A 144,179-nucleotide genomic window follows, 5' to 3' on the forward strand; every position below is an offset into this window, starting at 1 on the left:
ATTTTCTTCGTTAAACTCCATATTGAGTTATTAAACCTTATTCTGCCTAAATGTCTAAGTTTGGAAAATGTTCCTGATGTAAATAAAGCAATAAATGCAGGGTCTACTGTGGTGAATGATTTCTCTCATCCTTTCATCTGTATTTTAAACTTTAACACATCATCGACCAAGAACTGATATCTAACCACACTTACCTTCTTTTACGGGTCATATTAAAGAGTGGAACACCGAAACTTTATATGTTTATGTACAAAAGACGTGCCAAATACAAATTCAAGAGGCGAAGTTACGACATGTTCAAGTAGAGACCATTTATCAAACTAATGATGGTTTTTAACAGTGCTGTGTATGTTGTATCAGTATTTGTCGTACCTTGCTAAAGGGCAAAATAATGATGTAGTAGTTATTTATCACGTATTTTGGAAGAATACCGAAATTAGTTAAACTTGGATACAACCACATGACATGGCTACTGTGGATTGAGGATATTGGCTCCTCACAAACTAGGTGTTGAAACCCAAATATTATTTCTTCAACAAAAAAAAAAAAACATGTTAAACAGCATTTCACCTAGAAATCTAATTTTTCAAGGCTTGTCAGAATTGTGCATTGCATTGTATAAGCAATAAAATTTCGTTTACTTGAGTAAAAACTATGGACATGGTATTTGCTGATCTGACCAAAATTGTAATTATAGATAATTCTTCATAATATTACAACAAAGAAGAATTTTCAAATGAAAATTTTGCCCACTCTTTGAAGTTCTTTAATCAGATATACTGTATTCACCTTACTTCATTCTTGTTGAAAGCAATAATAAATGATCAGCGAAAATAGCTTTCATTGTCGGCTATAGTAACTACAAAATTATCATATTTCGCATATCATTTACAGTGAGTGTTGAGATTACCAAATTCAGTCACTGTCTGATTCAGGTTTTCAGGTATAAAAGTGTTATTGTGAGTAGGTTATATATAATTATGCTGCTTGAGTTTCAGGAGTCACATTACTGACATAATGTGTTGTACTTGCAAGATAGTACAGGTGCATCACTCTAACTGTCACGTGGAATCCAGGGAGAGCACGGGTTACCTCAAACATAAATGGTAATTGTTGAATTTTATTAATGTTAGTCGGTTCAAAAGTTAGTTGAACAAGAAAGTTATTCGTTATTTTTTATTCTGCTAACTGTAACTCAGAAACACGGATACTTAACATAAAGTTACCCAGTAGAGTAGATTAAATAAATAAGGTATCCAACAAAACAGATAGCAAATTATCCAAAAAGACGATAGCTTAGAAAATAAGCTATCCTGCAAGAAAGATAGTTTATGATGCCTAGTTACCCATATAGTCAAATATCTTAGAGTGATTGGCTACCGATCGAGACTGGTGGTCTATGATAACTAGTTACCTAGCAACATGAAAAACAAACCTGGATAAATTATATTCACCAAAACAAATAGCTTAAGATGATTGGTAACCTGGCAAAACCAATAGCCAAAGATGGCTCATTATATAATAAAACGGAAAACTTGGATGACAAGTTACCCAGCAAGGCGGATGACTTAGATTCTTAGATGACAAGTTACCCAGCAAGGCGGATGACTTAGATTCTTAGATGACAAGTTACCAAGCAAGAGGGACAACGTGAGACAAATGACTTAGATAATAAATTACCAAACAAGGTGGAAATATACATACAAATTTTCTTAACAAACACTAAGGGAAATTTAGATAAAAAAGTAGTAACAAAAACTACCCAGGTAAACATGTACTACATTTGAAAAAAGTAGTAACAAAAACTACCCAGGTAAACATGTACTACATTTGAAAAAAGTAGTAACAAAAACTACCCAGGTAAACATGTACTACATTTAAAAAAGTAGTAACAAAAACTACCCAGGTAAACATGTACTACATTTGAAAAAAGTAGTAACAAAAACTACCCAGGTAAACATGTACTACATTTAAAAAAGTAGTAACAAAAACTACCCAGGTAAACATGCTACATTTGAAAAAAGTAGTAACAAAAACTACCCAGGTAAACATGTACTACATTTGAAAAAAGTAGTAACAAAAACTACCCAGGTAAACATGTACTACATTTGAAAAGTTCTAGTTTCATAGCGAAACACGTACTTTCACTACCACAGCTTCAAATTTCAATTTTATCTTTATGCCAGTCTATTTAACAGAAGTGTGTATATGTACCAGATCTAACCGCTAGTTATGATCACTTCGAGTTATTCTTAATGCAGTACATAAGTAAAGCAAGTTCTGAATATTAAAAACAAAGAAAAAACAAAACGTATATCCATTCTAACACAAAATGAATTAATGAAAAAATTAGATGTTAATCCACTGAAGTGTAAAATAATAACAATCAACCGAAACGTATCATACGTTCTAACCAACTCGAGAACAAAATAATAATAATTGATCAACATGTACTACACGTTTCAACAATCAAAAGAGTCAATTAATAATTAATTGAAATGAGCTAATGTTCTAAAGCGCAAAATTTGAAAACTAATACGATATGTTCCCACCAATTAAAGAGAGAAAATACTATAATTAATTGAAATGAATGACACGTACTATCCAACTTCACTGAAAAAAACTATAATAATTAAGAGAAGTATGCAACATAAATTAGCTTACTTATAAAAGTACCTTATACAGTATGGATTTAAAAACTAAATGATAAAATGTTGAAAATCTACTGAACTATGTTTTAACTAATATAACCAAGGGATAATAATCCTGGTTAGCAAATTTCTATTGTTTTTCTATTTTTGCAAAATATATAATGAAGTTTATTGTCTCTACCGACCTGAATCTAAAACTATTATTGAAAGTATTATATCGCGTATAGATTCCCAGAGACCAAACATTTAGTTTTGTCTACGTAGAAAGTCATTTGGTTGAGCTGTTATGATTACCTTGAAGTAAAATTACAAACAAAGCAGTCTTTTCACAAACAGTTGATTAATTGTATTAAAAGCAAAGTACAAACATTTTCCTCTTACGGTGAACAGTGAAGCACGAATGTATGATTAGAACAAATTCAGCGTATATTACGATTTAAAACTAGATCGTCTAAACATTCTGTATATTCATACAATATATTTCACTATAAGAGAAATGTATATAATATTTATAGCCATTTTTATTGGTTATGATGCCAATATTATGTGTACATAAAATATTCTAAATGAATGTGTGTTTTTCTTATAGCAAAGCCACATCGGGCTATCTGCTGAGCCCACCGAGGGAAATCGACCCCTGATTTTAGCGGTGTAAATCTGTAGACTTACCGCTGTACTAGCGGGGGCACTAAATAAATAGTTTATATTATAAAACCTTCCAACCATTATATTTATGTCTTTAAAAACAACATGTGGTACATAGAAACCAAATGCCTTATTTTCTTTATTATTCTGATTAGTTTCTTCTTACAGGGAGGGAAATTGTTCGTTAACCAATGTAATTAACTAACATAATAAGAAATAAATAAGATGATAAGTTGTAAACCAAAAATAATAATTCAGTAATTTAATAAAGATTAATAATGAATAAACTTAACAAAAAATAATTGTCGAATATAATATAAGTTTTCTAAATTAGAGGTAGAATGGTACAAAGTAACGAAAATTTGCAAAGTTAGCTCAAGTTTCCCTTTCAACGCGCAGGAGCGATTTAGGGAGCTCCAGGCGTTATACAAAGTTATCAGATCCTAATTCTAACTTTCCTATGGTACTCCCCGTGGAGGTCAAAGGTTACATACCAGGTTTGGTGAAATTGATTCTGTTATTCGCCAATTATAAACAGACGCATACACATAATTTTTTCAGATAATGCTTTAGATTAATCAAATAAATACCCCCTCCTCCAGTGGGACAGCGATATGTCTTCGGACTTACAACGCTAGAAACGGGGTTTCGATACCCGTGGTGAGCAAAGCACATACAACCCACTGTATAGCTTTATGCTTACTTACAAAATAACTTAACAGTAAAATCATTATAATAATCTGTGATATCAAATATTTATTAATCCTCAGCAGAACGAAAACATGGCGATCAGCGACAATAGATAATTTTTATCCAAAGTTGGTTGGAAACTTCTTGCTATGTTTGTATTTTACCAATACCAATAAATATAAGGAAATCGAAGTAAAACTGTTCAATGAAAGGCATTCTACGTCAAAAATAACAATCGCGAGCTTGCTTTATATACTACATAAAGCAAAGTGTTTATCCGAGAAGAAAAATATATGTACCATTTCATATCTGCACCAAACTTGGAACAGTGATATAGGACATGAGATAAATCATGATGGGGGATTGGGCCCCATCTGACTTCATATTGATATAATTCTTAAAAACTGTGTGTTTCTCTTGTCATTATCGGTAACTTTATGTATTTTTACTGCACTTTTAATGTTTATTGTGTTAAGAAAAAAAATAGAAGCACATTTTCCCATTCTTTGTAACAAACAAATTTTTATTTCACCCGACTCACGGGAGGGCACTCCAACTAGTACTATGATGAAAAAGCACGAGTTTCATCACGAGGAAAGTCACGAGAAGTCACGTGTGATTCTAGAGGTATTCGTACAGTAATGCTTTCTTATATTTTGCAGTATGATAATAACAGCATAGCAGGACGTATTAAGTAATATACTTTTTATGTAGAGACCTTACATTGGGATTAAACTTCAACGCATTGACTTCTTTACGTTTGTTGTAGCGTATGTATACCCACATAAGTAAATACAATAGTTACATCTATAGGTAGCAGTATCATGTGCAGGATACAAGAAAATATCCACTTCTGAACGACATTTACGACGACAGTCTAATATGATGTAGTAACCATCAAATATTGTATATTTAGCACTTGGAACCAGGTTAGTGTCTTGCATTAACAAAAAAAAAAACAACTTTTATGCACAACACAACACTGTGTATCGACTGTCTTGTTTTGTACTTGCAACATTTAAAACTGTACCACTAGATATATCTTTGTTGACTATATCTGTCAATTATAATTAGACCAACTAAGTACTGAAATCTATACATAAACATTTTTAAATATACCAAGTCTCACTGCTATATCTTTGCACTTATATCAGCTATAATGTCAAGCACTTCTAACGAGAACAGAGTTTGTTGTAATGACTTTATATTTTTTTACGTGCAGTAGTTATAAGTAAATAAAATCATGATACATTGTGTTCTTGTAGTTTCCACCTACAACATTTATGATTAGGGTAAAGTTGTGTACTACCTACTATACTTTAAAGGTACTGCAATTATAATTATATTAGAACATGGTATATTTACTGAACAATTTTTGAATGTGCACTGTTCATAACGAGGTCAGAGTGTGGTATTCTACTAGCTATGCATTTACGTGTATAGCATTTATAACGATGTGAAAGTATGGTATGCTAACTAATATACTTTAGTACACCGTTTATAATGAGATAAAAGTATGGCATACAAACTAATATACGTATAATGCTTACAACCAGATTACAGTACAGTGCACAGAGAACTAGAACTTCACTCGAACAACAATTAAAAATGATTCAGAAAATATGTTTATAAGGTGTATTTTTCATAATGATTGATTCCTCCATTCATCAATTAATCTCTTCATAAACCGTTTCGTAATAAGTGTGGGTTCTGTGAACCATCAACAGATATTCCTTCTCTGGCTCTTCACGAACCAATTGGGTATTTTTGTTGAATAAAAATACCTAATTCGCTTTTTCTAAATTTGACCTGGAATTTTTCAGACATTTTTATTGGTTAGAAAGAAAGCATTTCTTGTACTCCTTGAACGTTGGAACCAGGAAAAATTACTTGAAGTGATAATGTGACTGAAATCTGTCGGTCCATTACGAGCTTAACAGCCAAGTGCAAGAAGCATGGAAGTCTCCAAAAAACACGTAGAGATATTCAGGAACCGTTTATAACCACCTTGGTAGATATTGTACAGCAAGCCTAGTACAATATCATGCCCTCAGTGGCTCGATTGAAAGCTAAACATAAAATTCTGATAGCAGTAATTAATGATGCTGATAATGTGGCTTTATTGATATATGCTGAATTTACTCCCAGTGGGTAAACCTCAGTACTAATTGGTATGAAGACTTGAAAATGCTGTTTTTCATGTAATAAATCATTAAATAACAAACGAAAACTTGTATCTGAAAGATACGACCTAAACATTTTATTGGGGAGTTTCTAGATTGAACTGTTCTTTAATATTCAACTAATTGTAATGTAAAGACATTTCTTGACCGCTAAAGAACATGTTGGCAATTATATATTATATAATTCATTAGTTCATGTTCTGATAGAGTAAATACGTAGTGGTTTTGTGGCATAGCCAGGTGGCTAAGGCACTCGTCTCATAATCCGAGAGTCGCGGGTTCGAATCCCCGTCATAGCAAACATGCCCTTTCAGCCGTGAAGGCGTTATAAAGTGACGGTCAATACAACTATTCGTTGGTAAAAGAGTAGCTCAAGAGTTGGCGGTGAGTGGTGATAACAAACTGCCTTCTCTTTAGTCTTACACTGCTAAATTAGGGAGGGCTAGCACAGATAGCCCTCGTGTAGCTGTGCGTGAAATTCAAAAACAAACCAAACTAGTAAGTGTCCTGATTTAGCATATTTCTTTAAATACCCGTACTCTTCTATAGGGATCACAGGTCCCCTTATGATTCACAGAGGTCAGAAATGTATTTATTACGTCTTCCGTTATCCATATTTAGTTCTATTAGTATATTAAAGTGGGATCGTATCAAAAAAGAAATAATACAGCAGAATACCCGCCAACGGTACCTAAACACATGCTAAGTTTGATCCTGCTATCTTGTGAGTAGAGGTATTAATTAATACAGCTTCAAACGTAATATCCAAAGTCCAGAATAGGGCAAATGCAATCTTTGATGATAAATACATTACTCAAATATGACTATGCTAATTGGATAAGTTCTTATCTTGTAAATATATTTTAAAGAGGCATAGGTAAAGGTAATTGGAAAAGTTAGAATATGGGCTTCAGTTTATAATAGTATTATAAATATTATAATAGTGATTATAATAAATGAAGTAGTCTGTTTCTTATAGCCATAGTTCTAAGAAACATTACTGGAGAAATTAGAATAGTCAGTGTGTGGAAATTACAGTTCTGGAAGGCGTGGCTTTGGGAACTGAAGTAATCTATGTCATGTTAATATAGTACCAAAAGTCATAAATGTAGAATCAGTAATCCATATCTGTTAAATAAACCACATGCAATTACGTTAAGTGGAGTACATATCTGGCATTATATCTGCCAGTATATATCTGGCATTATGTACAATTCATAAGGCCTGGTTGTGGAAACTGAAATAGTTCGCAACTAGCAAATGCAGTTTCAAGAAGCTTAGCTATGGTAAACTGAGCACTTGGTGTTTACTAGATACAGTTTCAGTTAGCACGACTGTTATGTCTGGAGTTATCTGTACCTGGTAAATACAGTATCAGAAGCACAATTGTCATGACTGGAGCTCATAATTAGTTGTCAGGAATGATTATGTCGTGACTGAACGTAAACAAAAGTACTATTACTAATTTCTGGTTGTTGTTGTTGTTTTTTGTTGTTTTTTTTATAATCAGTGGATATGACTTCGCTTCTTTTCCTTATAGCGTAGAGTTTAGTGCAACTGTTCTGCATACTGAACTCCCTAAAACCAGTATTGGTTCCACTAAGCTTGGTTATGGAAACAGGAATTATCGTTATGAGGAAAATATAGTTCTAGAGGATAAGGATTTACTAACAAAGTATTCTGCAACTGGTAATTCAGATTGCAGAAGGTAAGGCTATGGTAACTATCACGTTTCATATCTGCTGAAAATCATGTTGATTCTTGTTTGAAATAAAGTAGTTGATATCTGGTGGTAAATACAGTTTAAAGATACCTAACCGTAGTAAGTAGAGTAGTTGATATCTGGTGGTAAATATAGCTTTAAGATACCTAGTTGTGGTAAATATAGCAGTCAATACCTATTGAATAAAGTTTCAGTTGTTGTGAATGTGCTAGAAAGAATAGTTCGTATCTTGTACATACAATTCAGAAGACATGATTGTGGTTATTGAAGTAATCTTTATTTTGTAAGCAAAGTTAAAGAAAAAGAGATTGTGGGCACTGTAGTGTTTTGCAAATACAATTTCAAGAGGCATGGCTAAAAGTATACACCTGGTAGTTCAAAAAATCATAACTAAGTTAATTGGAATAGTCTCTATCTGATGGTAAGTAGTTTCAGGATATATGACTATGGTTACTGGAATAATCAGTACCTGTAAGTACAATCTCAGAACGTTTGGCTGTAGTAACTGGAGTAGTGTGTATTTGATAAACAATGTTCAACAAGCATAGTTCTAGAAAGTCCGAGAGTCTTGAATACAGTTCCAGAAGGCAAGACTTTGATAATTAATGTATTCCGTATCCGGTTGATATTGTGTGGAGTCAAGGCTGTAGTAAAACTAAGTATCCTGAATCAGACAACCTAACTTGAGAAATAAGTTGTATAAACTGGAATTATACGTTTCTTTAAAATAAAACTACAGAAGAGAAGGATAAAAATAGCTGGAAGTATACAAATCTGGTAAATACAGTTCAACAGGACGTGGTTTTGGTAAGTTTTATTCTCAGTATTAAGTTGATATGGCACAAAAAGTATGATACGTTGCTGTGGCTACTAGCTAGAGAAGTCTATACCTGTAAGTACAGTTTATGTAGGGGTGGATGCAGTCACTTGATTAGTACATATCCAGTGAACATAATTTCAGAAGATCTATTTGTTTTTACTGGAGAAGTCTGCATCTGGTAATTACAGTTTTAGTACACATAACTGTGGTAAAAGAAACAGTTCATATTTGATGAATACAGTTTCAGGAGGCATGGCTGTGGTAAACAGTGCAATAAAGTTACTGTGTCATAGTATCAGTGAATGGAGTAAACACTACCTGCCAGTAAATGCAGAGAAGTGGTCAGGTTGTGGTGACTGTATTACTTTATTTCTAGTAAATACACTTTCACTAAGAGTAACAGTGGTGACCACAGTATTCCATATTTCGTAAATACAGTGTCAGTGGACAGGTTATGGTGATTATATTATTTCATATATATTCAATGCAAGTATAAGATAATGTGTCATCATATAATGGCACATGTATACAAATAAGGATTTTAAATCTTTATTATAGATGGTATATCTTCTTCTTCCTCCTCTTCGCTGGCCATAGTGAGGACAGTCACGGTTTTGCTGTAGCTGGCTAAATTTTCTCTTAGAGTGACCTCCTACTCCCTGTACGAGGTCAAAAACATATTAATTAACCTTTTTGAACTAATTATGTTAATATACTTTTTCTTCCCTCATTTCTGATGGAGTTGCGGTCGACACTTCTGCAACCCTCTCCCATTGTGATGACCCTCAACTGAGGTGGACCGTCACTGCTGCATATATATTTTCTAAATAAAATATATTGCTACAAAATTTCTGCCTAATTTCGCCTAGAATCTCTATCATTTTCTCCATCTCCTGCTTGCTCGATCCTTGACATTCGTAACAGTCAGTTTCAAGGATGGTTACTACCCCTGCAGTGCCTATAAAATCCGCAATCACACAATGTTGGATACAACTCAACATTTATCATTATCCGTTACCGTGATTGTAGATTCAATGCTCGAAACAGAACTTTCTTTTAAACAACAGCTTAGAGATTTCCGTTGTTGGAAACACCCTGAACGTTTGTGTAACATAGCCAAAATCTATCATGTAGTGGTAAAAATAAACTGCGATCCTATCACCAATGTTCTTTCTGTCTAAAAGAGCAGGAACGCTACACATAAACAAATGATACGTGACATCAGTATACAGCTGTTTTTGCTGTAGGTACTGTCTGTTGCAGGTCCATGTATCTACTTCGTAGGGTGTGATTAGATCTTCAACAAAATTGGTATATAGGTTCAATAGGTCCACGTAGGGATAGATACAGATTTTTAGTTTCCCTGATCCGTAGTTGTTGGAAAGCAACTGCCAATTTCACATTTTTCTTTTTCCTATTAAATGTTATATGCGTGTATATCATCTTGTATTATAAAATTGTTCACTCGGATGTATTGTTGCTAAGCGGTTGTGATAGCTTCTACTTATATTTAGTTTTCTTTACCAGAATGTTATGATTTTTCTAATTGCGTGAAATAAATATATACCTCGAGTTAAAAGTAAATTTGCAAACTGGGGTTTCTTTCTGAATATACACATGACAAGATGAGATTCTAGTTTACATACAGGAGATTATGAGGCTTATAGTTTGTATACACCAGAGTATTAAGTATTCCTAACCAATTCACAGCAGATTACAAAACGATTACACATGGTAATAATACTTCTTTTTTGTGACGAGCCTGAGATGTTATCTTCAATCCATTTCTCCTGGCATCACCATCCAAAATGACAGTTACCGTTTTATTGTTTCTTCTGCAGATAGCTTAAGTTGCTTTATGTTGAGATTTCTGCTGTTGCTAGTTGGTGGCAGTCTTACACGCATTCGCATTGTGCCTTATTTTGTAACAAGCATAACATTTTTTCCATATTTTGTCTGCTAACTTCTTGTCACCTTTGCTGGCATCCTGCTTCGAGCTAGCTACCCCTGGTTTTGACTTTGACTGATTATTCTTGGATTTGTCAGTTATACACCATCCATTGGCTTCCATACATTGTTCTGACAGCTTCATCATCTTACCTACGTCATTCGGTGCTCCCTCTTTTAGGAACAGTGACGTGCCAGTTGAAAACGTGGTCAAGAACTGTTCACGTGTTAATATATCTGCAAGTTTTTCAAAAATATTTTCATACTTAGCCACGTCAGTCCACCTTGTGAAGTATTCCCTTAGACATGAAACAAACCAGAACACAATTTTTCTTGTGTCAAGTGTAATTCTTTGAACTTTCAACAAAAATCTTTCTGGGTAAGTTCATACTGTTTTAGTAGAATCACTTTAACTATTCGCAGTCTATGGCATCTTCTAGGTATTTTCCTGTAAGAAGGGGGCTCAGACAAACAGCCCAATTGCTCTGTCCCAGTTCTGACTTTAGCCAGCTTTTTCATAACTCAACATGAAAACACCTATGTCGTCTTTCTGTTCATCAAATTTAGACAGCTTGGGTTGGCTGGCCCTAATCCAAATGTCAAGGCTCATATATTGAACTGCATATTTCAAACCGCAAGTTAGAAAATCCAAAAAATAGCTGCAGATTTTGGGGAGGGAAATACAATAGTGATTTCAGTGCAACTTATTTGCATACTATTATGAATTGATATAATTATATCTGTGTGCCTTTTCATGTTATTTTTCCTTGAAGTGAAGAAAGAAAAATGAATCGTAAATATGTTGATATGTTTAATCAACACTACGTCTTCATGTTGATCCAGTATTCGCCAAACAATAGATTTGTATTTTATCTTTAAAAGAATACAAGTTGTAATTAAAAATAAAATAAATAAATTGATAAACTGAGCCGAGGATTTTTAATCACCTTCTCTTCTTCATAATATCAACTTATTAAATACTTTGGGACAAATGTGGCGTCTCTAGTCTGTGAGTTTTAACTTAATGACGTGTGTACGGAGACAGTTCTTTGTTCACTTTTGCGGAAAGGTAAAACGACAAACATTTTCTTAGCTTATAGTTTGTAGTGCTAAGTACAGGATATTTGTCATTCAGAAAGCTAACAATACGGCTTTTATAAAATCAGCATCGTTTTGAGAACTATTACCGTACAATGATATTTCGAATGTTTTCCTGAGTACGATACTTCTAACGTTACAAGAAAAGACATCTTAAGTTAGAAATTAGCCTAACTTATCATATCGATCAGTTTTGTGTAAGACCGGAAGAAGAGGCCATAAAAGCGAATCGTTGGATAAAATAAATTCCAGTTTATCTGGAGTAAATAGTTATTATACTTTTGTTTCTCAAATTAAACATTTTATTTGTTTTCAGTTGTGCTAGACTACATATGTATATTTTACTCACTATTTCTTACAGCTTCCTTTACGATATTCTAAAATGCGAAAATCGTAAGACTCGTGTTGTATTTGGCGGGAAAAGTACAAACAAAAGAAATGAAACACTTTAGAAATTTATAGGTTTCAATAAATTTTTAGCTAGGGTATTTTGTTGTTAAAACACAAAGGTATGCAATAGACGATTTGTACCCTTGTCCTCCAAACATATCGAAACCCAATTTTCAGCGTTATCAGTCGTCAGATTTTTCACTGATTCACTGAAGGACCAAAGATTTAAAGGGACATTGTGAACAATCGTACTTTAACAAGCAACTGAACGATGATATTCATTTATGAAAATAAATATTTCTTTCATTATTTGATTTTATAATTAAAGATAGTTTTATTCCAAATTAGATCGTTTCTTTATGTTACATTATACCACAGTAAAATTGAATTTGTGTGTGTGTGTGTTTTCTTATAGTGAAGCCACATCAGGCTATCTGCTGAGTTCACCGAGGGGAATCGAATGCCTGATTTTAGCGTTTTAAATCCGTAAACTTACTGCTGTACAGAATTAAAAAAACATTATTGGCAGTGTAAGGGCTTCTGTTATAATAGATTGATAATGACCGATAATTTTCTTTATTACCAAGCACAAAGATGTGCTTTATTCTTCGTGGGTATTGAAACCTGATTTTTAACTATTAAAAGCCTTCAGACTTGTCATAAAGTCATCGAAGGTTTGTTTTTTATTTTTTTTTAACTTTGCGCAAAGCGACTCGATGGCTAACTGCACTAGCCGTCCCTAATTTAGCAGTGTAAGACTAGAGGGAAGGTAGCTAGTCATCACCACCCACTGCCAACTCTTGGACTACTCTTTTACCAACGAATAGTTAGACTGACTTTAACAATATAACGCCCTCACGGCTGAAAGGGCAGACATGTTTGGTGTGACGGGGATCCGAACCCACGACCCTCGGATTACGAGTCGAACTCCTTAACCCACCTGTCCATGCCGGGCTATCATCGAAGGAAAGTTGATATATTTTGAACGACTGATGTGGATAGCGAAGTACAACACAAAAAATGTATGGTTTAGATCCTATATTCTTCTTACGGAAAATATGCAAAGTGAAAAAAAAATTGTTTAAAATGCTGTCACATTATGAGAAAATACACAAACCACAGATCTATCTTCTCATGCTTTACTGGAAAGTGTTTGTTCCATAATTCGTTGATTTTTTCTTTCTTTTATTTATCTTAAGAAAATATGTTTCTTCAAGATGTTTAGATTGACATAGCGAGTACTGGTTATATTTCTTGATGTAGCTCCTGTCGTAAACTATCAGATCATCCAATAAGTAATGTCTGAAGATTTAATACAGAAAGTGTATCATCATTGTAGAAGGCTTTAATGAGTAAAATACGTAGTAGGACGTGTATAAGAATGTTCAGACAAATAAAAGAAACTAACCCAACTCCTATTTTTCAGATTATTAATAAAATAAACCCTTGAGAAAATAGGTGTGTCTGAGGAGCACATTAGGCATATAATACTTTATGAGTTTTAAAAAAGCAGAAACTACATGAAACATTCAAAACATAAACATGGTGCAGATTCTCTAAATGAAAGAAAATGTTGAAGGTGGTTTCAGAAGTTCAGATCAGGTGACTACAGCTTAAGTGATGCACCATGTTCAGGCCATCCTGTTGAGTTTAATGATGACTTGCTGCTGGCTGCACCTGATGAAGATTGTACAGTTGAAGAACTAACACAGAAGCTTAATTCAATCCATTCAACAGTTCACCGTTGTTTGCAACAGCTTGGAAAGGTGTGAAAACTTCGAAAATAGATCCCCCCGTGATTTGACAGAAGCAAACCTTAGAGCAAGAGTGGACATCTGCACTTTCGCGAACGTTTGGTTTGGTTTTTTGGAATTTCGCACAAAGCTACTCGAGGGCTATCTGTGCTAGCCGTCCCTAATTTAGCAGAGTAAGACTAGAGGGAAGGCAGCTAGTCATCACCACCACCGCCAACTCTTGGGCTACTCTTTTACCAACGAATAGTGGGATTGACCGTCACATTATAACGCCCCCAGAGCTGGGAGGGCGAGCATGTTTAGCGCGACGCGGGCGCGAACCCGCGAACCTCGGATTACGAGTCGCACGCCTTACGCGCTTGGCCATGCCGGGCCCTCGCGAACGTAACTCACCTTTTTTTTGGACAGGTTAGTGATTGAAGATGAAAAATGAATATATTATAAAAATATTAAGCGCCGCAGACGATGGCTCAGTTCAGGTAAACTGGCTGAAGCAAGCCCAAAATGGACCTCGCCCTAGGAAAGCCTTGTTAAACATTTGATGGGATATTGTCGGTTTGGTCCTCTCAATATAACGATTGCAACAGACTGTCAACAATTAGAGCGCTTGAATGTTGCATTGAAAGAAAAGAGGCCTCCTTTGATTAATTGTAAAGGTGTTGTGTATAATGCACGGTCCCATACAGCAAGGGTTACATCTGTAAATATTGAAGAGCTACAATAGAAAAAATTTCACATCTTTCTTTATTTTCCAGATATTCCATCTGATTATAATCTATTCCAAAGTTTGCAAAACTATCTTAATTTAAAAGAACTTGGAACACATAAACATATCAAAACCACCCGCTCTACATTATTTTTCTCCAAACCCCAAGAATTTTACAGAATTGGCATTTGGAAGCTTGTGAATCGTTGGCAGTAATGTCCGATAGCTAGGCGCATTGAAACTTTGCTTAAGAACAGAGTAATAAGTAAAGGTTTATATTCTATTAATAGATAAACTTTTGAGTGTGGTATTTTAAATTCTACCTTTTAATATTGTGTTTCAGAGTTAGCACAAATATATTTTCCAATGTCCATATACCTTTATATAATTCCACTTGTAAACTAAGAATCTCACATTTACAAATGATACCTAGATTTCCCGGGAGAAATATTCGTGATAGACATAAATGTAGAGAAGAAAATTAATTGAAATATTTTTTTTTTTTTTTACTTGGAAGAGCAGTCACCTTCCCACAACTGTCTGCAGGCAGTGAAGGGTGATATAGATGTGGGACGTTGTAGGCTTGAACACCCACATCCCAATTTCTATATCTATTGCTACTCTTTTCTTTCTTACGTGAGGCGGGCGAATGGAGGATAAGACTGATATATAGTGTATCCCCACCATGATGTAGGTCCTACTTATCCAGTCACCTCTAAAACGTAGGGTATATCTTATAATCTCACATTATACATTGCACCCTGGAATCTTTTCAATTAGTGCAGCGTTTCTTGTTTGATTTATTTTTGTTTTGGCTTGTTTTTTGAGTTATAATAAACTAATATAATTAGTCAGAGGTTTGGAATTGCTGTTTTTAATGCAGTCCTTCCTTGCAATTTTACTTTCTTAACATTTTTAAAATGTAATTATTTTCACTAATATATATAACCAACAGATCTGACATTCAAATTTTGATTAAAACCTTATTCCAAAATGTAATGGAACACTACTACCAATGTCTGTTGTCAGAGCGAAGTTGTCTATGTTAGAAATAGATTTGGTTTGATTTGAATTTCGCGCAAAGCTACACGAAGGCTATCTGCACTAGCTGTCCCTAACTAAGCAATTTAAGATTAGAGGGAAAGTACCTTGTCATCACTGCACACCAGTGACTCTTGGGTTACTCTCTTAAGTACACCATAAAGTCTCCATAGCTGAAAGGGCGAGTATGTTTGGTGTGATGGGAATTTGAACCCGCGACCCTTACACTACAAGCGGAGTGCCTTAACCACCTGGCCATAGAAATAGGAACTTCTAGAAGTAAGTAACATCCTTGCAATCAATAGTAAATATTTATATATAAATAAAAACTGACGTTCATAAAATGATAATGAACTGTAAAAGGTAAATTTTATTTTCATGATTTTGATAATAACTGATGGATATTATCTCTTTTTAATCTACTGGCGTGATCTATCCAAGTATATATGAACTATGAAATAATGATGTTCTATCTACGGAAAGCATCATAAAAATAATTTGGTAAATATCTATTAATCAAAATAGTAGTTTGAAGAAATGTTTGTTGTCATAAAAACCAAAGTTAACTCTTTTATACCAGATTTTCAAAATAATTTGGCAAGGCTATTCTTAGAAGTTCTCAGAATTGAACAGATATGACAGATATTATATGATATATAATATCTTGAAATAATAAAAATTGTGAATGAGTATGTATTCTAACCAACAAATGTATCACACCAGAAACTCCTTCAGCCTTGGGAACTTCAGTATTTACTCTGATATATTAAGCAGGACGTACAGTCATGTGAAAAAATTAGGAACGAAAGCCTGTGCATGTTTGTAACAATTTTGGATCAATGGATACTTAATCTCATTTGTAACAATACTGAGAGATTATAAGAATATAACTAAACAATTAAAACCGAAGAAAAGACTTTTCAAGATCTTCTGTAAAATGTAATTCTACAAAAATGCATATTCTAACTGAGGAAAAAGTTAGGACACCCCCACATTTATACCCACTTAAAATGGCTCAACTCACACACAGGTGTATCACACCAGGTGCACGTGATTAGAAGATCGTCACTCAGCATTGTGAATGAGGCTTGCCCAATTTAAACCTCACACATTTAGTTTGGTGTGCTTCTGATTGTCGAAGTGCTTTTTCGCGCCACTTCTTTCTTTTCGGCTCTCAACGACGTTTCGGTGCCGTCCTTTGCTGTGCCCATCACGGGTGTTTGTACTGTTTTGTACCGGGTGTTATATCGTGTTTCACTTCGACTGTGTGTCTTGGTCGTGTGTTGTGCGGGTATCGTGCAGTTTCACAGCCGTTTAGTGTGTGTGTAGTGTTAGTCAGTATGGCCACGGCCATCCGGCCGTACTATGTTCGGACGCAGTCCATCCGCTTGGTGATGCCTGAAGCCACGATACTCTCGGTGGTAATAGACGCTTTGAATGCCACTGTCGGAGGTAGCCATGCTGTATCAGGGGGACTTTCCCTCGCTGGACCAGCGTGTGCCAGTGGAACCAGCTGGCTTGAATGTGAAGTGGATCACTTTCTGGTCGGTTTCTTAGGAGATACCACATGATGTGGTCAAGGACGTGTTGTCAGCGTATGAAACAGTGCACAAGATTGAACATGAGGTGCACCAGACCGTGTGTATGGGGAACCGACGTGTGTGTTTACACATGAAGACGCTGGTTCCGAACTTCCTTTCTGTGAACGGGATCCGAGTAATGTGTCATTACCCGGGAATGCTTCGCTGCTGTGGCCTCAAGGGCCACCTGTTGGCCTAGTGCCAGACCCCACTGTGCGGGATATGTCTGGCATATAGATGACGCATGTACTATTAAGTGTAGTGGGAGATCTGAGCTAGTCACCGAGCAAGTCAGACGTGCCAATATGCTATTCAGAACGAAACGTTCATCCTCGCCAGTCAGGCCGTTAGTTCCGCCTGTAATCGTCAACGGCTTACCGCCGAACCTCACGCCGTACCAAGTCGCCACGTTTATCGCCCGAGCCAAGCCTGGGGCAACCATCGAACCGTCCAGGACCCGTATTTTACGCCGGGGAGGAATCCTCATCCAACCAGCCACTACTGCAGACCAAACCTATCTGTGCCAGCCATGGAAAACTGAATTTAAAGTAAGTTGTTCCCCTACTAAAAGTGCAGTCAATCTTTATTCTGTATTCCTCAGGGGCGTTGACCCATCAATTCAACCAGAAGAAATTAGACAAACTATAGAACCCCAAATACAAGCCAAGGTATATGCAGTTCATCGAATTTATTCTAAGAACAGTAATTACCCCACACACTTCATGAAGATAGTGACAACATCGAAGTACAGTGCCGACTGTATTTTACGAGACGGCTATTATTATCATATATTTCATTTTAGAGCCGAACGCCCACATCGACGACCACTCAACAATGGTTCAAACAAAGCACCTAGATATCGAAAACAACCAACGGAAATCTTCCAACATGAAACTACCAAAATACCGCCGAGTCCAGACCGTATTAGAAGAAACATGAAGACGGATTCAGACTACCCGACTCAGAAGACGACAACTCTCATTGTTAGTAACACGCCAAGTTCCAGTAGTTCAAGAAAGAAAAAGGACAGTTCATGCCAGACTTCAGTCCCGGTTCCACAGAATTCAACAACCAGCCAGACTCAGACCATTACGAAGATAACCATCGACGCGACAGCACAAACTGAAAAACAATCTACCTCCACGCAGAAAACTCAAACCAAAATCTCGAGAAGAAACAAAGCATCACAGACCAGCGAAGAACAACTCACCGAAGAACAGCCAGTAGTTCCACCACCAAGACCACGTTTCTCACTTGCACCAATGGGCTTAAAATGTGGAAACAAGTTCATGATGAAGTTACCACCCGATCTACAAGACTGCAGCTAACAGTTTCCACGTATACCACTAACATAGTTCATCAGTTTGTGTTGGTTTTTTTTTTTTTTTCCCAGCTACTTCCGGGCACGGTCTGGGTAGATTATTCGGCGCCCAGGCCGTGAAAGTGGGTTTTCTCGGGGTACTCCCGTTTCCCCCCACAGCAAAATCTCTGGCATCGGACCTGTAGGCCCCAGCCTCATTCTGAAAAGAGCCGTTTACCCAGTCAAGGGTATCTAATCAATCACAGTAAATTTCAAAAATCAATTCGCCAGCCGCCAGTGTACTACGTCCTCGAGCCAGGGTCTGGCTCACTTCACTTTCGCTGCTTTCGTCCAGTTCTCCCGTCCTTCCTCTCACTCACAAATATTTTTGAAATGTTAAAATAAAGTAAAAATCCCACGGATATTTTAAAACATTTCTCATGTAAGGGGACGAAGAGGAACTACAAAGTTCCTGAACACCCCAGTTGGGGAGAGAACTCTTCTGATTTCTCTCTCTCTAAAGTGAACCCCTGCCACGCTAGTTTAGTTTAGTTAGTTTAAGTGTAGTGTTTGTTGTGGTGGCCACATGCCCTCGCGATGTCTGTGGCGTATGACGACGTATGCTTCGGTGGCTGCGGGGCTGCCGGCAGTTTCGCGTCCCTAAAAGACCAGGACTAAGTAGGCGGGGGCGGCCGTTCGTTCACGGCAGCGGTGGGTGGGGTTCCCGAGAGGGCGCCTAATGTCTGACACATTAGGGAGGGGGAACCTATGTCCTCTGAGGGGAGGCCAGGTAGCAGGGGCTGTGTCTTCTGGGGAGGAGGGTAGTGCCGTCGGGTAAGCGAGCTTCTGAGGAGGCTTCAGCTTATCCTTGGGACCAGGTTTGAATGGGGCCCCTGTGGGGGTTCAAGACGGTCCCGGCGGCCCTGAGGCGTCCCCCGTCTCCGTGGAGGCTCTGGCCTCCCTGTCGGATGGTGTGGGGGTTGGGGCTGTGTGGGCGCCACGATCCAACCACCCTTGTAGGTGTTGGGGAGGGTAGCTCTGAGGAGAGTCCTGCCTTCCCTGTTTGGGTTGTGTCAGTGGGGTTGTTAGGGACTCCAAGGAGCCCCTAGCTCCCCTGCTAGCACCACTGAGGCTGGGTGTTCTGAGGGATGCTTGGTGCTGGCTCTGGGAATGGTGGTTGTTCTGGCCCCCTTCCCCCGAGGTGCAGACCCCGACGCTGGACGAGCTGCCGTCATCTAGCTCGATTGCCAGTTTCCTGGACTTCCCCTGTCTTTCCTGCCTCTCTGGCTTGAGTTAGGGCAGTGGGGAGGTGCAGGGGCCTTGCAGCCACGTTATGTTGCTGGACTTTGTTCAGGATGTCCCTCGTGTGCAGCAGTGGTGGGGGCCAGATAACCTCAAGAGGCCACACGCTCCCCTGCCTCCTTCAACTTTGTCGAAGCCGCAGCATCACTGAGTTCTCTGATTGGTTGATGGGTTTTTCCTGCCTTACTCTTAACATCCGGGGCATGTGTAGCGTTGCTAAGCAATTCTACGCATTCTCCCTGTTCAACCACTTTGCAGTTGATGCTATTTTTTTTGCAGGACACCCATCTTGCCTCTCGGAGGGACCATTTTTTCATTTTCTTCCCGTCACTCTCTCTGTGCCTTCGGGTTGTTTGGCACTACACGTTCGCGTGGGGTGGGGGATCCTTTTTCACATGCATCTTCATGGGACCATCCTCGCATCACAGTGATGCTGAGGGGCGGGTGGTGTACGTTGATGTTGTCACTGGGGGTCATAAGATTCAGCTTGTCAATGTCTATGCGCCTGTCTGGACCGGGATGCCTTCTTCTTGGACATGTTCATGGTTGCACAGGCCGATATTGTCCTTGGCAGTGACTTCAACTGTGTTTTGGATCCTCCCTTCGACAAGATTGGAGATGACCCTCTTGCTGTTGATCAGTGTATGCAGCATGCAGTGCTGTTGGAATTTGCCTTTTGCGATGTCTGGCGTGCACTGCATGGTTCTGCTTTTTATGGCTACCTGGACTGGTCAGGTCGTTTCTTGTCGCCTTTATAGGTTATACGTGACACCTGGCCTTCGGCAGGGCTGCTTTTCATTGTGTTGGGGATGTCTCATTTCATGTGTGACCATCGGGCGTTTCTCACCACATTTTGGAACTTTGTCACCGTTTTTCGGGGCCCTGGTGTGTGAAGGCCCAACATCTCCCTCCTTGCCAAGATTGGGGTTGAAGACTCTTTGCTTGCCCTTGTTTGAGGGCTATATTCTGTCGAGTCTTGTTGGGCAGGTCTCAAGGAGGCCTGTGCCTCATTGCTGAGGCAAGCTGGCATATGGCGTTCACAGGGTCTCTGCCTGGCCTTGTGGGGCAAGCAGGACATCTAGTCTCCCTTGCTTCATGGTAGATCGACAGATCGCTGGGTCCTCTCGACTATTGAGACACTCTACAGGATGATGTGAACCTGTTCCTCAAGAACTTTACATCCTTAGGTTCAGCACTGGCCATCGTCCATTGTTACTCTCGGGCCAGCGCCTCCCAGCTGAATGTCCCCAAGTCTCATGTGCGGGACTTTGGCAAATGGGCCTCGTCTGCCGACTCCCCGTGTGGTCTGGATTGGACCCCCTCCCCAATCACCTTTGTCAGGGTTCATTTTCTTGCAGGTCCTGGGGATGCTTGGGAGTGAGTTTCTCAGCATGTTGGTTCAGCAGTGCACGATTAACACTACTGCCATGTCAACCTGTTTGACAGGGTTGAGGAGGATCCACCCCTTGGTCTGGTACCTGGGGGTCATCCTTCCTCTGGATGACTGCACTGCTCGAGCCATCGAATGCCGTATCTGTGCCTTCCTGTGAGGTGGCAGGCCTGAGGCGATGTCTTGGCACTCCTTGACGCTGCCGCATCGTAGGGGTGGTCTGGGCATCTCATGTGTCCAGACCCAGTGTCTTTCATTCTCTTTTCTGTCTGTCTTTGGCGGGTCACCTATGTTGCCACCTCGCGAGATTCTTGGTTGGCACGAGGCACAGGATCTTTAGTGTTCCTTTTGAGCCTGCAGGCACGTGTTTTAACCCTCCTACTTGGTACGTTGACGCTGCTGCGGCAATCCGGCGGTGTCGTACAGTGTTTGCCGATGTACCGACGGATTCCCGTTCTCTCTACCGCCTGCTGCTCCCTGCATGTTTCCCACAGGATCGAGCGATACCATCCTGCTCTGCCGTGGAATGTTGTTTGGGGCCGCGTTGCGCTGCACCATGTTGATCGCTACCTCCAAGCTTTTCAAATGGCATGCAGTGCATAACATCCTGCCAGTGAGGGAGCGTACCTACCTGTGGAACTTGTGTACAACTGAGTTGTGTCCAGTGTGTCACACTCAGATGGAGTCTGTCCTGTACAGGTTGGTTCTCTGTCTGACGTTGGCAGAGATCTGGGAGAAAGTTGCTCGCCTTTTTCGGGTCCTGCCGCTCTCGGCAGAGACCATCCTATACCATGTACCGGTCCCTTTTCCTCGCCACCTGGCCTTTTCCTTTCAATACACTCTAACCACCTTTACGTACGTCATCTGGCTTGCTCGTAACAATTTAGTTTTCGAGCAGACGCCAAGTTCGTACTTTTCGATGCTGGGAAGGGCTAGCTCTCGGCTGTTACTCTGCCTTGATGTGAACTAGCAGGGTCTGGGTTCCGGGACATTTTACCACCTCTGGCGGCCAAACGTCTCGCCCCCTTTGTGCATTGGTGGGGGACTGGCTTTTGAGCCGCCCTGCCTCTGCTCTCGCTTTGTTTGTTTGTTTGTATATATTTTTTTGTTTGTACATATTTTGTCTTGCCTTTTTGTCCTGTTTTATTTGTTATAAATAAATTCAAAATGAGAGCAAAAGAGCTGTCTGAGGCCTTCAGAAAGATAATTGTAGCAGCTTATGAGTCTGGTAAGGGATTTAAAAAGATCCCAAAGGATTTTGAAATCAGCCATTCCACTGTCCAGAATATATTCATCAAGTAGAGGGTTTTCAAAACAACTGCTAACATGCCCAGATCTGGTCGTCCAAGCAAGTTCACTCCGAGAGCAGACTGCAAGATGCTAAAAAGAGGTCTCCAAAAACCCTAAAATGTCATCACGGGACCTTCAGCAGGCTCTGGCTACTGTTGATGTGAAAGTGCATGCCTCTCCAATCAGAAAGAGACTGCACAAGTTTAACTTGAATGGGAGGTGTGTGAGGAGGAAACCTTTGATCTCTAAGAGAAACATCAGGGCCAGACTGAAGTTTGCCAGAGAGAATGTAGACAAAGACCAGGACTTCTGCAATAATGTTCTTTGGACAGATGAGTCCAAAATTGAATTATTTGGACACCAGAACAGAGGACATGTTTGGCGTAAACCAAATACAGCATTCCAGGAAAAGAACCTCATACCAACTGTGAAGCATGGAGGTGGAAGTGTCATAGTTTGGGGCTGCTTTGCTGCAGCAGGACCTGGACAGCTCACAATCATAGAATCCACCATAAATTCTACTGTGTATCTGAGGGCACTTGAGAAACATGCAAGTTCATCTATAAGAAAATGAAAGCTCAAGTGGAACTGGACCCTGCAGCACGACAATGACCCAAAACATACCAGTAAATCCACCAAGAACTGGCTGAAAACTAAGAAATGGAGTCCTGGAATGGCCGAGTCAAAGCCCAGGTCTCAATCCCATTGAGATGCTGTGGGGTGACTTGAAATTGGCTGTACATGCAAGAAATCCTTCAAACATCTTGCAGCTGACAGAATTCTGCATCGAGGAGTGGGGCAAACTTTCTTCAGACCAATGTCAGAGACTGGTTGATGGCTGCAAGAAGCATCTCACTGCAGTTATTTTAGCCAAAGGGGGTAACACAAGCTATTAGGGGGTAGGGTGTCCTAACTTTTTCCTCACTTAGAATATGCATTTTTATAGAATTGCATTTACAGAAGATCTTAGTCTTTTCTTCAGTTTTAATTGTTTAGTTATATTCCTATAATCTCTCAGTAATGTTAAAATTGAGATTACATATCTATATATCCAAAATTGTTACAAAAATACACAGGCTTTCATAGGGTGCCCTAATTTTTTCATATGACTGTAGATAGTATGTCAAGAATATGCCAGGTTTATGTGTAAGTACTATTTGTGAAGGCAAAGTACATGACTAGACACTCGAGTGTTATATTATATAATACTTTCACATTATATATTTAAATATTCATAAAGACAAGTACTTTGGTGTTCTCTTATATATAATAATTTTTAAAGTCCAATTTTATTACTTGCATACTTTTGTGATTTCTTGTCTGTAAATATTTTAGTGGTGAATTATGAGAGGAAAATAAACTATTCAGAAAAGTCACAGAAGTATACATTTATTCAAGTTTTATAGCTGAACTATGGGCATTAAAATGGGTATAATTAAAGCTCATGAGAATTAACTAAACCAGTAAGAATTTTTTAACACACAGCTTTTTATATATCTAACATATTTCATCTTATCAAAATAAAATGTCAAGCTTTACTTCTCTAGAATAGTTAACAGTACTTCCATACACATTATGTAACTTAAGTAGCCAAGTCCTTTTGACTGAATTTGGTGCTACAGATGTAGAGTAATTAAAGCTGGTGTCTGAGACATAACTTGTCATTGTTACTAAAACATGAATTTAACAGGTAACATATGTAACATAAAAATCTTATAAAAAAATTAGTATACCAAAATTCATTCCATTTTCTCAGAAAAACTACAAGTTATTGTATACTAGATAAAAATGTATATAAAATGGGAGGTAATAAACCTTAGAAAATATTATAAATTGTAGATTAAAAACAATTGACAAATACAATTTTTGTATTTAATGTTAAAACAAGTTCTCGATAATATGAACAAACCAAAAACAACCAAAATATTAATTTAACCTTCTTGAAAAACTGTTACAAGCTTAGAAAAACACACAAAAAGAACCAGCATGGATCCAAGAAGTGCCTTTTAAATTATAATCTTTGTACATGTGTAGTCTTTACCACATCTTGTATGAAAACAATTAATATAAAATAGTATAACAAGAGATACTGATGTATCCTGTAACACAATTTCAACTATTTAGTATAAATACCAGCAGAAGAAATATTTCAGATATGTGTATTAAATGCAAATATGCACATAGTTTTGGAGCTTAGTCACTACTATGATTGGACAGTTACAACAAAGTGTTCATACCCCTGCATCCTAAGTAGTTATTTGCTCATAACTTAAAGTATCACGGTTAGGCTAACAGAAGTACAATATATTATAAATATTATACTAACACACATCTACATACATTTTTATGTAAATTAAATGACAAATAAACTGTTTATGACAAACTGTTTATAACCAAAAATAGGAGGAGCAGAAAGTGTTTGTACAGTTCAGAATGTGTGAACAAATTGATATTCCCATAAAAAGTTTTAGTTTGGCAAATAAACTACATTATACCATTCCAGAACTAGACACTGGGTTCATAATTATTGGAATTTAGCCAGCAAAAAATGTATTTCCCACAATGTAGCACTGTCTCCATCATCAGCTGCTTGGTCATCATGGCAAACAGGAAACAACTGTCCAGTGATTTAAAAAACTGAATTATTGTAAAATACAAGTCTCGTGTGTCTCTTTCCGGTATTGCTACACAATGTAATGTGCCAAAATCTACTGTTCAAAGCATAATTGCCAAGTTTTAGCTTATAGGATCAACTGCTAACCTCCCTCCTTCAGGACACCCCACCAAAATTCCAGAGAGAACCAACAGGAAGTTTCTCAGAGAAGTTAGTAGGAACCCTCGTTTAACACATAATGGCATTCACAAACTGGGATTGAAGTAAGCATCTCTACAGTTACAAACACGTTATGCCCTTCTGGGTTCAAAGCATGCCATCTTCATAGAACTCCATATTTAAAGCCTGTTCAATTAGAAGCACAATTGAGGTATGCAAGAAAGCATGTAGATAAACCCTTTACCTATTGGAAGAGTATTCTTTGGTAAGATGAGACTAGAATTGAGCTTTACGGCCACAATGATGTTTCCAATATTTTCCGTGAGAAAGGGGAACGAAATCTTCCAAAGAACACTGTCCCTACAGTTAGATATGGAGGGGGCTCGATCATGCTATGGGGTTCCTTCAGCTCTTCTGGTGTAGGTAGCCTTCACTGCATCAACGGAATCATGAAAAAAGAAGAGTACGTTGATATATTAGGCACTTATATCAAGAATGATGCTCAGAACTTGTGGCTTGGGCGACGTTAGATCTTCCAGCACGATAATGACCCTAAGCACACATTGAAATATGTGTAATCCTGGTTGCAGAGGAACTCTATAAGCATTCTGGAGTAGCCATCGTAGTCACCTGATCTCAACCCAATTGAAAACATTTGGCATGAGTTGAAGACCAGGGTTCATCAGCATCATAAGAAAAATGTGTGAGAGTTGGAGGCCTTCTGTGAAGAAGGATGGAAGAAAACACCAGTTGAGTAATGTCAAATGATCATGGAGGGCTATGAGGAGAGATTGCACCAAGTAATTCACCTGAAAGGCTACACAACTGACCATTAAAGTAGATGCACAAACACTTTCTGCCCCTTTTATGTTTGGTTATTTGTTTATAAACAGTTTATTTGTTGTTCAATTTACATAAATGTGTATGTAGACTTGTGTTAGCATAATATTTATAACATACCATACTTTCATTATCCTAATCATGATACTTTTTAAGTTATAAGGAAAAAACTACTCACAACGCAGGTGTATGAATATTTTCTGTTGTAACTGTAACTTCTACTTTCCATAAATTATAATTCAACAATAAAAAGAAAATAGCCAATGTGTTCAACATCAAAATTAAGAAGAATAAAGACTAAGGTATGCTGAAATTCTACATATTCTTCATACTGAATTACATTGATTTCAAGTACTTTCAGAATGTTTTTTTTCAAGCACATTCTGGAAGCTAATATTCACATCAAAATTAACTGGATTTTATTGAAAATTTATAACATTTGTGTTTATTTGTTCAACATATTAATGTATATCAGAAAGGAAAGAAAGACCTTATTTATAGTGCTCAGTTTCACAACATGTATTAAAGTTAGATATATCAATATATTCTGCTGTTATGTTTTCAAGTACTTTTGCAAAAAAAAATACTGTGCAGTATTGAGTTAAACAGCATGATATACACCTCTGCTCAGAACCGCTTATTATACAGCCTAAACAACATGTAGTGTCAAATGATAAAGATTTGTACAATCTTTAGCATAAACGGCACAGATGTGTAAACTGGATGACTGTGTGTTAGATAATTAATACAACCATTTTGCATGTAATTATTTGGCACAATCATTTATCTAACACTGTAAATCTACCCCAAATTACAAGTGATTTTACTGGGAATATTGTATTATTCAAAAAAAAACAAAAACCAAAAGGATTAAACAATGCTTAACAATTTCATTAATTACTGTAATATTTATAAAGAGAAGAAAAAAAAGATTTCAGTGGTAAATATGTTATTGAGCAAATGGTGTATTTTTCCTTATTATCATTTCTAGGTTAGCTCTAAGATGAGTTACTCTTTAAGCAAATATTCATCCATATAGCTTGGGTTAGCATTGGTGAAATTTTCCATCTCTTTCAAAGCATTAAGTAAGCCCATATAAGCTGGAGATTGTTGCCACTGAGCTAAGAGTTCTTCTGAATTCTGGATACTAGAATCAATGTGCTGAAACATTGAATGGTACAGATCTAACATGTGGTCGGGTATCAGATATCTGCGGTTTGGTACTACATGATCCAGAACATAAAGTTCTGGAGTATATGGGAACCGAAGTACTAGCAGGTGTTCATAATCAGAAGAGGCTTTTGTCAAATCACTTGTTATAGCTGAAAGTCCATACATGAATAGGGAATCCAGATGATGGAAAGTTGATTTTAAATTCTGAAATCATACAAATTAAAAAGAGTTTACAATTTGAACTTTTTTTTACATATCAATTTTTTATTACCTTTTACTTTCATGATTAAAACACAGAAATAAAAAATTCACAAAACCTGATATAGAGACTAACAAGTTATAAAGCTACAAAAAACAGATAATGTTCCTTAAAAGGTTATGTTATAGCTGTACTAACAAGTTAGAATGTTGTGAATGAATTAAAGTGAAAAATTAGAAACTGTCATCCAAACAAATAATCAACAGCAATAACAAAAAAACAACAAAAAAATACAACCAAACAACACAAAATAAAGCTATATGCTTGTTGGAGAATAAACAGTATGTTTGTAAAATACAAGCAACAGTAAATTAATTCCATATAAAATGGAAAATAAATATTGCCACATTTTAGTATAGTTTCCAATTAAAAATATGTATTTCAATTTTCTCCATTTCTAAAGTTTTGCTATCCTATTATTAACCAGAAATGAATGGATTTGATGTGACAAAACAGATATAATCAAATAGGAGACATCCAAGAAATTGTGAGAAAACCCTGATTTTAACATTCAGCTCAGTAAAACTGATATGGTGTAGTAAGATAATGAAATCAGACTGTTAACACATGCCAAGCACGCATACCTCCCTTACTAATATTCTGTACTTTAATTAATACACATCTTAGTGTTACTCTTACTTACTGTAACACTAGAGGATACTACTTACTCTTTTTATATCCTGTAACTCTACAGTGATACTATTTACTCTGATTATATCCTGAAAATCACTGGAGATGCTACATACCCTACTGATACCCTGTAAATCTTCAGAGATCTACTTACTATACTCTAGTCTTGTAACATAGAAAGCATGTATGTTATGTGCTAATGTTCTAATATTTTACAACTGAATAAGACTGCTGAAATGATACACAAAAATGTTTTATCTTTAGAATGTAAAAAATCTGTTTTGTAACCTAATATTTCTTCAGGATTTAGTTTGTTGGATTCATAATGCAATTACTAAAATATATATATTGCAAAGAATCCTACAAATTATTTACATTATACACAGAGAATAATGTGAATGATAATATATTATTAAAAAGGTGAATTATTACTGCATGAAATAAAGAAAGAAATTATAATAGCAGGAAAGTATTGATACTATGTCACAGGAAGAGTCCAAACTGTAAAAGATTTGAAACCTACAGAACACTGTAGAATCAGTAAAAACAAATGCAAACTAAATAGGCAATTTCCTTTAACATCTTATAGTTATTTCCTTGTATCATTCTTCAACTAAAATTAATTAAACTTTGTGGTAAGTCAAGAATTTCAAACCTCTCCTCTTTGACGAGCCCACTGTTGTTTAACAGCACCTTCAGATTCAATAATAATAATCTTCTTGTTACTTCTCTTGGAACAGTCAACAAATTCCTGAACCCAGCCTTCTGGGTTGATCATAATTTCATGTTCTTGCTCAACATCAAGAAGGACATTAACCCCAAAGTTAATCTTTAGAAACTTAGCCAGTGCTTCAACAACTTGGGTGTGCAGCAAACAATCATGAGAATAGAGAACTGATACTTGAGGGTTGACACTGCGGACAGGCAGGTTATTCATTAAATGATCTACAGTAGAAGCAAAAAGCAAAGGAATGCAAGTTTAGAAACTCAACACACAGCTACAAAATGTTTGAAATTATCAAAAGTTTAAGACTAAAATGCAGGTTGTACCGAGGCTGAACATATTACACTAAAACTTTTTTTTTTTTTTTTTTATCTTACTATGTCCTTAGAGTTCATATTTCCACATGGGTCATACTTTTACTGATAATTAATTATACAGCTGAACAATAGACCAGAGGCATAGTTTACATTATAAAAGAATCCGGTGTAAGATTGTCACATGGAAAACACCACTTTTCCCTGTACGTTTTCCATAACCCATCATATATATATATGAACGTAATGGTTTCTCAGTGCCCATTTTAACACTCTCATTAGATAAAGATCCATAGGTATTATGTCCACAGTCTGAACAGTATGACTGTTTGAGGTATAGGAAAGTTGATCAAGTATGTATGAAAGCAACTTGTGTCATTCCTACAGATACAAATCATTCTTGGTCATGTTGTATGGGGCATGTGGATGGCTTTATTTATTTATGTTTGTGTTTATGAATTCTCCCAGTTACAAAACACAGCACTTTATTTACCATGGCTGAGATATGACATACACAAGGTTTCACTTTAGATGGTCCTGGTGCCCAAATTGATTAATATTCCTTTGTTTTTAAATTTAATTTAGTAAAAGATATAGCCATGCATGAATACATCTTTATTATCTAAGTTTATGAATACTTTGCAATGAAAATTGCTGTTGTACACCTTTCCCAAGTTTTTGGTAGCATCTTACGTCCCACAAAATGCCAACCAATATTAAAGTATGGTTCAGATTCATTCTCTTCCACCCATAGGTGTAGAAAGTCAGAATACATTTGTTTTTTTTTTTTTTTGTCATATTTAGCTGCAATTTTTCAACAAAAAATACCATTTAAACAATAGCTAACATTAAATTCTTTTTTTTTCAGTTGTTAGAAAAACATGAGCCAATACATTTAAAAAATACTCATATCAGGGTTCTTTGCAGACCTAAAATAAGCTATCAATCAGGACAACTTCAATGCATAAAATAGTGGATCCTTAGATAATTTTAGCCACTTATGAAAATGATTGGTGTCACCTATAAGCAAATGTATGTCAGAAGATTGAAAGTATATCCTCATGAATAAGCAGATTTGAAAGGAATGCAAAATAAAATATGGCATCACTTGGGTGTTGGAGAGTAAAATGCCTGCACTGATACCTGTAGTAACAGTAACAAAGCCAGATTAGAGTATCCTTCTGATACATGAATAAAGGAAATTTTGTGTACTGCTAAAGGCTAACTAGCTGCATATGTGCCCTGGCATCAAAGAAGTGGCAGTGCTAAATTGGCAAGGTTTTGCAAAGCATCCCCATGATGGTTGTGTTTCAGCAAATAATGCTAGTGTTTCTATTCATATTTACTCTGGAGATAACAATTGGTTTGGATGATTTTGTAACTGCTTTTGTCACATACTTAGAAAGCCAGAAAAATTGTGACAGTTATAGGAAATTATCTATTTTTTGAATGTTATTATTCTATTTTCTTTGGTACATTATTTAATTAAAAAAAATATTTTATGCATCACAACCATTAGTATATATAAAAAAGTAAGGTTAAGTGTCATCAACAGCAAACAAAAGACCTTGATCTAGGTAAGTATTTCCCTTCTTTTTCATATTTATTCTTTATTATTATAGCAGTAACGAAAATGTAAAAATATGGATCTCCTTAAATTACTTAAATAAAATAAAATAATGTCATGAAAGTGTTTCATGAAACATGCACAAGACCAGTTTGGAGTAGCTCGTGAATAATGTAATTCAACAGCATAACATGAGGTCCATGTTACAAGTAATTTACAATTAGAAAGGAGTCATTCAATGCCAACTCACCCAGAGAAGAACAACTTTTCCCAGTTCATGTTATAGATTTTCTTGAAAATATTCAAGCAAAAACTTCATTTTGATTTATTCACCCATGCAAAGTCCAAAAGCTATACTGCATATCTGAATAAATCAAATAAAAATTTTGCTTAAATTTTTTCAAGGAAATTATGATATGAACTGAGAAGCTCTAGGTGAGTTGGCATGGAATGACCCAAAGGCATGATTAGAAGTTAGACTTGGTTAAAAGAGCAATAAAACAATAAAATGTAAGCATAAATAGATGCATACAGTTATGAGTTTAAAACTATTTAGGATGAACAAATTAGAAAAAAAAAAAGGGTAACTCAGATTTATTTCAAATTTCCTTAGTGGTTACAAGATCGGTTAAATTGACCAACCTCATGTAGAATCAGGATAGAGAAAATTACAGATAAAATATAAAGTTTTACTGAAAAAAATAATAAACACCTGAACATTATTAAGAAGGTCATAGAGACTATGGCAAATGAAATTTGAGATTTTGCAGATGAAGAAAGTATTCTTAACCTTAATGTGAAAATTATTTTGGACTGAGTAACCAACACTCTGACTCCATATATTCATATTGAAATTTTTAGTAAAAATACTTCATTAAAACTTTTGCTTTTGTCTTAATGCTCATTGAAAGTTACAATATTTTGTGAAGATACACAAAACACATTAGAAGCTATAGCATGAAAACTAAAGGTCAGTTTATTAAAACTTTTGCTTTTGTCTACAAATGACTCTTAATGCTTACTGAGAGTTGCAATATTTTGTGAAGATACACAAAACACATTAGAAGCTATAGCATGAAAACTAAAGGTCAATTTGGAGTTACTCTTTAGGTCAAATCAACTGAGCCCACAGTGAGAGAGAGAAACTTGGGTGATCATCTTCAAGACTGGATGCGTGTTGTATATGCAAATAAAGATACATAGACACACATACATTTTAGATCTAAACTATTGATTTTAAAAGAAACACTACTGAAGTACATACATTTTTATCTTATGCTTTCTTTCTAAGGCAAATAATTTTCAGAAAAAAACTTCAAAAGGATTATAACTTTCAAATACTGTTATTTAATTTTTTCTATTATTAAACAAAAATGTTATATTAAATGTGCACTGAATAAAAAAATACAAATTATAAAATAGTTTGATATAAACTGATATTTCTATTACTTTATTCTTCTTCTTTTGGTTTTGAAAAAAATCAGATCTTTTAGTCTTTTATTCATCTCTATCCAGCATTTGTAGTTTTGTAATCTTACAAATACATTTCACTCTCTTAATTTCTATAAGATAAGGTACTTGTCCAATGAACTTTCTTGTTAGAAATCTAGGATAATCACCAACCGTCACACAAATACCAATGTTTGGTTATCACACTTTAGCATAAAACACTCAAGTAGGAAGAAGACTAGGAAGGAAAAATGTAATAGAGATACACTTGAATTTAGTTTTTGTTTTAAAATATTAACTTCAAACAAAATCTTACTTCATCTGTTGCACTATGCTAGATCTTCTACTTTGAAGTAAATATAAGCCTGAGCACTTAAGAAAAAGATGGACATTTCTTCTTTGCCCCTGAAGAAAGCAGGTCCATCTTTTGAAAGCACTTAGTTTACAGGGTTTTTATCATTTTATATCAAGACTTCTTGAATCTACTCCTCAGATCCTCACTAAATACCATCAAAACACAAGCATTCAGAATTGTAATGCTATTAAAAATCTATAAATTTTTCAGTTTTTACCAACTAAAATTGTGGTAATCAGGAAATCAAGTAAATAATAACTAACTAATACTGCTATATACTTACCATGAGCAGAAGGACTAGATTCAGGTGTAAGATTGTGAGTATCAGTGCCTAAGATATAAATAAATATTAATGGTAATTTCAGCACATGTGAAATAAAAAGAAAATTCTCTAAAAACTAATACAGAATGGATCTGGTTTGTTATTTTCGGGTAAATACATTCCTTCACTGACAAAATATATTAAAGAAAATTATCTGTAAAGTACTAGTAACTGAAATTTTTGTTGAATTTTGCACAAGATCTGTTTGCACAAGCTATCCTAGTTGTGAAGTGATAGACTAGATGGAAGGACCTAAAATGAGAAATATGTAATGTTTTATTTTGTAAAAACAGGAAATAAACCACATATCTTTAGTCTGGCACCCTAATCATTGGGCTCAACTCTTTATATAAAAAATTTTCACAGCCTCTAAGTTAAAAAAAGAAAATCACCTACATAATTAATAAACTTCACTGTTGGTAACCAAGATTAGAATTAATAAAATTCATAAAAAAATTATCTTTTGAAAGGTAATCTCAAAGCAGCTGTAAGGGTTACACATTTGAACATACATACCCAGGTCTCTTACCCTCTTGCTACAGGTATGTCAAAGTGTGCATGTCAAAATCTTTTAGAGGTAAATTCAAATTTTAATTAAATCACTTTTTTTTTTTTTTATCAATGTATACAAATGAAAATGGCATCAAAACATAGTTAAAAACCAAATCTTAATATCAAATAGGTTTTAAGATCCTAATTTTAAAAGGAGATATTTAAAAATCCTCAATCTCCCATAATATGAGAATCATACCATTTATTTTATACAAGTCTTAAGTATGGAATTTAACATAAATATTCAACACAATAAAGTAGAAAACCAGACCTACTTGCCATGCCCACCTAACACATCCTTTTTTTACAAATAGCTAGTAGTTTTCTCTAATATTTTACATTCTACAACATTCTATCTTACAATCCCTCAACTGATTATTACGTTGGTTTCTGTACAGTGTCATTTACATCATCTTTAGTTTGAAAATTTCTGTTACTAAATCAAGAATCTTGGGAAATTATTTTGAGGCTCTTATGTCAGTTAGAAATCCAGTTTAGTTATAATAGTTACAGATTATTGTTTGCTTTGTGTGTATTATTATTTTACACTCTTGCAGTAGATAATTATTTACTGGACTAGTATCATTAACACAAAAAATTAGGCTCAAATTCCATTGGCAACCAACAGCATAAAACAAAAAGTCAGAGATAAGTGCTTTCCTTCCCGTTTTTCATGTACATTCTTCAATTGTTGATATAAAAGTAACTGAAATGGAAAAATTAGCAAATACAACACTAAAAACAAAGTATCTTCACAAACAATTCATGCACTACATAATTCAGTATATTAATGTGAGCTATGCATTTGACAAGTGATTTTACAGGATTATTAGACAGACATGATTCAAGAAACCATAAAACAATGGAATTAAGTATAAACAGATGTAAACTGTTAAGAGTCTTAGGCTATTTAAGATAAACAATTGTAGTTTTCTATTAAAATATGCAATCATTCTAGAAAGAACAAAAACAAGTTTATTAATTTCATTTTTTTTATGCTGGTTTACAAAGTCAGTCAAATTGACTAAGTCCTTCAGTGTTAGGCTTGAGAAAAAATCAGATGAAATAGTTTTAGTGAAAAGAAATTTAGAAGGTTTTAGAGATCATGTACATGAAATTGTACAATTTTAAGATCAAGTAAGGTATTTCTAATGTTATCATGAAAATAACTTTGCAGTTAAAGCAGTAACATTCAGATTCTATATATTCATGCACAAATCTTTAGTAAAATAATTAAATTAAAAAAAGCTAATTTTCAGTATAAAAATAAAAAAAAATTGTAATTTTCACTGAAAGTTTGTCAAAATTCATAAAAATACACAAAACATATTCAAAGTTATAATATCAAAACACTGATGGTTACTTTATAACGACCCGATTTTGATAGAACTAACATGCTTTAAATTAAATCTTTTATCTTAGCATAATTGCTGTATTGATTAGTTTCCTCTTAACATGAATTCCTGTTTACAATGAAGGAACCTTCCATGTAAAGTTTTGTTTCTGTGGCTTATGTACTTTGAAATCAAACACACACTCACATTTAGTGACTAGTGAAACGAAAAGAGAACCTTGGTAGTTGAACAGTGCTTGAGTAACTACAACATTACTTTAGTTTTCAATTTCTGTAGACAGATGTGCCTAGGATGAACTGAATGCATGGTGGATATCCTAGAATTCAGCTGTTGTATGAGATTACTTGCCTGAATCAATTGAAACACTACTACATTAACTCTTTCGCAATGGGCTCCGTATAATACACACAAGCTCATCTACACATTTGCATACGTTAAGTATTTGCACTATAACTTGTGATACAGCATGTGTATCTTCATAAAATTTGGTAGACTTTTAGTAAAGATTACAACTATTTTGTACAGAAAAAAATCAGATTTTTAATTAAATATTTTTAACAAAGATTTGTTTGTAAAAATAGTCTGTCTTACTATTAGTTTGAATGAAAAGTTATTTCATGTTATGATTGTAAAAAATTATTCTTTGTCCCCAAAACCTCAAATATTATTTGTGTAATCTCTAAAACATTCTAAATACATTTCAAATGATAGTTTTCAGTAATAATTTATATAGTTCACATTATTTTCTATATTCTAACATTGTGGGGTCTGCCATTTGACCAACCCTGTAATCATTATAAAAATTAGGAAATAAACATAAATTATCCTTTTTTCATGCTAGAATGGCTATGTATTATAACAAAAAAACAGAAGTGTTTAGTCTAAGTAGCTTAAGTCTCATAGCTCTGCATTTTCATTATTTTTTTTATAATAATGACATTCCAGTCATGCCTAGATAACAATACATAACTTGCACTTATGCTATGTATCCAATAATATAAAATTGTCTTGGCTACATTTTAATGGACTAGTATTTTGTAATATATGGTCACACTTCAATTATTGTACATTATATACGTATATAGATTGTTATGATTTACAAATAAATTATTAATCTTATTTTTCTTAAAATATAAAACAAAAATCAAGAGGTAAAGCAAACAATTATCTGTTCTCACTACGACCTGTGAACTCAGTTGCTGCCAGACACAGGTTGCTAAACCTTTTAAAATTTTTTAAAGATTTTATGTACACAATTGAATAACCAAAAAAATCACAAATAACCATACTGGTACCATAGAATTCCACTATAATTTATTAAGCTTAGTAACTAAGGTGTATTTGAATTTAAAAAATATGAAACTTCAAGCAGACTAAAGACACAACCTACCTTCTAGAAATCTTGGTTTGAAAGAATGTGGTAGCCTTTTCAGAAATTAAAATGACTGAGAAAAACACTAAGGGGATATTCTAAGCTGTTGATTGGATATCCATGTTATATGTTCAAGCAAATGTATATAAAGGACTTTTTTTAAAAATGGAAAGAGTTGAATAAGGTCAGTGTGTTTGATTCAGTACATAAGCTATATCCCAGCAAAATAAAAAAAAAAAGAGGTTCTTATTTTATATTCTAGCTTTATAATATCAGTAATTTGAGTTCCTAATTTATATGAAACTATAAACTCAGTATTTTGACATCAGAAACATCTATTTTTAAACAGTGCTGCATTCAACATGCCACGTGACTCACTAAAATCTATATTTAAATTGTTATTGTAATATTTACTTTTACATTAAGAAATTAACTCATGTATAATACTAAAGTTTGGATTATAATCTACAATTTGATTCCAAACTTATTGATATAAATTCATAAAATGGTATTTCAATACAATTTTGAATGCAAGTCAATAAATGCAGTAACATTTGACTTCTGACCTATTGCAAAAGGGTTAATTTGCTTTACTCTTTTACTATTATGTAGTAACAGAGCAGGCAGCTGCATGTTCTGTGTGCCTCTATCAGTGTATGCTGAAAACATAATTAATGTTAAAAGAAGGTGCTTTTCTCTTTTGAAGGTCCAGGGACATATACATCCTGAAAAATAGAGTTTATGGGAATATCAACAGCAATATAATGGATGAGACTCTGGTCCTTTCTGATGGACTTAGTCTATCACACACATTTCACCTCCTTACATATTTCAGATGATCCATCTTAACCAGTGCCCAGAAATGCTTAGGATAGTCATACATCTAGAGACTGCTACAATTGATATCAGGACATACAAACTTTACTGCTGCTAATGGGCAACTGGGGCTCGCATTATACTTTAGCATATGAGGAGCAACAGAAAAGTTGAACTGATGAAGCAGTCGGGGTTTCCTCTGGCTGTTTTTCAATCTTTGACACCAAAGCTAGACAAAGAATAAATGTATTATTTCATCATGGTTGGCAAGAGCTTTTGCTCCAGAAGAAGGCTCCTTTGTGTCTTTTTCATATTTTCAGACTGTGTCTTTACCCCATTCCAAACATTCTTCTTTCATTGTACATGAATGTCTTTTTGTGGTCTGAGAAAATATTTTATGACCTCAATTTACAAATTTAGTAGGAAACAAATATGATCACAGCATCAGAAAGTTTCTTTTTTTTCAACTTACTTTCAGTACTCACAGATAAATCTGAAACTAAAACAAAAGTTTCAAAGCCACAGTATAGCTGTCTCAAAAGTAGCTATGATACACGTTAATAACACTATGTAACACAAATTTTGTTCCTGGATACTATGTGATATTTCTTAATTATTATGTTGTAAAAGTACAGAAAATGGCCATTATTCCCTTCAAACTTTGCTTTTGTGACCTGGATAATGAAATTTAGAAATTAACCTATTTTCTATGTAAAAACGGGCAAATTTGCACATTTTCATTTACATAAGGTCTGAATAAAACAACATATGAATCAAAATTTACATGTATTTATACAAAAATGAACAAAAATGTTTAGAAGCGAGTAGGTGCACAGAATGAGCCAAGTGAAGAGATGGATACTTATTCCCATTATGGAGCAGCACAGCTTTGAGGCTTCTGGATGAGCTATCAATGAAGAGGCGACACTTGTTTGGATTACAGGCAATTCAAATTGCCTCGCACAGACCAGATACATTGTGGAAGAAGCAGATCCCATCTTGATGAGTGAAGAAGCTTGAAAAATGTCAGTAAAGCTTCTTCTGACTTGTGACTTGCACACTTTCATCTAACAAATCCCACTCCTTGAGCTCAGATGTCAAAAGCTCGGCATTCGACTTTGTTAGACCAAGATCTCTGATCAAGTTATTGAGGTCTCAGCACTGAATCTACCTGAAATGTTCTGGAAAATGGGTAAATTTGAAAATTTCATTACCCAGGTCACAAAAGCAAACGTCCATGAGGAAAATAGGTCTTTTCAATTTACTTTAGCCATAAGAAATTGGGAAATAACACTTTCTGCCCAGGAACAAGAAAAAGTAAAAATTTTGTTACATAGTGTAATTCACACAAGAAATGTAAAACAAAGATAGGTGTAAGACAAAGAAATGAAACCTTTATAATAACATTATGAAATTCTTGTGTTGCTATCTTACAGTAGTAGCTGTGCAGCTTCTATTGTTCTGAATAATTTTTGTAACTATGTTGATACTGATATTTTAATGAAATCAGGGCCCTACTGCAATATTTCAGTATTAATGAAATTTCATTATAAAGATTAGTGCCATGTATAAATCTATTCATGGTTTTTGAATCAATTTTAAGAACCTTAATACTGTTAATACTTACATAATTATAATTTGTTATAATACATATTAACATACCTTGGAAATCATATTAAATGAATAAATTATGTTCATTACAACCTTAATTTAGAACATTTCTTTAAATGGTCTCTTAAATATTGTGAAAAAATTGGGTATTAATATAGATAGACCAGAGTTGGATCTATATAATTTACTAATAAATTGTTCATATAACTTACCACGATTTCTTAAGTTGTGTCTTCTGCGAAAAGCTACTATTACAGTCACCAAAAACAAAAAAGCAACAACCCCCAGCAGAACACCTAGCACCAGAGCTAAGTTATTGTTTGTTACATCTGGACTTGGTTCAGTTAAATATTTAGTCTCTGAAAATAAAAAAGTAGTAACATAAGTGTAATAATACACCATAAAAAAGAAAAAAAAAGAGTATTAAAAAACACATAGTTGTTGATTACATCTGTATTTAACTGCTATGTAGCACAAACAAAATACTGGATGCAGGATAGAAAATCTTGTTCACAATTTGTCTACTTACAGGTAAGCTGAGAACATATTGATAAATTTATGTTTCCTCCTGCCAACTTGCTTGTTATTGATGAAGCCACATTCAATAACCAAATGCCACAAATTCATGGATATGGACATTTTAGTGGAAGTACCTTCATGTTTGGGTTATATCTGCCATTCATGAAGAGTAAATCCATTCTGTTGAATGAGACTTTGTTCACCCAACTACTTGACAACAGGCTTAAATGTATGTGGGGGAGAACACAAAAGTTATTATGCAGGTTCTGATAGAAGGGAAACGTGACTATCAGTTAGTTTACATCAGGAATCTTTACCTGAAAAAACTCTAAAGCTCAAGTCACAAATACCAAACACAGTTTACTTTGATTTTAAATGAACTATAATTTATTAATTTATTTACTGTTGAAGTAATGTTGAGAAGGTGTTAGAGAAAAATACTCTTTTCTGATAATAAGTAAATGTTAGTTCACTGAAAACTATCAAACTTTGACTTAAGTCATGATGTATAGTTATTTGTATTTGAAAAGATTACATTCACCAATATCTACAGCATTAAATTTTGACCTTATTGCTAACTGTGGTTATTTTATTACAGAACATGTGAAGCAAATGAAGTGAACAGAGCTCAAGTCAGAAGGCCAAAAGTTGCAATAGAAACAAAATCAATGTACTGAATGTTGATGTGACTTATTTAACAGTACACCTTAGCCAAACTGCCTATATTACTTCATGATAAACAAGAAAAATACATACAATTTTACTGTTGTATTGATGTTTTGTTTAACAATACATATTTAGTTGAATTTTAAACAATTAATCAGTATATGCATTTTTCAAGTGAAAATACTTAATGCCATATTCATTAAAGATTCTTTTTCTAAAATGTTATTGTTGCTAATTTGTAAACAACAATGGAATTTTTCATTAATAAGAAATAAATATTAAGAGCATTTTGTATTTTGAACCAGAACATTTTCTTTGCAACACGTGGGCTACACAGCTATGTTTTGTTGTTCCTTACCTCTAACTACTGGGCCAAGCATGGTCAGGTGGTTAAGGCATGCGACTCATAATCCAAGGGTCACGAGTTTGATCCCTGTCACACCAAACATGCTCGCCCTTTCAGCCATGGGGGCATTATAATGTGACTGTCAATCTCACTATTTGTTGGTAAAAGAGTAGCTCAAGAATTTGCAGTGAGTGATGATGACTAACTGCTTTCCCTCTAGTCTCACACTGCTAAATTAGGGATGGCTAGTGCAGATAACCTTCGTGTAGCCTTGTGCAAAATTAAAAACAAGCCAAGCTCTAACTACTGCCTAGATGGAGAACAATCAGTGAGTAGCGCCTGCAGCCAATAATAACATGATTTATATTTTTCTATTGCACTCATAATTCAAGAATATGTTTAGTAGTACGTGAAACAAACCTTAAACTTGGTCATCCATGCCAGCCCAAACTGCAAAGACAACTGTGTTAACACAATGTATTAAAAACATGTGCACAGAAACAGCTAGAACAGCAAATAAGATATTGAAAATACCCAACAGGCATTATAGTCATCACAGAGTGATGTAAAAAACAATGATTATTTAATGTTACATAGACAACACACTATCATATTGAACAAATATTCATAACTGATAGAAAAAAATGCAACTAAGATAGCATAACCAAATATCTTTTGTGTGTACATAAACTAACAAAGTGTAAAAAGAAAATTACTGAGAGTTTAAAACACAAATAAAGAATGTAACAGATCTATGTATGCATTAAACATGAAAAACAATTCATGCTGGCATTCTTGAGTCTTAAACATAAAATTTATTTAGCTTTTATTTATAAGAATATTGGAGTTTATTATTTGTATGTTCTAATCAATTGTGGAGCATCTTTCTTCATTTTTGCACCTTTTTTAGTCTTAAGTTTTTTTTTATGTTTATGAAATGTTGCTAAGACAATCATTTTTTTATCAAATTTTGATTGTTATCTGCACTGGGTTTAAACAAAACATATCAAATATGATGTATGTTACTTGAATACACTTCATGTGAGTTTGAAATGTACAAAAGTACACTTTTTAATACTCTCAGTATTTGTCTAATATAAAAACTAAAATCAAACAAGTTTATGGTACGAATAAAATTAATTTTAGAAGCTTCTGAGCTATGTATATTAAAATGCAAATGTATAGCAAGTTAACGCTGAAATCTAATGGAAATTTTTACATTACATTGTATTTCAATTACCAATTTTACATGGGTATTTGAAAAGTATGACATACATATATATATATATAATAACTTTCTGCCTGAGCTTTGTAATTTAGTTTGTCATAAGATGTCAACTAAAGATAAGTTTTGAGTATTTTAGCAAGCAGTATTAAAATGTCACATCTGAAAGCTAGATTATGACACTCTTAAGATTATGTTGTTCAGATGCATGAATTTTACTCGAATTCCTCAGACCAGTTTGTATTAGACTAAAAATTGGAAACATGCAATGTGAAAAAAAAATCATGATTAAATTTACTCCTGTTCCAATTTTGGACTTGCATTTATTATACTTTTTTAACATGTTATTATATAGATACATTGGTATTGAAATTTTACACAATTCTTGAAATATTTGAATTTTAGAACAGAAAGGCATCTCATTTCACACATGGGCTAAATGATCAGATGAGATACTATTAATTTTGAATTACTGGCCAGATTTAACAGTACTGCTACCATAATTGGACACAATAATGGGACTGACTCTCATATTTATAATGCAATTATAACAGAATGTAATCAGTGGCACCATATCTTGAACTCTAAACCTATAATACACAAACTTGTGTATTTACCACCTGATAGCATTTAAAATGCTTTTATAGAAATAGAAAATGAAAGTCCACCACTTTTATGAATTTTAAAGCTATTTATTTAAGATCAAGTGAAATTTGAAAGTGCTTGCAAGCATCAACATCGAGGAAAGAGTATACCAAATGGAGAAGTTGACAGAGCCACCCAGTAAAGAGGTCTCTGGATGAAGAGATGTCCTTGGAAAAAAAAGAAACAATGGTGGAGAACCTGAAAGGGAGAAGTGCACATCAGGTAACAATGAACAGCATAAACAGGATATTAGAGTTGATCCAGGATTGAATGGGCATCAAGATGAGAGATAAAAGAAAGGAAGACTGAAGAAAAAGTGCAGCTGGTCTCTTAAGTGGTCAAAGTTGCAGAAAGAAAAGACTCGTCTGAGTAAAGCAGTAAATAGGTATACTGTAATAGCACATGAGAAGCATTAATTACATAGAAGAATGACCAACAACAATGACAGGCAAGAAGGAAGGAAGTCTCGAGAGAAAGGTAGTGTAAGGAGAAATGGCACAAATGGGATATATGTGCAAGTGTGCAAACCCACATTATGGTTCCAGTCAGGGATCAAAACTGAGTGAGATGGTTCGTGAAGGAAGAAGCACTGTAACAGAGTCAAGAGAACAGAGAGAGAAACACTGTAACAATGAGAATGAAAAAACATGGTGGAGAGTGCCAACCAATAAACAGAGATGGTGAAGACTGACAAACCATGGTGAACAACCAAGTAAAAAACAGTTGAAAGGTAGGATACTGAAAAACAGTCAGGAGAATCATTGATGAAAACACCACTTCTAATGATAGTCAGATAAAGATTAAGGATGACAAAAAATGTACAATGAAAATTATATGATAAGATAGTAACCATGAGGGAAATGGACCAGACAAATTGAGAAGGGAGTTGAAAAACATTTCTAGATGTATTAAATACTGTGCAGGCATAGGAATGTACTAAGAAAGCTTGACAAGCCATCCCAGCTGAGCAACCTCTGGAACGAAAATGAAGATGGGGGTGAATAAATACCTTTGAGATAAGGCTAGGAGAAGCTAACCATCCATGCAGAGATGGAATCTCAGTCCGTGATCATGAATTTGATGAATGAACACCCTTATGACCCAAAAGAAGACATAAAACCTGATGCTATGCTGAAGGGAAGCACAGAGATCTGGAAAACCAAACTTCAATGGACAATCTGCAGAAAATGTCTGAAAAATATGGAAACTAGAATAAGTAGAAAATCATTGGCAACATTGACCCTGGTTTTCCAAAGTCTGAGGGCAACAGACCAGTAAAGAAAAAGGTATTTTCCATGCAGAACATTGTAATGACCTGAAACTAGTTGAGTGAGGATTGGTTGATAACTAGATACCAGTCCCAAGGGATATTAGGGCCCATAAAGATGAATGAGAGCAAAAACTCCACAGCAGGAATGTATACTCTCAATAGGTTTTGGCAGAAAGATGACTACATCCAAGACTATATATTCAATACAATGAAAAATAAATAAGGATTGAAAGAGAAGTGGAAAGAAAGACCCAATCCAACATGATAGTATTCAAAAGGAGGTAACAAACCTCACCATACCTCTCCTCCCCTGGGACACAATGAAATATCTCAGACATGAGGTGGAAGAATGAAATGTAAAAGTGATACCAAAGCCAGGATACAGAAGTCACAAATGTGAGGAGAATGAGGCATGTGGGTATACATGCACATATTTGTTCAATGAAAAAAAAAAAAATCAGCATGAGCCCTAATATCAGGTGAAGAAGAAAATACAAAACAATCTTGATCATTGTGTCAGAGAGTAAATAACAGAGAGTCAAAGACATTGACAAAAGAGAGAAAAATGGAACATACCTAGGTAATCATATCCATAACAAGATTGGAAAATTAAGAAATGTCCTTGACCTGTAAAGCAATACTCAAAACAAGTTCTGGTGGAGGAAAAAGCTGTGCAAAATCTTGAACTGAAGTAAAGAAACATCAACCACAGATGAGAGCAGGAAGCCCAGTATGCATAAGGGAACCAACAATACACTGTATTTAGGTTTTAATGCCCTAACTATCAATTAGCCCTCCAGAAGCCATACTAGAAATAGATCCTGTGTTTATAACATATTTTACTCTTAAACCACACAGTAGATAAAAAACATAACTTCAGAGTTCATGAAGGTAATTAATACTTGTGAAACAAAAACTATTTTAAACCAAAATGTAAGTTTTGTTTATGACTGATAATCTCAGTATGTGGAAATATGACTAGAAAAGGTTTCGTGTCTACTCAAGACAATGCTGAGGAAAAGAATGATGTTATTTCAAGCGTAAGTGGTTATGGAGAGTCCATGTGCATGGTAGTGGCATCACCTGTTGCTGAGGGGCTATTGTCTCATAATAACACCATCATGCACTAGCAGAGTTCATGTTAATTATGTAAATTGTGGTTGAAAGATAGTTCAAGTCTAGTAACATGCAAATCTCATGGGCAAATGTTCAAGGGATATAGCTACTTTTTTACATGCAGATGCAAGATATTATATTGACATCTAGCAATCCAGAATAAACTACACATGTATCCATCAAGTTGATTGACTGATTTAGTGTTTTATGGCACAAAGCATCTAGGCTATCTGCACCAAACATCCAGTAAAAAGGTAAAAATAAATTAAATGTAGTAAAATACATAAAAGGAAATGAAGGTAAAACAAAACATCATTGAAAAACACAAAAAGCATAAAACCAATGTTGACACCTAGTCTACAATGTTAAGAGAGAAAGCAGAGTAAGAGAAGTTGTAAAGGACTTTCTGTAGCATAATGGTAATGATCATAACCTGCCAGGAAGACTAACAGGTAAGTACAAGAACCACCGTCAGTCACCTGAAGTTGGCCTTTCCAGTCCTGGTTTCGGGTTATGTTGTCATAACAGCTATTATCAAAAGGTAGAATAAGAAAAGTGTTAAAAGACATACAGCAAAATTGTAATAAAAATTAACCAAATGTCCTGTAAAAAGGTAAAAGTAAAATAAATGTAGTAAAATTTGTAAAAGGAAACAAAGGTAAAAATAAAACAGCAATTAAAAAACAGAAAATGGCATACAACCAATGTTGACATCCAGTCTACAAAGTTGTAAAGGACTTCCTGTAGCAGAATGGTAATGATCATAACCCGCCATGAAGACTAACAGGTAAGTACAAGAACCACCATCAGTCACCTGAAGTTGGTCTTTCCAGTCCTGGTTCTGGGTTATGTGTCATTATGGCCAGTACCAAAAGTTAAAGTAATAAAAGTGTTAAAAGACATGCAGCAAAACTGTAATAACAACTCGCCAGGACGACTAACGGGTAGGTCAAACGGATAGTTCAAACAGCAGCATTAGTCACCTGAAGTTGGCCTTTCTAGTCCTGGTGTGAAGTTATTTAATGTTCTGGCCATTTTCCAATGTCAAATTGAACTAGAGAGATTGAGATTCTTAAAGGGGAACCACAATTAAAAAGGTGTAATGAATAAATATCAAACACTTAAATGAGATTAAAAAGATTAATGGCCAGTAAAAGACTGAAAACTTTATCAAGGTGGACAGTGTCACAGTCACCAATAACACTGTCCAATGTTACAGACAAACCTGGGACAGAACATGTTTAAAATAGTGCCGTTGTTGAGAGTTGTAATGATGGCAAGAAAGCAAAATGTGACTTATAGTGATCTGAGTGTTACACAAACTACACACTGGTGCATCAGTTCCAGATAAAAGAAAACGATGAGTTAAAAAACTGTGACCAATGCGTAGTCCAGTTAGAACAACTTCCTCCTTCTGAACCTTACGGAAACTAGACGGCTAAAGCCCAATATAGTGTTTTATTTGAAAAAGCTTGTTGTCCCATTGCTCACTCCAAGTGGACTGCCAGCTGGCACAGAGCCAAGCCTTGAATACAGGATCGTAGTCCATGTATGGAACAGGCACAGTGGTGATAGTACCAAAGCAGATGGATTTAGCTGCCGTGTCTGCAAGTGTATTCCCGCAAATACCAACATGTCCTGGTATCCAGAAAAACTGGATAGAAGTAGATGTTAATGAGAAATGGGCCAGTCGATATTGAATATCAGTGAGAACAGGGTGTGAGCCAATGTGAAGTGATTCCAAGGCCAGCAGAGAACTAAGCAAGTAAGTATAAATAATGCAGTCAGAGTACTGCTCAGATTCAATATGATCCAGGGCAAGAGATATGGTGTACAGTTCAGCAGTGAACACAGAAGTTGTAGAGGGGATTCTGCGCACAACCACCGAACCGCAATAAATCTTGGCAGAGCCCACAGAAGTACCTGATTTGGAACCATCCATATAAATTGGAATGAAGTGATTGTTCGAAAGATGTTCAGTAAATAAAAGATGGAACTTCCGATCAGGAGTATCTGCCTTTTACAGATGACTTAAAAAAATGTCACATTTGGGGGCTGTATTACCCATGGGAGTATGGGCTGACCAGTGGATTCTGCAATGTTTTCCAAGGACAGACCCAATTCATCCAATTGCACCTGGATGCAAAGACCAAAAGGAGCAATGGCAGATTGTCTGTTCTGAAAAAATAAGGCCCACTGAGGAAGGAAAACACATCCCCAGGTGGGATGCTTTGGTAAGGAACAAAGTTTCGAAGAATACAGTAAAGACAGTTGCAAACGATTAAGGTGCAGAGAACGTTCATGACATTTCACGTATAAGTTCTGAATTGGGGAGGTGTAGAAAGCCCCAGTGCAGAGTCAAAGTTCTTGATGATGAATGGGGTCCAGCATCTTTAAGGCCGAGGGTCTGGCAGAGCCATAGACCATTGATCCATAGTCGAGTTTTTAACGAATAACAGCACAATACATCTTTAACATAGAACATCGATCTGCTACCCAACTGGCGGTAGAGATGACACGGAGGATATTCAGTGCTCTTGTGCATTTGACCTGTAGCTGCTTTAAGTGTGGTATGAAGGTCAGCTTTATAAAGATAAGTCCCAAGAACTTGGTCTCAGGGACCATTGGCAGCAAAACTTCACCGATATGGAGTTAAGGATCAGGGTGAATACCCCGTTGGCAGCAAAAGTGCATGCAAACGGTTTTAGAGAGAAAAAAAGTAAAGCCATTCGCCGTAGTCCACTTCAGTACACGATGGAGGGCAGTTTGTAGTTGCCACTCAATATATGTTCGACGACTGGCAAGAGATGTGAAAGTCATCAACATAGAGCCCGTTTGCAACAGTGAGAGGGAGTTGTTCAGTGATAGCATTTATCTTTATACTGAAAAGTGTCAAACCAACACAAATTTGGAATCTCCTGTCCATTAAAAAATTTTAATATGAGTAAATGGCCACGTAACTCATATATATGGATGTCTCGCAAAATGCCATACCTCCATGTTGTGTCATAAGCCTTATCAATGTCAAAAAATATTGATACAAGATGTTGTCATTTGAGAAAGGCTTCTCTGATTGATGTTTCAAGTCGAATTAGGTGGTCCGTGGTGGAGTGTTGTCATCAGAACCCACACTGGGTGGGCGAGAAGAGGTTGTTTGATTCGACGAACCAAACAAGACGAGCATTAACCATCCTCTCTAAGGTCTCACACAGAGACAGCTCATCAAAGCAATTGGACGGTAGTTTGAAGGAATCTTGGGATCTTTCCCAGGTTTAAAGAAAGGTAAGATAATAGCCTGGCACCAGGCATCAGGAAAAACATTCTCCTGCCAGATCCAGTTAAAAACAATTAGAAGAATATCAAGAAAAGCAGGCGAGAGATAGCATAGCATGTTATAGTGTACATCATCAGGTCCAACAGATGTACTGCCAGACCAATGAAGGGCCATTTTCAGTTCCACCAGTGTAAAGGGACAATTATAGTCAAAGAGACAGTCAGTTCAAAAGGAAAGAGGTGAACGCTCTGCCCGAGTCTTGATGGCCAAGAAGATGGAGGAGCAAGCAGAAGTGCTAGATAAAAGCTTTCACCTAAAGTATTGGTGATGCTCCAAACATCAGCTACCTCTTGGCCATCAGAGAGTAAGATGGAGAGGGGTACAGAATTGTAGTACCCACTGATGTTTCGAATCATGTCCCATATGACCTTAGAACTGGTGGTAGAAGATATGCTGGTTGTGAACTTAATCCAAGATTCCTTCTGGCTTTGATATCTTACCCACCAAGCATGTGCATGGGCCTGTTGAAAAGCAATGCGGTTCGAAAGTGTGGGATATCTACGGAAAGTATCCCAGGCCCGTTTTTGAGCCTTCCATGCCAAGTGGCAAGCAGGATTCCACCACAGACGCGGATATGGTGGAAAATGTGTCGAGGTTTCAGGAATACACTGATTGATTGATTGTATAATACAGTCAGTTACTGCTGCCACACAGTCGTCTATTGATGGCTGATTCATGATGGCAGGATCAAGTTCTGCAAGAGCAGTGAAAGTGGACCAGTCTGCTTGATCTAGCTTCCACCAGGGCACGCGGGTAGGGTGGCATCGACCACGGCCAGTCTCTCGCAAAAGTATAGGAAAATGATCACTGCCAAGTGGATTATTTTCAACCTTCCATGAAAACTGGCAAATATTGAAGGGGAGCAAACTGAGTGATCAATAGCAGTAAAGGACTGACTAGGTGCATGGAAATAAGTGGAAGAACCAGTATTGAAAAGAGAAAGATTGTGATCAGAGAGCATACGCTCTACAGAGCGACCCCTCCTATCAATAACAGCACTTCCCCAGACGGGATGATGTCCATTAAAGTCCCCCAGGATTAGAAAGGGAGACAGCAGCTGTTCAATGAGAGCATCAAGGTCTGATTGATCATATGTCTCTCCAGGGGACAGGTAGAGAGAACAAACAGTGATGGTATGACCCAAGGAAACACGGATAGCTACGGCCTCCAAGGGTGTGTTGAGTGACAAAGACAGGGTGGGCACATGCTGATCAACCAATAGTGCCACCCCTCCATGTACTCGTCCATCACACAGCCTGTCATTTCTGTACAGAAAAAACTGCCGAATGGTGACTGTATCAGCAGGTTTTAGAAATGTTTCTTGTAAGGAAAGACATACAGGATGGTAGGAAGCAATCAGTGTTTTGATATCATCCAAATTAGAACGTAAACCTCGACAGTTCCATTGTATCAAGGTGGCCATTTTTAATGACAGGTAGGCGAAGTGGGTGGAGAACCCTTCTGTTTATGACCACGTATTTTTTCCTTACTGTCCTTATTCGGAGGAGGTCTATCGACCTCCATGGATTCTGCCCTGGGTCAATTGGGCAGGTCTTCATTGTTGGAAGGGGATTCCAGTGACTGAGGATGCGAACGAATGATTGTTTTACATTGTGGGGTGGGAGAAAAAGATGTATCAGAAGAAATGTCTGTATTTGAAAACGAAGGATGTGGATCTTGAGGTTTATTGGAATGTATGGGAGGAACAGAAATGGGTGTAGAAGTTGATTCATCAACCTTTTTAACCATGGAGGTCAAAAGGCTTTACATTTGTTTTGAAAACGATTCTCTTGGAGGCACAGAGAGATCTGTCTGCACTCCCATTGTAGTTGTGGAACAAAGTGCAGCAGCATATATCCAAGATGGAGTGGCGAACAGCAATTTAAAAGCCTCAGGATAACTAATGTTATGAGTCATTTTCAAATGCTGCACCTCTTTTTCCTCCAACTATTTTGGGCAAGAAAGAAAGTAGGAAGGGTGGGAACCATTGCAGTTGACACAATGTGGGTCTGTGTGACACTCATAGGCATCGTGGTCCTTGCCACCACAACGAGCACATGTCAGGGAACCACGACAGAACGTCTTTGAGTGGCCGAACCGTTGACATTGGAAACATCGAAGAGGGTTTGGAATGTATGGCCGTACCCTGCAAATTAGATAACCTGCCTTGATGGTGGCAGGTGCATGTGGTGATGTAAATGAAAAAACGAGAATATTTGTTCCCAGTGTAACTCCATCTTTGCGAGTGGAGATGTGCCTCACTGCAGAAACTCCTTGAGTGGAGAGACCAGTGAAAATCTCTGACTCGGGGACATTCTTCAAATCCCTCTCAACAATAACACCTGTTGAAGAATTCAAGGTAGCATGAGGGGATAACCTCAATAGGTATATCCCCAATTACCTTTGAATTCAAGAGGAGTTCACTGTGTTGGGTTGTGGATGTTTCAACTAATGTGTCTCTAGATCGAAGCTTCTTTACTGACTTTGGAGAGCCAGCAAGACCCTCTATTCCCTTCTGAATAAAAAAGGGGGACATTTGCCCTGAAGGTTTTTCTGAAAGAGAATGTAATATAAGAAAATGAGGCACATGTATTACAGATGTTTAAGATTGCTGTTCAGAGTCTTCAAGACGTGGTCATTTAACTATTACTGTTTTTTCACTATTTTTTTTAAATGTTTTTGTAAGAGGATCCATAGGAAAAAAGGAAAATTTCGGTACCCACTGACCCCACCCACCATGGAGCCCTAGAAGGGGACGCACTACGTCATGCTAAGACATTGCAGCAACGCCAGGGTTTCGTGAGCACTATACCCAAACACCCGCATCAGACACAATGTCCACAACACCCATTGAGAACTTCCAACACTGGTACTTGGTTGACTCTAGCCCAAGTGGACCAGCCGATTGACCCAAGGGGGGCTGCCCAAAGGCTGCCCGTCTACAGAAATGCAAGGCCAAAGTGGTGTGTTAGGGTTGGACCCCTCAACCACCAGGATCCTCTCCTCCCCTTCATGGGTCGCCACGCACGGCAAACACATGGGTGGATGTTTAGATCCCAGAGGAGGTAAACTGAAAGAACAGAACCTTCCCTGGGAGGTCCTCTCACCACGTACAGGAATATCCATCAAGTATTCAATTTTTAAGTACTTTCTGTGAATGTATTATATTTTACATGGCTATGTTTCAAAACATGAAGGATTAGCTTAATTATTTCTATTAACCAACCTGTAATAGGTAAATTACAATCTTCTTCTGAAGATTACCTTACATCATTTAAGTTCTTTTGTCTCATAAAAGTCACAGCATTATTCAGCCACATCCTTTTACTATGTATGTAACACTTACTTCTTTTTTTTTTAATTTAATAATATAATGTTATAAGTACTGTTTGCTTTCCTCTTAAGTGTTATATACAGCTGGAACTGTAGAAACTACCATGCCAGACAAGAAAAATATTTTTGGAATTTTATTTGGTTTACACCTTGTGAGACATCTTAGAGCTCAATAGTTCACTCCTGAAATCAACTTAGGTAAAACAGCGTAAGTTACGTATGCCTATGTGTCTTAGCTATAGCAACAACTTTGTAACACTTTAAAATTTCAGTGCTGTCTTTAACTTGCACAGTTTGCCATTTAAAGATATATAACACAAATTCAATTTTAATGCTATGCTCAAGCTACAATGCATAAAGGTGTTTAAATACTTTAAAAGTATTCACATGTACATCTTATACATAGAGGATCCCAGAAGTAATTAGCAGGAATAATTACAGCATTCCTGCTGTTTTTGCTTATATTTTTTGTATGTGACTCGTGTATTATTAGGATCCTATAAGCAACACAATGATAGAACAAGCATTTGGTAAGCATAAAGTAATTAGTTTGAAACAACGTTTTACAAACGAATTGTGTTTATACAGACATCACAATATATTAGCAGTTAAATGATCAAAGTTTCAACTCAAAGGTAAATTTAAAGAAGACAGGAGACCTAGGGACTGCCTGACGTCCCCAACAAATCAAGGAAAATGTGTTCCTCCCTCTCCTCTATGGAAAATATAATAAAACTGGCTAAATGAATATAAAATCTCTTGAATCACCATTATAACACGTAACCCTGGTCAGTAAGCACAGGAAAGAAATACTGATAAAATCACATTCACAGGTTTATTAACTAGATGATGAAAACTTGGAAGAAAAATTAAGATTTTATATGATTATAGCTCATTAAAATGTACATCCAGCTGTTAAGTTATAATTCTGGATAGCATCACATGAATTACTCTTACCGTGACTATTGGATTGAAATGAAAAGGTTGAAGTTTTACAGACACACCCTAGGCATTTTGAATCACTTAAGTTTTCCAGACAGTGCTCACACTGTTCATCTCCTGGCCTGATCTAAAAAAAGATTATATTAAAACATTTTTATAGGAAATTCTAAATACATAATGAAAAAACAAATTACTGAAAATAGCTATTATGTGTGTGCATTATTTTACATATGAAAACAGAATCATGCAATTTAGAATGTGAAAATAATTAATAAAAAACTTTTAAAATTATGTTGGATAGTTAACATGTTGATTAAATGGCATATGACTTATAATAAATGCAAGGGTTATCAAATTGTAAGCATAATTTTGATGGGAATATCTTAACAGTGTTATAAAATAAATGTATCTTGTTGTATTGACTGAATATCTTAAGTCATTCAACCAATGTGCTGTTGCTAGTGATTGGATAAATAGGTTATATCTACAGAAATATTGAATACATCTAGAATTTATAAGACACTGGTGAGGCTACATTTGGATTATTTTCTTCTGTCAATAGCAGACACATTTTTCAAATACCTTATCAGAATAAACAAACTCTTCATGAAATATACAAGCTCAACCAAATGTTATTTCATTATACAACATTTTCTGAATACTGCCATTGCATTCTACAAAAACAAACATTTTGAGAATAAATTTAAATTCTTAAATCCTGCATTTTCTTAATGTAGTGTAATATTTTTCAGATGCTCCAACTCTAAAACTTACTTTTTACATTCAGGTTTCTCTCACATCATGTACATACCATAGTCTTAAATTAATTTATCTTGTTTTGAATTAATTTTATGTCTTATTTGCAAAAACTATATTTTTGCAAACATATATATCTTGTTACATCCGCTACAGTTATATTTTAATTATACATTCATTTTGATAGCAAATAAATAGTTTATTTTAAGTACATTTAGAAGTGCTACTGTTCATTTAGATAGAATGGTGAGCAGTTATTGTTCAAAATTAAATATTTTTTGTAAAAACAAAAAAAGAGGATAAATTAATATTTATATATTGATCACCTAAACTCACAAAATAGCTTGATAAACTGTTAATTCCATACTGAGTGAATTCACCAATTCATCATAAAATATATTTTAAAAAAACATAACAGTATGCACAAATCTTCTTAATGAAAATCTCAAGAAACAAGCAAGTGGCCCTTAAAGAAATATATTTTGAAATAAGAACAAATCCCACTTTCTTAAGCAACCATTTAAACGTCATGTCTATTTCAAAGAGAACATACAACAGCCTTTGCAGTGAAATAAATTATGTTCATCACTACCCCACTCAACTGTTTTCCTTCTGGTTTCCTTCTCTTCAAGGTTACATCATCAAAAACCAGGTATTGCAACCACATATCTTTTCTCCATATTTGTTCAACTTTATGGTTAATCCCTCAAGGTTTTAAAATTCATATTCAATCACCTCTATCCACATAATAAGGTTATGATAGAGAATAGACTGATGAATTGTTTTACTGATTTGATGCACAATACATTAAGAACACTTTACCACAAATGAGAATCTTTTTCATTTGAACTGTACTAACACTGTCGGTGTTTGTACAAATCTACTGAAGTTTTTGCACATAACATTCATAATAAAGTTTGTGAATTGAATTCTATGTATTACAACTCAATAAGAAATTTAAAACTCACTAAACTCAACTCTGTTTATGAGATTCTTTCCTTCCTCAAACATAAAAAAATTGCCACATTAGCAATGACAATCTAACAGTGAACATACTACCAGCTTATGTTGTCAAAATACCCCATGACCTACACCAAATGGAAAGTTGGATCTCTATTCTAAAGAAATGTTTAAATGTTGTTCCTGTTAAAAAACATAAATGGATTCAATACACAACACCAAATCGAACATCTTTTTCACTGTTTGCATCTTTAAGCACATTTCAACACTTCAACTACAGATAAGGCAGAAATCACCTACACCACCTACCAATAAGTTATTTTCTCTCATCTACAGAAACAAAGCAACACATGGTCTCCCCCACGAGGGAAACTTCTTCCTCTTGCTTACGACATAGAAAAATGTCAAAAGGAAACTTATAACTTGTATTTATCAACTGCAACATCTGTTAGAAACTAAAAATGAAGAACAACTTTACATAATCTTTGTTCATATGACAACACTGTAATCATACAAGTTGACAAAGCAGTTTGGAAGATTAATAGATTGTCTGTTCCACTATAAGGATACAAATAAGGAACAAAGAACTTCCATTAGAAGTCAAGAATTTAGTTGTTAAATATCCCAAGTTTTCTTCATTCTGTCTTCTACCTAAAATACACAAACCAGACTGTCCTATAAGACAAGTTTAATTATGTATCTCTGAATGGCTGGTATGGGTGTCAAAACTTTTATTGATAAGCAGAGAACATTTTAACCTTGCTAAGGCATATCACAGTGAGAAGAAATTATCAAATTCCCATACACACACCTACTGTGCACACAAGTAATGCATCACTGCCAAGTGAGCTAAACCTTATAAAAATTGTCTCTACCTTCTTCCATAAAAGTAAAAAAATTTCATCTTTCAAATATGCATTTTAACATATAAATATATAATTCATTAAAACAGAATGTTTAACATAACTATAATTTAACTGCCTTTATAACAAAGATAGTACTAACTTTGTTTAATAAAATGTTAAAACAAATCAAGTCATATAGTTATGATTACTGCTACTAACCCTAAAAGGACTACTGCAAGCTTGAAAGTCAAAATATGCTCTTTATGTTGATTATGAACATGCACATCAAATAAGATGATGTGAATCTGAAAAATGCCTTGAAAGTTAAGGGCAGATATATAAGGCTGTTCTCATGGATTGGAAACATTTATTGACAGAAAAGTTAGAAGTTGAAATGACACACTAGACCTTGGAATTGTTTATATGTTCTGTATACATATCACAGACATGTTGGATTATTGGAAATACAGTAACTAAAACACAAACTTTGAGAGCACTTGCACATTACTGTAAAAAGTGAATTTTTTTATTTGTTTTTGAAACTAAAACAAAAATATTTCGATGCTATTTTTATTGCCATTCAATAATACTAAAGTTGTTTAATTAAATTCTGAAAGACACTGAAACTGTAAAACATTGGAACATGTGCAGAATAACAGACTTGCAATTAAAAGATTAAAATGGTTTTTGATAAGCAAATCAGCAAGTAACATGATAAACACAGCCAATTTAAATTCATGATGGAAGGCAAATGTCAGATGCCCATTTGGAATTTCATAGTGTGATAATACCAAAAACTGATCACTTTTTGGAATGGTTGATAGAAACTCGGTTGATAGAAATGTGGTCAGATAAGGGCCTTAAGAGTTTCTGATATAAAGAGATTCTAGTAGAAAACAGTTGTGTGTGTATATAAACAAATTTGGGAAACTAGAAACATCCAGTAAGAGACTTTCAATAAATGGTGCTCCAGCCATGGTAGGCAGAGAATAGTATCTTGTAACTGGTAAGAATCAACAAGCACAAAGGGCAGTGGCAAAAGACAACTATGTATTCCAAGTAACAGTACTCAACAAATTCAAGAAGGATTTTTGTTTCATGAAGCTACAAAAGTCATGTGTACACAAGTTGCTTTCATAATTTTTCTGTTCAGTTACTACTCATCTGAAGCAGATGGAGAATGAAACAGGTATGCATATTATTCCACATATGAATAACGTGGCAAAGCCACCAGATACATTGTCTATGAATTTCTCCGTGATTAGAGTGTTGCAATAAGCATTAGAAAACTGCTGTCCTTGTACACTAGGTAACTTATCGAAGGCATGCAGATAGGGGTTGCTTTAAAAGAAACAACCTTACACTAGGGCATTCTGTTATGGAAACTATGCTAGAGAGTTATTGTAAAGATGCACTGCTGTCAGACAGAGCATGGCAAAAGATGGTGACATGGATGTAACAAAGTTCAAAAACTGTTTTAATATAATATACTCAATCTCTGTATAACAAATAAAATCACACAAGTTTACAAAAAAACAAATAAGTTACTCTACTGCTATAATAAAATTTACATATTCATGGCTGTTAATTTTTATTTATTAATAAGATTTCTTCTGTACCTTTACAATCTTGTTGGTACAAGTAAGTGAAATGTATTTGTTTTTTTCTTTTACTGTTAGTGGTTAAATTGTAAATTTAAAAAAAAGGGTCTCCATTTTGTGATCCACACTGAAATTCTAATCAGAAGATGAGGAATGCTAACATCTTGAACCCTCAAAAGATGGAACTCTGTTCTGGACCATTCATCTCAAGTTAACTCCTGAACATAACATGCATGTACTGTTTTTAAACTTCATGAAATGTTTGAGACTTACCTGACTCTAAACAATATTACAGAATTTAAGTTTATTTAGCAATCTTTCTTTCACAATTTTGTCATCAGTAAAGAACGAAACTGGAAACAACTTCAATGCCACAAATCATAGAAGCATGTATAAATATATCCAATCAATTTACTGTTAAAAAGATCTCAGTATCATTATCAATCATTATCAAACTATTTCCACAATTAACTGCAGATACAAGGTGTTGTTGACTAAAGATTATCCACCCCAATATAGTGTTTCATTTTGGAAGTAGAGGATTATTTTTGCCTCACTGTTCCAGAGAATACTTGGAAGAATGCTTTTCAAATTCCTTTTCAAACATTTTGGTTAATTTTACACCACTTGTTTCATGAATGTTATTTAAGAGCAGCTTGCAACACATTTAAGCATAACAGTGTACAAAAGAAGTACATAAAGACATCTAAACACAGATGCTTTCAAATCTTTAAGTCCTTGGCTGTTAATCTTGGATTTTGTTGCTCTACTCATAATTTTCATTTCTATTTCTTTCATGCATTTCAGATGAATTTTTTCTTTGTTACTTTATGTTTCTCTGATATAGGTCTGTAGCCATTACCTTTACAGTAGTCTAGAAGTCCTTTTCTCAGGTGTGTTAACAATCATTGTCTAGACCATCATTTGTTTTGTTTTCACAAATTTTCATTCAATAAATGTTGGTAATCATTACCTATTTTGTGTTTATTGGCTTTATGATGCAGCTTAGTTACCAAATAATTGTTTTCAATCAGTTAATATATTTTAAAATTAGTTCTGTTCAGGTGTTGCAGACATTTAATGATAGGTATCAATACTCTTGTCATAAAGAAATATTTAAAATCACTTAAGTTTTATTTAACAAACATTGCTTGACAAACTACCAAAAACTGTGCATTTTGGATTTTCTAACATTAATTATTACTAATGTTTACTAACTGCTTCCACTTCACATTTTATTGAATTATTTTTAATACGTGGAGTCAATTCTTTTCTGTGCGTGTATAATTCATTTGAAGTCATTATACTTCAGTAATTATACGCTTATCTTTTACGTAGTAATAGAAGAGTTAAAGGGTGGTTTAATTCACAAGCTTAAAAACTCATAAAAAGCAGACAAAAAATTCACCTAAAACATCACTTTAATTTTATAGTCTTACATCTCCAGCTTAAAAATTACCAGTTCTCAAAATTGTAATCATCATTCTCATGTATAATTAAATAAAAACAGGACAAAATTCTAAGAAAAAACTCACAACAATATAATACTGTTTTCCAACAGTTAGGTTTGAAAATCTTTCCTGAACAGGGCTGTTTTTCTGTAAGTAAAATAGAGAAACAAGAATATCAGTATATGCAACAATAAAAAACAAACAAAAAACTGTATCAATTTCCTAAGCAAATAACAAAGAACTTTTACATGATTATGACTAAAGAAGACAAGAAGTAAAGAGATAAAATAACATTTTTCACTTTTTCTTCACCTGTGTATGAAAACAAATATATGCTAAAAATAATGAAAAATAAAAGAATATATAATAAAAATGACAACCATATTACATCTGACATATCTGGCCCCAGTAAGGTCTTTCTCGCAATGCTAGGACTCATTAATCTGGCTGAAATATTATAAAAATCTTTAGTTTATTAGAACTGCTACTAAGTATTTATTTGTAGATTCTCCTTAAATTAACACTTGTTCAACAATTATTTGTGTAAAGATACAAGAGTTTATAGTTTAATAAAAGTATTTATGGAACAAGAACATACTGTACTTAATTCCATGGTTAAATTTCCAAGTGGTAGTCTTTTCATCATGCTCTTAGATTTCTTACACATCAGCAACATCCTCAAATACATGCAGATGACTGGTGTTAACTTTAGAACATGCTACCAACTTAACCAGTCACATATAACATACATTATCTATTATAATATTCTAGCACAAAGACCTAAATATGCTATCTGTGATAGCTGTCCAAATTTTGAATTAATGAATTAAAGAGGAAGTCGCTAGTCAACAGTACATACCTAAATATTTGGCCTTTCTAATTAAATTAAGGATTTAACAATTAATGTTATAATACACCCACATGATCAAATTAAGGAGTGCATTTCTGTATAAACCCTCATATCCACAGCATGGCACGATAACAGTTAGATCAATTTGGTCCCAACAAAGACAGGAAACAGGTGAGAATACTACACTCATGTCATACCAAAATCCTAATGAAGTACCCCATAATCCTGATCTAAATTCAAGGGAGGCTAATTTCGAGCTCAAATCAAACATGATTTCCCATTAAGCAAGAAACTTCACTTTTAGACATGATAAAGAATGAACTTTCTGTCTATTGAAAAAGTTAAAAAAAGCTTTACAACTAGTGATAAAGAATCATTGCTTTTCAATGTCATATATAAGAAGTTAAAGACTAAAGTAAACTCGGGCTCTGATATGTTAAAAATCAGGTTACCAAACTTCTCTTCAGTCATGGTTTCACTGGCCATGACAGAGATTTTCATACAAAAAAAAAAAAAGTTTCTTTGGGCCTGCAACACTTTTTGGGTAAAAACTGGTTAAAAACACTTATCCCTCTACTGTAAAAATTAGCTGTCTCAAGTACCTATAGATGTTCAAATAGTTATGAGACACTTGCACAGAGTTACATCAAACAAACCTATGATCATCAACTTGCATCCCTGAGATTGTCTCACTGGTCACAAAGAGCACCCTCACAAATATACAAGGTGTCCTAAATAGCTAAGGCTTAAAAGGTTTTTTTTCCTGTAACCCTAAACTCATTTTAAATGAAGGTAGGTAAATGTTTTTAAAAACATGTTTAGCAAAAATAATTTTAAAAATACCACAAGTTCTATGATCACTTAAAACAATAATTCATGATGCCATGAATACAGTTACTGTCAACATTTATCCTATAGAGAGAATTACATGAATTTCAATTTTTTTTTTTGCAAAATGCACTTGCTGGTCAATATCAACTTTAACTTATTTGAACTACATTTTGAACATGTATTTATAAATAGCCCAACTGAGACCTAGAACTTTATACCTATGAGATATTGTGATTAATACTCAAGAAAATCTTTGAAGATTCTAGAGAAATTTTAAAGTTGGCAAATTTTATTACATGGATTGGTATATCAGCAAAAATTGATTAAAATAAAAAGTTCAAGGTCATAATTTTAAAAAATCTCTCACTCAGCCCCAATTTCAAATGAGTAGTCATACAGCAGCCAAAGGAAATATGTTTAAGACTGGCCTTACTGTCTGTCTGCTAATTCTAAGAACTTATGAGCAAAAACAAAATACAACAATAACAAAAAAATCATATGTGGTGAAAGAAAAGAAGGCACATCTCAGGGAGGGATTAGAACTGCAAACTAGTTCTCTATTTGGACATAAGCCAATTATTTAACATTAAACTAATGCTTCTATTGTTAAAAGTACCCTGAGCTGTTTGTTCATAACATGCCTTCCAACACAAGTTAAATATAATCTGAATAAAAAAATCATATCCGATCTTAAAAATAAGTCCAGAAATACATTACTGTAGGAAATTAATGTTAAAAAATAAATAAAATTCATGTATAAAAGCTACTTTATTCATAAATAAAATGAACATTAAATAATCAGTAGAATCTAATGTTCTGAAATAGTTCACTTCTTTATAACAACATTCTTTAACTAAAATTATTCAAAGTTAGGAGACAAGATATTTTTTTCTATTTTTAACAAACCAGCAACTATGATTACATCTTAAAAAAAGTCACAAAATCTACAAATATTACAATTTCCATAACTATAAATTATTCCTTCATTAATTCCAACATTTCTCTCTCCAAGTGGAAAACGACATACACATGCAATAGATATACACAACTGATTGTATTTAAGTTTAATGTGAGTTATGATTTACACAGTTTATACAGCACAAGTTTTAAATTTAGTTATCTTAAGTTCTAGTTTATTGTTTACATAACTGATTACAAATTATAAATTGTGTAGTACAGTTTTTGTGAGTTGGCAATTACTATATTATTGTGTAATGTTACTAAAACTTAAGTTTTCTCCTTTTCTTCAATTGAGTATTATTTCATCATTATATTTAGTAGTATGCAGAATATTCTAGATCTCTTTTGGGGTATAAATACCCATCAAAAATGTTGTTTAGAAGCAAAATCTAAAGTGAATGATTGAGTTCAACCATAAAGATTTATTAGTCATAAATTATCACAGATTATATTGTAATAACAGAGCAGAAGTATAACTTGTCTTTTCATTTGTATTCTAAGGTAACTGAACCAGGCTGTGTGGACTTTAATGTAAAAAAAGAATAACTTACAACTTAATACAATTGTGGTAACCAACAGTTAGAGTGGTGAATTTTAAAAGTGAAGATATCATTTGGAAGTGATATCAGTTAGTAATAAATATCTTTCTACCAACCTTTCTTAAATTATGCTTCATTTTTATACAATGAAATTATACATTTCTTATATCTTATCAAACTTCACTTGATAATATAAGTCTTTGAAGAAAAATAAAAAATAACAAATCTTGCATGCACATTGTTTGATGGTTCAAGACCAATTTAACTCGTACATATATTACATATATTTAGATTACTGAAACATATTTAACATTGTGAATGGAACTGTACAAATCATATTAATAAGAATGATTAAATATTGAGAAGAAACCTGCCACTGTTTGCAAAAAACAAGGCTAAATTAGGTAAGAACACAAAATTTGCTTCAACAAAAAATATAACTACTGCAACATACAGTGATGTTTAACGTACACATTCACAACAGGATCTTGTACACAAACTTTAATTTATTTACATTGTACAAACCACATATTCTGTCATTGAAGTCTGTAACAGTGCTTTGTAACTAACTGTTCTACCTTGCTCCAGCAGTGTTATTGCAAGCAAAGAATGTTCATTCAGCCAAGTGATAGACTTTAGTACTATCACAGAATTAATTCAGATGTATTAATATAAAAATATAATAAAGAGAGGAACTGATCTTTAAATAATACAGTTCAATTGCTATCAATTGCCAATTATTATTGTTTCACGTTATTAGAACTTTCAGTTTCTTCTTACTTTAATTGAGTATTATTGCATCATTTGGCCTATTTACAAATTATGTCAAATAAATTTAAAAGATCATATAGATCATGAGTCAGCTTCCAGTTTTATTTACTTTTGTGATTCACATGTAATACCTACATGCCTCTCTCACATGTACTTTAAAAGATATTTTTAACTACATATCATAAACTCCTTAACCATAAAATTCCACACTCTTCCAAAACATGAAAAAAAAAGATTTTACTAAACACCATCCAAACATATGTTCTTAAAGATCGATATTCATGAAAGATGGAGGAAATGTGGAAAGTACAGTATGCCAGTATCTATAAAAAAATTGACTATGTTCCTCAACAGACTTGTTACAATAAAAATTACAGCACCAGGTAATAGTGCATTATCTACAGTGGGAGAATGTAGCTTCAGGGTAAACAAGGAACTTAGAACAGCAACAGAAAAGTAACCCACACTTATATAACTGTATAATAAAGCATACCAACAATGAAGTTAAGCAAAATTAAAATAAAAGGAATTTGAAAACAAACTATACATTGACAAATTCAGCAAAAAATACACATAGTACATGACTTTAATTGCATGCATGGAAACATGCAGTAAATAACATGTCACATATACTGAAACTTTTTAAAACAAAATCCATGTTACAAATTATGTACAGCATATTATATATAACAGAATCCTGAAACAAAAGATAGTTTAAAGTATATTAATCAGTAAAATAATAAAAGGTTAAGATTTTTAATACTCAGGACAAAAGTATAAACTAAGACTTAAGATCACTTATGTAAATGTTTACTATCATATTTGGTGCAAGTTCAAACTAATACTGGGATGTCTGACACATAGACATTAGTAACTATACAGGATTTAACATGTGGCACCATCAAGGAATCCAAGAAAAGAAAAACCCACAAAATTCTGGATAATGACTAGATGCAGAGAATTGTTTGACAAAATTGAGGGCTGATGTCTAGTAGTATATCAGCAATAAAGAGAAAGGTATATTTCTGCCTGTTCATGGTTACAACCATTTGCCTATCGTTCTTTAAGGAAATCCCTAATTAACAAAATGCTGTGAAGATTATGGAGACCCAGACCATATGGAAGAGTGAAGAAGGTTAAGACGTGTTGCTTATGAGGAGGAATGCCACAAGCTTGCACACAACGATAGGAAAATGGTTTAAACCATGAACAGGCAGAAATATACCTTTCTCTTTATTGCTGATATACTACTAGACATCAGCCCTCAATTTTGTCAAACAATTCTCTGCATCTAGTCATCATCCAGAATTCAAACACAAATGTTTTTTCAGAGTATTTAATGCAAAACATGTTGGAGTGAAATTACCTTTCCATATAGGAAGAAGTAACAGAAAGAGTACCCTGAGGTTTTCAACAATACCTTTATTATATTTCACTCACTACAATTATGTCAGCTCTTCCCATAAAGTCAAAAGCCAAATTGTTTAAAATGTTAGCAAGTTTCCAGGCCATATTTAAATAGTTGGTGAGCTCATTCCCAGTCAGTGAGGTTGTACTGAAAGTTGGTTGGTTGGTTGATTTAGTGTTTTATAGCACAAAGCAGCCTGTGCCAAACATCCGGTAAAAATGCTAAAGGTAAATTTAGTAAAACCATAAAAGGAAATTAAAGTAAAACAAAACAAAGTTTAAAAAAATACACATAAATAGCATAAAACCAATGTTTACACCATCTAGTTTACACCATTAAGAAACAAATTACAGTAATTCAAGTTGTAAAGGGCTTTCTATAGAATAACTGTAATTATCATACCTCACCAGGAAGACTAACAAGTACAAAAATCAACATCAGTCACCTGAAGTTGGCCTTTCCAGTCCTGGTTCCAAGTTATTCGACATTATGGCCATTTTCAAAAAGGAAAGTAATAAAAAGGTTTTAAAAGACATGTAGCAAAAATTATAATAATAACTTGCCAGGATGACTATTGAGTAGTTCAAATGGATAGTTCAAACAGCAATGCTAGTCACCTGAAGTTGGCCTTTCCAGTCCTGGTTTCTAATTATTTGACATAACGGCCATTTTCTAATTTCAAATCAAACAAGATGGACTGTGATTCTTAAAAGGGAATCACATTAAGAAAAACCTAATATAAATTAAAAAACTTAAATAACATTAAAAATATTGATAGTCTTTAACAAAACTACAAACATTTTCAAGGTGGACAGTGTCACCATCACCAATAACACTAACATTATGGATAAACCTTGGGACAGAACATGTTTAAAATGGTGCCGTCGTTAAGAGTCGTAACGAAGACAAGAAAGTAAAATGTGGCTTATTGCAATCTGAGTGTTACACAAAATACACATTGGTGCACTAGTTCTAGATAAAAGAAAACAATGAGTTTAAAAACTGTGACCAATGCGTAGTCTAGTTAGAACAACTTCCTCTTTCTGATCCTAATGGTAACAAGATGGCCAAAGTCCAATATAGGGTTTTATTTGGAAAAGCTTGTTTTCACATTGCTCACTCCAAGTCGACTGCCAGCTGGCATGGAGCTCAGCCTTGAACACAGGACCATAGTCAATGCATGGAACAGGGACAACGGTGATAGTGCCAGAGCAGATAGACTTAGCTGCAGTGTCAGTGAGCTTATTCCTGCGAATACCAACGTAGCCTGGTATGCAGAAAAACTGGATAGAAGTAGATGTTAAAGAGAAATGGGCCAGTCAGCTTTGAATATTGGTGAAAACAGGGTGTGAACCAATGTGAAGTGATTCCAGGGCCAGCAGAGAACTAAGTGAGTCACTATAAATAGTGCAGTTTGAGTATTGCTTAGCTTCTATGAGATCCAGGGCAAGAGAAATGGCACACAGTTCAGCAGTGAACACAAAAGCTGTAGAGGGGATTCTGCACACAACCCACGAATCACAACAAACCATGGCAGAACCCACACAGTCACCTGATTTTGAACCATCTGTATAAACAGGAATGAAAGAACAGTTTGAAAGATGTTCAGCAAATAGCAGACAGTATTTCCAATCGGAACTGTCTACTTTTCTCAGATGACTTAAAGATAGGTCACAATTGGGGACTGTAAGAAGCCATGGTGGAATGGGCTGACCAATTGATACAGCATTGTTATCCAACGACAGACACAATTCATCCAACTGCACCTGGATACGAAGGCCAAAAGGAGTCATGGCAGTTCGTCTGTTCTGAAAAAGTATGGCCCACCAAGGAAGGAAAACACAACCCCAGGTGGGAAGCTTTGGTAAGGAACAAAGTTTCAAAGCATATAGTAAAGACAGTTGCAAATGGTGAAGATACAAAGAAGGTTTATGAGACAATGCATATGCTCTGAACTGGAGAAGAACAGAAAGCCCTAGAGCAGAGCCAAAGTCCTTGACAATTAGCAGGTTCTAGCATCTTTAAGGCTGATGGTCTGGCAGAGCCATAAATCAGTGATCCATAGTTAAGTTCTGATCGAATAAGAGCATGATATATCTTTAACATAGAGCATCGATCTTCCAAGTGGTGGAAGAGAGGACACAGAGGATGTTCAGTGCTCTTGTACACTTGATCTGCAGCTGCTTGATGTGTGGTATAAAGGTCAGCTTGCAGACAAAGACAAGTCCCAAGAACTTTGTCTCAGGGTACACTGGCAACACAACTGGAGTTCCAGATCAATATGAATACCACATTGGCAGCAAAAGTGCATGCAAACAGTTTTAAAGAGAGAGAAGTTAAAGCCATTTGCTGTGGTCCACTTCAGTAAATGACTGAGGGCAGTCTGTAGCTGCCACTCAATATACCTCAATATATGTTGTATTATAAGCCTTCTCAATGTCAAAGAATATTAGTAGAAGATGTCATTTGAGAAAGGCTTCTCTGATTGACGTTTCAAGTTGAATCAGGTGGTCCACAGTGGGGCTCTGTTGTCGGAACCCACACTGGGTGGATGAGAGAAGGTTGTTTCATTCGAGGAACCAAACAAGACGAGCATTAACCATCCTCTCTGAGGTTTTACAAAGACAGTTCTTCAAAGCAATTGGACAGTAGTTTGAAGGAATCTTGGGATCCTTCCCAGGCTTAGAGAAAAAAAGGACAATAGCCTGGTGTCAGGCATCAGGAAAAACATTCTCCTGCCAGATCTGGTTAAAAACAATCAGAAGAATTGCAAGTGATAAATGGTGCAGCATTTTATAGTGTACATCATCAGGTCCAACCAATGTACTGCCAGACTGATGAAGGGCCAGTTTGAGTTCCCCAGTGTAAAGGGACAATTATAGTCATAAAGACAATCAGCTTATAAGGAAAAAGGTGATTACTCTGCCTCAGTCTTGATAGATAAGAAGGTGGAAGAAGAAGCAAAAGTACTAGATACCTGCAAATGCTTTCACCTACAGTATCGGTGATGCTCCCGGTATCAGCTACTTCCTGGACATCAGAGAGCAAATTCGAGAGGGGGACAGAATTAGATTATCCACTGACCTTTCAAATCTTGTCGCATATGACTTTGGAACTGGTGGTAGAAGATATGCTGGTTGTGAACGTAATCCAAGATTCCTTCTGGCTTTAACGTCTTACCCATCGAGCATGTGCACAGGCCCACAGGAAAGCGATGTGGTTAGAGAGTGTGGGATATCTGTGGAAAGTATCCCAGGTTCGTTTCTGAGCCTTCCGTGCCATGTGGCAGGCAGGATTCCACCATGGACGAGGATATCATGGAAAACATGTCAAGGTTTTAGGAATACATTAAGCAGCTGCCTGTATAATACAGTGAGTTACTGCTGCCACAGTCATCTATTGATGGCTTACAGACAATGGCAGGATCAAGATCCAGCTCCCACCAGGGCACGCAGGTTGAATGACATCTAACATGGTCAGTCTTTCTCAAAATTATAGGAAAATGATCACTGCTTCATGGATTATTGTCATCCCTCCATGAAAAACTGGCAAATATTGAAGGGGAGCAAACTGAGTGATCAATAGCAGTAAAGGACTGACTAGGTGCATGGAAATAAGTAGAAGAACCAGCATAAAAAAGAGAAAGGTTGTGATCAGAGAGCATACACTCTACAAAGCAACCCCTACTATCAATATCAGCCCTTCCCCAGAGGGGATAATGTCCATTAAAGTCCCCCAGGATGAAAAAGGGAGATGGCAACAGTTCAATGAGAGCATCAAGGTCTGATTGATCATATGTCTCTCCAAGCAACAGGTAGAGAGAACAAACAGTGATAGTATGACCCAACGAAACATGGATGGCTATGGCTGATCAATCAACAGTGCCACCCCTCCATGCCCTCATCAATAACAGAGCCTGTCATTTCTGTATAAAGGAAACTGCTGAAAGGTGACTGTAGCGGCAGGCTTCAGAAATGTTTCCTGTAAGGAAAGACAAACAGGATGGTAGAAGAAATCACTGTTTTGATGTCATCCAGATTAGAACATAAACCTCGATAGTTCCAATTATCAAAGTGGCCATTTTTATTTACGTGTAGGCAAATTGGGTGGAGAACCTTTCTGTTCACAACTACGTCTTTTTTTCTTACTGTCCTTATTTGAAGGAAGTCTATTGACCTCCATGGATCCTGCCTTGGGTTGTTTGGGCAGGTCTTTGCTGTTGGAAGGGGATTCAAGAGACTGAGGACGTGAACAAATGATTGTTTTGCAACTTGGGGTGGGAGAAGATGTATCTGAAGAAATGTCTGTACCTGGAATCAAAGGATGTGGATCATAGGGTTTGGTGGAATGTGTGTAAGGGACAGAGATAGGTGTTGAAGTTGATTCATCAACTTTAACCATGGTGGTCGAAAGACTTTTCATTTCTTTGGAGATTCTTTTAGAGGAACATAGAGATCTGTCTGCACTCCCACTGTAGTTGTGGAACAAAGTGCAGCAGCATACATCTGAGATGAGGTGGTGGACAACAATATTTGATCCTCAGAATAAGTAATGTTATGAATCATTTTCAAATGCTGCACCTCTTTTTCTTCCAACCATTTAGCCCAAGAACGAAAGTAGGACCAGTGAGAGCCATTGCAACTGATGCAATGAGGGTCCATTTCACACTCGTTGGCATAATGTCCTTGCCACTGCAACGAGCACACGTCAAGGAATCAAAACATGATGTCTTCGAGTGACCGAACTGCTGACACTGGAAACATCGGAGAGGATTTGGAATGTATGATATGACCACTCTCTGCAATTAAGATAATCTGCCCTGATGGTGGCAGGCAGACGTGGTGGCGTAAATATGAGAATGAGGACATTGGTTGGCAACATAATTCCATCTTTGCAAGAAAACTCCTTGGGTGGAGAAACCAGAGAGAATCTCTAAATCTGGGATGTTCACCAAATCCCTCTCAACAATAACTCTTCATGATGATTTTAAAGTAGCATGAGGTGTAACCTCAATAGGTATATCCCCAATTGCAATTGAATGCAAGAGGAGTTCACTGTGTTGAGATGTGAATGTTTCCACAAATATGTCACCAGATTGAAGCTTCTTTACTGACTATGGAGAGCCAGCAAGTCCCTCTAGTACTTTCTGAATGAAAAAGGGAGATATTTGCCCAAAGGTTTGTCTGAAAGTGAATGCAATATAAGAAAATGAGGTACAACAGGTGGTACAGATGATGAGGATTACTGCTCAGAATCTTCAAGATGTGGTCATTTACCTATGTACTGTTTTTTCACTGTTTTATTAAGATTTTTAATTGGAGTATCCATAATAAAGAAAGGGAAATTTCGGTGCCCACTGACCCCACCCACCATAAAGCCCTACAAGGGGACGCACTACAATGTCAAACAAGGACACTGCAGCAACGTCAAGGTTTCGTGAGCATTATACCCAAACACCAGTATCAGATACAATGTCCACAACACCTGTAGAGAACATCCAACACTGGTACTTGGTTGACCCTAGCCCAAGTGGACCAGCTGATTGGCCCAACGGAGGCCACCTCAGGGCCGTCCGTCTACAGGAATTCAAGGCTAAAGTGGTGTGTTAAGGTTGGACCCCTAACTACCAGGATCCCCTCCTCCTCCTTCACAGGTTGCTATGCACGGCAAACACATGAGTAAACTGAAAGAACAGAACCTTCCTTGGGTGGTCCCCTCACCACATACAGGAATCCACACCGAGGGGTGTACTGAAAGACCTAAAAAAAATAAGTGTGCCACCTGCGTAGGCAAGAAGAGTAGGAGAATGCCAGTCAAGTAAGAAACAACATGTTACTTATGCTGACAAAGTTAAAGGCTTGTCTTTCATTAATGGAAAGCTCTCTTAGGGAACACACAATGAGAACTAATTACTAAACTAAGCTGCTGTAAACTCCAGCTGCCTTGAACAGTTTCAACACATTCCTAGTCCAAACATGCATGGATGGAAGGTTGGGGAAAATGAGCTGATCACTAACTAAGCATAAATAATGTTCATGTAAGAATACAAACTGTAAAAAGCCATTTGCCACAGGGAAAGGACAATGTTCTTGCCATCAACATGGTATTTCTTATATAAATCTATTCAAATACATTGACTGCAAATACCCAGTGTTTATAGGAAATTCTGATAAGGATGGCATAGACTCTGATGTGTAGAATCATCAAAAAAGTAAGACTGGAAATGCCTGTGAGATTTCAATTTTCTTACATTTGTTGTTTAATATTATAATTACATACATACACACACTTAGATTCATAAATTCTTCAATGAATTGAAGCAACTAAAATATTACATACACATAATGTCTCTTCTCATGCTGATCAAAGTGAATTAGAATGTTTTCCTGGCTAAACATGTGAGATATGATGGTTTAAGATGGGTCAGAAAATAAAATTATATTGCTTATTTTCAGCTACACTTTAAGCTCATTTCCTTCTATCAAACATGTTCTCTTTGAAATGCTTGTAAGTTTGAGAAATCATCAAAAAGGTGCTCCTTTTTTCACACTAAAGGAAGCTTTATGCATAGCTCTCCAGACATGAACAAAAAATGGTGCTATTTTCTTTGAATATTTTTGCTACTTAAAATGGACTAACTAATATGCAACTTTTTAGCACTGATGAATTTTATACTTATATAGTGATGTTTAAACTGCCTTTATGGAAAAGTCACAAAATTGAAAAAATAGTCATTTTGATAGAGCAGCCTATGAACTAGCTAAGTAAATCATTAAACATGGAACAGAAAGTAGAAATATAGATATATATGAATGAAAATGAAAAGTTCTACACCTCTCCCACAAGACAGGTGACTAAGTACAAATTATGATAGAAAAACGTGAGTTCTTGTATGAATGTTCTACACCTCTCCCCCAAGACAGGTGACTAAGTACAAATTATGATAGAAAAACGTGAGTTCTTGTATGAATGCTAAACTTTTGTTTACTCCACATACTATTAAAAATAAAATAAAATATTTTATTATTCCCTATTTAAATTATTTAGATATTTTAGAAAAGAAATACAAAAATTATATTGACACAAAATGAAAACTGATGAATTTCATGAATGGTTTATTACTCTCAATAAATTTTTCTCAAATATTTCATGTGAAAAACAGAGTAAATGACAATAAGAAAATTAAAACTGCTCAAATTCATAAGATATCATCATGCTATAGATTGTTTACTTAGATAAGCTACCTACTGGGGTTATATTTCTCCATAACGGTCCTTTCCACACGCTTACATCACTGCAGTGTCTTTCTTTATCACTAAAAATTACTTTGTATGATTTGAAGCACTTCAGATCCACATCAAAAGTAATATCCACATACCCTCTAAAATAATAAAAAAGTAAATAACAAACTCAGTTTATATGCACTTGACTGAGGAAGAATGAAAATGTATACAAAAAATACTTTTTGGATAACTTAATACAAAAATAAAAAGAGACCCTACTGACTTTGTAACTGTGCAAATCAGGCTTAGATTACAGTAATTCTTGATATAACTTGTACTAACACAAATGTAAGTATTTTCTCAATTAAAAAACAAAACTTACAATCTATGGATTATATGACTTAATTGTCTTATTACAGCATGAAAAAGTAAAAAAAACAAAAAACAAAAAAAAAAAACTTAAAACTGTTATTATTCCTTTCTATACTGACATACATATATTATTACCAAGTTTGTTATAAACATTTACACAAGTTAATAATGGTTCCAAATAAAAAAAGCTCAAACAACACAGATACAAGTTAAACCAATGTCTATTTCACAACTGGATTATGCCTTGGACTAACTCAGCTTTGGATAAAACCATTACAAAAGAAATGCACCACAGTCACCTTTTGCACTCATTAGTGGGCACATTTTGCACTAAACTGGGAAATATATAAATCATAAATGAAGGCATATTTGTCAAATAAGAAAATCAAGAGATCTTCTAATTCTCAGTGGAAAAAGAGTTGTGTAGCTATGACATGAAAATATTGTAAGTTTTGCCCAAACCTTCAAGTAAAAATGGATTTGTCAAAGGTTCAGTAAATGTTCAACCTTTTTTGCCCTGGTAGTGCATATCGAGTGCAATGATTATCTCAGCTGCAAGGGTAATAAAACTGAAATGAACAAATATTGTGAGAAAAAAAGTCAGTCATCAACCATTAAACTGATCACTCAGTTTAAAGTTGTTTATAACATTCTAAGTCACTAATTTCGATTAATGATGGAGATGCTTGGATCTGTAAAAACTCCAGATATGAAAATAAACTCATTAATTTATCATCACAGTGACTCAGTTAATTAGATATAATATACTTTGCTTGGAGAATTAGATAAAACCTACAATCAAGCCAAATTATTAGTTTTATAACAAATGAAATTATAAATGTAACTGTCTGTGAAAACCAAGTGCTTTATGGTCCAAGTTCTCAAGAACTACAGGAATGAAGATTAGTAGAATAGAGCAAAGGTTGAAGAGGAGGACTTTACTCAGCTTGATTTATATCTGTATACTGGAGCTACCTGCATATGACATCACAGAGTTAGCCTATTTTTTTGTACTCTCAATGGTGCATATTTATTTAATGGTAAGCTGCATAACCAACCTAAAAACACTATAAATTAATTTCTTGAGTTACTTAATTGCAGTATTAATTCTTTTGTTTTTACTCATAGTACATTTTATATAACAAATTAATAATACTTTAAATCATGTTCTACTTTCAATAAATCTTAATAAACTTTATTGGTTTATTGTATATAAAAGACTATCTAGCTACATTTTGACCTAGTTTGACATAACTATTTTAAACCATATTAACAAAATTATAGTTGCACTTACAGTGATACACGTTTTGTTGTATCAATATAACAATTCCATGCATGACAACCTGAAAATATGAAAGTGATAAATAAAAATGAATTACAAAAGACATTTTTACAACTGAAGTACTAATTAAAACATATTATCTACAACAGAATATTAATAAGAATAAAATTTTGTGTCTACAATGCGTTTCCAGAAGTTTTCTTTCCAAGATTTTTTTGTGCACATTTGAAAGTTTCATTTGTAGGTGGTAATTTTATTTAGAAGGGTGTCTACCTTCAAAAAATTTGATTATATCTTTAATTTTAGTTTATGATATTTGTCTCTGATTCTTACATCATGCTTGTCATTGAAACTACATATTACATCAGTTATTTTCATGAGTATTCTAACATACTTCAAATACAGACATCTATACCAAAAAAACTGTAGGTTTTATAAATTCTCTCTTTTAAGCATTTGAAAAGAATAAATATATTGTTGAGAATATTTCCAAGATCTTCAAACAACTGACATACTTGTGATTTGGTGAACACATTTATTGTTCAGATTTTGGTATCGAACCTGTCCACTACTATTCCTTTACAGAATGTAATTGCAGTAGCTGATGATTCAAGTTTTAAAAGTCTCCAAGATCTAATTTTAAATTTGATAGTAGCATTTATGAACAAATAGGCAGTTTTGTCAAGATCTCAAAATCAACATCTAGTCAAGTAAGCCTTTTTTTTTTTTTTAAACATCATGAACATCACTCAAATATCTACCCAAAATGTTCAACTTATTAGATACTTTATGCATGTGGATAATGCCTCTTATTTTTAGGAAAAATGAACATCTTGTTTTTAGCTCTCATTACTTAATCACATTTTAAATGTTTTTGATGATGCATACACCCCTCAAAAAAAAGTTTTATACTGTGCCTAACAACTGTCATTCTTCATCATTGTCCCATTTATGAGTACTGAAACTTACACTATGAGGAATAAAATAAAAAGTATCTTTAAACTATCCCTCCAATTTCAGTGTATGCCTTTAAAATCAGTATGGATTACTAAAGAGTTGTTTTCAGAATAAAAGAAAAGAGTGAATAAATTTCACATTTTTATACTATTTGTCAATATGTTTTTAACATAGATGAGATTATAGAAAATCAAGAAGGTACTGTTTAGAGCAGTATATAAAAGACAATCTGAAGTCTAGTGCATGAAATTCTTCAAATATCTAGACCAAAAACAGAATGGAACTGTTGGTGAAAATATCATCAATATGTCATTTATCAATGAGCATGGTATAAGATTCAAGAAGACTCTAGTTGTCAATAAATTAAAACCAAAGTTAAATTACAATGTTTCGTGTGAAATAGACCAAAGTACTATATTTGTCCAATTATAATGAACACCCTAAAAATTTTGTCAAAGCTACTAAATGCTAACACTGATGATTACTTAAGTGTCAGAAAATGTTGTATATCCAGTGCAATGGATGAGAGGAATGATGACATGCTATGAGAAGAGGACGAAGTAACTGTTCAAGGAGACAAATATCTGATGGTGTAACAATCCTAGTGATGACAAAGATTTATGTGAAGGTGATAGATTAGCTGAGTGTATTATCATGTATAAACTCTTCAATAAATGTTGTAAAATTGACATGTAAAAAAAAATTAAAATGTAAGATTTCAAAAGACATTTAATACATCAATAGTTGTTTGCTGTATTTAGAAACTAATACATTTTATATAACTGGTAGGTAAAAATAAATGTTCTTTAACCTTTCAAAATTGGGTGCAAAATATATATGGGGACATTATATTTGAGGAAATATGACACCCTTAAACCTGTACCATATTAAACACACTTATAAAACATTCTATGTGAAGAACTATACCATGTTCATAGGCATACAATAATAATCTATATTTATAAGAAAGTTATAAAGGACTTTTTTCTACAATTAAACATCAGATAAACTTAGTTTAATGAGTACATTAAGCAATGTTAAAACATTCCTATGATGCAAATCCATATTCAATGAACATTTCTGTTTATTTTACTATATTCAAACAATGCATAAAAATAAGTTATTCATTTAAAACGACTTAGAATTAGTATATATAAATTTATCTCAGCTGATAACTTTCTAAGCAAAACAAGATATCTAGTCTGATATAGATAGTAATTACTCCATTTTTAAAGGATGTTTAATAGATCTTTGTTGGTTTAAACTTATTCTTAATATAAGTAATGATTCACCAACAAACTCTGATAGTAATTTGCTGTTCAGATATCATTATTTTACTCCTTTGTTTTTTTCATGTATTTTACATGGAAATATACCCACAAATCAAGAACAGCCCTATATTCTGAGAAAGAAAACCTATTTTCCAATAGACAACTAATGCTTTAAAACATAACACATAAAAAAAATGGATCTGTTTAGTTTCCAACAATCAGTAACCCACCGTAGTAACTAAACTGATTAGCAATAGCTAGAAGCAATTAATACATTTTTTTGAACAATGCAAAAAACACTCATCTTTTTGTATCATTTTATAAAATGCTTTACACAAAAAAATATGGGTTTTAACAGAGAAAGGGTGTTTGTAAAGGTATGACTAGAAGGCTAGTGAAATTATTCCATATTTATGGGACTACACTTGATCATATTCTGCCTGAAGCATTCAAGAATTAAATGAATTGACTCATGTTTCAAATGCTATTTTCACAACCAGTTTAATTTCTAATACAATAACTTTAGAAATAACAAGTATGATGTTTGAGTTCATACTGTAGTTTCAAGTTTTAGAAACCTAGAATCTGGCTTGTTTTTAGGATAAAATTAAATCTTTCTTTGAATATTTTAACTGATCTTTCATATTATTCTTTTGGAATGGATGGTAAATCCTGATGGTTTATATTCCAAAGGATTTAACCAAATAGATTATTTATTTGTTAACTGCTGGGTTATCTCATTGGAGAATATTAACCTTATGTTTTCAATTTGTTTATTGCATGCTTCTTGTATTTGGCCATTAAGCTCATAATGTGCTGATGGATTTCAATTATCTCATCACTTCAAATCGTTTTTTTTGCAGCTCTGTGTTAAAACAGTGTGGGAAATGTTTTTTCTTTTGTCAATACAAATGTTCAAAAATTTGAATTTAAATAAAAAACATATTGGGCAGTTTTTCTGTTCTCATCAAAAATATCCACCACTAGTTTGTGAGAAGCCATTTAATATGCTTTTCTGCTATAACTTCTTGATGAAAGTTAGTCACTGTGTGTAATCTAACTAAAGCATATGTATATTGTAAAACCCTTTGCATGAAATTAATTTGGCTAGAAATGAGCTATAAAATGGATATCTAGATCTATACAAAACATGCATTTTGAACTTACTGCTCATGTCTAACTTTTTTTTTGACTTATGGATTTCTTTATTATACTATTTACTTTATTCATGCTAGTTCAAAGTTTTATTATATGAAGACAACCCATACATCAAGTAGCTAAGAATTTTCAGAAGTTTTATGTTAACAAATAATTAAGTTAAAACTAAGTTTTGTGTCACTCTAACTCACAGATGAACTGGTTAAAATGGAAAGTTAGAAGTTCAGTTCTCATTTCTTCAAAAAAAACATAAAACATAAACGGTAGACTTAAAGAAGAATGCTAAATTTTAATCAACTTTTTTATATTTTAGTAATTTCAGCTTTTGTAAGCTTTAGATGTATTAAGGTGCATTGGTCTAATTTTCAATAACTTTCAAGAATCAGCAATTTAGATGATATAAAATATAAATGGAAAACTTTGCAATAGTCAATAACATTAAAAGTAAGAGTATATGGTGTGATAAATGTAAAGAGTGTCTCAGTTTTGGAAACATGGATTATGCTGCAAGTATGATTTTGAAAAAGCTCAGAGATTAGGGAAATTATATGTAGTTCATTTCTTGTTTAACATTGCATATGCCTAATTAACCTAGTCTATTACGTTATTCACTAGATTAAGTTTTCCTTCTTATCTATTTAGGCACCTTGTATTTATCAGAACTAATGATAATTCTCTTAAGTAAAGCAGATTTTTAAGTGCTTTGCTGAAATAGATTAGGTAAAGAAAATACTAAACTAAAAAAATAAACAGAGATTTCAAGTGTTAAAGGCAACTGAAATAACATCATTCTTAACAATGATGTACAATGAGAAATGCCCTATACCTAAGAAGCAAATCATTTCTGAAAAGAGTAATTGAATAAAAATTAACTGATGAAAAACAGGAAAATTATTGAAAAAAAAATTTAAAATAGCAGACTAATAAAATACCTAGAAATTAGATCAATAACATCAGAAATACAGAACAAGTTCTGAAAAGTATGACAAACAACAGACCATCAAATTAGATTAACAGAAGATAAATTTATGGCTTCATCCAAAAACTCTAGTATTACAAAAAAGACAAATACAAATAAACTGATGAGCAAAATACAGAGTTACATCATACACGATCAGCCTAGCCCTATGTACCTCTTTACTCTGAACATCATTAATAAAATACTAGCAGGTTACACCTTGCAAGGCTAACTAACCCCTAGATACAAACACAGCTCTATTTTAAAAGGACAACTATGTAAAATCAGGTGTGTGTTTTCTTATAGCAAAGCCACATCAAGCTATCTGATGTTTTCACTGAGAAAAACAAACCACCTGATTTTTGCATTGTAAATCTGAAGACCTACCACCATCCCACAAAGGATTTTAAAAGTAGGAGTATGTGTGTGAATGCTGTGATACTGTGTAGTGAGTAAACAACTGAAAATAAAATAATGTTTTGGGACAACATGAAACCTCTTGGTCCATCTTGGCTGTTCCATACTCTATAATAACTTAAAAAAGAATTTTTTTTTTATTAAAGTCAGTTCTTTTGAATCATATACTTACCAAGCTTTTTCTTAAATTCAGTTAAATTTATATTTGTGTCCCCTAGTCCTATTATTCTCACTGTTAAGTATGTAGAATGATGATGCACTGACACTATCAATTCCATTTACAATCTTAAACACCTCAATCAGATTCCAGTCTCTTCTTTCTTTAAAAAGAACAAAACAAAACAGTATAAGCCTTTCAGCCTTTCTTCATAATGACAACCCCTCCACCCCTAGTACCATTGTAGCCACCCTTATCTGAACACTTTTCAACGATTCAATGTCTTTCTTAATGTAAGGAGCCCAAGACAAATCACAATATTATGCATGTGGCCTTAGCAGTGACCTATACAATGAAATTATAACCTCTTACACTTGTATTTGATATTTTTGTAGATAGAACCTAAAATCCTATTTGTCCTGCCAATAGCAGCAGCACACTGCTCAGATGGCTTCAGAGACTGATCAACTATTACACCAAGATCCCCTTCTTTTATGATACTGTTGAGGTTATTTCCATCTAAATTATAATTCAAATTATGATAATCCACATGCATCATATTTCATTTATTATAATTAAAACCCTATTTACTATTTATTTGCCAAATCAATAAATGATCTAAATCCTTTTGTAAATTGGCAGTATCCTTTTCACAGCTATCAACACCCACAACCTTGATATCATCTAAAAATAAAAATAATTTAACTGTTACTCCATCTAATTCACTTATGTAAAACAAAGGTTTTTGACTGAGCCCTGAGGTACCCCACCTGTGAAATTAATCCAGTTCGACTATACTCCATTTGTAACAACCCTGTGCTGGATGGAAAAACATCCACCCACTCTTCCATCCAATCTGATAAACTTATCACCCACACATCAAAAGGATATATTATTCAATTACGGGCAGTTGAGATAGATTTAATATAGTATGATTAAAGCATCAACGTAAAGGGATATTAACTACAAATCAGTGTCAATATAACTTTTACAGTAAATAAAATAAAGTAAACAAACTACCGATAGAAGAAGTCTATATTGTGCCTGACCCTTCCTCAGTCTCCACTCTGAACAGTTTCAACAACTAAACCCCAACGCACAAAGAGAGCTGAGTTTGATGCCAGAAAACTTTAGTTCACAAGTTACATTGGACGAATTAAAACATGACATAGATATATTTTGCGAATACATAGTATAATAAAAAAAGACATTGTCAACATACTCTCAAACGCAATGAGAAAAAAAAAACAGCGACTTGCGAAGATGTTAATGTCACAACTGATATATGTACAATTGTATTTAAATTACCTATCTCAGAACGTCATCATGAATGTATTCAAATTAAATATTTAATACATTACTTAGTGCTAATGTCCACATACCAAATTTGTTACAGTTATCCTTTTCCATCTGAATTTCTTGAGAGTCACTTTACTTAAAAAAAAAAAAGAAATGAAGCTTTGAAAATATTTCGTTAACAAAGCATCAATACGAAGCGAACCGAGTCAACACTTGAGCCTAACTTTATGTAGTAATGCCCCCTATTTCAATATTTTTCTCTTCCTCCTATCATACTAAATAATTTTTACAAGGAAAAATGACAGTAAATAATGCAGAAGTTTTTTTGACTCTCTTTAATCAGTTTTTCTTAAGTGTTAGTTGTAATATTTAAAGTACTAAACATTTTCCCGTTCTTTTTGCTTCTTTGACTGTTCTTGGTGAGGATATCCCGCAGTAGAAACTACTGTCTTACGCTTGACAGTATCTTCGTAATATTTACGTGAAAATACGACAGATAAATATCAATAGCTACAAACTGAATTTTAAATATTTTTTCATTAAACAAAACGTTAAAATATTTGGCAAACAATTTATTGGGTTCCAGAATTGACAAAAATTACAATTTTGCTGTAGTATATAACATTACCATGATTTCCTACCTTCTTATATCATTAAGACATTATCTAAACTTATCAGTTATTCTACGTAAGTGCAATTTTTACACAAAACGTTTTTTAAAAAGTCTTCAAGTTGATTTCATTCCAGCTTCCTTTGCTCCTTCACAATTCTCTTGAAATACCATCCGTTCTGCCTAAGGTTTGAGTGGTCGTTGGAATGCGACTGTAATGCAAGGATTTCGCAGAGATACTCTTTAATTATTAGTCAGGTTGTAACAGACTAAAACAAAACGCTACTTAGGCTACGATTGAACATAAAACAATTTGTTGAACTGCAGAAAGAGAAATTTAAAATTAAAAAAATCGAAAGATATATAAATATATTATCACTTACAAAATAAAAAGAGAATAAATCCGTGCTTGACCAAGACTTGATGCAAATGTTAACAAATACTATAATATAAATGTCAATATTATTCATTTCAGTAAGTAAAGGTTTTACGAGAAAAAAAAGAAAACATAATTCCAGAAAGATCTCAATATTAAAAAATTAACTTACTTCAGAATCCATAACAATATCACGTAACAATTCGTTCTAATTTTACATCGTGAACTTTTTGTTTTAAATCAACGAAACGGTTTAATTTAGCTTTTTCACACCTTATAAGAATAGCTAATTTACACAATGTTTCACAACATTAATATATGTACTTCACCATTAGGGGAAACTTTTATCATTTTTATAATATAAACGCGCTTAAATTCACATGCTTCATCTCGAGGCACGGCATGGCCAGGTGGGTTAAAGCGTTCATCTCGTCATCTGAGGGTCGCGGGTTAGAATTCCCGTTGCACCAAACGTGGTCACCCTTTCAACCGTGGAGGCGTTGGAATGTACAGTAAATCCCACTATTCCTTGGCGGTGGGTGGTGATGATCAACTGTCTTCCCTCTAGTCTTACATTGCTAAATTAGGGACAGCTAACGCAGATAATCCTCGTGTAACTTTCCGCGAAATTAAAAAAAAAAACAAGCTTCATCTGGAAAGTGTGTTAGTGCTTTAATAAAAAAAATATATAATTTAACTAAGTGGTCGAAGGAATAATAAATTAATGGTAAACTATATTCCAATAAAATAAAAGTAGTATTCGCTAATTCATAAGATGATATCTCACGATTAAGATATGTTGCAGAGAGTTTTTGTTTGCACAACTTTGCACAAAGACAGTCGAAGTTCTTATGCATTTACTACAACTAATTTTGAGTCATAAATTAGAGGAAAGTAAGTTAATAAACACCAACAACCGTCAACTCTTGGGCTACTTTTAACCAATAATAAAAAGAATTGCCTATCACAGTGTAATAACCCCGTGGTTGAAGGGGCGAGAATGTTAATGAACGGGTTTTGATCTTGAGATATGCTTACTGAAAGCGCTTCAACGGCATTTTCTAACAGTTACATTAATAGCGTACTTTTCTGCGATTTCCACTTTAGCTCTCTCTTACTCAAGCTCATAATTTGTTAAGTGAAATTTAAGTTCTTGCTTTGTGAATAGTAATACTTTCAATACCCCCAAAAAAGTTTAAACTGTAATAGTAACTAATTAATTAACATCTTTATAAGTTATTGAGAGAATTAAAAGATAACTAGTAATTAAAAGCACTGTCACTCATCTTATAGAGTTATATGCACATTGTTTTGTGTTTTGAGGAATTTGAATAAAGATTGTTTTATTGTGTTTTTCTACATTTGTGTCAACTTTCTTTCATTTTTGGAAGGTACAGGAATCAGAATTATTTCATTAAAATACCGTTTTGAATCTTACTTTATTAATAAAACTTATCGAAGTGCTTTAAAGTTATTCTCAGATTTATCTAAATACACCATAGAGAAGACTGGAAGAAACAAAATTATGTCGTTACTAGGATATCTATCTCACTGCAGTATCTTCAATTTTTTGTTGATCTATGTATTTCACTTTCTGAAACTTTTGTGTTATTAAAGTGTGAAAAAGGCTTCATGCTTGAGAAAATAGCATTTTACACAACTCAAAGGAAGTATAACCAAAATGCGGAGTCATAACCGAAGGAAGAGAGAGTTGTCAAGTTTAGAAGAAGACCTCTCCTGAACATCAGGCTTTCACGGATGTTTTGAAGGTCCATAACTTTCGACTCATTCCCAAAAACATTATACTGCTAAAAATCGGATTTCGATACCCGTAGTGGACAGAGCACAGATAGTCCCATTTGATTAGGTTTAAATACCAAAAACTGGTGAAGGATTGGAAAGGATTAAGTGTAGTGTTTATGGCGAAAAACTATTTTAAAAAGATTCAGACGTAAACTTAAATAAACAAATCAAGAAAAATGTGGAAAAAATATTTTTAGTTTACATAATTTTAATCACAAATGTTAATTTTATTGGTTCGAGTTCATTTTTTAATTTAAAATAGCTATATAATATTTTGGACAGTATAATCAGTGATGACAAGGAAACCCACTTGTAGAGAAAAATATATATGTAAAAACGGCTGCTTTTTACATATATAGTTCATAAAAATTTTCTCAACCCAAACAAGCCGTTTCACATATATATTGTTTTGGACAGTAGTTCAGGTATGGCTACACCTAAATCATGTGTCAGCATAGTTGCCTATTTCTTCATCTTATTATTTAGTATTGTTCTGCCAGCCTACTACAAACACAGTTGCGAGTATTTTTGACAACTTTGTCAATATTACTAAACGTATCATTATGCACTATGTAGTTTTTAATGGATTTACAATGCTAAAATCCAGGGTTCAATTTCTCCCGATGGGTACAACACGTAGCTCAATGTGACTTTGCTCTAAAACAAACTAATAATCTTCCTGGTTTTAAAATTTTATGTTGCTGTGATGCAGTTTGCTGCTCGTCAACATTCATTACACCTGCAATCTGACGTTCTGAATAATAAATATTCATGGTATTGGTTTAAAACAACGATAAGGTAATCAATGTGAAAAGGATTTGTATAGCTTGCGAAGTACGTCTTAATAATCTATTTATTTTAAATATAATAAATTTTTAGTAACTGTCACTCAAGTTCTTCATGCTCTTATTAATTCATCAATTTATATAACTTTGATACAAAATCAACTAAAAATTTAAAACTACACAAGTATTTATTGAAATTAAGGTAAAAACCCTCAATTTGTTGATCAAATGAGAAAAAAACTTCTTAAATGTTTGTTCTACTTAATCAATTTAGGTTCACGTATGTGGCAAAAATTAAACAATTTAAATGACACATATAGATCAGCAGTGATTAAGGACACATATGTGAGAGTTTTGATTACTTTAGACATTTATGTGACACTGTTAACTGAAAACTGAAAACATATCAATTACAATGTTGAAGACTTTAAGAGCACCTCAATAGAAAAACTGGAAACTTCAAGGACACCTAAATGAGACTGTTGAGCTGGAAAAATTTTAATGGAACTTATATAACACTCATAATATTTATCTTTTTCAACTCATCATAACCTAAATTAGTGAGGTTAAATGGCAAAATGAACTACTAAATATTGGGTTCGTGTCACCATTATTAGAGGCTTTACTTCGTTTTCTTTGTTATTTTACTTTTACTTCGTTACACTTTCAATCGTACTTTTAATGAAACGAAACGAAAATTTCCATTGAAATTTATACTACACTGTTGAACAGTTTAAGAACATTTAACGACCATATTTAAAGATACCTGTGTGGTGCTTCTGCATATCTTAAAACAACTAACATGGGAAAGTAAAGGCATCATATATGATACCAATATGGCATTGTTCAAACCTATAGGGATCTTTTATAAAAATGTTGGATATTTTATAGTCGTTTATATGATTTTTAATGTAATACCATATTAATAAAAAAGAAAAAAAAACACGTCTTTCCATTTAATACCAATAGAGATTGAGGGTTTTTAAAGAAAATATACTAACAAAATATTTCTTGGATCCTTTTAAAGAAATAGAGGACTTTTTGGTCATTATTTGTGTGCTACATTATGTATTTAATTTTAAAGTTAATTCCACTTTCTCACTCCTCAGCAATTTTTAAAGCAGAATAATTAAATCAAGCCCTTAACCTGATATCTATTATAAAAATAACGAAAAGTTGGCTTATTTTAGAACAATACTACATATAAACTGCTTGCACTTTGTCCACTATCTTTAATCGAATTCTGGATCGTAGCAGATTTATTCAGTAAAAATACTGTTCACTTTTAAGGGTCAATAACAATAGTAATAAACAGTTATTTCTCTTCATTTTCAAAAGTAATAAATTTATTTAGTTTTCTTTATTATCCACTCTGTTACGAATGACAATATAATAAAAAAATACTATATTTTTAAGCCCTACACTGTACAATGGGTTATTTGTGGTTGGCCCAGAAAAGAGATTGAACCTCAAATTTTAGCATTTATTATAAGCTCGCTAATGTAGTATTGAAACACCAGGGATAAAACAATCTGAAACACAATAATTGAGATGATCACCAATTTAACAATTACGTAAATGAACAAGGTTTTTTCTTATACACCTTTTTCTTTGTACACCTCTTAAGATAGTTGCTTAACATGTACTACGGAAAATGAAAAGGTAATTACATTGAGTATTATTCCATTTTAGTTTCTATCATATACCAAATATCGATTCATATTTAATCCTGAAGTAATTTAGCCCAAAGGCTAAAAACATCTGTCCCTTTCGTTTTCGTATAAAATTTCTCCATCAATCGCTTTGATTGGACAGGAGAAAAATAATTTTTCCAGTCTCCAACTGCTCCTTTTCGGATAAAATCGAATTTATGAGGCATTTTTAAATCTCTTGTTTTGAAAACCTCCATAACATATTTCAAGCCCTCTGGAACTTCTGCTCCTATAAAACTGGTCTCATCCATATTGGAATAAAATAATTTCATGTCTTTATTAAAGCGTTTCATAAATTCCATGCTTGTGTGGTCGAGAATCTTCATCATAATTTTATCATCGGACTCCAACATTTCTGCATACTGTAGGCCGAGAAACTTGGCCAGTTTCAGAACAGCAGCTTTGGCGTCATCCTTCATTTCTTCGTATGTTAAAAGCAGACGTTGGGATCGTTCCTGTATTCATATGCGGAAAGAAGATGATCAAAGTAATCCCCCCATTCGGTTTCGCCATTGATGAATACCTCGAAAAAGTCGTCGAAGCTTCCATCTTCAAACTGATATTCTGGAAATATTTTGGTGTGATGATAGAAGGAAACACAGCAGTCTCTAGGATTTCTAGCTACGTAGATGTATTTGGCTTTAGGTGAATAGGTGCACATATGAAACGGTAAATGTGTTTTAATCGCTTGAGGACGAGGCATATTTTCTGCAAACTTAGCCCCCATCATTTCTATGAAAGGACTGCGTTCTTGAACATCTTTAAAATTTTTGAATGTTTCTCCCTTGTTTAAAATATTGTGAACAATATGTTGGGTCCAAGTAGTTCCGCATTTTGGAAAGGTCACGACAAATATGTCATCATCACGTGGTTTATAATGGATAGCACTTCGTACACAATCTGGCAAAAATGTTGTGTTAATGGTGAATCCGTCTACTTTTTGATATACTGGTTTCTCCCTTTGCTGGGACATTTTTTATTACAGAGCCTAAAAATAAACGACAAACTTTTGTAAGTGAAAAATAACAGTTAAAACACTTTTCTAGTAACATCTTTTCAACAGAACACCAGTACATACATTTACTTGGTATGTCTCGCATAAGTTACAAATACTGAAATAAGACTTTAAGTCACGTTAATGAAAGGTACATTAGTGCTAAAACTTGTCCTAATCATTGCAATTAAGAAAAATACTGGTTTAACTGGTGGAAGAACCTAGTGTTACTCAAAAACAAAGTAATGCTAAGCCATAACAATGGAAGGCAAGTATCTATTGTCGTTCCGCGCTTGGGTAGCGGTAAGCGTTCGAAGTCAACGCTAAAATTAGAATTTCGATTGTCCTCGGTTGACATAGCAAATAGCCCTAAATGGATTTGCTATAAGAAAACAAACACACTGTTGCAAAACACTTAAAACTGTTTCGTATTTTCATAAAGAATATATTTGTTTTATTTTCAACAAATCTTTATTTAAATATTCTATTTTAATACACAATATTCATTTTCTAAAAAAAAAAAAAACCTGAAATAAATCAATAACAAGTGTCGAAGAAATGTGAACAAAATATTATTTGAAGGTACATACATGGTTGGTAAAATCTCAGAGAAAATGTTTCAAACTAATTTTCTGCACTATAGACGACGATTCATTTAAATAATGATTGGGTAACTTCCTTCAGTGTTGCAGGACTTAATCTGTTTTGATTTGCATTTACTCACTTTTCTGGTCCACATTCATTTCATTAAGTTTACCCAAGTTTCTCTGACAAAGCACGGTTAAGTGTTTTCTTTTTAAGGTTCCATGGTTCGTGTCTCGTTACAATAACAGAAAAGAAAAATATCACCGAAAACAGTTTGTCATTATGGGTGTGTTATAGAAGTGAGGGTCATATCCCATGAATTGTAAGCGTTGATTAAATGTTTTTCCTGTAGACTGCGATTTCAAAACTAGCAAAGACAAGATCAGATACACCTCAGCTTGTTTGTGCGAAATTTAAATCCAAACAAACATTTTTTGTTAATGTAGTAACTAAATATTTCTGGTTCATATATACTAGCATTCTATAAAGTACATACATATATTAATTAACGTAATCTTTAGAATTTTAAGTTATTCTTGAAAAATATTATTATAGAATTTCTAAGATTTAAATTATTATATATATTTATAATTATATGCATAAAAATCAGAAAACAAACCCTAACCATCACCGCCACTACCAACTCGAGCTAACACGTGTGTGTATATATATCGACTTAAATACACCAATCGTATTGTTAACACAATCCACAAATAGTACATAACAAAACATTAATTGTGACCTGAAAATACTGAAACAAATATAAGTCAATTTTTGTACACAGATAAATTACAGATTTTCTAAGTGCATACCTTCAAAAGGGATAGGAGATGTCTTCTGTAAACAATGTAGACGAGTTGTTGTTATCAGTAAAAAGGATATACTAGCTATGAAGTCCTCCTTAATTAAAGTTCTTTAAATACATGATAGCGTAATATTTTTTTATATTTCACTGAATCACTAACAAAAATTTGTGAAATTCGATAGTTTGTGAAAACTTTAAGAATGTAGAGTTGTGACCTAGATGAAGTTTCTCAAAGGGTGATTGTCCGATATAGAATATTTATGTGACACCACCAGAAAAGACGAAAACAAAAATCAACAACTCTCATAGAAATAGAAAAGATAACAGTGATTGGTTAGATTGTAATGAACTGAATTGAAGTGTGACGTATGAGAAAAGAATAAAACGGAATGAGAGAAAAAGAAGGACAAAGAAGTAGCCTCACTGTGGAGAAAACTTTAATTACATTTGAATGAATAATTATAGTTTGTATGTATTTTGTAAAGTTTTGGTAAATTAGAGTTTGTAAAACCCAAATTCATGCGATTTTTTGATTTATGAAACGTTGTTGAATGCAAATACTTTTCAGCTACTGAGGAGTTGAGAGATGTTTCAGGGCACAATTTGTCAAGTTGTGGAACGTACAAACTAGCGATTAGACAAACAGGAAACGATTAAGATTAATAAGTAAAATACTAAGCATCAATAAGATGGGAAATATATGAGATTATAAGGAACAAAATGACACGTGTTAGCTCTTGTTCAATAGAAAAATGTTTTGGAAGCATTGTTTTTTAAAGCACTATCATCATTTAACTCAGCTATATTAACTAAAACCAATCGAATGATGTTTGGATTGTTAGTTATCTTCACATATTGTGTTATTTTTATCAAACCTTCAAACGTATGTTTTTGTGTGCATTACAATGCATAATAAAATATATGGGTTGTAGTCAAGAGTGTAGCTAACTTTGTATAATGGTATTATATGCAATAGCATACATATTTGTTTTTATATTGCAAAGAGACATTTTATTTAAAAATCAAATATCGTTACATTATCAGAGAGTGAATTAAACATTTCGATAATGAATTTACGTTAAACTGAAAGTTGATTTCCTTTCAACATTAAATAATATTTACTTAAGAAAGAAGTGTTGTTACTGAAATTAATATTTATTACAGGGAAGAATTCAGGATGAGTTGAATAAAAATATTTCACTGAAATTAAATTAATGTATGTTTGTGGAGAAATCATTACTTTTTGTCTTTCGTTGTTGGTTTTAAAATGCACAGAAAGTTCCATAAGGAGCCTTGTTTCCACAAGTAACCTTGTTAAACGTCATGTTCATTAAACTAGGTTATAATATTATTTTACTGTTTTTCGTATTATTTTGCTCCTGATGGTTTAATGGTGAGTTAGAAAGTTTCTAGTGCTAAAATTTAGAATTTGATCCTGATTGTGAACACAACATTAATAACTCATTGTGAAGTTCAATGCTTAATAAAAATATATATTACTATTATTAAACTACCAGTGACCCTGACTTCAAAAATAATTTATAATGTATCACACAAATCACAAAATCTAAAGAGAGAAATCCATTTCTTTAAGGTCACTTATGTAACAGAGTTTAACGTTTGAAAAACTCCTATATGAAATTGGTGGGTAGTATGCCACTCTCAATTTTTTTAACTCAATATCAAATTAATAAAAAAGTAACATTTGTTTTAATTCAATACCAATATAACGTGGATGGTTTTCCCATTATAAAACATTGTCACATAGGTAGGTTGAGAGCGTCACACCTTCCTTTTTAATTTTTTTTAGATTTTCTTAAGATCCAAAACTCATCCAAGCTCTTTTCCGGAAACAATGACTGATAAAATTTGTCGTTTCGTAAATCAATGATCTGTTCTTCCTCCTTAGTTGTAAGATTTGTTGTCTCGTTGATTCCGAATGCATAGGTCACTCAGTTATATTCGTCGACAGCAAGTGACGGGAAGTAATATTTTATTGCGGACTGTAGGTCGCTTAATGTGTTCAAAATTTGAGGGACAATTTTCTTCTTTGACGGATATTCGTTAACAGAAGAAAAACAATCGAGGACTCCTTTCGAGATCATATTCTTCCACAGCGTCACCTTTTCATCAAAGTCCTTCAGTTTCGACGTTGCAGTAATAATGTTTTCAGATGGTCCTTGGAGACTTAAGTTCAGAGAATTTAATTTGTCAAACAAGTCGGAGAGAAATTGCACCTTCAGCCACCAGATCTCATCGTGAAAAGAAAATTCAAAACCTACTTTCTCAACCTCCAAGAAAGAAATGCTTCAGTTTTTAGTTGGACAAGACGCTTCAACACCTTTCCTTCAGAAAGCCATCGAACTTCAGTGTGATACAGTAGCTTTTTGTAGTCTTAATCCGTAGCCTCACAGAGAAGAGAGAAAAGTCGAGATTGAAGTGGCCGAGACTTGTTGAAATGCACCACTTGAAAAACTTGATTCATAACAGACTGCAAATCTTTCGGCAAAGATTTGAAGGCGAGTGCCTCCATGTGAATCATGCAGTGAACAATCCTAATGTTTGGATTTTGTTGGCGCACCAGAGTGACGAATCCCTTCTTTTCTCCTTGCATTGAAGGACAGCCATCAGTGCAAACGCTGACACAGTTATTCCAATGTAATTTGAAGAGCAAAATATTTGCATTCACCAACTCGAAAATGTCTTGGCCTTTCGCTGTACTTTTTAAATCTTTGCAAAATAAGTATTCGTTTACGATTTTTCCATCTTTTATGAATCGAACAAAAGGCAGAACATCAGCTTTTCCACTGACGTCAATAGATTCATCAACATGAAGAGACCATATCAGAGACAATTCATCTTCAGGCGCTTCGAAGTGTTCGCAAACTTGATTCTTCAAATCCGACGACAAGTCTACAATTCTGCGTGAAATTGTGTCATTGGACAGTGGAACTTTCTTAACCTTTTAGGGGGTATCCGTTCCAAGCATAGTTTCAACGATGATCGCTAACGCTGGAGCAATGACTGATTCGGTCTCCGTATGCGCTTTCTTGCGTTTTGCCAACAAATGAGCAAACTTATAAATTGCAATCAATCCTTTTAGAAGCAGCTTCATGTAGTTCACAAGCTTCCTTGATTTTTCATGTTGTTGAGCCGCGAGATACTCGAAGTATTCTTTTGGTTTATCCTTCACAGCTGAATGTTTTCTTTCCAAGTGTCTCTTCAGTTTGCTAGGAAAAAGTGCCTCGTTCGATAAAGCTGCATTGCAGAGTAGGCAAAATGGTAATTGAGAATGTTCTGATTCCAAAGCGATAAAACCGAATTCGATGTATTTGTTTTTGTACTTTCGTTTGATTCCTTGCTTTTGATTCAACACATTCTCCTTTGCAGCACCAGACTTACTTAAATATTTTCCATGGATAAATGATAAAGCTAATTCATACACGATAAGCCCGAAGTTCTGCAGTTGATATAAAATTCCTACCTACAGCGTAGTAGCTGTAGCTTACTGCAGAATAAGAACGTGTTTCAGAAAGCAGTTTGATTGCTTGATGCATCATTTATGACGTACGAAGCGCTTGTTGCGCCACAATTAAACTAACAGTCGAACCATTGCAGTCGAGAATGAAATTTAACATGAACTTCTCAGTGCTCGAGTTCAATGAAAACCATCGAATGTTTTGGAAGGTTTCAGAGTGTCTCTATAGTAGCTTTTATTAACTGATGTGTTCGACTTGCTTGTAAAATCCCAAGAAAGTTGAATGTGTTTCAAAAACACCGGGGTACACCTGCCAATCTCTCGCGGCATACGGGTTGAGAATCACCGTATTAAAGCCTTCTACAAAGAAGGAAATGATGATGCACTTTCTGTATTAAATTTTCAGGCATTACGTATGGGAAGACTTGATACATCAGTTCAACACTTTATTTACATAATATTATTTGATGCCTTAAGAATATCTTTAATAAAAAAAGAACGCGTGACGCTATAAACATACCTATGTGACAAAGTTAAATAATTGAAAACCACGCTTTTTCTATTCGTGTTAAATTAAAATTAGTGTTTCGCCGTCGCACGAAACATGCTCGCCCTTACAGACGTGGGGGCATTTTAATGTTACGGTCATTCCCACTATTCGTTGGTACAAGAGTAGTCCAAGAGTTAGCGGTAAGTGGTAATGACTAGCTATCTTTTTTCTAGTCTTACACTGCCAAATTAGGGACGGATAGCGCAGATACCTCTCGTGTAGCTTTTCGCAAAATTAAAAAAACAAACAAACGAAAGACAAAAAGTAGAGATTTCTGCACAAATATACATCAATTTCATGTAGGTGGAATATTTTTCTTCACCTTATCTTCAATCCTTCCCTGTAATATACATTAATTTCAGTAATAACACTTCTTTATTGTATAAATATTGTTTATGTTGAAAGGTTTGTTTGTTTTTTTAAATTAAGCACAAAGCTGCAGAATGTGCTAGCTGTGCTCTGCCAACCGCGGGTATCGAAACCCGGTTTTTAGTGTGTAAGCTCTATGCCACTGGGGTGAATGTTGAAGGGAAATCAACTTTCAGTTTAACGTAAATTCATTGTCTAATAATGTAATGCTATTTGATTTTTAAGTAAAATGTTCCTTGTAATATAAAAACAAACAAGTATGCTGTTGCATACAATACCTAAATACAAAGTAAGCTTCACTGTCGAATACAACCTATATAATTTATTATGCATCGTAATCCACACGAAAACTTGCGTTTGAAATTTTAATAAAAATAATACAGTTTATGAAGATAACTCACAATCTAAACATCATTCGATTGGTTTTACTTAATAAAACTGAGTTAAAGGATAATAGGGCTTTAAATAATAGTACTCCCAAAACATCTTCATTTCTCCATTAAACAAGATCTAATATTGTCATTTTGTTCTTTATAATCTCATATATTTCCCATCTTTATTGATGCTTAGTATTTTACTTACTAATTTTTCTCGTTTCCTTTTTGTCTAATCACTAGTTCGTATGTTCCACAACTTAACAAACTGTGCCCTGAAACATCTGTCAACTCCTCAGTAGCTGAAAAGTGTTTGCATTCAACAACGTTTCATAAATCAAAGAATCGCATGGTTTGGGTTCTATAAACTCAAATTTGTCAAAACTTTACAAAATACAAACAAACTATTATTATTCATTCAAATGTCATTAAAGTTTTCTCCACAGTGAGGCTACTTCTTTGTCCTTCTTTTTCTCTCATTCCGTTTTATTCTTTTCTCACTACGTCACACTTCAATTTAGTTCATCACAATCTAACCAATCACTGTAATCTCTCCTACTTCCATGGGACTTGTTGATTCTCATTTTCTTCTTTTTCGGTGCTCTGGCATATGTCAAAAATATCTGACGCTATCACGTATCTTAATTTAAAAATACTTCGTAGCAAGTACATGTCGTCTGCGTTGTTTGTAGCGGACACTTCCTATCTTCTTTGAAGATATGAACTGAGAAAATCTGTAATTTCTCTGTGTAATAAAAAAAATCCATTGAAATTTGTTAAGTGAAATCTAAGTCCTTGCTTTGAGAATAGTAATACTTTCAATACCCCAAAAAAGTTTAAACTGTAATAGTAACTAATTAATTAACATCTTTATAAGTTATTGACAGAATTAAAAGAAAATTAGTAATTAAAAGCACTGTCACTCATCTTATAGAGTTGAATGCACATTGTTTTGTGTTTTGAGGAATTTGAATAAAGACTGTTTTATTTTGCTTTTCTACATTTGTGTCAACTTTCTTTCATTTTTGGAAGGTAGAGGAATTAGAATTATTTCATTAAAAATACCCTTTTGAATCTTACTTTATTAATAAAACTTATCGAACTGCTTTAAAGTTATTCTCGGATTCATCTAAATACACCATAGAGAAGAATGGAAGAAACAAAATTATGTCGTTACTAGGATATCTCACTGCAGTATCTTCAATTTTCTGTTGATCTATGTATTTCACTTTCTGAAACTTTTGTGTTATTAAAGTGTAAAATAGGCTTCATGCTTGAGAAAATAGCATTTTACACAACTCAAAGGAAGTATAACCAAAATGCGGAGTCATAACCGAAGGGAGAGAGAGTTGTCAAGTTTAGAAGAAGACCTTTCCTGAACATCAGGCTTTCACGGATGTTTTGAATGTCCATAACTTTCGACTCATTCCCAAAAACATTATTCTGCTAAAAATCGGGTTTCGATACCCGTAGTGGACAGAGCGCAGATAGTCCCATTTGATTAGGTTTAAATACCAAATACTGGTGAAGGATTGGAAAGGATTAAGTGTAGTGTTTGTGGCGAAAAACTATTTTAAAAAGATTTAGATGTAAACTTAAATGGACAAATCAAAAAAAATGTGGAAAAATATTTTCAGTTTACATGATTTTAATCACAAATTTTAATTTTATTGGTTCGAGTTCATTTTTTAATTTAAAAAACTATATAATATTCTAGACAGTATAATCAGTGATGACGAGAAAACCCACTTGTAGAGAAAAATATATACGTAAAAACGGCTGCTGACGTTCTGAATAATAAATTATCATGGTATTGGTTTAAAACAACGATAAGGTAATCAATGTGAAAAGGATTTGTATAGCTTGCGAAATACGTCTTAATAATCTATTTAGTTTAAATATAATAAATTTTTAGTAACTGTCACTAAAGTTCTTCCTGCTCATATTAATTCATCAATTCATATAACTTTGATACAAAATCAACTAAAAATTTAAAACTACACAAGTATTTATTGAAATTTAGGTGAAACCCTCAATTTGTTGATCGAATGTGATACATTTTCTTAAATATTTGTTCTAGTTGATCAAATTAGGTTCACGTATATGGCAAAAATTAAACAATTCAAATGACATATATAGATCAGCAGTGATTAAGGACACATATGTCAGAGTTCTGATTACTTTAGACATTTATGTGACACTGTTAACTGAAGACTGAAAACATATCAATTACAATGTTGAAGACTCTAAGAGCTGGAAACTTTAAGGACACATAAATGAGACTGTTGATCTGGAAAAATTTTAATGGAACTTATATAACACTCATAATATTTATCTTTTTCAACTCATCATAACCTAAATTAGTGAGGTTAAATGGCAAACTGAACTACTAAATATTGGGTTCGTGCCACCATTATTAGAGGCTTTACTTCGTTTTCTTTGTTATTTTACTTTTACTTCGTTACACTTTCAATCGTACTTTTAATGAAACGAAACGAAAATTTCCATTAAAATTTATACTACACTGTTGAACAGTTTAAGAACATTTAACGACCATATTTAAAGATACCTATGTGGTGCTTCTGCATATCTTAAAGCAACTAACATGGGAAAGTAAAGGCATCATATATGATACCAATATGGCATTGTTCAAACCTTTAGGGATCTTTTATAAAAATGTTGGATATTTTTTGGTCGTTTATATGATTTTTAAATGTAATATCATATTAATAAAAAAGCAAAAAGAAACACGTCTTTCCATATAACACCAATGGAGATTGAGGGTTTTTAAAGAAAATATACTAACAAAATATTTCTTGGATCCTTTTTAAAGAAATACAGGAATTTTTTGACATTATTTGTGTACTACATTATGTATTTATTTTTAAAGTCAATTCCACTTTATCATTCCTCAGCAATGTTTAAAGCAGAATAATTAAATCAAGCCCTTAACCGGATATCTATTATAAAAATAACGAAAGTTGGCTTATTTTATAACAATACTACACATAAACTGCTTGCACTTTGTCCACTATCTTTAATCGAATCCTGGATCTTAGCAGATTTATTCAGTAAAAATACTGTTCACTTTTAAGGGTCAATAACAATAGTAATAAACAGTTATTTCTCTTCATTTTCAAAAGTAATAAATTTATTTAGTTTTCTATATTATCCTCTCTGTTACGAATGACAATATAATAGAAAATACTATATTTTTAAGCCCTACACTGTACAATGGGTTATTTGTAGTTGGACCAGAAAAAGATTGAACCTCAAATTTTAGCATTTATTATAAGCTCGCTAATGTAGTATTGAAACACCAGGGATAAAACAATCTGAAACACAATAATTGAGATGATCACCAATTTAACAATTACGTAAATGAACAAGGTTTTTTCTTATACACCTTTTTCTTTGTACACCTCTTAAGATAGTTGCTTAACATGTACTACGGAAAATGAAAAGGTAATTACATTGAGTATTATTCCATTTTAGTTTCTATCATATACCAAATATCCATTCATATTTAATCCTGAAGTAATTTAGCCCAAAGGCTAAAAACATCTGTCCCTTTCGTTTTCGTATAAAATTTCTCCATCAATCGCTTTGATTGGACAGGAGAAAAATAATTTTTCCAGTCTCCAACTGCTCCTTTTCGGATAAAATCGAATTTATGAGGCATTTTTAAATCTCTTGTTTTGAAAACCTCCATAACATATTTCAAGCCCTCTGGAACTTCTGCTCCTATAAAACTGGTCTCATCCATATTGGAATAAAATAATTTCATGTCTTTATTAAAGCGTTTCATAAATTCCATGCTTGTGTGGTCGAGAATCTTCATCATAATTTTATCATCGGACTCCAACATTTCTGCATACTGTGGGCCTAGAAACTTGGCCAGTTTCAGAACAGCAGCTTTGGCGTCATCCTTCATTTCTTCGTATGTTAGAAAGCAGACGTTGGGATCGTTCCTGTGTTCATATGCGGAAAGAAGATGATCAAAGTAATCCCCCCATTCGGTTTCGCCATTGATGAATACCTCGAAAAAGTCGTCGAAGCTTCCATCTTCAAACTGATATTCTGGAAATATTTTGGTGTGATGATAGAAGGAAACACAACAGTCTCTAGGATTTCTAGCTACGTAGATGTATTTGGCTTTAGGTGAATAGGTGCACACATGAAACGGTAAATGTGTTTTAATCGCCTGAGGACGAGGCATATTTTCTACAAACTTAGCCCCCATCATTTCTATGAAAGGACTGCGTTCTTGAACATCTTTAAAATTTTTGAATGTTTCTCCCTTGTTTAAAATATTGTGAACAATATGTTGGGTCCAAGTAGTTCCGCATTTTGGAAAGGTCACGACAAATATGTCATCATCACGTGGTTTATAATGGATAGCACTTCGTACACAATCTGGCAAAAATGTTGTGTTAATGGTGAATCCGTCTACTTCTTGATATACTGGTTTCTCCCTTTGCTGGGACATTTTTTATTACAGAGCCTAAAAATAAACGACAAACTTTTGTAAGTGAAAAATAACAGTTAAAACACTTTTCTAGTAACATCTTTTCAATAGTACACCAGTACATACATTTACTTGGTATGTCTCACGTAAAAAAAAAAAAGAGCCTGAAACAAATCAATAACAAGTGTCGTGGAAATGTGAACAAAATATCATTTGAAGGTACATGCATGGTTCGTAGAAGCTCAGAGAAAATGTTTCAAACTAATTTTCTGCACTATAGACGACGATTCATTTAAATAATGATTGGGTAACTTCCTTCAGTGTTGCAGGACTTAATCTGTTTTGATTTGGATTTACTCACTTTTCTGGTCCACATTCATTTCATTAAGTTTACCCAAGTTTCTCTGGCAAAGCACGGTTAAGTGTTTTCTTTTTAAGGTTCCATGGTTCGTGTCTCGTTACAATAACAGAAAAGAAAAATATCACCGAAAACAGTTTGTCATTATGGGTGTGTTATAGAAGTGAGGGTCATATCCCATAAATTGTAAGCGTTGATTAAATGCTTTTCCTCTAGACTGCGATTTCAAAACTAGCAAAGACAGGATCAGATACACCTCAGCTTGTTTGTGCGAAATTTAAATCCAAACAAACATTTTTTGTTAATGTAGTAACTAAAATATATTTCTGGTTCATATATACTAGCATTTTATAAAGTACATACATATATTAATTAACGTAATCTTTAGAATTTTAAGTTATTCTTGAAAAATATTATTATAGAATTTCTAAGATTTAAATTATTTTATATATTTATAATTATATGCATAAAAATCAGAAAACAAACCCTAACCATCACCGCCACTACCAACTCGAGCTAACACGTGTGTGTATATATATCGACTTAAATACACCAATCGTATTGTTAACACAATCCACAAATAGTACATAACAACACATTAATTGTGACCTGAAAATACTGAAACAAATATAAGTCAATTTTTGTACACAGATAAATTACAGTATTTGTAAGTGCATACCTTCAAAAGGGATAGGAGATGTCTTCTGTAAACAATGTAGACGAGTCGTTGTTATCAGTAAAAAGGATATACTAGCTATGAAGTCCTCCTTAATTAAAGTTCTTTAAATACATGATAGCGTAATATTTTTTTATATTTCACTGAATCACTAACAAAAAATTTGTGAAATTCGATAGTTTGTGAAAACTTTAAGAATGTAGAGTTGTGACCTAGATGAAGTTTCTCAAAGGGTGATTGTCCGATATAGAATATTTATGTGACACTACCGAAAAATACGAAAGCAAAAATCAACAACTCTCATAGAAATAGGAAAGATAACAGTGATTGGTTAGATTGTGATGAACTGAATTGAAGTGTGACGTAGTGAGAAAAGAATAAAACGGAATGAGAGAAAAAGAAGGACAAAGAAGTAGCCTCACTGAGTAGAAAACTTTAATGACATTTGAATGAATAATAATAGTTTGTTTGTATTTTGTAAAGTTTTGATAAATTTGAGTTTATAGAACCCAAATTCATGCGATTCTTTGATTTATGAAACGTTGTTGAATGCAAATACTTTTCAGCTACTCAGGAGTTGAGAGATATTTCAGGGCACAATTTGTCAAGTTGTGGAACGTACAAACTAGCGATTAGACAAACAAGAAACGATTAAGATTAATAGAAAAATATTAACCAGTTATAAAGATGGGAAATATATGAGATTATAAGAAACAAAATGACACGTGTTGGCTCTTGTTCAAGAGAGAAATATTTTGGAAGCATTGTTTTTTAAAACACTATCATCATTTAACTCAGCTATATTAACTAAAACCAATCGAATGATGTTTAGATTGTGAGTTATCTTCATATATTGTGTTATTTTTATCAGACCTTCAAACGCAAGTTTTTGTGTGCATTACAATGCATAATAAAATATATGGGTTGTAGTCAAGAGTGTAGCTAACTTTGTATAATGGTATTATATGCAACAGCATACATATTTGTTTTTTATATTGCAAAGAGACATTTTATTTAAAAATCAAATATCGTTACATTATCAGAGAGTGAATTAAACATTTCGATAATGAATTTACGTTAAACTGAAAGTTGATTTCCTTTCAACATTAAATAATATTTACTTAAGAAAGAAGTGTTGTTACTGAAATTAATATTTATTACAGGGAAGAATTCAGGATGAGTTGAATAAAAATATTTCACCGAAATTAAATTAATGTATGTTTGTGGAGAAATCATTACTTTTTGTCTTTCGTTGCTGGTTTTAAAATGCACAGAAAGTTTCATAAGTAACCTTGTTAAACGTCATATTCATTAAACTAGATTATAATGTTATTTTGCTGTGTTTCGTATTATTTTGCTCCTGGTGGTTTAATGTTGAGTTAGAAAGTTTTTAGTACTAAAATTTAGTGTTTGATCCTGATTGTGAACAAAACATCAATAACTCATTGTGCAGTTCAATACTTAATAAAAATATATATTACTGTTATTAAACTACCAGTGACACTGACTTCAAAAATTAATTTATACTGTATCACACAAATAACAATATCTAAAAAGAGAAATCCATTTTTTAAGGGCACTTATGTAACAGAGTTTAACCTTTGAAAATGGAGCCACTCTCAATTTCTTTAACTTAATATCAAATTAATAAAAAGGTAACATTTTTTTAAAATTCAATACGAATATAAAATGAATGGTTTTGCCATTATAAAACATTGTCACATAGGTAGGTTTATAGCGCCACTCGTTCTTTTTTAGTTGTTTTTTTTTCAGATTTTCTTAAGACGTTCAATAATATTCCGTAAATAAAGTGTTCAACGAATGTATATAAATGCACCCAAATTTTAAATTCTTTATAGGTCGGTAAGTGAACTTAAAGTTTTCAAGAGTGTTGTATTTCAAAGCTCTAACTAAAAACATAATCTAAGACGTATAAAGCATAATGCAATCCTTGATTTGCTGTGACTGCAGTTTCGCCTATTCATCAACGCAACATTGGTCAGCAAACAAAATAAATGAAGTACGTCCTCTCATAATGGTCATGTGCATATTAAGTGAAGTTATTTATATTACTTCAGGTGAATATAAAACTAAGAATAATGAGCAATATATGTAAGCTTCCTAAATCACTTCACCAACGCTATATGTTTATCTTAGAGGTGCTCAACATTCTCATTTAGATGATCTTAAAGTTTGTAACATTGAAAGAGATATGTTTCCAGTGTTTTCATACAGGTACTCTTAGTGCTTTTACACTGTGAGAAAAGTAAATAGTTGTTTAATAGAGGTAATCATAGAGCGTTCAACGATGAAAAATATATTTTCTATCGTTATTTAATAATGACATACTAATACAACTTAAACTCTGCAGTTGAAACCCTCACATTTCACCGATAATCTTAACAAACAGAAAACAGTGATCGTGGTAATAAATTATTTGTGTAAACTATCTAAATAGTAAATCGTGGAAGATTATTTAATCAAATAAAGTGTGACTCCTCAACAAAAATAAAAAAGCAAAAGTTAAAGCTCATGAAACCTTATAGAATACACGTTTCTTATGACAGAGTTGTATGTATTTATAACGTCAGAGTAACCATTATTTTGAATGTTAAAGTCAATATACACAGTTTTAGTTTTAAAAGATTCTAACAGTTAATTTGTCAAGAAAGTAAAAGAAATGTTAGATCTGTGTCTTAATCTTATAATGTGATCAAATATTTGATTAAACTCTGATCGCAAAGGTTTTCTTTATTTATTTCCTCGGTTGGGTTTGAATCTGTCACAGCATGGATGTCCGGGTAAAAGCGTCTGTTCAAAATAAAGTCTCTATATCTGTATAATGGGGTTCTTTCTCTTGTATAAATGGCCCTAATTTATTATATTTTATTGTTACACTGTAGAATCTGTCTCACTGAGTGTGAGAATGATATCTGTGACATCGAGGTTTTGTCACTGAGTAGGCATTCCACGAACTTGTGAATGAGGATGACCTCATTCCCTTTTGAAATATTTGCAGGGTGAGCTTTACCATGAAAGTGGCACATATCATCCAGTAAGCTTTCCATGGCATGACTCTTTGAAGTCTTCAATTTGTTCTGACAGGTTGTTGTTCTGAGGGAGATTGACCCTGGTCAATACCACCCGAGTACCATGGTGGAAAATGGAACAAGTTGACAACCCTTCTTTACCACTCTACCGCGTTAGATCCTGCTGTTTTTTAGTCTTTTATATATTAACAACTACATGGAGGCATTAACTGATTGTATAACTCAAACATCTGTTCAGTCTATTCCCAAAACCTTCACACGTTTTCTAGAGTAATCTCATCCATAGTAGTTTCCCGCCTACCAGTAGGTATGAATAGAACCGGGATACCTTTTGCAGGTGTGTCACATTTTCTAAGTGAACTTCTTTCCAGCAGGCCTGTTCCCATGCTTTGTAGATTAGACATCAAAGCCAGAAGAAATCCTGGATTAAGTACACAACATAACTCTTCTAACAGCAGCCCCAAAGTCATCTAGGACCAGAATCGAAACGTCAATGAAGTGTATGCTTTGCATCAGTTGGTAGTCGACTTGGAGTGAGCAATTTAATAATAAGCTTTTCTAGATCAAACCTACTATTATTTTTTGGGTGTCATCTGCACATTGACAATACTTTAATGTTATCTGCACATTGACAATACTATCGCTTGCTTTGGCCGTGAGTGTCGTTCTAAGGCTTTTTAACGATTTTGTGGTATAGCAGAAAATCAAAACTTTTTATTTTTACATATGTTTTCAATGTGACACTTGCGCCTGCTTTCGAGAGCAAATCAAATTGAAGCGAGGCTCTAACGTAGACAAACAAGCTCGCATTTCATCATCTACTCTAAGAAGCCTCTTTCTCTTTCTGGCTTTAATTTCAGTCAATGCTGACAATCCAATTTCGTAAAACCACGAAGATGCAAATGAAAGCAGAACTTCAACTGCTTTTTGACTGATTTCAGGATGTGAATTTTTAATGGAGATCCAAAACTCATCCAAGCTCTTTTCCGGAAACAATGACTGATAAAATTTGTCGTTTCGTAAATCAATAATCTGTTCTTCCTCCTTAGTTGTAAGATTTGTTGTCTCGTTGATTCCGAATGGATAGGTCACTCAGTTATATTCGTCGACAGCAAGTGACGGGAAGTAATATTTTATTGCGGACTGTAGGTCGCTTAATGTGTTCAAAATTTGAGGGACAATTTTCTTCTTTGACGGATATTCGTTAACAGAAGAAAAACAATCGAGGACTCCTTTCGAGATCATATTCTTCCACAGCGTCACCTTTTCATCAAAGACCTTCAGTTTCGACGTTGCAGTAATAATGTTTTCAGATGGTCCTTGGAGACTTAAGTTCAAATAATTTAATTTATCAAACTAGTCGGAGAGAAATTGCACCTTCAGCCACCAGATCTCATCGTGAAAAGAAAATTCAAAACCTACTTCCTCAACCCCCAAGAAAGAAATTACTTCAGTTTGTAGTTGGACAAGACGCTTCAACACCTTTCCTTCAGAAAGCCATCGAACTTCAGTGTGATACAGTAGCTTTTTGTAGTCTTAATCCGTAGCCTTACAGAGAAGAGAGAAAAGTCGAGATTGAAGTGGCCGAGACTTGTTGAAATGCACCACTTGAATAACTTGATTCATAACAGACTGCAAATCTTTCGGCAAAGATTTGAAGGCGAGTGCCTCCATGTGAATCATGCAGTGAACAATCCTAATGTTTGGATTTTGTTGGCGCACCAGAGTGACGAATCCCTTTTTTTCTCCTTGCATTGAAGGACAGCCATCAGTGCAAACGCTGACACAGTTATTCCAATGTAATTTGAAGAGCAAAATATTTGCATTCACCAACTCGAAAATGTCTTGGCCTTTCGCTGTACTTTTTAAATCTTTGCAAAATAACTATTCGTTTACGATTTTTCCATCTTTTATGAATCGAACAAAAGGCAGAACATCAGCTTTTCCACTGACGTCAGTAGATTCATCAACATGAAGAGACCATATCAGAGACAATTCATCTTCAGGCGCTTCGAAGTGTTCGCAAACTTGATTCTTCAAATCCGACGACAAGTCTACAATTCTGCGTGAAATTGTGTCATTGGACAGTGGAACTTTCTTAACCTTTTAGGGGGTATCCATTCCAAGCATAGTTTCAACGATGATCACTAACGCTGGAGCAATGACTGATTCGGTCTCCGTATGCGCTTTCTTGCGTTTTGCCAACAAATGAGCAAACTTATAAATTGTAATCAATCCTTTTAGAAGCAGCTTCATGTAGTTCACAAGCTTCCTTGATTTTTCATGTTGTTGAGCCGCGAGATTCTCGAAGTATTCTTTTGGTTTATCTTTCACAGCTGAATGTTTTCTTTCCAAGTGTCTCTTCAGTTTGCTAGGAAAAAGTGCCTCGTTCGATAAAGCTGCATTGCAGAGTAGGCAAAATGGTAATTGAGAATGTTCTGATTCCAAAGCGATAAAACCGAATTCGATGTATTTGTTTTTGTACTTTCGTTTGATTCCTTGCTTTTGATTCAACACATTCTCCTTTGCAGCACCAGACTTACTTAAATATTTTCCATGGATAAATGATAAAGCTAATTCATACACGATAAGCCCGAAGTTCTGCAGTTGATATAAAATTCCTACCTACAGCGTAGTAGCTGTAGCTTACTGCAGAATAAGAACGTGTTTCAGAAAGCAGTTTGATTGCTTGATGCATCATTTATGACGTACGAAGCGCTTGTTGCGCCACAATTAAACTAACAGTCGAACCATTGCAGTCGAGAATGAAATTTAACATGAACTTCTCAGTGCTCGAGTTCAATGAAAACCATCGAATGTTTTGGAAGGTTTCAGAGTGTCTCTATAGTAGCTTTTATTAACTGATGTGTTCGACTTGCTTGTAAAATCCCAAGAAAGTTGAATGTGTTTCAAAAACACCGCGGTACACCTGCCAGTTTCTCGCGGCATACAGGTTGAGAATCACCGTATTAAAGCCTTCTACAAAGACGGAAATGATGATGCACTTTCTGTATTAAATTTTCAGGCATTACGTATGGAAAGACTTGATACATCAGTTGAACACTTTATTTACATAATATTATTTGATGCCTTAAGAATATCTTTAATAAAAAAACACGCGTGACGCTATAAACATACCTATGTGACAAAGTTAAATAATTGAAAACCACGCTTTTTCTATTCGTGGTAAATTAAAATTAGTGTTTCCCCATCACACGAAACATGCTCTCCCTTACAGACGTGGGGGCATTTTAATGATACGATCAATCCCACTATTCGTTGGTACAAGAGTAGTCCAAGAGTTAGCGGTAAGTGGTAATGACTAGCTATCTTTTTTCTAGTCTTACACTGCAAAATTAGGGACGGATAGCGCAGATACCTCTCGTGTAGCTTTTCGCAAAATTAAAAAAACAAACAAACGAAAGACAAAAAGTAGAGATTTCTGCACAAATATACATCAATTTCTTGTAGGTGGAAAATTTTTCTTCACCTTATCTTCAATCCTTCCCTGTAATATACATTAATTTCAGTAATAACACTTCTTTCTTGTATAAATATTGTTTATGTTGAAAGGTTTGTTTGTTTTTTTAAATTAAGCACAAAGCTGCAGAATGTGCTAGCTGTGCTCTGCCCACCGCGGGTATCGAAACCCGGTTTTTAGTGTGTAAGCTCTATGCCACTGGGGTGAATGTTGAAGGGAAATAAACTTTCAGTTTAACGTAAATTCATTGTCTTATTATGTAATGCTATTTGATTTTTAAATAAAATGTTCCTTGCAATATAAAAACAAACAAGTATGCTGTTGCATACAATACCTAAATACAAAGTAAGCTACACTGTCGAATACAACCTATATAATTTATTATGCATCGTAATCCACACGAAAACTTGCGTTTGAAATTTTAATAAAAATAATACAGTATATGAAGATAACTCACAATCTAAACATCATTCGATTGGTTTTACTTAATAAAACTGAGTTAAAGGATAATAGGGCTTTAAATAATAGTGTTCCCAAAACATCTTCATTTCTTCATTAAACAAGATCTAATATTGTCATTTTGTTCTTTATAATCTCATATATTTCCCATCTTTATTGATGCTCAGTATTTTACTTACTAATTTTTCTCGTTTCCTTTTTGTCTAATCACTAGTTCGTATGTCCCACAACTTAACAAACTGTGCCCTGAAACATCTGTCAACTCCTCAGTAGCTGAAAAGTGTTTGCATTCAACAACGTTTCATAAATCAAAGAATCGCATGAATTTGGGTTCTATAAACTCAAATTTACCAAAACTTTACAAAATACATACAAACTATAATTATTCATTCAAATGTAATTAAAGTTTTCTCCACAGTGAGGCTACTTCTTTGTCCTTCTTTTTCTCTCATTCCGTTTTATTCTTTTCTCATACGTCACACTTCAATTTAGTTCATCACAATCTAACCAATCACTGTAATCTCTCCTACTTCCATGGGACTTGTTGATTCTCATTTTCTTCTTTCTCGGTGCTCTGGCATATGTCAAAAATATCTGACGCTATCACGTATCTTAATTTAAAAATACTTCGTAGCAAGTACATGTCGTCTGCGTTGTTTGTAGCGGACACTTCCTATCTTCTTTGAAGATATGAACTGAGAAAATCTGTAATTTCTCTGTGTAATAAAAAAAATCCATTGAAATTTGTTAAGTGAAATTTAAGTCCTTGCTTTGTGAATAGTAATACTTTCAATACCCCCAAAAAAGTTTAAACTGTAATAGTAACTAATTAATTAACATCTTTATAAGTTATTGACAGAATTAAAAGAAAATTAGTAATTAAAAGCACTGTCACTCATCTTATAGAGTTGAATGCACATTGTTTTGTGTTTTGAGGAATTTGAATAAAGACTGTTTTATTGTGTTTTTCTACATTTGTTTCAACTTTCTTTCATTTTTGGAAGGTATAGGAATCAGAATTATTTCATTAAAAATACCGTTTTCAATCTTACTTTATTAATAAAACTTATCGAACTGCTTTAAAGTTATTCTCGGATTTATCTAAATACACCATAGAGAAGACTGGAAGAAACAAAATTATGTCGTTACTAGGATATCTCACTGCAGTATCTTCAATTTTCTGTTGATCTATGTATTTCACTTTCTGAAACTTTTGTGTTATTAAAGTGTAAAATAGGCTTATGCTTGAGAAAATAGCATTTTACACAACTCAAAGGAAGTATAACCAAAATGCGGAGTCATAAACGAAGGAAGAGAGAGTTGTCAAGTTTAGAAGAAGACCTTTCCTGAACATCAGGCTTTCACGGATGTTTTGAATGTCCATAACTTTCGACTCATTCCCAAAAACATTATTCTGCTAAAAATCGGGTTTCGATACCCGTAGTGGACAGAGCGCAGATAGTCCCATTTGATTAGGTTTAAATACCAAATACTGGTGAAGGATTGGAAAGGATTAAGTGTAGTGTTTGTGGCGAAAAACTATTTTAAAAAGATTTAGATGTAAACTTAAATGGACAAATCAAAAAAAATGTGGAAAAATATTTTGAGTTTACATGATTTTAATCACAAATTTTAATTTTATTGGTTCGAGTTCATTTTTTAATTTAAAAAACTATATAATGTTCTAGACAGTATAATCAGTGATGACGAGAAAACCCACTTGTAGAGAAAAATATATACGTAAAAACGGCAGCTGACGTACTGAATAATAAATTTTCATGGTATTGGTTTAAAACAACGATAAGGTAATCAATGTGAAAAGGATTTGTATAGCTTGCGAAGTACGTCTTAATAATCTATTTATTTTAAATATAATAAATTTTTAGTAACTGTCACTAAAGTTCTTCCTGCTCATATTAATTCATCAATTCATATAACTTTGATATAAAATCAACTAAAAATTTAAAACTACACAAGTATTTATTGAAATTTAGGTGAAACCCTCAATTTGTTGATCGAATGTGATACATTTTCTTAAATGTTTGTTCTAGTTGATCAAATTAGGTTCACGTATATGGCAAAAATTAAACAATTCAAATGACACATATAGATCAGCAGTGATTAAGGACACATATGTCAGAGTTCTGATTACTTTAGACATTTATGTGACACTGTTAACTGAAGACTGAAAACATATCAATTACAATGTTGAAGACTCTAAGAGCTGGAAACTTTAAGGACACATAAATGAGACTGTTGATCTGGAAAAATTTTAATGGAACTTATATAACACTCATAATATTTATCTTTTTCAACTCATCATAACCTAAATTAGTGAGGTTAAATGGCAAACTGAACTACTAAATATTGGGTTCGTGCCACCATTATTAGAGGCTTTACTTCGTTTTCTTTGTTATTTTACTTTTACTTCGTTACACTTTCAATCGTACTTTTAATGAAACGAAACGAAAATTTCAATTAAAATTTATACTACACTGTTGAACAGTTTAAAAACATTTAACGACCATATTTAAAGATACCTATGTGGTGCTTCTGCATATCTTAAAGCAACTAACATGGGAAAGTAAAGGCATCATATATGATACCAATATGGCATTGTTCAAACCTTTAGGGATCTTTTATAAAAATGTTGGATATTTTTTGGTCGTTTATATGATTTTTAAATGTAATATCATATTAATAAAAAAGCAAAAAGAAACACGTCTTTCCATATAACACCAATGGAGATTGAGGGTTTTTAAAGAAAATATACTAACAAAATATTTCTTGGATCCTTTTTAAAGAAATACAGGACTTTCTTGACATTATTTGTGTACTACATTATGTATTGATTTTTAAAGTCAATTCCACTTTATCATTCCTCAGCAATGTTTAAAGCAGAATAATTAAATCAAGCCCTTAACCGGATATCTATTATAAAAATAACGAAAGTTGGCTTATTTTAGAACAATACTACATATAAACTGCTTGCACTTTGTCCACTATCTTTAATCGAATCCTGGATCTTAGCAGATTTATTCAGTAAAAATACTGTTCACTTTTAAGGGTCAATAACAATAGTACTAAACAGTTATTTCTCTTCATTTTCAAAAGTAATCAATTTATTTAGTTTTCTTTATTATCCACTCTGTTACGAATGACAATATAATAGAAAATACTATATTTTTAAACCCTACACTGTACAATGGGTTATTTGTGGTTGGCCCAGAAAAGAGATTGAACCTCAAATTTTAGCATTTATTATAAGCTCGCTAATGTAGTATTGAAACACCAGGGATAAAACAATCTGAAACACAATAATTGAGATGATCACCAATTTAACAATTACGTAAATGAACAAGGTTTTTTTCTTATACACCTTTTTCTTTGTACACCTCTTAAGATAGTTGCTTAACATGTACTACGGAAAATGAAAAGGTAATTACATTGAGTATTATTCCATTTTAGTTTCTATCATATACCAAATATCCATTCATATTTAATCCTGAAGTAATTTAGCCCAAAGGCTAAAAACATCTGTCCCTTTCGTTTTCGTATAAAATTTCTCCATCAATCGCTTTGATTGGACAGGAGAAAAATAATTTTTCCAGTCTCCAACTGCTCCTTTTCGGATAAAATCGAATTTATGAGGCATTTTTAAATCTCTTGTTTTGAAAACCTCCATAACATATTTCAAGCCCTCTGGAACTTCTGCTCCTATAAAACTGGTCTCATCCATATTGGAATAAAATAATTTCATGTCTTTATTAAAGCGTTTCATAAATTCCATGCTTGTGTGGTCGAGAATCTTCATCATAATTTTATCATCGGACTCCAACATTTCTGCATACTGTGGGCCTAGAAACTTGGCCAGTTTCAGAACAGCAGCTTTGGCGTCATCCTTCATTTCTTCGTATGTTAAAAAGCAGACGTTGGGATCGTTCCTGTATTCATATGCGGAAAGAAGATGATCAAAGTAATCCCCCCATTCGGTTTCGCCATTGATGAATACCTCGAAAAAGTCGTCGAAGCTTCCATCTTCAAACTGATATTCTGGAAACATTTTGGTGTGATGATAGAAGGAAACACAACAGTCTCTAGGATTTCTAGCTACGTAGATGTATTTGGCTTTAGGTGAATAGGTGCACACATGAAACGGTAAATGTGTTTTAATCGCTTGAGGACGAGGCATATTTTCTACAAACTTAGCCCCCATCATTTCTATGAAAGGACTGCGTTCTTGAACATCTTTAAAATTTTTGAATGTTTCTCCCTTGTTTAAAATATTGTGAACAATATGTTGGGTCCAAGTAGTTCCGCATTTTGGAAAGGTCACGACAAATATGTCATCATCACGTGGTTTATAATGGATAGCACTTCGTACACAATCTGGCAAAAATGTTGTGTTAATGGTGAATCCGTCTACTTCTTGATATACTGGTTTCTCCCTTTGCTGGGACATTTTTTATTACAGAGCCTAAAAATAAACGACAAACTTTTGTAAGTGAAAAATAACAGTTAAAACACTTTTCTAGTAACATCTTTTCAATAGTACACCAGTACATACATTTACTTGGTATGTCTCACGTAAAAAAAAAAAGAGCCTGAAACAAATCAATAACAAGTGTCGTGGAAATGTGAACAAAATATCATTTGAAGGTACATACATGGTTCGTAGAAGCTCAGAGAAAATGTTTCAAACTAATTTTCTGCACTATAGACGACGATTCATTTAAATAATGATTGGGTAACTTCCTTCAGTGTTGCAGGACTTAATCTGTTTTGATTTGCATTTACTCACTTTTCTGGTCCACATTCATTTCATTAAGTTTACCCAAGTTTCTCTGGCAAAGCACGGTTAAGTGTTTTCTTTTTAAGGTTCCATGGTTCGTGTCTCGTTACAATAACAGAAAAGAAAAATATCACGAAAAACAGTTTGTTATTATGGGTGTGTTATAGAAGTGAGAGTCATATCCCATAAATTGTAAGCGTTGATTAAATGCTTTTCCTCTAGACTGCGATTTCAAAACTAGCAAAGACAAGATCAGATACACCTCAGCTGGTTTGTGCGAAATTTAAATCCAAACAAACATTTTTTGTTAATGTAGTAACTAAAATATATTTCTGGTTCATATATACTAGCATTCTATAAAGTACATACATATATTAATTAACGTAATCTTTAGAATTTTAAGTTATTCTTGAAAAATATTATTATAGAATTTCTAAGATTTAAATTATTTTATATATTTATAATTATATGCATAAAAATCAGAAAACAAACCCTAACCATCACCGCCACTACTAACTCGAGCTAACACGTGTGTGTATATATATCGACTTAAATACACCAATCGTATTGTTAACACAATCCACAAATAGTACATAACAACACATTAATTGTGACCTGAAAATACTGAAACAAATATAAGTCAATTTTTGTACACAGATAAATTACAGATTTTCTAAGTGCATACCTTCAAAAGGGATAGGAGATGTCTTCTGTAAACAATGTAGACGAGTCGTTGTTATCAGTAAAAAGGATATACCAGCTATGAAGTCCTTCTTAATTAAAGTTCTTTAAATACATGATAGCGTAATATTTTTTTATATTTCACTGAATCACTAACAAAAATTTGTGAAATTCGATAGTTTGTGAAAACTTTAAGAATGTAGAGTTGTGATCTAGATGAAGTTTCTCAAAGGGTGATTGTCCGATATAGAATATTTCTGTGACACTACCGAAAAATACGAAAGCAAAAATCAACAACTCTCATAGAAATAGGAAAGATAACAGTGATTGGTTAGATTGTGATGAACTGAATTGAAGTGTGACGTAGTGAGAAAAGAATAAAACGGAATGAGAGAAAAAGAAGGACAAAGAAGTAGCCTCACTGAGTAGAAAACTTTAATGACATTTGAATGAATAATAATAGTTTGTTTGTATTTTGTAAAGTTTTGATAAATTTGAGTTTATAGAACCCAAATTCATGCGATTCTTTGATTTATGAAACGTTGTTGAATGCAAATACTTTTCAGCTACTGAGGAGTTGAGAGATATTTCAGGGCACAATTTGTCAAGTTGTGGAACGTACAAACTAGCGATTAGACAAACAAGAAACGATTAAGATTAATAAGAAAAATATTAACCAGTTATAAAGATGGGAAATATATGAGATTATAAGGAACAAAATGACACGTATTAGCTCTTGTTCAAGAGTGAGATTATAAGGAACAAAATGACACGTGTTAGCTCTTGTTCAAGAGAGAAATGTTTTAGAAGCATTGTTTTTTAAAACACTATCATCATTTAACTCAGCTATATTAACTAAAACCAATCGAATGATGTTTAGATTGTGAGTTATCTTCATATATTGTGTTATTTTTATCAGACCTTCAAACGCAAGTTTTTGTGTGCATTACAATGCATAATAAAATATATGGGTTGTAGTCAAGAGTGTAGCTAACTTTGTATAATGGTATTATATGCAACAGCATACATATTTGTTTTTATATTGCAAAGAGACATTTTATTTAAAAATCAAATATCGTTACATTATCAGAGAGTGAATTAAACATTTCGATAATGAATTTACGTTAAACTGAAAGTTGATTTCCTTTCAACATTAAATAATATTTACTTAAGAGAGAAGTGTTGTTACTGAAATTAATATTTATTACAGGGAAGAATTCAGGATGAGTTGAATAAAAATATTTCACCGAAATTAAATTAATGTATGTTTGTGGAGAAATCATTACTTTTTGTCTTTCGTTGTTGGTTTTAAAATGCACAGAAAGTTTCATAAGTAACCTTGTTAAACTTCATATTCATTAAACTAGATTATAATGTTATTTTGCTGTGTTTCGTATTATTTTGCTCCTGGTGGTTTAATGTTGAGTTAGAAAGTTTTTAGTACTAAAATTTAGTGTTTGATCCTGATTGTGCACAAAACATCAATAACTCATTGTGCAGTTCAATACTTAATAAAAATATATATTACTGTTATTAAACTACCAGTGACACTGACTTCAAAAATTAATTTATACTGTATCACACAAATAACAAAATCTAAAAAGAGAAATCCATTTTTTAAGGGCACTTATGTAACAGAGTTTAACCTTTGAAAATGGAGCCACTCTCAATTTCTTTAACTTAATATCAAATTAATAAAAAGGTAACATTTTTTAAAATTCAATACGAATATAAAATGAATGGTTTTGCCATTATAAAACATTGTCACATAGGTAGGTTTATAGCGCCACTCGTTCTTTTTTAGTTGTTTTTTTTCAGATTTTCTTAAGACGTTCAATAATATTCCGTAAATAAAGTGTTCAACGAATGTATATAAATGCACCCAAATTTTAAATTCTTTATAGGTCGGTAGGTGAACTTAAAGTTTTCAAGAGTGTTGTATTTCAAAGCTATAACTAAAAACATAATCTAAGACGTATAAAGCATAATGCAATCCTTGATTTGCTGTGACTGCAGTTTCGCCTATTCATCAACACAACATTGGTCAGCAAACAAAATAAATGAAGTACGTCCTCTCATAATGGTCATGTGCATATTAAGTGAAGTTATTTATATTACTTCAGGTGAATATAAAACTAAGAATAATGAGCAATATATGTAAGCTTCCTAAATCACTTCACCAACGCTATATGTTTATCTTAGAGGTGCTCAACATTCTCATTTAGATGTTCTTAAAGTTTGTAACATTGAAAGAGATATGTTTCCAGTGTTTTCATACAGGTACTCTTAGTGCTTTTACACTGTGAGAAAAGTAAATAGTTGTTTAATAGAGGTAATCATAGAGCGTTCAACGGTGAAAAATATATTTTCTATCGTTATTTAATAATGACATACTAATACAACTTAAACTCTGCAGTTGAAACCCTCACATTTCACCGATAATCTTAACAAACAGAAAACAGTGATCGTGGTAATAAATTATTTGTGTAAACTATCTAAATAGTAAATCGTGGAAGATTATTTAATCAAATAAAGTGTGACTCCTCAACAAAAATAAAAAAGTAAAAGTTAAAGCTCATGAAACCTTATAGAATACACGTTTCTTATGACAGAGTTGTATGTATTTATAACGTCAGAGTAACCATTATTTTGAATGTTAAAGTCAATATACACAGTTTTAGTTTTAAAAGATTCTAACAGTTAATTTGTCAAGAAAGTAAAAGAAATGTTAGATCTGTGTCTTAATCTTATAATGTGATCAAATATTTGATTAAACTCTGATCGCAAAGGTTTTCTTTATTTATTTCCTCGGTTGGGTTTGAATCTGTCACAGCATGGATGTCCGGGTATAAGCGTCTGTTCAAAATAAAGTCTCTATATCTGTATAATGGGGTTCTTTCTCTTGTATAAATGGCCCTAATTTATTATATTTTATTGTTACACTGTAGAATCTGTCTCAGTGAGTGTGAGAATGATATCTGTGACATCGAGGTTTTGTCACTGAGTAGGCATTCCACGAACTTGTGAATGAAGATGACCTCACTCCCTTTTGAAATATTTGCAGGGTGAGCTTTACCATGAAATTGGCACATATCATCCAGTAAGCTTTCCATGGTATCACTCTTTAAAGTCTTCAATTTGTTCTGACAGGTTGTTGTTCTGAGGGAGATTGACTCTGGTCAATACCACCCGAGTACCATGGTGGAAAATGGAACAAGTTGACAACCCTTTTTTACCACTCTACCGCGTTAGATGCTGCTGTTTTTTAGTCTTTCATATATTAACAACTACATGGAGGCATTAACTGATTGTATAACTCAAACATCTGTTTAGTCTATTCCCAAAACCTTCACACGTTTTCTAGAGTAATCTCATCCATAGTAGTTTCCCGCCTACCAGTAGGTATGAATAGAACCGGGATACCTTTTGCAGGTGTGTCACATTTTCTAAGTGAACTTCTTTCCAGCAGGCCTGTTCCCATGCTTTGTAGATTAGACATCAAAGCCAGAAGAAATCCTGAATTAAGTACACAACGTAACTCTTCTAACAGCAGCCCCAAAGTCATCTAGGACCAGATTCGAAACGTCATTGAAATGTATGCTCTGTCTACATTTTAGTTCGTATCATTGTTACTAACGTCAGCACTGGCACCATTTTAGTATGTGTTTTCTTAGGATTTACCATAATGTTGAACAGTGTCATTGGCAATGGTGACACAAGTTTGATTGAGGTTGTAATTTTCTTACAGTCCTCTGACCTTTTACTTCGATTTAGATTTCAGCTGATTTTCAATTTTTCATCTTTTCATTTCTTGTTTTTACATTTTATTGTATTTTGATTGCAGCTTTGTTACTGGTTATTTGACGCTTTGCCCCGTAAAATGCTAAATAACGCTATTACTCAACTTTATCTATTTTTTGTAAGCATCGTAGAGTACTAGATTGAATGAAACTGCAATTTTTTCTAGGCCTATCCATACATCCCATGCTTAGTCAGAGCCTCTTCTTCTGTTCTCATGAAGTGCTTTTTTATCGTACTAAAGCCATAGGAAAACTTCAGTCATTCAAGGTTAGACTGTAAGAATAAAAGAGAAAGATAAATACTATGGCTCCTCAGCTAATTCCAAAAGCTCCATTTTATCAACACGTTTCAATTATATTAGAGAACTTAAGGTCAAATCACTCAATAATGGCAACTACGTTGTTAAATAAAACTATTATACAAGTTTCACAGTTATTTATAAGCATTATAGAGTAATAGACTGAATGTGGCAACAATCTATCGTCAGTACATCCACCTGTACATATAAAGCACTAAAATACTTAATAAATCTGTGTTTGTTTTTTTTGTATATGCAGGTTATACATAACACGTTACCGTAAAGCCCATCAAGTTAATTTCGTTTTGTGCAACTTTTAAGTCATAATTTTCCAAGTTCATTCTCCAAATGGATAATACCTGCTGCATGCACTGAAAATATACCTCAATATTGTACAGCCAGTCCTACAATGGCTTTCTTGGTCATAAATAAAGGTTATGGCACCATCTATATTGCGATGAAGATGAACAATCACATGACTAGCGTTAGTCGCCCTAGGTAAATAAAATTGTTAGTTTTTTATATAAGTAATGTTACATTTGATCAGTTAAATTGGAGAATCATGTTAGATGAGTTTAGTCTGAACAACATTCTAAAGACTTAACAACTGAAGGCATTCAGACAGTGCCAGCCTGTCATGTTTAGTATTCAAACAGGTATGTACAATACTGCAAGTCATTATTTCATGGCCAGGTGGTTAAGGAATTCGACTCGTAATCCGAGGGACAAATGTTCGAATTTCCCTCACACCACACAATGTAAGGCATATTGTGAAGGTCAATCTCACTATTTGTTGGTAAAAGAGTAGCCCAAGAGTTAGCGGTGGGTGGTGATGACTAGCTCTCTTTCCTCTTGTCTCACACTGCTAAATTAGGAACGACTAGCGCAGATGACCCTCCTGTAGCTTTGCACGAAATTTTGTTTAATGCTTTTGTTCATACAATTAAGTGCTGTGTTAATAATCTATACAGTAACCAAAATAAAAATATAGTGCAGTAATTGTTGATCGGGACCCGGCATGGCCAGGTGGTTGAGGCACTCGACTCGTAATCCGAGGATCGTGGGTTCGAATCCTCGTCACACCAAAGAATCTCGCCCTTTCAGCCATGAGGACGTTTTAATGTGGCAGTGAATCCCACTCTTCATTGGTAAAAGAGTAACCCAAGAGTTGGCAGTGAGTGGTGATGATTAGCTGCCTTCCCTCTAGTCCAGGGGTTCCCATCCGGTGGGTCGCGACCCCTTGGGGGGTCGCAAAGCCTTGGCAGGGGAGTCTCGTAGCCTTGTTAGAAGTAGCTTGGGATAACATTAATTTTATTTCATCAATTACATTTTCATGTCGCGAGTGCCAAAAGGTTGGACTAGACTAGAGTCTAGTCTTACACTTCTAAATTAGGAAGGGCCAGCGCAAATAGCCCTCGTGTAGCTTTGCGCGAAATTGAAACCAAACCACACCAATTCTCAATCGGACGAATAGTTCTCCTAGAAGTTAATGAGATCGGAATCACGGCGAATCAGAATGACGGGGTGAAAGAGAGTTATTAATTATACAAGTTGAAGCGCAAGAAAATCATCAGTTATCATTATTTATTTTAGTTGTTTATCATATATTTTATTCATTCTTGTTGTAGTTTGATGTATAATTAATTCATGATAAAAAATTATACATTATAATTAAGTACTTTCTGTCTTTTCTTGATTTGGGGTGAATAAGATGTAATGGGAGTGGATGATATTGTGAAAGGACAAGAAGCACTGTTATAGTAACTTGTTATATGAACTTGTACTTTATTAGTGTTTAATGACGATTAACATAAAGAACACTGTTCAGTACTGTAATTATACAATGTTTGAAAATAAAATACAACATTGTTTTTTCTCCAGATATGAAATAATCAGAACTACTGTAATGTTAACCACTTTTAGCCGTGGCATAGTAGTTCATAGAATGAATCCGATTTCTTCTTTTTTTCATGTGCAAACTTCTAACTCATAGCTCTATCTCTTGAATCATCTGAGATCGAATTCCATCTCTGGCTATCAAGGATTACCTCTAGTTTTCTTTATAACTTCTCTTTTGATTGAAGAACAGTAATTTTAGTTTGAAATTTTATTTTCCCTTAACACAGTTTTCTGCTTATTAATATCACCGCCGAAATTTGAGAATTCCGGATTTAAATGGTATTTGTTTTTAAAAAAATAGGTAAGGTAACAGTTCTAAAAAGGAAATTTATAGCTTGTAAGATAAATCTTGATAATTCATTTATTTTAAACAAGACAAAAGCAAAATTTGTGTCTTCTATAAATATCACCCTGTAACTTTGTAATTTTGTTAATTGATTTTCTGCAATTGAACAACTTATAGTCAATCATAGGACACAATTCAACACTTTAAATGAGATATACGACAACGTTGATTAAGGACTCCTACACATGCACCCAAGTCCAGCCATAGGGGTGTTGTAAGTGCCAGTCAATTCCGCTTTTTGTTGGTACAAGATGAACCAAGAGTTAGTGTTAGGTGGTGTTGACTTGCTGCTTTCCTTCTAATCTATTACCGTTAAATTAGAAATGGCTAGTGCATGTAGCCCACGTGTAGCATTGGAAGAAATTAAAAACAAAACAAAACTAAGGACATCTGCGTGAAAATTCTGAATGCCTTAGACATCTGTATGTCATTATTAAATAACGACAGAAAATATATTTTACAATGTTGAACACTCTAAGGTCACCTATATTAAACGACTGAACACGTTTCTCACAGTATCGAAAGCACTGAGGGTATTTATATGAAAACACTGGAAACATATCTCTTTCAATGTAACAAACTTTAATAGCATTTAAACGAGAATGTTGAGCACTTGTAAGATACGCATATCGCGTTTATGAGGCATTTTAGGAAGCTTACATTTGTTGCTTACTATACTTAGTTTTATACTCACCATAAAGTAATATAAATAACGTCACGACATTGCATACAATTTATTATTCACACATTTAAATTAAAAAAATTAAGCTACTATAGAGTGAGCTAAAAATATAAACATTATATGAACATCACCATTATAAGAGGACTTACTTCATTTATTTTGTTTGCTGACCAGAGTAGTGCTGATAAATAGGCGAAACTGCATTCCACAGGAAATCAAGGATTGCGTTATGCTTTATACGTCATATATTATACTTTCAGTTATAGCTTTGAAATACAACACTCTTGAGCACTTTACGTTCACCTATCGACCGCTTGAATGAGAACTACACGTATAAAGAATTTAAAATTTAATTGCATTTTTATACCATGTCATCCTTTAAGTAATGTCCAATTTTAGGTTCAGAAAAAGAGAAAGGATTTCAAAGGTTTTTTATGTTATTGAATCAATAACGTATCTCCCATAATTATTAATTACTTACTGCCAACGATTCACAAGCTTCTGAATGCCACTTGTCTAAAATTCTTGGGATTTGGAGGAAAAGAATGTAGAGAGGGTAGTTTTGACACCTTTATGTGTTCCAAGCTCTTTTCTATCCATATAGTTTTGCAAATTTCGGAATAAATTATAAACAGATGGGACAAGGTCTGGAGAATAAGGAGGATGTGGAAGTTTTTCCAGTCCAGCTCTTTAATCTTTTCGGATGTGATCCTTGCTGCATGGAGCTGTGCATTATTTTTGTGTAACACAAAACCTTTACGATTGATCAAACCAAACCTATTTTCTTTCAATGCAATATTCAAGCACTGTAACTGTTGGCAACAGAAGCCTGGTACAATCGTTACATTGAGTGGCAGCAACTCAAATTGGATCACACCAACAATATTCTACCAAACGTTCAACAAGACTTTCTTAGGGTGAGGTTCATTTTTTGGTGTGCTTTAGCCAACTTACGTGCACTGAGCTGTTGACTGCGGCACTTAACATTTTTATACTATATCCATTTTTCATCTCCAGTCACTAACCTGTCCAAAAAAGTTGAGTTACGTTTACGAGAGTGCAGAGAAGTGCAAATGTCCACTCTTGCTCTAAGGTTGGCATCTGTCAGATCATGGGGGACCCATTTTCCAAGGTTTGACACCTTTTCAAGCTGTTGCAGGTGACTGGGTTGAATTAAGCTTCTGTGCTAGTTCTTGAACTGTTACAGCACAATTTTCATTAAGTGCAGCCAGCAGCAAGTCATCAATAAACTCAACAGGACAACCTGAACGTGGTGCATCACTCAAGCTGTGATCACCTGATCTGAGCTTCTGAAACCACCTTTGACATTTTCTTTCACTGAGAGACTCCGCACTATAAACACCCTAAATGTTTCGTGTAGTTTCTGCTGCACTATTGCCTTTTTTAAACTTTTAAAGCATTATATACCTAATGAGCTCCTCAGACATATCCACCTTCGTAAGAGTTTATTTCAATAATAATCTGAAAAAGTGGAGTTGGTTCAGTTTCTTTTCTTTGTCTGAATATTTTTATACACGTTCTACTACATATTTCAGTCATTAAAGCAGTGGTTCTCAACCTTTTCTGACTTGCGGCACACTACGACAATTTGAAAATTTTCGCGGCACACTTGGAAAGCCTTAACTTATGTCATCTGCACATTGAAAATACTATCGCTTGCTTTGGCCGTGAGTGTCGTTCTAAGGCTTTTTAACGATTTTGTGGTATAGCAGAAAAACAAAACTTTTAATTTTTTATTTGTTTTCAAAGTGACGCTTGCCGCTGCTTCCGAGATCAAATCAAATTGAAGCGAGGCTCTAACGTAGACAAACAAGCTCGTATTTCATCATCTACTCTAAGAAGCCTCTCTCTCTTTCTGGCTTTAATTTCAGTCAATGCTGAAAATCCAATTTCGTAAAACCACGAAGATGCAAATGAAAGCAGAACTTCAACTGCTTTTTAACTGATTGCAGGATGTGAATTTTTAATGGAGATCCAAAACTCATCCAAGCTCTTTTCGGGAAACAATGACTGATAAAATTTGTCGTTTCGTAAATCAATGAGCTGTTCTTCCTCCTCAGTTGTAAGATTTGTTGTCTCGTTGATTCCAAATGGATAGATCACCCAGTTATATTCGTCGACAGCAAGTAACGGGAAGTAATATTTTATTGCGGACTGTCGGTCGCTTAATGTGTTCAAAATTTTAGGGGCAATTTTCTTCTTTGACGGAGATTCGTTAACAGAAGGAAAACAATCGAGGACTCCTTTCGAGATCATATTCTTCCACAGCGTCACCTTTTCATCAAAGACCTTCAGTTTCGACGTTGCAGTAATAATGTTTTCAGATGGTCCTTGGAGACTTAAGTTCAGAGAATTTAATTTGTCAAACAAGTCGGAGAGAAATTGCACCTTCAGCCACCAGATCTCATCGTGAAAAGAAAATTCAAAACCTACTTCCTCAACCCCCAAGAAAGAAATTACTTCAGTTTGTAGTTGGACAAGACGCTTCAACACCTTTCCTTCAGAAAGCCATCGAACTTCAGTGTGATACAGTAGCCTTTTGTAGTCTGAATCCGTCGCCTCACAGAGAAGAGAGAAAAGTCGAGATTGAAGTGGCCGAGACTTGTTGAAATGCACCACTTGAATAACTTGATTCATAACAGACTGCAAATCTTTCGGCAAAGATTTGAAGGCGAGTGCCTCCAGGTGAATCATGCAGTGAACAATCCTAATGTTTGGATTTTGTTGGCGCACCAGAGTGACGAATCCCTTCTTTTCTCCTTGCATTGAAGGACAGCCATCAGTGCAAACGCTGACACAGTTATTCCAATGTAATTTGAAGAGCAAAATATTTGCATTCACCAACTCGAAAATGTCTTGGCCTTTCGCTGTACTTTTTAAATCTTTGCAAAATAACTATTCGTTTACGATTTTTCCATCTTTTATGAATCGAACAAAAGGCAGAACATCAGCTTTTCCACTGACGTCAGTAGATTCATCAACATGAAGAGACCATATCAGAGACAATTCATCTTCAGGCGCTTCGAAGTGTTCGCAAACTTGATTCTTCAAATCCGACGACAAGTCTACAATTCTGCGTGAAATTGTGTCATTGGACAGTGGAACTTTCTTAACCTTTAAGGGGGTATCCGTTCCAAGCATAGTTTCAACGATGATCGCTAACGTTGGAGCAATGACTGATTCGGCTTTCATGTTGTTGAGCCGCGAGATTTTCGAAGTAATCTTTTGGTTTGTCCTTCACAGCTGAATGTTTTCTTTCCAAGTGTCTCTTCAGTTTGCTAGGAAAAAGTGCCTCGTTCGATAAAGCTGCATTGCAGAGTAGGCAAAATGGTAATTGAGAATGTTCTGATTCCAAAGCGATAAAACCGTATTCGATGTATTTGTTTTTGTACTTTCGTTTGATTCCTTGCTTTTGATTCAACACATTCTCCTTTGCAGCACCAGACTTACTTAAATATTTTCCATGGATAAATGATAAAGCTAATTCATACACGATAAGCCCGAAGTTCTGCAGTTGATATAAAATTCCTACCTACAGCGTAGTAGCTGTAGCTTATTGCAGAATGAGAACGTGTTCCAGAAAGCAGTTTGATTGTTTGATGCATCATTTATGACGTACGAAGCGCTTGTTGCGCCACAATTAAACTCACAGTCGAACCATTGCAGTCGAGAATGAAATTTAACATGAACTTCTCAGTGCTCGAGTTCAATTAAAACAATCGAATGTTTTGGAAGATTTCAGAGTGCCTCTATAGTAGCTTTTATTAACTGATGTGTTCGACTTGCTTGTAAAATCCTAAGAAAGTTGAATGTGTTTTAAAAACACTGCGGTACACCTGTCAATCTCTCGCAGCACACAGGTTGAGAATCACTGCATTAAAGCCTTCTACAAAGACAGAAATGATGTTACACTTTCTGTATTAAATTGTCAGACATTACTTATGGGAAGACCTGATACATCAGTTGAACACTTTATTTATATAATATTATTTGATGTCTTACGAATATCTGTAAAAAAAAAGAACGCGTGACGTTATAAACATACCTATGTGACAAAGTTAAATAATTGAAAACCACGCTTTATCTATTCGTGTTAAATTAAAATAAGTATTTCTTTTTTATTAATTTGATATTAAGTTTAAGAAATTGAAAGAGGCATCCATGAACAGTCCAATATTTTCATATAGGAATTTTTTAAACGTTAAACTACGTTACATGTTACTTTTAAATAAATGGATTTCTTTTTTTAGTAGTTTGCTGTTATTTGTGTGATACACTATAAATTAATTTTTTAAGTTAGTTTCACTGGTAATTTGATATTGTTTGTTTTTATATAGCAAAGCCACATCGAGCTATCTGCCAAGTTCCCCGGGGAGGGGAAATCGAATCCCTGATTTTTGCGTTGTAATTCCGTCGACGTACCCCTGTATAGCAGGGGACAATTTGATAGTAGTAACATATATTTATCATTAAGCTGCACAATGGGCTATTAATGATGTGTCCGCAATTGAGATCAAACTACATTTCAGCGCTAAAAACTTTCAACTCACCATTGAACCACCAGGAGTAAAATAATATGAAACACAGTAAAATAATATTACACCCTACTTTAATGAATATGAACTTCAACAAGGCTCCTTATGGAACTTTCTGTGCATATTTCTAATATAGGTACTTAACATGTACTATTTCTTTTTATACCGAAATACTAAATCTTATACAAGGTTTCAATTGTATATACTTATCAAATCGTCCTAATAGAATGTATCTTTATCAGTATGTTTATTGTAAACATATGAAATAGCCAACAAGTGTTTTGATGGAGAAAAAGAGAGACTTTTACGTTTTTATCTGTTGTGTAATACAAGGTTTTACGAAATTCTAAAACCAAGACCCGACTTGGCCAGGTGGATTAAGGCGTTCGACTCGTAATCTGAGGATCGCCTTAAGAATATCTTTAATAAAAAAAGAACGCGTGACGCTATAAACATACATATGTGACAAAGTTAAATAATTGAAAACCACGCTTTATCTATTCGTGTTAAATTAAAATTAGTGTTTCCCCGTCGCACGAAACATGCTCGCCCTTACAGACGTGGGGGCATTTTAATGTTACGGTCACTCCCACTATTCGTTGGTACAAGAGAAGTCCAAGAGTTAGCGGTAAGTGGTAATGGCTAGCTATCTTTTTTCTAGTCTTACACTGCAAAACTAGGGACGGATAGCGCAGATACCTCTCGTGTAGCTTTTCGCGAAATTAAAAAAACAAACAAACGAAAGACAAAAAGTAGCGATTTTTGCACAAATATACATCAATTTCATGTAGGTGGAATATTTTTCTTCACCTTATCTTCAATCCTTCCCTGTAATATACATTAATTTCAGTAATAACACTTCTTTCTGTATAAATATTGTTTAATGTTGAAAGGTTTGTTTGTTTTTTTAAATTAAGCACAAAGCTGCAGAATGGGCTATCTGTGCTCTGCCCACCACGGGTATCCAAACCAGGTTTTTAGTGTGTAAGCTCTGTGCCACTGGGGTGAATGTTGAAGGGAAATCAACTTTCAGTTTAACGTAAATTCATTGTCTAATAATGTAATGCTATTTGATTTTTAAGTAAAATGTTCCTTGTAATATAAAAACAAACAAGTATGCTGTTGCATACAATACCTAAATACAAAGTAAGCTACACTGTCGAATACAACCTATATAATTTATTATGCATCGTAATCCACACGAAAACTTGCGTTTGAAAGTTTGATAAAAATAATACAGTTTATGAAGATAACTCACAATCTAAACATCATTCGATTGGTTTTACTTAATAAAACTGAGTTAAAGGATAATAGGGCTTTAAATAATAGTACTCCCAAAACATCTTCATTTCTCCATTAAACAAGATCTAATATTGTCATTTTGTTCTTTATAATCTCATATATTTCCCATCTTTATTGATGCTTAGTATTTTACTTACTAATTTTTCTCGTTTCTTTTTTGTCTAATCACTAGTTCGTATGTTCCACAACTTAACAAACTGTGCCCTGAAACATCTGTCAACTCCTCAGTATCTGAAAAGTGTTTGCATTCAACAACGTTTCATAAATCAAAGAATCGCAAGGCTTTGGGTTCTATAAACTGTAATTTATCAAAACTTTACAAAATACATACAAACTATTATTATTCATTCAAATGTAATTAAAGTTTTCTACTCAGTGAGGCTACTTCTTTGTCCTTCTTTTTCTCTCATTCCGTTTTATTCTTTTTTCACTACGTCACACTTCAATTCAGTTCATTACAATCTAACCAATCACTGTTATCTTTCCTATTTCTATGAGAGTTGTTGATTTTTGCTTTCGTCTTTTTTGGTGGTGTCACATAAATATTCTATATCGGTCATTTACCCTTTAAAAAAACTTCCTCTGGGTCACAACTCTACATTCTTAAAGTTTTCACAAACTATCGAATTTCACAAATAAAAATAAAATTTTAGGACATAATTTGATTGTATACATACTAATTAAAAAATTCATTTTGATTTTGGCCCAGTACGGACAGGTGGTTAGGGCGCGCGACTTATAATCTGAGGGCGATGGTTCGAATCTCCGTCACACCAAACATACTTGCCCTTTTAGTCTGGGAACGTTCTCTTGTGGAGGTCATGCCGACTATTTGTTTGTGAAAGAGTAGCCCAAGAGTTGGCGCTAGGTGGTTATGATTAGCTGCCTTGCCTCTAATCTTACGTTGCTGACTGAAAGACGGCTAAGGCAGATGGCCCTTGTGTAACTTTGGGCGACATTTCAAAACAATAAACAAACATTTTTGTTTTGATGACTCTAGCATATATCAAAAAAATATCTGACGTTATCATGTACATGTATTTAAACAATCTTAATTAAGAAATACTTTGTAGCTAGTATATCCTTTTCACTGACAACAACAAGTCGTTTGCGTTGTTAGTAAGGGACATTTCTTATCTTCTTTGAAGGTACGTACTGAAAAAATCTGTAATTTCTCTGTGTAAAAAAAATTCATTGGAATTTATAATAGTATTTTCAGACTGTAATTAGTGTGTTGTAATATAGTATTGATAAGTTGCATTAAAAATTATGCTGTTCTAAATCAAGTCGATATATTTACACGTATTATTTCGATGGTTAGGGTTAATTTACTGTTATTTATATTAATGAAACGAAAGAAATTTGTATCTTAGAAATTCTATAAAAACGATTTTCAAGCATCATGTAAATTTTTAAAAATTACGTTTATAAATATGTATGCATTATATATACGCATTGAAGTTCAGTATTTATACCCTCTTCAGACAAATTTTTGTGACTTTTAGTTCCAACCTTGTCCTGGATTTCCACTTACTGGTCGATGTTAAGACTTTTGGGCTATCTCCGACGCTTTGTTTTTATTCCCATTCTCAGTCGCTTTGCACACGTTACACAATGACACAGTTAATATGTGCATGTTCACAGTAGCTTCGGACAGAAGAAAATTTACCGGTAATTGAAACAATGACATTTTTAATGTTTCGTGACAAACCTACTGAACTGAATACTTTCATAGAATTGGATCGTCATTATGTGAAAACTACATTGAAGAGATAAGTTTAATTTCAGCAACATTACAGACTTGTGACAATGAGTACAAATTTGAAGGTGGCGTTAAGTTAGTTTTTTAAATAAGATGAGGCGGATAAAACAATATTTCTATAAATAAAGATGTTCCCAGATATTTCTTTAGCGTTGGCTTTAATGAGTTTATTGTTAACGCTTCAGAATATTTTCTTCTCCCGATGTCCAGCTGTCTTGGGATACAGTATTTTCTACACTATTTTCAGTGGTTATACAGTTTTGGCCAATATATTTCCTTTTTCGTAACAAATAGATAACACTATGTAACAAAATTTTACTTTTTCTTGCTCCTGGGCAGAAAGTGTTATTTTCCAATTGCTTATGCCTAAAGTAAATGGAAAAGACCTATTTTTCTCTTCAAACTTTGCTTTTGTAACCTGGAAGTGTATGACGAAAACACGATAAAAGACTATATTTGGGGGCTTATGCGTGAAAGTGATTTACATTACAGTCGTAAATTTCGAAAAACTACTCACTTCTAAAAAAATCTGTTCATTTTTGTATAACTTTAGTATATATATACGTAAATCTTGATTCGTATGTTGTTTTATTCAGACCTTATGTAAATGAAAATGTGCAAATTTGCCCGTTTTTACAAAGAAAATAAGTTAATTTCTAAATTTCATTATCCAGGTCACAAAAGCAAAGTTTGAAGGGAATAATGGCCATTTTATGTTCTTTTACAACATAAGCAATTAAGAAATAACACATAAAATCCAGGAAAAAATTTGTGTTACATAGAGTAATTATTATTAAGATGGAATAGAAAAACACTTGCTCTTATCAAACCGAAAAATCCGTATTATATTAAACATCTACATATACAATTTGTGTTATGAGACAGGTTTCATGGACATCCTAAACGATTTCTTAGAACAGCAAACAATCTGTAAAAAAGATGTGTAATTCAGCATTTGACCTCTCACAATAAAAACTTAACAAAATATATATAATGACAAACTATAACACAAATGATTATAACTAGCGTTTGTAACATTATATCATCTCATACTGAACATTCAATACTTGGTTGGTCCTCATCGTACTCTATTAATCTCCACAAGGCAACGTGGCAGTCTCTCGAAGAGGTTATTGGTGTAATCCACAGTAATTACTTCCACACTCCTCACTAAAAGGAGCTGCAACACAGGTACGATAGCTACTTTACGGTCGTGGATACCTGTCGTCTATGTGAGTTTTACCCAACAATACTCAATGCAGGAATACAACCTGCATATTTTGCTAGCTGTTGAAATTTCATGATCTCCTGGTCGAGATAATCCTATAAAATATGCTCTCTGTGGGCAGTGACGTTGTCATCCTGGAAAAAAAATGTTACTGCCAAATCTTGCTGTAGCATATGGCAAAAATATCGACTCCGTGTAATGCCTGTAGGGGGCACCATTGATGTTTTCCGAGAGTATACGTAGAGCACTTTTTCAATTGTGATAACAGTCGCCCAAACATGTACTGTATCACATCTTATGTGTCCACTGTATGAAAGACAGACTTCCTTCACCTGTTCTCCAGGCAAATGACGAACACAAAACGGGACTCGTTCTGCTTAATATCGGTTTGCAGATAACCCATCCTGCAAAATAACCTTTTTTTTTATAGTTTCCTGTTCGTTATTCTTTTGCATACCCTGGAATGAATGTGTTTGTTCCATTCCTGTCGTAAGGCGTTGCAAGACTTCTTTCGACCTATATGTATTAAATTGATGAAAACATGGTCACTTTGGGCAGTAGTTTTGTTGTTGTAGTTTCAGCAGCTACGGTATACAGTCTGGAACAAGGTTTCCTTTAGTCACATTAAATGTCAGAACTTTAGATACTGTACACTGGAGGTAATCTATATAATTCTAGCAATGCTGCTTTGCTTCATACTAATTCTGGACAGTCGAATAATTTGACACCCTATAACTACTGGCAAGTGACGAAGCATGACTGTACACCAAGTGTAGAAAACAGATGTTTGAACAAAGTGTTGATTTGTTTTGAAAAAATTCCAAAAGCAAGCATATACATGTGCTTTGAGGAATGCTCAAAATAATTCATACAGACGAGAACAACATCTTGTACATGTCTGTCTAATCATATGCTACCTTCTCTTTTACTACTCGGGCATTTACTCAATAAATACATCATACATGTACAATAACATCAATATACAACAGTTTGCAGATATTTTGGCTAATACTGTATGTCGCCTTTCTTTGAGGTGTTCAAAAACATGTAATGTTCATTTATGATATTCCTTAACTTTGCGAACCATTTCTCTCCCTATGTTTGCGATTTGAAAGTGTTTACAGGAGTTGAATTTTATAGATGGCTCTACTGTTTCATTTTTAATGGTGACTGTTAATAATTATGATCTTAATTTTCATAGCTGGCATTTGTATGGTTATGGTATTTTTGCTGTGTTTTTTTTTTTCTTTTTGAATATGTTTCCATAATATTATTTTCACTGATGTGTTTGGCATAAGTAATTCTAGTGTTAATAAAGTTGAAGTTGTTTCAATCATTAATATTTACATACTTTTTCTTTGTTCGAAGTTTTATAATACGGTTGTTTTGAGAGTTTGTAAGCGACGTGAAAATCAATCGAAAAAAGTCGACATGAAAAGAGAAAAAAAAGCTAAGCATTTCTGATAATTACTTAAAACAACACCAAATAAACATCGAGGAACGCTCTTTAATCTGTAGTTACATTTTATACACCTCATTTTATAATAAAATAATCGCCACCTACAACCGTGTTCTCACTGTCACGATTCTCTAAAATTAAATCTGCACATCCAAATGTATCTTTCACCTGATAACGTTCATTACTTCATATCTAGACATTGTAATCACTAAAATCAAAACTTTTCTACAGTTAAAGTTGATTCCCTTCCATTTCCGAGACCCGGCATGGCCAGATGGTTAAGGCACTGTACATGTACTTTAAGGGTCGCGGGTTCAAATCTCCGTCCCACCAAACATGCTCACCCTTTCAGCCGTGGGGGCGTTATAATGTGACGATCAATCCCACTATTCGTTGGTAAAAGAGTAGCTCAAGAGTTGGCGGTGGGTGGTGTAGCTTTGCGCGAAATACAAAAACAAATAAAACAATCTTAGATAAGGAAGAAGAGGTTTTGTGCACCTTATCATCCTGGGTATTCGAAAATTAAACATACCCAAATACCCACAAAGAAGAAGCAAAGCGAAACGATAACAAAGAAAAACAAAAAAAGTTATTTTTTGTGTGTAGCGGAGGCATTTGACACAATAGCCACATCGCATCAAATTTTATTTTAAAAACGTTTAAATAAAGAGACTTTGCACGAAAATGGTTTAAGTCCTATTTATATAAAATAACACGTTACACTGAGTTTTGCTCTTGGATCCATTTTTTATGCTATACTATACTGATTTATGTAATATAAATGTAAGTTGAATAATTGTTGTATTTGCTGAAGATACAGCACGAACATTTAGTTCTGCTAATATAAAATAATTCTAATGCGAAATTATGAGCCAGCAGCAACAATAATATTTAGTTTTATTCCAGGTGTTTGGAAATGTTGGTCAAATATTTTCTCATTATTTCAACTTCTGAAGCTGTTGCATGAGCTTTGACTGTGTCTAAAAAAATTAGAGTGGGGATGATTTTGTCCCTCTCTCGGCTACTATGGCCAATAATAAATTATTGTTATTACTAGTGTTTGGTTTGTTTTGAATTTAGTGCAAAACTACTCGAGAGCTATCTGCGCTAGACATTCCTAACTTAGCAGGGTGAAACTAGAGAAAAAACAACTAGTCATGACCACCCACCGCCAACTCTTGGACTACTCTTTTACTAACGAATAGTAGGATTGATCGTGACATTATATTTGCCACGCGGCTGAAAGGTGTAACGGGGATTCGAACTTGCGACCCCTCGGATTACGAGTCGAGTGCATTAACCACCTGGCCATGCCGGGCCTCGTAGTATTTAGTCAGCTATAAGTCCTACAGCTTAATGAGTTCCATGCAAAGCAAGACTGTACTTATAGTTTTGTGATGTCTATTCATACATATTTCTGTGTCGAAAATAACAGTAATTAAAATAACAATAATTGAAATTACGGTTGAATTCAACCTAACTTGTAAAACTAGTACATCTACAGTTCTACGATTTGGGCTGAAAAGTAGTGGTTGCAATATTTAAATCGAGTTATTATTGTAAAGCTATCTGTAGATTAGAACGGAAAAATTGTGAATTTGTCACAATACGAAAAAATGTGCTTAAAAAATTCAAAAATGTGGTTATGGTTGTATAAAAACAGTTCTAAGAGGACTCGTGTCATTCAAATTTGTGTTTCTTGTAATCAAGATAAAATATCTATAAACATAATAATACTGTCTCTTGTATGTCCATATAAATACTTCGCAGGGTGTGGTTGGAACTTCACCAAAACTGGTATGGTGGTTTGTTAGTTCAATGTAGATGTACATACAAATTATCAATTTTGCATTATGTGTTTGCGTTTTATAACGTTTCCACGGCTGAAAGGGCGAGCATGTTTGGTGGGAAGGGGATTCAAAGCCGCGACCCTCAGATTAAGAGTCGAACACCTTAACGCACTTGTCCATGCTGAGCCACACTTCAAATAACCTGAGAAGGGAGGATGATAATAGTCTGAAGTATTTCATTTTTACACAGTAAATTTAAAAAATATAATATTTATAACTTGGAAACACCAACTAAAATATTCATATTTTACATATTTAAAATTAATAGTATTTATTTCGTCTTTCTTTATTATCAATCCTTTTACGAATGACAAGATATTAGAAAAATATTTATTTTTGAGCAGTAAGTTGAACAATAAGCCATAAATGTTGCGCTTCAAGTAGAAAATAATCGCTATATTTTGAAATTCATTACAAGCCAGTTAAAGCACCGTTAAACCATCAGGAAATATAAAACTAAACTAGACGCCAATATCATTTCGTTTTCTTTTATACTATTTATTTATAAATCCACACCACATTTTAATTCCTATCTAATTTAAAATATTAATTCAGTTTCTAATTCTGAAGTTATTTCGCCCAAAGCCTGAAAACATCTGTCCCTTTCGTCTTCATGTAAAATTTCTTCAATAATTCCCTTTGATTGGACAGGAGAAAAATAATTTTTCCAGTCTCCAACTGCTCCTTTTCGGATAAAATCGAATTTATGAGGCATTTTTAAATCTCTTGTTTTATAAACCTCCATAACATATTTCAAGCCCTCTGGAACTTCTGCTCCTATAAAACTGGTCTCATCCATATTGGAATAAAATAATTTCATGTCTTTATTAAAGCGTTTCATAAATTTCATGCTTGTGTGGTCGAGAATCTTCATCATAATTTTATCATCGGACTCCAACATTTCTGCATACTGTGGGCCTAGAAACTTGGCCAGTTTCAGAACAGCAGCTTTGGCGTCATCCTTCATTTCTTCGTATGTTAGAAAGCAGACGTTGGGATCGTTCCTGTGTTCATATGCGGAAAGAAGATGATCAAAGTAATCCCCCCATTCGGTTTCGCCATTGATGAATACCTCGAAAAAGTCGTCGAAGCTTCCATCTTCAAACTGATATCCTGGAAACATTTTGGTGTGATGATAGAAGGAAACACAACAGTCTCTAGGATTTCTAGCTACGTAGATGTATTTGGCTTTAGGTGAATAGGTGCACACATGAAACGGTAAATGTGTTTTAATCGCTTGAGGACGAGGCATATTTTCTACAAACTTGGCCCCCATCATTTCTATGAAAGGACTGCGTTCTTCAACATCTTTAAAATTTTAAATGTTTCTCCCTTGTTTAAAATATTGTGAACAATATGTTGGGTCCAAGTAGTTCCACATTTTGGAAAGGTCACGACAAATATGTCATCATCACGTGGTTTATAATGGATAGCACTTCGTACACAATCTGGCAAAAATGTTGTGTTCAGGGTAAATCCATCTACTTTTTGATACACTGGTTTCTTCCTTGGCTGGGACATTTTTTATCAAACAACCTATAAATAAATCAAAGAAGATTTTTCAAGTTTAAAAGTAACACTATCAATAATAGCCGTTTTAGTAATATTTACTTTTTAATCATTTTTCATACTACATACATTCACTTGTTAAGTCTAGCCTAGGTTACCTGCACTGAAATAAGTCTATCACGTAACTGAAAGATACCTTAGGACTAACACTTATTTTGTCCATCGCGAAGAACAAAGATAAGGCCATGTTGTAATTGTACAGGTAATGAAATTACATCAACAAAAGTTAAAGGAACTTGATATGATTATAACTATACTCTGTGGGTATAAAGTGTATTATACAAACAATATTACGAATAACGAAATGTTTATGAGTTACATCGCACATTATTTACGAGTGACTCGATAAATAACTAACAAATTCTATGAATAATTAGCAACTGTTCTGAGTAACTGGGGTTTCTACTATGATTATTTAATATTTCTAGTGAATTATTGCTTCTTATTTTTCGCTAGTTGTTTGCAATACCATATTCATCAGAATTGTAACTTTCTTTTCTAAATATACTTATTATTATTATTAAATTTTCTTAAAGTTCATCGCGTTAACATGTAATGTCACTTTAACTGATTCTTCTTGCTATATTTTGTGTTATTTTATTAAATGATAAAGGTTAGTTAAAGTGAAAGTAATTTTACATTGAGAGAGACACTTCATAACTGGTTTAAAATGCTATTTGTATGACGTTTAATATTGTTGTGTTTCCATTACAGAACAAACATTCTAGTTGTTTCTTGTACTGCCTCCTTGTGGCACAAAGGCATATATGCTACCTCATATAGATTGAAACCGAGTATAGATCGCTGTGGTGGGAAGGGCACAGATAAACCATTGTATACTTTACTGCTTAATTGAAAACAAACAAAGATTATTGAGCTGTTTTGATATTTATTGAATGTATTATTACTGTACTACACCCATAATAGCAACAGATTTACAACCACGGTGGTCCGGTGGTTAAGGTGGCAGTTTCGAATCCCCGTCGATCCAAACATGCTCGCTCTTTCAACCGTGAGGGCATTATAATGTGATTGTCAATCGTACTATTCGTTGGTAAAAGAGTAGCCCAAGATTTGGCGGTGGGTGATGATGACTAGTTCCTTCCGTCTAGTCTCACCCTGCTAAATGAGGGGCGGCTAGCGTAGATAGCCCTCGAATAGTTTTGCGCGAAATTCAAAACAAACAAACATACAATCACGATTAAATGAAATAGAGAATTACTGCAACAAATGTAGAATTAAGATAAGTGTACCTAAAACCAAACTCATATTATTCACTGTCCACCATACTTGTGGTTTTACATGTTTAGGTTACATTTGCCTGCTTAATTTTACTTTAATTTTTCCAGCTTTTTGAAGCTTCTGTAATTTTACCTTAATTAATTTTTTACATTTTCCAATGATTTTACTTTACTTTTTTTACCGATTGTTTGGCGCGGATAGCCTAAAGTGTTTTGCGTCAATAACCTGTTATTCTAAGTTCAATTGGACTAAATATAGTGATGAAGTTAGAAACAAAACTGACTAAGGCGAATTGCGTACGGTGACAGATTGATAACAAGGGAGCAACAACCGACATATACTCAAAACTCTATAAACATACAAGGATAGAGTATCCCTGCATTCCATGGTTAAATGAACTGAATCACAAATATAAAATTTACAGACAAATAAAGGTTAAATAACCAATAAAACATACAAAGTTTCTAGATAAATATACACAACAATTCAAACATCTTCATATTGTCAGACATACTTCAAATAGATCAGTAGGTTAGTCTGCAGAAATACATCATTAAGAACACTGAAAAGGTTTATCAAACATGATTAAAATAGACTTGAGTACCTCTTATCAATAAATGTAGTCAATTAGTTATATAACCTATGGCCTCCTGCTATTGGACAAATCGGTTGTACCTAGATATAGTGCTAATTTTATGTTAAAAGTGTTTTTGTATGTAAAAAGTAAGATTAGTGTTAAATATGTTTATTCGTCGGTGTTTATTGAACTGTTTGCGTAAACAAAACTTTATACTGGCGATGAAAGAAAAAACTTAATATTTACCAGAAAAAAGCGTTGTATATTCATACAGGTGACGAGAAAGAACTAACCTGCGCGTGCAAATGAACACTTGTAGCGTACATGCAGTGAACTGCAAGAAGCAACAACAATTTTTTCTCAGCCCTCGCCGTGTGTGTGAGGGAGGGTGTTTTTCTTCTAGCAAAGCCACATTGGTCTATCTGCTGAATCCATCGAGGGGAATCGACCCCCTGATTTTAACGTTGTAAATCCGTGGGCTTACCGTAGTACCAGAGTGAGAACGGTATAGATGTAACTTCACAGAAAGATCACAGTTACGTTGTTCAACAAAGGGTAAATTACGACAATACATGAAGTCAACATGGGGTGTTTGTGTTCTACTATTGATTGTTTGTATGTTTTAGGAATTTCGCACAAAGCTACTCGAGGGCTATCTGTGCTAGCCGTCCCTAATTTAGCAGTGTAAGAGGGGAGGGAAGGCAGCTAGTCATCACCACCCACCGCCAACTCTTGGGTTACTCTTTTACCAACGAATAGTGGGAATGACCGTCACATTATAACGCCTCCACGGCTGAAAGGGCGAGCATGTTTGGTACGACGGGAATTTCAACCCGCGACCCTCAGATTACGAGTCGCACGCCTTAACACGCTTGGCCAGGTATGGTTATTTATTGTTACTTTAATTAGTAATATCGGTTAGAATTTTAATATATCTAATTTTATTATTTCTTTTATTATATTCTTAATGTTTGTTGTTAAGCAAAGAGTTACTCAATGAGCAATCTGTAGTGTGCTCACCACAGGTATCGAAACCAGATTTTTGCGATATAAGCTTCCAGACTTACCATTAAGCCTCTGTAGGATATATTATTATCAAATATTTGTCTTGCATTGTTACCTTAATACATATATGTTTAGGACTAAAATAATTTTTACAGTGGTTGAACATCGTGAGATATTTGGATTATAGCCGAAAATAATGTTAACAGAAGCGGTATCCAAGTGACGTAACACCAGAATCTAATCTTTATAACGGAGAGCATAAGAAAGGTTTATTTAATCAGCTATGCTATTTGCTCCTCAGAAGTAGTTAGCTTGTTTTGACTGGAAGTTACTGCGAAATTCTCATGACAAACTCTTGCTTATATAACATATAACTACTATTATTTAAAAGCAATATATCAATACAAAAGTATAAAAGGAATTATTTAACACGTTCAACATAAATCTTATTTATGATGGAAAAAAACAGATATGTTTGGTGCACGTGTCTTAGCCGTTAATCACATTTTGTACATTTTAATGTGTATCTAAATAAAGAAATCCAAGTTGGAAAGTACGACACTCATTAAACATCATAACTGGGGTCTGGTTAAGAACTGCTTTCTGTTAACTTTCGAGCAACGCTATATTTACAAGATGTACAGGGTTGTGACCTGCCCATTCACTCTCTGTATGCTTTGCTTTTTATAAAATATCTTCATTAATCAAGCGTTCTGTAAACTATACCTATGGCTATAATCTGAAAGGGAAGACCATAAATGTTATGCCTGCAAGATGCATTCGGTGACGTGCAGGGATAAAGTGATTAGGATTTCTGTAAATAATTGTATAACGAATAAATGTACTTTAAATCATTGAGTATATAAGGTTATCAGTACTACAAACTCCGTGTAAACAGAGTGATTGTTATAAACCTCCGTTTAAACAGGAGGAGTTTTTATATGCAGGGAAATAGGGGTGAAGCAAGTTACCCAATCTCTCAGAGAAATGATGGCCTCTTCTTTCATTGGAGAGTGGATAATAAACGAAATTAAGAAGTCAAATACTGCGAATGAGTTACGAAACAAATATGTTGTTGACTCGTTTTCTTTGCTTCTGAAATAGTCAATTCTTCTAAATCTCCTCCAATGTGACTGTTTCGTGTGGCACCAGCTCTCTTTCTTTGCTTAATGTCTATCATCAGTGAAATGTTTCTCAGTGCTAGAAAAACAGTAGAATATTCTGAATCACTCTTAATCTCTGTATCGTTGACAATTAACAAGAAATCTACTTTTAATATATATATATATCATAACTAACTAATTGGGAATTGATAGAAATGTTTTAAAATTAAGTGTATGATGATGTAAATGTTACTGGCATTGGATAAAAAATCACAAACCCCTCCGTGTGTCCAGTTTCTTTTTATCTGATCTTCAGTGAACACAAACTACATGAGGCTGTTGTTTCGTAATTTCACGGAAAACTGTTCTTAAAGGAAAGGGAAATGATCGACAATACCCACTGCCAACGTTTTGGCTGCTCTTGCTTGATAAATACTGAAATTTCACTTACTTTCATAGCACTCCTACGACCCCCAGTTACAGAGCAGTGTTTTTGCAAAAGATGGGCTTGTTAACCTCATGATATGTTTATTACAATAACATCCAATATCATCATTCGAGAGTAGTTTTTAGCAATATAGTACTTAGTATTACAACTGAATCATCTTCTACCCTGTAGTCTGACGGATCAATTGTAATCTTGAAGAATTGTAGCAGTCCAAACGAGAGTCCAATACTCCTCGTGGTCGTATGGTGTGTGTATGTTACACCAACTTAATCTTTAACATGGTCTACCAACACTAGATAACATGCACATGAATTGTAAATTGCGAAACATCAATCTATGTTCCCATGCATTTATTTCTTTACGTATAAACTAATCATTTTTTCAGTACATACCTTTACTAGAGACGTCTTCTCTGCAATAGTGTGTTGAGTGTTTGCTATGACTCTCGAAGATATCCTATACATGAAGTATGTTTTAATAACGGATGACGTCAGATTTTCTCAACACTTATCAGAACCGCCATGCAGAGTGAACGATTTTAATTCTTATATGCATGAAAAGCAAATACATGAGGTTATAGAAATTCGTTTGAGAAAACAGTACATATTAGCTCAGGTTCTATAGTAAAATCAGATATAATATTTCTTTCAATAAATATTACTACTTAATTCATCAATTGTTCCCTATACACTGCTCTTTACGTTGAGTCTATTTTCATACTGTTGGACTGTGTTTATCAATCTTTCAAGTACAATACACATTTTCTGTATTTCACTACGTACTTAAATGTACAAGTACTATTTTCCACAGACTGGATTAGTAATTTTATTGAGGAATTGCAAACACTGCTTTTTTTTTATAATGTATTAGATGGTTTTATCTTTCCGTCAAATATTTTTGCATTGTTAGACTCCGTTTCAACAGTCCCCCTGGTGGTACAGCTGTATGTATGCAGGTTCCCTTTGCTAGAAACCGGGTTCCGATACCCATGGTGGACAGATCAGAGATAGCTCATTGTATATATTTGTGCTTAATTCCAAACAAACAAATGTACCAAAAGTGGAAGTCCGAAGATATACCGCTATGTCAGTGGGTGTGGCAAAATAAATTTGTATAAACAATAAACATCAGAACAAAACTACCTACATTTCCCTTTTGTATATATATCATAACCTAAATGTAGTTTAGGTTGCCTCACAATTACACAGTGGTATGTCTGCGGACTTATACCACTTGGGCCCTGGTTTCGGTACTCGTGGCGAGCAGAGCACAGATACCCCATTGCGTAGCTTTGTGCTTCACTCAAAACAAACAAAACTATGAAAGTTTCTTGAATCCTGAACAGTCTAAAACAAATTATAATGAAAACAATTAAACATTTTATTCCATGTACCCCACCCCAGTGGCAGATCGATATGTTTGCATATTTGCAATACTAAAAACTGGGTTTCGATACCTGTGGTGAATGAAGCTTTGATAATCCATTAAGCTGTGTGCTTAATTCTACATAAAAACAACTTATTCCTTGGTAAATTATAAATAACAATGTTTACAAATAGTTTCAATATCGCACAACAGTCAAGTAACATCTGACACATAATTAGCTAATTATCCAAACAACAAACAAGCACGTCTTCCTCGAATATCCTTTAATAAGTTATTTATTTGTATCTGTGCTATTTATCGTGTGACGCAAGACCTTTTGGTAAATATATATGCAAAAACGGCTCGTTTGTGTTGAGAAAATATTTTACGTAGAAGAGCGAACAACGTTTCGACCTTCTTCAGTCAGGTTCACAAAGAAAGAAAGAGGTAACTGACCGGAAGCTGACCACATGTTTGAAAGGGGTTGTGTAACTGAGTGTCGGAATGTAGAGGGCGGTGTTAGATGTTTGAATATATAATTTTATTTCATTATATTTAATATAGGTGTAAAGGCGTTCTTTATATTGGTTTATTTTGGGTTTAAGTTGTTGTATAAGTAAGGCTTCTTTACTTTTGCGTTTGTTTATGTTCGTTTCTTTATTTAGTATTTGAGTGTTTTCTATGGTCATGTTGTGTTTATTTGACTTGCAGTGTTCGAAAACGTATGAAGGTAACTTTTTTATGTTCTTTGAATCTGGTTTCCATTTTTCTACTTGTTTCTCCAATATAGAAGTCGTTGCAGTTATCACATTGTATTTTATAAATAATGTTGGTGTGGTGTTTGTCAGTGTAGTTTTTACATAGTATAGACCTTAGTTTTGTGCCTGGTTTTTGAATAAATTTGGTATTAACTGGAATGTCATATTTTGTTACTAGTTTTTGCCAAATGTTGGTTATTTGTCTGCTGATGTCGGGAATATATGGTATGCAGCAGTATATGGTTTCGTGATTTTTGATTCGTGAGATATATTTACTTTTATTGGTTGATTTTGCTTTCTGTAATGTTTTCTACTGTTTGTGGAGGAAACTTATTGATGTTGATGAAGTATTGTTTTATTTTGTCTAATTCATCGTTAATTTTATCTGGTGAGCATAGTTTTATGGCTGTGTTTATTTGGTTTCTTAGTATGTTGAGTTTTTGTTTTGTTTCATGTGCTGAGTCTCAAGGAATGTATAGTCCAGTATGGGTGATTTTTAGGTGGATTTCTGTTTTGAATTGTGTGTCGGTTCTTGTAATTTTGAGGTTAAGAAATGATATTTGATTGCTTTCTTCCTGTTCACATATGAAGTTAATGTTGGGATGTATAGAGTTAATATGATTGAAAAAATTAAGTATGTGTTCTGTAGATCTGAATCCCGCAACCGTGTCATCTACATATCTGTACCAGTATAGTGGTGGATGTAATGCTGTGTTAATTGCTTGTGTTTCAACTTGTGTCACAAAAATATTGGCTAGAACTGGTGGTACTGGGTTGCCCATGCTTAGGCCATTTGTTTGTATATAGTTGTGGTTGTTGAACATGAAGTTTGTCTTTATCGTGGTGAATTCTATGAGGGCTGCTAATTGGTTACTGGGAATATCTATAGTTGGGTTAGGGTCTCGGATATAGAGTTCTAAGGCTATCTTGCAGGCTTCAGTGGTTGGAACTTCTGTAAAGAGGGATATAACATCGAAACTGGCCATTAAGGCTTTATGATTAAGTTGATTTAGATTAGACTTGAAATTAAAAGAGTCTTTGATGAATGAGCTGGCTGATGTTACATTTTTGGAGAATGCCCATGCTATGTATTTACCAAGATTGTAATTAAACGATTCATATGTGGACATTATTGGTCGTAATGGACAATCTAGTTTTTGAGGTTTGGGGATGCCGTATATTTGTGGTGTGCGTGAGTCGGTTTTACGTAGGTAGGAATAAAGTGTTTGTGAAATTGTGTTGGCTTTTTTTATTTTTAGTAGTAATTTGTTTAGTTGCGTCTCGTGTGTCTTTGTTGGATTCGTATGTATTGGTTGAAATTTGTTCGTGTCTGATAGGATGTTCTTCATTTTTTGAATGTATTCATCCGTGTTTATTATGACTATAGCGTTATCTTTATCTGCTTTTAGAATTTTTATGTTTTTGTATTGTTTTAGGTTTTTAATGGAATTAATGTCTCTTTTTGTAAAATTGTTTTTTAGCTTTCTGTTTTGTGAAATTATGTTGATGGTTTTGTGAGAAAATTCTTTGAAAAAATTGTTTAAGATGTTGTTTTTAGGTGTTTCTGGAAAATATAAATTTTTAATTTTACCTGGGAAGTTTGGCTGTTGTCAATAAAATTATCTAAGTTGTCTTCTTTCTGTTGGTTGTTTTTGGTTGTTTTCTTGTTTTTGTTTTCTGTACAAAGTATCACAAGTCTCCTGGCTAGATCTTCTAAACATGTTTTGATTTCTTTGGTTGGAATGTACCTAGGTGCTATAGCCAAGTTGAGTCCTTTGTTAAGTAGATGTATCTCGTCTGTGTTTAATTGTCGGTCGGATCTGTTAATTATGAGGTTAGTCAACGGTTTGTCGTGTTGGTGTCTTTTCTGTTGTTTACATCTCAGTTTTTCTAGTTTTTGTTGTGGCAGATCTTTTTGTCTCTGTCGTTCTTAATATTGATTTGGTTTATGTTTCGTTTTATAAGTCCGTAAATCTCTGGTTTAATGCAGCATGCCAGTTGATGGCTAGGTTCATTTTTTGTTTTTGTAAGTCATGTAGTTCTTTGTATTTTGTGTTCAACATGGCTTTAAGTAGTTTTTTCTGTAAATTTTGGATAATGTTTGTGTATTTATTAAAATTTTTTGAAAGTTTTACCTTTACAAAATTAGGGGTTAGTTGTTCCTTTCTACATTGTTAAATGAAATAGATGTCATTTCTTCTATTGATAATTCTTTGGTTTAAATTTCTTAGTTTCTTAACGATCGTGTGATCGTGTACTGTTAATAGTGGCGTACGGCATGCTAGTTCAGACATAATGGTAACAGGTAAGTACAAATACACTGAGAAAAACACAAAGACTTACACTTCTCGTACAATCGCCGTGATGACATAATAATCAGTGATTTCGGTAAACACATTAAAAACAAAATTTTAAACATATGGCAGTAACGTATTTCTTATTGTTTCCCTGTACATTGGATCAACATTTTGCAATTATTGCCACATTATTTGGAAATATTGTGAATGTGCTGCAGAACGATCTTCAGCTCCAATTATTGTTACAAAATGGAGGAAACTTCCAGTGGTACAAAACTTCACTTTTATTTATGTAGGCGTCGTTAATTGTGCCTTCCAGTTTCCCAACAAAATCTATTTGCTTAGTCAATTGCAGAAGTCATTCAGGCTCTGAAATGGAAAGTTATCTATTGTGTTTTAGTACGGTGAAGGTAGAGTTAAGACGGTTACACAGATGTAACCAAATTGGATTTCCCTATATCATTTCATTCTACCTCAACCAGTCACATCTTGAACACTCTTTAATGGTTAAATCTAGTTCTGCTAATCGCATCTCGAGTTATTTTAGATCCCTTGAATCAAAATATGCTAATCACATTATGAGTCATCTTTATAACTTGAATGTAAGTATGCTTGTCACATTATGAATCATCTTTGTAACTTGAATCTAAATTTGCTAGTCACATTATGAGTCATCTTTATAACTTGAATCTAAATATGCTAGTCACATTATGAATCATCTTTATAACTTGAATATAATTCTGGTAGTGACACATTGAACTACCTTTATCAGTGGAATCTAATTCAGCTAATCACATCTTTGGCCACCATTATTAGTTATTTCTAGCCTGACAGTCTTATTTTTACAAACAGTTTTTATTTATATTACAGCTTGTCGATAGGTACTCTTTAATACTATGACAGAATAACGTCTCAGTGACTTGAGGTTACTGTCAGATTAGACAGGATGTTTTGTTTTGAATTAAGCACAAAGCTACACAATGGGCTATCTGTGCACTGCTCATCGGTTTTTAGCGTCATAAGTCTGCAGACATACCGCTGAGCCATTGGGTGGGAAGGGGGCCAGATAAGACAGAACAAGTGACTTTCATCATGTTAAAAGTTATTTTTTTATCGTTTGTGTAAAACACTTTGTTACTGATAGTCAATGAAGACAGTTGTTAACTTGTCTCCTGTGTAACATCTCCTCTCTACATATTTTATGAACATGCTGAGAGTTTAAATACTGTTACAATACACTTCGCTTAGGGTACAACATATACTCATCTTTACATATATTTTAGATATTACAATGCTTGCCGTTACTATACTACCTATCACAACCTACAGAAAAACTTTCAGTTGTTATAAGTGTGGAGCTGTAGATATATATATTAGTAAATCAATGTATTTTTAATTTGTGCATTACATATCTGCCCTCCATCCTCACAACTATACTTAACTCATTGTCATTCGTTGAATGGTAAGTATTGAGTCTTTTATCCCTGACAATATTTTGTTCATTGTTCAGCACGGGTAATGTTCAAATGAAATAGTTTTATGCATTATTCAGCTTTCATACAATAATATTATCACGTTTAGTTGTTAAACAACGTGTTTATTTTATTTAAACTCTGATGTGATAATTTCATCCAAGAAGTATAATGTTACCGTGATCAAGATGAGGTTCGTAATGCTCACCAAAGTTGATATCATTTCAATTTATGATTTACTACGACAATAACTGAAAGCTTGTTTAAACTGAACAGGATAATACTCAACTAAGTTATTCAGAAACTATTCTAAAGCATAATTCAATAACATGGATAGTATTAATTAACTATTTTACGTCATGCTGCTAAAGAAAAACCTAAATGGGTTTTTGTGTTTTAGGTTGCATAAAAATTATAAAGTTGAATTATTACAATACGGTTTTGTAACGTTTTATAATATTGAAGCTATTCCATACAATAATATTTGATCAAGTTGCTAAGTGTAATGAAGTTATGGAATTATTTGGGATCATAATACTGAATTGTGTTCTGGATACATGAGATGGAATATAGAAAACTCCATGCAGGTATGATTAGTTTCAACGTGACAGTCTTACTATGAATCCTTTCAAATGAATTAATTCTTTTTTTAACTTGTTGCGGAAAGACGTAACTTAACATATTTCTTGACTAACAGTAAATAAATGATGAAACTTAATCATTATACCGACATGAATTATGTGTAATTAAAGTGCTTTATTGATGTGTGGGTCTCCTACAATATAATGTCAGTCACATTATATACCTGTTTGTTTGTATTTTGTTATTGTTATTGTCTTTCTTTTTAGAACTGCCTGTTATAAAAGACTTAATCAATAATATAATTAAGTTACGAGACACTTTTTCTCCAGAAAGTTTCCATTAAAATGGTTAATTTTGTTGTTTTCTAGGTGCAAAGATACACAAGGAATTATCTGTACTTTGTCTTCCTCTGATATCAAACCACGGAGTTATCTGTAAGTTACAACACTTTAAAACAAAATACTTATTGTCTCCAGAAGCAACAGTTTGAAAATTACTAAATTAGAAGTGTCATACAGACGGATAGTAGATATCGTTTTAGGAAGTGTCGCTTTTACATAGCAGTGTGCAGTTATTTAACTCTCCATGTAACTATTAGTTCTTATATTACATATACATTTTCCAAAAAGTTTTTCTAATGATACAAAGCTTTTGAATATTTTCTTGGTCAGTGAAGACCAAACAGTAAAACATTACATGAAACAAATCCTCGCAAGAACTCAGAGCAAATATATTTTATACATTTTAAATAATGATTCACTTAAATTATAATTGGAAAACTTCCTAAAATCTTAAAAGGCTTAATCTATTCTTATCTGTATGTTTTTCCTCGTTTCTCTGGTTTACACCAGTTTCTTTCAGTTTTACTTATCTTACTGAACAAAGTACAACCCTATGGATGGTGTGTGAACCGTAGTTCGCTTCCCATTATCGTCAAAAAAATCACGCTCTGCAATCTGCGGACTGTTTATTCAACTATGAGAGCATCTATTAAATCCCTATATTTGGTAAGAGTAGATTACGAGTTAGTCGTAGGTGGTGTTGTCTAGCTGTTTTCTCTTTAGTCTTTCACTTCAAAACTAGGGATGACTAGAACTGAGAGCCCTGGGTTAGCTGTGCGTGAAATTCAACAACAATCGTAACAAAACGCTTTTAATTTGTATAATATTTCAAAATTACACACAGACTACATGTATTCGACCTCGCATAACATGTATATATATATAGAAAGTACAAATAATCACAAAGGGATATCACAGCTTATATTGGTGCAAACTAAAAAGTGTGACAGCAAACAGCTTCTTAGAAAACCAGAAAGTTTCCATTAAAATGGTTAATTTTGTTGTTTTCTAAGTGCAAAGACACACAAGGAATTATCTGTACTTTGTCTTCCTCTGATATCAAACCACGGAGTTAACTGTAAGTTACAACACTTTAAAACAAAATACTTATTGTCTCCAGAAGCAACAGTTTGAAAATAACTAAGTTAGAAGTGTCATACAGATGGGTAGTAGATATCGTTTTAAGAAGTGTCGCTTTTACAGTGCTTTTATATAGCAATGTGTTTTAGCTGTGCAGTTATTTATCTCTCTATGTAACTTTTAGTTCTTATATTACATATACATTTTTCAAATATTTTTTTCTAACGATATAAAGCTTTTGAATATTTTCTTGGTCAGTGAAGACCAAACAGTGAAACATTACGTGAAACAAATCCTCGTCAGAACTCAGAGCAAATATATTTTACACATTTTAAATAATGATTCACTTAAATTATAATTGGAAAACTTCCTAAAATCTTAAAAGGCTTAATCTATTCTTATCTGTATGTTTTTCCTCGTTTCTCTGGTTTACACCAGTTTCTTTCAGTTTTACTTATCTTACTGAACAAAGTACAACCCTATGGATGGTGTGTGAACCGTAGTTCGCTTCCCATTATCGTCAAAAAAATCACGCTCTGCACTTTGGTGCAGCTATGTATATATCGATTAAATCTCTATATTTGATAAGAGTACATAACGAGTTAGTCATAGGTGGTGTTGTCTAGCTGTTTTCTCTTTAGTCTTTCGCTTTGAAACTAGGGATGACCAGAACTGATAGGCGTGGGTTAGCCTTCTGTGAAATTCAACAACAAACTTAATAAACTCGACGTATAACGTGTATATATATATATATAAAGTAGAGATACTCACAAAGGAATATCACAGCATATTTTACTACAAACTGCAAAATGCGACAGAAAACAGCTTCCTAGAAACAATGTACTTGAGTTGTTCGTATCAATGTAGAGGATATCATACATATGAAAAACACCTTCTTAATAAAAGCTGTTTTACTACGAGATGACGCCAACTCTTTGGAACACTTGCCAAAACCACCAATACAGAAATCTACAATTATAATTAATACTTTTGACAAAAGAGAATACATTATCTTCTATTGAGCAGAATTACTATTATTTTAGAGGGTTTTTTTTACTGCGAAGTTTCAGAACAAGAAAAATATAGTAAATAGTTTTAGAAAAATGGAAAATTTCATGTACGATTATATGGGCGAATAAATACATATATTTGTTCACTTTCGATATAAAGTACAAGATGTTTAAAGTAATATTGTTTCGAGCATTTTCACAATTTAGTTCAACTGTATTAACTGCACCCTCTTACAAAGTAAGTTTTTTAAATATCGTTCTCCTTTTTTGTTCTCCAGCCTTCAACCACAATATATTGTGAAGAAACATTTTATTTTAGAATATAATATTATTACATTATTAGATGTCGTGGTTTCCAGTAATGGATGGTTTGTTTGTTTTGTTTTGGAATTTCGCACAAAGCTACTCGAGGGCTATCTGTGCTAGCCGTCCCTAATTTAGCAGTGTAAGACTAGAGGGAAGGCAGCTAGTCATCACCACCCACTGCCAACTCTTGGGCTACTCTTTTACCAACGAATAGTGGGATTGACCGTCACATTATAACGCTCCCACGGCTGGGAGGGCGAGCATGTTTGTCGCGACTGGGGCGCGAACCCGCGACCCTCAGATTACGAAGCGCACGCCTTAACGTGCTAGGAGTAATGGATGGAATTACGTCAAACTGAAAGTCAGTTTTCCTTAAAAAGTATTTACCTTACCAGGGAGTGAAGTACGTGAGTTTATTATTGATTACAAAGATTGATTCTACGTAACATGAAGAGGATTAAATCCTTTCCCGAAATAAAATAAATGTCTGTCTGTGTTTCTTGTTTTTTATTCTTTTTTTTCAGAATATGCTATGCTAGTTTTTTGTTACCTTTAGAATTTCTCATATCTTTATGTTAAAGAAGTAAAATCACTAATGCCTCTTTTTTCCCACTGTTGCATGTTTCACATAGTTTATAAGAAACCCACATGGCGAAGAACGGTATACCATTAGAATTATTGTGTACTTCCATACAATCATAACTAGATATAAGATTTATATATTTTGGTAAATACAAAATATTTCATTTATGATATGAAATAAACGTTATGACTCAACTTGGTTATTATAACCATAGTATGACCAGCCCAACTCCTGTACTTAATTATAGCATGAATTCAATAGTATCAATAAATATCACAACAAAACTGTGTGTATAATACTGCTTAATTAGCGCTCACTGCGGCTGTGACTCAAATCTCATAAAAAGTAAGTATACGCCTCTTTTATTTGTGACCTTTATAGAGGTTATGCTATAACCTAAAACGGTACGGAACATATTATTGTCCTTCATTTAGAATTCTTATTTCCCGATAATTATGTTAGGAAAAAGATTAATATCACACAACAGTTATAAATACGATAATAAACATAAATACCTAAATTACCCGAAAGCCAGAACAACGCGTTTAAAATTACACCATGGTTTGAAGATTCAGCTAATTATATCTACTGTGTTTGTAATATGTTTTTTGGTACTAAAACTGTTTATAAAGATGTTTTTGATCTCTTACCAATTATAAGAATTTTTAATTGTGTAACAATATTGTACTCCCTGCTGTTTGTAGTTAGATACCTTTCCATGTTGGATCCGTTTTTAAAACTATCAGCTGAAAGTAAACACTTTCCTTG

At 33.9% G+C, this 144,179-nt stretch overlaps 4 protein-coding genes and 1 pseudogene across 6 annotated transcripts; all 5 read right to left on the minus strand.

Annotated features, from left to right (window-relative positions):
• Positions 1 to 23,883: 23,883 nt before the first annotated feature.
• Positions 23,884 to 78,507, minus strand: LOC143250606 (uncharacterized). 2 transcript variants are annotated; one of them, XM_076501423.1, is made up of 10 exons: positions 78,168 to 78,507; positions 76,801 to 76,948; positions 71,880 to 71,928; positions 70,239 to 70,371; positions 57,716 to 57,778; positions 52,034 to 52,145; positions 38,835 to 38,981; positions 32,878 to 32,925; positions 28,841 to 29,130; positions 23,884 to 27,500 (listed from the first exon to the last, which is right to left on the minus strand). In XM_076501423.1, exons 2-10 carry the CDS (start codon positions 76,904 to 76,906, stop codon positions 27,132 to 27,134), a joined length of 1,317 nt encoding a protein of 438 aa, XP_076357538.1. In that variant the 5' UTR covers positions 76,907 to 76,948; positions 78,168 to 78,507; the 3' UTR covers positions 23,884 to 27,131. The 2 variants fall into 2 exon arrangements, with proteins under 2 accessions (XP_076357538.1, XP_076357540.1); XM_076501425.1 differs by lacking the exon at positions 76,801 to 76,948 and having other exon boundaries at positions 78,168 to 78,504.
• A 3,411-nt stretch (positions 78,508 to 81,918) lies between these two features.
• Positions 81,919 to 85,981, minus strand: LOC143250607 (sulfotransferase ssu-1-like; annotated as a pseudogene). Its single transcript, XR_013028250.1, has 2 exons — positions 85,762 to 85,981; positions 81,919 to 84,358 (listed from the first exon to the last, which is right to left on the minus strand). The product of XR_013028250.1 is annotated as a sulfotransferase ssu-1-like (transcript).
• A 6,246-nt stretch (positions 85,982 to 92,227) lies between these two features.
• On the minus strand, positions 92,228 to 96,180 carry LOC143250608 (sulfotransferase ssu-1-like). Its single transcript, XM_076501426.1, has 2 exons — positions 96,031 to 96,180; positions 92,228 to 95,029 (listed from the first exon to the last, which is right to left on the minus strand). Exon 2 carries the CDS (start codon positions 95,012 to 95,014, stop codon positions 94,052 to 94,054), a length of 963 nt encoding a protein of 320 aa, XP_076357541.1. The 5' UTR covers positions 95,015 to 95,029; positions 96,031 to 96,180; the 3' UTR covers positions 92,228 to 94,051.
• An 8,822-nt stretch (positions 96,181 to 105,002) lies between these two features.
• Positions 105,003 to 108,670, minus strand: LOC143250609 (sulfotransferase ssu-1-like). Its single transcript, XM_076501427.1, has 2 exons — positions 108,495 to 108,670; positions 105,003 to 107,494 (listed from the first exon to the last, which is right to left on the minus strand). Exon 2 carries the CDS (start codon positions 107,477 to 107,479, stop codon positions 106,517 to 106,519), a length of 963 nt encoding a protein of 320 aa, XP_076357542.1. The 5' UTR covers positions 107,480 to 107,494; positions 108,495 to 108,670; the 3' UTR covers positions 105,003 to 106,516.
• Positions 108,671 to 127,886: 19,216 nt separating this feature from the next.
• LOC143250610 (sulfotransferase ssu-1-like) lies at positions 127,887 to 131,520 on the minus strand. The gene is given in 4 exon segments (XM_076501428.1): positions 127,887 to 128,309; positions 128,311 to 128,990; positions 128,993 to 129,209; positions 131,308 to 131,520. Coding segments are annotated over 3 exon segments (948 nt in total). The 5' UTR covers positions 129,195 to 129,209; positions 131,308 to 131,520; the 3' UTR covers positions 127,887 to 128,243.
• Between the last annotated feature and the right edge of the window lie 12,659 nt (positions 131,521 to 144,179).

Source organism: Tachypleus tridentatus, chromosome 5, assembly GCF_004210375.1.
Source record: "Tachypleus tridentatus isolate NWPU-2018 chromosome 5, ASM421037v1, whole genome shotgun sequence".
NCBI lineage: Eukaryota > Metazoa > Arthropoda > Merostomata > Xiphosura > Limulidae > Tachypleus > Tachypleus tridentatus.

Coding starts and splice junctions, on each gene's coding strand:
- LOC143250606 (XM_076501423.1), bottom strand. CDS start 76,906: ATGGAATTGATAGTGTCAGTGCATCATCATTCTACATACTTAACAGTG. Junction 71,929..76,800: donor TGAATTTAAGAAAAAGCTTG/GTAAGTATATGA, acceptor TCATATTTTCAG/GTTGTCATGCATGGAATTGT. Junction 27,501..28,840: donor GGGCTCGTCAAAGAGGAGAG/GTTTGAAATTCT, acceptor GTATGATTTCAG/AATTTAAAATCAACTTTCCA.
- LOC143250608 (XM_076501426.1), bottom strand. CDS start 95,014: ATGTCCCAGCAAAGGGAGAAACCAGTATATCAAGAAGTAGACGGATTC.
- LOC143250609 (XM_076501427.1), bottom strand. CDS start 107,479: ATGTCCCAGCAAAGGGAGAAACCAGTATATCAAGAAGTAGACGGATTC.